Raw genomic sequence first — 134,624 nt, 5'->3', positions numbered from 1 at the left:
GAAATTATCAAATATGCACTTGAAGCCAGTGATAAACATCAACATGTATCAAGCCAATTTGGAAAGATGACGGGTGTCAACCAAGTGAACCGGCCTGACCATCTGATTCCACCTCTCATGAGAAGCATGGGTTCCTGAAGATCAGTTCTCGTCTGGATATTCACAGGAAGACAGAAGTATGGTGTCTTATTTTAATGAGATTTTTGTCTCACTGTATGCATGCATGTGATAGATATGTATAAGTGGTGCTATTTAACCGTTACCTGAGACAAGCATGTCGCCTAGCCTGTATCAAAGAATAGTTTCTACCCTACGGTTTCAATAATTACATTTCTTTGCTGTAATATGTCACATAACAAAAATGAAATCAGATATTATTTTTGAATTCAACATCAGGGTACTGAAACAGTGGTCGCTCCAAGGACAACAGCCATGTCTTGTTGTATATTTGATGAAATTACTCCAGAAATGATGATTAAGAGAACTGTTAAACGATAAGTTTTCATTAACTTACCCAAGTACTAGAACAGAACTGGAATAATGAAGCATATAGCTTTATGGATCGCCAGTGTCACTGAAATTAGTTGTACATCATATAGCATTTCTCTCCTCTCTGTTCACCCTACTTCCGGCATCAAGTAAAACCACCGTTTACCAAGAAGCCGTGTTGTTGTCACTGATTGTAGTGCCCATACATACAACTTCTTGTTTATCACATAGAGAAACATTTGTGTTGGTTAGTACACCATTATCAAGCTAAACTTAACTCTGTGCCATAAACAAGAAGCTGTCATCCATAAAGACATATGCTTCATTACTGACATCGCCAGCTTCTAGAAAGTTGATGAAACAACTTAGATACGATACTATAATTAGATGAACTCTGCTGAGCAGTTCATGTTAAGTGAATGCACAGTTTCAATCTGTGCAGGGGCAGAGGGTACTCTAGAGGTTACAGTGTCCACTCGTCATGCCTAAGACCAGGATTCGATTGTGCAATGTGTGAAGCCCAATTCAAATGTCCCCCTCTTTGTTTTTGGAATATTTCTAAATATATCAATATATCACTATTTTGTGCAGTATACAGTATGTGAAATACCAAAAGTGCAGTAGTTATATGTACAGTAAGTGACTGAGTAAAGAACTAATATTTTAATTTTTTCAAATTTTAGTTTGTTAAAACCATGGGTTTTTTTTTGTTTTTTTTTATTAGTAGTTCAACTAAAATATTCTGTCTGTTATAAGTGAGTTATGAATTAAGCTACAGTATTTTTATTATGACAAACTGTCACTTTGTCACGGATGAAAAACCGAATCATTGTTACCTTATATGTCAGTGCCTCTGTAATAAGTGATTGTAGCACTGAGGTGATTGTAACTCACATACCATAACGTAGAATTGACAGTCATTGTGCTAACCTGGCTCTGTGCAATAGCACCCTGATTGTATTGTTTGGTACCGTACATGGGCAGATCCGGTTCGAGTTTGAGGTCCGGGGTTCAGCCATGACTGAAAATGACTTAAGCTATATTCTTGCATTGGCAGAGCCAAGGGTAGGGGTCAGGAGGTTTGAGACCAACCTCGAGGTGGTAACTTAAATTACCCTTACAATCTGTATCAGAATGGTATGTCAAATACGGAATGGTATGTCAAATACGCAAGTTGAATCGCCAAGGGCTTTTTTTGATCATCTTATTGTGATTAGTCATTGGAAATAGAGTATCAACAGACTATTGGTTTGCACAAGTTAACTCTGTTTTCAATGTGTTTTTTGCCCATATGGACTTAAAGGGGCACTGATACGGAGCAATTTCTGTGGACTGGTTATTGTTTTTCTGCCGTGAGCAATGATTGAAATAATTTTTCAACTCAACCTGACAGCCGGGGTGGTGGCCCATAAATGTTGCCTGCCCATCTTGAAAGTTGTCTGCCCACCTCTTTAACTTTTTGCAATAGCTTACAAAAACACCGCCATTATATAACAAGTACAAATGAGTAAGTAACCCTTTCTTTAATTGGTTCTTATTGAACCATGTGACTACAGATATCCAATCATAGCGTAGCGTGCTAAGCCAGCCAGTTTTAGTGTCCTATTGGTCTCTTCACTGACTGCAGAGTTGTCCATGCATAATTATGGAATAAACTCATAGCTTTCATTCAAATATGACATGACAATTAAAATGGAACGATCGTCCTGAGAGTGAACTGGAAGTAGGTTTACCTTAAAAATTTCATCCAGACAATCGGGCTGGTGGAGAGAATTTCCAGCAGCTCAACTCAAAATTTACCGACCACGGGCAGTCCGGGAGGCCATTATTTCGATCACTGACAGCCCGTGAGTACCTGGATGATATCCCAGATGCAGCCTGTATGTGCAATTGAGAGTTAAATTATAGACAGATCAACTAAGGTGAAGTCATTTTTACTTCCTTACAAATGTGTTATGAAAACAAATGAAACACTTTGAAGGTTAATCATCTGCTAGTGGTAGAAATGGTTAAAAAAAAATTAGGACGAAAAAATAATGAAGCCAATGTATGTCAGTATATTTTGTCGGTCTGCTTATACTTAAAGTAAATTTCTAACATGATTTTAACATTTAAACATTGTATAGTCTGCCAGTGTGGATCATATTTCACACACGCCCTATGTGCAATCTCGTGTGTTTTCTGTCATATAAATTCTGCTGAATGCTACAACAACTAAATCAAAATAAATTGCTAACAATGAATTTAAAACAGGCTAACGCTATAGCAACAATGTTGGGCTACTACCTTGTTCAGGAATGTATCGATCTATATCCACATATAAGAATGATATTCCATTCATCTGCACCTGGTAAATAATCCTGCCCTGTCGTGTGTCTTACAACTGTCTAATTTGCGAAAATGTGACATCGTTTCAGGTCTTTCACATTGGTGATAAGCTGATAAACCTCTCATTGGTCTCCCAAGATAGCACACCTGGCAACTAATTGTATGATGTCTGCCATTCTAAATAAGTTAGTTAACAAATAATGAGAAGTCAATCGACGCAATGGTGGTTAATTCTTTGAAGGGAGGATGTTGTTTTTACACTTGTGCTTTACGAAAGGGTGTAGTCAGTATAGATTAGTACATCTACACACACTGCCTTTTTCACAAATCCGCTGTGGAAGTAATTAATCAGTGTGTTATTGGTTAATCCTTTGATCCATGTTTGTTTTTGTAGCTCAGCTGATAAACCCTCTTGCATCACTTACATGCACATATTACATGACATACAATACATTTGCCACTACAGGCCTTAAAGGGGCACTGATGCGGAGCAATTTCCGTGGACTTATGTAAACGTTTGTTATTGTTTTTCCCCAGTGATTACCCGGATGATATCCCAGAATTCGTGATTGGTTCGTGACCTCTGCCGTATGTGCAACTGATAGTTTAATTATAGACAGATCAACTGAGGTGAAGTCATTTTTACTTCATTACAAATGTATTATGAAAACAAATGAAACACTTTGAAGATTAATCATCTGCCAGTGGTAGAAATGGTAAAAAACTATTAGGACGGGAAAATACCGAAGCCAATGTACGTCTCTATATTTTGTCTCATAACCCTAATTAGTTTATTGTCATATTTGTATGATTTTGAAAATTAATAAAAGAACAGTGTCTGCTTATACTGATAGTAAATTTCTAACATAACAGCAACATTTATACATTGTATAGATTGCCAATGTGGATCCTATTTCACACACATACGCGATCTAGTGTGTGTTTTCTGTCATATTGATTCTGCTGAATGCTACAACAAATAAATTAAAACAAAATGCAAATAATGAATGTAAAACAGACTAATTTTATAGCAACAATGTCAGGCTACTACCTTGTTCAGGAATGTATCCATCAATATCCACGTAAAAGAAATCGCATTCCATTCATCTGCAGCAGGTAAATAATCCTGCTTTGTGTCGTGTGTCTTACAACTGTCTAATTTGCGAAAAAGTAACCCATCGTTTCACGTCTTTTGTTGGTGAAAACCAGAAAAACCATTCACTGGTCACCCAAGATAGCACACCTGGCAACTAATTGTATGATGTCCGCTATTCTAAGTAATTTAGTTAACCAATAATGAGCAATCAATCAATCAACGCAAGGGTGGTTAATTCTTTGAAGGGAGGATGTTGTTTTTACAATCGCACTTTACGATAAGGTGTAGTCATCTACACACACTACCTTTTGACAAAAGTAATTAATCAATCAGTGTGTTATCGGTTAATCCTTTGATCGATGTTTGTTTTTGTAACTCAGCTGATAAACCCTCTTGCATCACTTACATGCACATATTACATAACATACAATACATTTGCCATTACAGACCTTAATTTATAATGTTGAGTATTTACTCCAGACAGGAGAAATGCCAAATGGGAACCTTTGTTGAGTAACCGAAGTTGTGTTACTACTAATTATACCTGTTATAAATTCATTAATTGACCATCCAGAGAATGATGACAAATAACACGTGTAGGTTTACACCATCAAACGCGAGTTACAGCAAGGAAGATGTAATATCTGTGTCGCATGCAGCCTGAAAACACTTATGGGCCAAAACTGTTTTGAGGATACCAACACAATTTTGTTACATAGGTAATACATACAGGCATTTGCTGTGTACTTGGGTAAATAGGTAAAATAAGGGGGGTTTTTTTTACGTAAGAAAATTTTCAGATTTCTCTACCAAAGGCAAAGTCATCGTTCATTGTTTACGAATTCAAATAAATCAACTGTGTGTTTTTATTATCATAAATAATAAACCATTGTAGCTACCAAACTTTACGTATGATATTTGCTATCACAGCTGAACCAACACTCAAAATTACCTAAATATGAAGCTTTGCAATCTTCTGTACTGAAACAAATGGCTTGCTACGTGCTTGTAGACATCATATTTTCATGTAACATGATTGAATATCGAGGTTAAAAACAGAGAAATAGGATCAAATTGAGTAACTATACCATCCAAGCATCAGAAAAAAACTACACTGCTGGGATATCTTGTTACGATCAGACAAGGAATACCATGGATATTTTTAAATAATGGCATATGATGGGCATCCGGCCTCCTGACTCGTTTGGGTGAAGAAATTCTGCTAATATGGACAGGAGCCCAGTTCCTTTGTCCGTCATGGTCGAAGGAGCGGGCGCTGGCCAATTTGCAGTTTAATTCCGTAATTAGACCGTTGGCGAGAAACATCATTCGCTCCGCATCAGTGCCCCTTTAATTTATAATGTTGAGTGTTTACTCCACACTGGAGAAATGCCAAATGAGAACCTTTATACAGTAACCTGAGTGGTGTTACTACTAATTATACCTGTTATAAATTCATTTACTAATCATCAAGAGAATGATGACAAATAACACTTGTAGGTTTATACCATCAAACACGAGTTACAGCAAGGAGTATGTAATCTGTGTTGGATGAAGCCTGAAAACACTTTTGGGCCGAAACTGTTTTGAGGATACCAACGGAACTTCGTTGTTACATAAGAAATTCATACAGGCATTTGCTGTGTACTTGGGTAAATAGGTGTAATCCAGTTTTATTACGTAAGAAAATGTTCAGATTTCTCTACCAATGGCAAAGTCGTTTTTAGTTTAAGAATTCAAATAAATGAATTGTGTTTTTATTAAAGATAATAAACCAGGGTAGATACTAAAGCTACCAAAATTTACGTATGATTTTTGCAATGACAGCTGGGCCAACCCTCAGAACTATCTAAATATAAAGATGTGCAGTCTTTCGGACTTACATGAAACAAATGGCTTGCTACGTGCCATAGACATCATCAAATATTGAGGTGAAAAACAGACATAGGATCAAATTGGATCAATCACTATACCAGGCATCAGGAAAAAACTGGGTTATTTAGTTACAATCAGACAAGGAATACCATAGATATTTTTAGATAATGGCACATGATGGGCATCTGGCCTCCTAACTGTTTAGGGTGAAGAAATTCTGGTGATGTGGACAGGAGCCTAGTCCCTTTGTCCGTCATGGTCAAGGGAGTGGGTGTTGACCAATTTGCAGCTTGGTTTCGTAATTCGACCGTTGGCAAGAAACATTGTTTGCTCCGCATCAGTGGCCCTTTAAGTGTGTAACTGTTATGTACATTGTATGTAGTTTATAAAATTTATAGTTTGTGATTCAAGAATATGTGTGGTAGATGTCCATATCCAGCTTTTCACTGCCACTGATACTTAAAACTTTGGTGGGTGGTATTCACAGCAATCACAATCAAGATGTCTTCATACCACCAGATCTGCTAGGACATCGGTCAAGTGTTCATCACCAGGGTCAAGGTGTTAGGCCTTGATTTAGCCAAAAATTGTAGGCTTGAGGCAGGGAGAGGAACCATGCCTCGATGCCTGGACATTCTTGTTTAGGATGTTTGTATGTGTATGTTTGTTGAACATGTGAAATGTTATGTATTGTCAAAGATGATAATCTCAGGGATTTACTTGTTATTTAGTCAGTTCAGGGATGAGAATTTTCCATGAAAGTGTGGAATGATGTTTTGATGGCAGTGGTGTCATTCATGATTTGTTATATTTTTTCAATTGACATGACTCCACAGAGGCCCAGCCCATTTTCTTTTTTCACTCATACCCATTCTCATTCCTGATCAGTACAGGTGGAATATATTTCTTACTGGGTCAATCGGTTTCCAAAACACTAGACTGGACTCAAATGGAAAGTGATGATGCTTTATTTGCCTTTGATTGTTATTGAAGCCCTTATGTGGTCTTCCAACTGTGATATTAATGGAATATTCCAATAGTACTTAAAACTGAACTTGCTCACTCTTATTGCTTATAATTGTCTAAAGTTGAACTTAATCATCCAAAAGTATTGTTATATGTATTCTGAAAAAAGCTCACCTGAATCATGCCTCGTGCCCGTGACACTCTTAAAAGAAATGCATTTATATCTCTGCATTTGGCATCACAGGTATTTAACAAATGAAATATTTGCCCTTTAGTTACTTTGTGCTTTTTTTGACAACTTTAGATAGTATGAAAACCAAAAGCAGGCTTAATTACCATTTATTTCTCTATTTTTTAAATAATATTGCATTCAACATTGTTGTGCTGATAATGTGGTCACTACTTTGGATGCAGCAATGGCTTATAATATTCCAGAGGTCTACGTAAAATAGTTTGAAAGCAGTTCATCTTGTATGTATTTATGTATGTATGTATTTGTGTCACAGGTTTTTCGAGAAGGAAATATTTGTTACTTTCATTGTACTTTTACTTTACACACTGCTTCAGACTGCATAAAAATTTTATTGTACAATTATTTGTTTTAGAAATAATAATGAATTCTTGACGTCTCAGCATGGAATCCATCAATTATAGACTTAACATGTCCCAATTTCTGGTGACAGATTGCCATTAAATTATCTCACTGTACTGATTACTTAGATCATCATCATCATCGTCGTCATTCAGTCTAGGCCATATCCTTGTGATTTGCACACTAACATTTAATATAGCACACTGTGTGGGTATTTGTTGTTGGCGTAGGTCAGTAGGTCTTGAAAATTTAAACAATATGCCCGACTTGATTGTGTTATAAAAAACGTAAGTGAATTCATGCGAGTAAGTTGAATTGTATGGCTTACAAGTGTCTTAGCAGACTGACATATCCCATAATGTTTTCTGAATGGCCCACATAACTAAGTGCCTTATGGGCCCAGTATTTAGAAATGCTGGAAGGAACACTGTGTCATTACTGTCATCAAGAGTAATATGTAAATATTGAACTTATGGAATATTTTGTTTGATGCATGTAGATATGAAACACTAGAACTTTCGTCTCTGGTGCGGGGCGGTGGGGTAGCTTACCTAGTCTAGTGGTTAAAGCATTCGCTCGTCACGACGAAGACCCAGGTTCGATTCCCAACATGGGTACTATGTGTGAGGCCCATTTTCTGGTGTCCCCCGCCCTGATATTGCTGGAATATTGCTAAAAGCGGCGTAATACCAAACTCACTCACTCTGTGGTGCCAAGTATATGCAGGTTCTGGGTTCAGGTCTGTCCCATTTATTTGTGGTTTGTCACCACCATTTTAGGAAATTTAACTTTGTTATTTCACGCGTGTAAAAACTGTGAAAAGAGTGTCCTCATGCTTTAATGATAAATGTTCAGGGGAAAGTGTGCTTTATTACACTGTACATGGTGTTAGAGTAAACTGTATTTCTTAAATCAAGAAAATAAGCTTGGGCAGTTTTCAAAGGCATACTTAAGTTTGTGTTTGACATAGGGGTCAAGATGCTGTTCCAAAAAAAACAAAACATAGCACTTATACAACAGCACCCAGGAGTAAAGCATGAAAGAAATATCAGTGTCAGCAATTGAGGATATGAGGTTTGTTCACTAAATACCACACATCATATATTGTGAAATTGCAGATCTTGTAAATGATCACTTTCTGCAGACAACCACATTCCATTTGTTCCATTCAATGTTTCTTTGCAACATAAAAGGGCAATGTGCAATCAAGGAGAATTCCATGTTGCATAGATTATGAAATGAAATGCTGAACACGTCTTTCTAGAAAATGTGAAGGGATCAAGTTTAACGTAAATAAATCCCAGTTAAACAAAGATAAGTTAAGCACCGACCTGATGATTATTATTTTGTATTGGTCTGTTTGAGTGCAGCCTACTGGTGCTTGGCAATGTAAGTGAAGGGTACTATAGGTTGTGGGTGATCAATTGTACTGTGTGTTACTGACTTGCTACATGGACCACAAGGGAGTCTTATGAGCAAGGCATGTGCATCTATGTGTACTAGCTTACCACTGCCTTGCTCATTCTCCAACTTCTAGTAAACACTCTGAGCGGGTCAACTTGTCCTTGTTTGCCGGTAGTATGGAGTACTGCAAAAATTCTCAACATATCCCTTATGGGTCACCAAGATGAACAAAAATGTATATTAAACATGAATTAATATAGCTATTTTTTGATGGAATGGTTCCATTTAAACACCAAATATTTATATAATCGTTGTTTGTATGTCAGATATAGTATATATGTTTAGCTTTAGTACATAAAGTATGTGATCTTGACAACTAGTCAACTTCCATTTTTGTAGAAACCACAGTGCCTGAGTGGTTTAGATCGCTGACTTTGTTGATTTGGTATCTAACTCTTAGAGAGTGGGCTTGAATCTGGGATGGAGTTCAATCCAGCGAAAGTACTTGAATGTACAAAACCATTAATGCATTACATTATTAATGCATTGATGCCAGAATTGTCGTGTATTACAGCACCATGATGTTTCAATGATCTATCAGTAGTTTGCCAGTCTGTACAGCTAAAAACTCATTTTAGTTCTTAAATACTTTATTCCTAGGTAGTGGTTGCATGTATTAAAGAATTGTACACCCTTGTGTTTTAATGGCAATACCTTATTGGGTCATTCTATCAAATTGCGGGTCAGTTATTTTATGTACCATAAACATTTTCTTAGCATTTTTTTTTTTTTTTATGCTTCTTGTATGTTTGCCATAGGAGTAAACAATTTTCTTCTAATTTGTTATTTACTTGTTCAGTATTAGAATGTGTCTTGGAACACAGGCAAACTGTAGCGCAGGTGGCGTTGCGCAGCGTAGAGAATATGACCAGTCTTCATATATGCGAGCAAAGGTTGGCAACACACTTCCCTCGTTCAAAAGTATTTTTCATGTCAAAATTAAGTATCGCCACCATCAAAGGTACACTCCCATTTCCTCACTAGGTTGTGCTCTCCGATTTCCAACCCCATATTTAATAATCGCTCACGTGAAATGTTTATTCAACATTTCAAGCGCCACTAATGCTATTCCTGACCGTTCTTCCGGTTCAAGGCAGTGAAGGAACAAGTTATTATTTTGTATGAAGTGTTTATTATAGAATAAATGTTACAAAAGATCTAACAACAACGCCAATACTTAAGACAAATACATTCCAACAGAATCATGATAAAATTAGGCAATATGGCATATCTTTATAATTTCTGCATATTCTTGTTCCTTCACTGTCATATTCTCTACGCTGCGCAACAACACTTGTGCTACAGTTTGCCTGTGCTTGGTTTCATCAAGAAAAGTCTTCTATCTTGAATGTCATGATTAGTGTAATACTGTTGATGCATAGTTTTAGTAATTAACTTCTGTTGACAAATGTGCAGCGCAAAATACATGAAGTACCAGCTTACTTCACTTTGATTTAGAACTATCCGCCGCTGTTACTGGCAAACACAAGCATGTGACTTGTGAAAAATGTTGATCTGTTACCTGATCCTGGTTTCAAGTTTCATTTCAGTTTTCATTTTCAGTTAAGAGACTTAAATGACTTCAAATGAGACAAATCCAGGCAATCGCGAAATCGAAATCGCAATAGTTGTTTCCACTCTCAATAGTCACCTGAAGTCACACTAGCAAAGCTGTCGATAACGTATACTCCTTTGGTGTTGGGTTCACTTTTGCAAGTAATCAGATCTTACTTAATGGACATCTTGTTAAACACCTTGTTGTGTAGGAGTAAGAACATGCTCCAACTGCCATTTTTGTATTTTGTGTATTCGATGAGCTAAATCAAGTCAACTGCTTCAGATCTGTAAAGAGGGTTTGAGGAAGTTTTTATTCTATTCACAATGGAAATCTTCCAGGCAAATGTGTGCTGTAATCTCCCACCATAAAGTAAGAGGGAGATATTGGTTTGAGCTCTGTGATGATGGGGACAGATTTTCTCAAAAACTGTTAAAATGGGGGAAAACAAATTTGGCATGTCATTTTGGAGTTATATACACTATACAATTATTGTGTATGTAAGTCTGTATGTTTGTGTGTCCTGTTTTCTAGCCCACTCATATTTCATTGAGTGACAAATCTGTATCAAAACATTCTCACCTGAATAAAGTTGTTCTTCCATACAGTGTGTCATTATCAGAGGCTACCTCACCATGTTGTACTGCAGGAATATAAATGCCCATTCTTTTGTGTAAAGAGTGCCAGAAGTGTATGCATATAAATGTCAATCTTCATTCTACAATGCAGAACTAACAATTTATGTAAAATGGCCCAGTTGTGTAGATCCAAGTCTGTGTCAATGTGTGTACAGGTACAGAAGTGACATGATCTCTCCTCCACCCCAGCCCTCTCTCGTGCAAGTGCAGTTTTTCCAAAAATCACTTTTACTGACTGTCCGAAGAGCCCAGAGACAAGACTAGCATTCAGCGTTGGCATGGAGTTCCTTAAGGTAAAGTAAGTATTTAAGTACTTAAAAATTTATTAAAATCTAAATATTATAACTCACCTTACTATAGGTCTTCTGCATATGGGATTCGTGAAGGTGCAGGGTAGAATATAAGGCGACTAACAGGATTGGGTGGTCAGGCTCACTGGCTTGTTTGACACAAGTTATTTCTTCCCATTTGTGCAGATCAATGCTCATGCTATTGATAACTTGATTGTCTGGTCCATACTCAATTATTCAGGCCGCCGCCATACAGCTGGAATACTGCCGAGTGCAGAATAAAACTAAACTAACTCACTCACTTGTATGCTTATGGATTCCATAGTTGGATGGCTGTGTCGGGCTCCAGAGGACTGTCCCATGAAGAAAAAAAGACCACATGCCAGGACAAACCAGGGACGACAGAGAGACTTGATAGTATACTTGTAAACCCAAAGGAAAACAAGTACACACAATACGTAAGTTAACCTTAAGACCAATAGGTATGGAAAAAGTAGTTAGCTAGTGAGATGTAGGTCAAGTTAGTAGCTCAGCAACTACCAGTGGACCAAAAGTCCATAAACACGTTGAGCGGCCAAATCCCACAGGTATTGGCAGGCCTTCCACATACAACCCTCTATGATGACTGGAACCATGCAGTTCCTATGGATTGCCATGATCAATCTCAGGGTCCTGATCTCATGCAGGTTGTTGCCTGTAGGGTGAGGGAGATCTGTGTTGTTCACTAAGACGGATGACAATGGAGAAATGGTGAACAACCTATCCATGTCCTATCCTTGTCCATGAAGGCATGGATCTCACTGACCCTAGCAGCCAGGACCTGAAGGAAAATTGTCTCTCCGGAGAGGTTCTCAAATGAGGCAGTCCAAAAGCTTGTAGGGAGCACGATGTATAAGTCCCAAGCAGGACGATGAGACTTTCTTATCTGATCCTATTGGTGTAACGCTTCAAGCATGGAGTTCCAGCGCCTTGGAGATCTTATTGTTGCACTTGACAGCCAACATGGAGTTGAGGGCTGATGGGCAGTACTGTCAGAACTAACCTTACAGATGCTGAGATTTCTGAAGTGAAAGGAAGAACTGTTGCAAACTGAGAAGCTTTCAACAAAAGGGTCCTTGGACTTTGACAGGTGTACAGATGAAATTGGGTCAGGGTGCAGCTGACAGCGGATGTCTCTGCAGGTGAACTCACACTGGTAACAGTTGATGCTCTCCATCTGCTGGGATGGTGGGGTAGCTTAGTGGTTAAACCATTTGCTCATAATGCTGAAGACCAGAGTTCAGTTCCCCACATGGCTACATTCTGGTGTCTCCTGCTGTGATATTGCTGGAATATTGCTAAAAGCAGTATGGAACCATACTCCCTCACTCTCCATCTGCTTCATCTTTGCTGCTACAGCTGGTAACAGAACTAGTGGTAGGAAGGTGTTTGTGTCCAAACCCTCCCATAATAGGTACATGGTGTCGACTGCCCATGCTGCCTGGTCTGGAATTGGAGACACGTACAACTGAAGCAGGTCCATTGGGGGACGGCTGTGACTGTGACATGGAAGATCGGATGCACCATCCACTGTTGGTTTGCGTGTCTTGAGGGGAGCATCTGCCAGGACGCTCTTGCACCCAGATATGTGCTGGCCTCATTTCTTCTTAGTGGTGGTGTAAGCTTTACAGAAGGGAAAGGAAAAGGGATGAAGAAATCAACGCTCGTAGAGCGAACAGGAAATTGAAGCGCAGTCTAGGCACCAAGGGTGTGGATCCTTATCCGTCTTCAGCACCTTGCAGAAGCAGTAACACTGATGGGTCGTGCACACAAATACTGTAACGGGAAATGTAGAAACATAAACCAAACACGTATATACAGTAAAACCCTGCAGAGAAGTCAAAACACCCCTGTATTAAAAAAAATGGGCACGCCCAAAGAAGCAGGACAGAAGAGAGTGAACAACCTAAATAGCTGACCCACTGTGCTGAGAAGAGCGCAAAAAAGGGTGAAAATTAAGGATTGCCAGCATGTTACATGGATGTTATGGTGCAAGAGACGAAGTACGAAATACTCCAACACGACGTTGGAACACAACAGTGAAGTGAGAGAAAAGAGGCAGCAAGGTAAGTGAAAACATATTTCATTCCTCTTAACCCACACAAAAGAGATAGGACATATAAGTATGCATACCCCATCTAACTCCAAGCACGCTTCAATATTACTTCATCTTTTATCGATCATCCTTGCACAGGAGGGTATATCATGTCACTCTTCCTGTACACTCATCAATGTGCGAGGCAACCATTCTACATGAATGGCGAATCAACAACTGATCTCTTTTAAATGGAGCTTGAGGAAATATGCATAAGACCTACGGCAAGATAAGATAAAATTTCAGGTTGACACATATGTCAATGAAGAACAGTAACATGACCATTTAAAACTTACTGTCCATCAAATCAGATTCTAAGAATTCACGATCCCTGAAGTTTCAGGGTAAAATAGGCCTCCAGCAAACCATGCTTGCCATAAAAGGCAACAAACATGATCTGGGTGGTCGGGCTGGCTGACTTGGTTGGCACATGTCATCGGTTACCAATAACGCAGGTCAATGCTCATGTTGTTGGGTCACTGGATTGTCCTGTCCATATAGCTGAGTGCAGCAAAAAACTTGCTGTCCTGGCCATCTTCAAAGAAAGAATCAATGCAACATCATTATGTAGAAAATTTTATTTCTACCGACCACATTATGATAAAAGAACCACATATAACCCATCCCCTGTGACACTGTGCAACATTATACAGACAATTCACAAACTTGTTTGTACAGCTCTTCAATAAACTGGCAAAGAAATGATCATTGCCACTTCTTTAAGCAAAAATATGTTGATAGCTTGCTGACAATATTGATTGATATTATAAAGTGCGTGCATAGCTAACTAGTGTTTGGATCATTTAATTTTACCGAAAGTTCTTGACAAACTAGTGCATTCATATAAATCAGGTCCTTAATGAGCAGTGTACATTTTGATTTTCATCCTCTGTATCTCCCCATCTGGCTCATTCGTGTTGAATTCCATATGCCAAGGAAACCTTTCTTTGTTATTGCTGCACAACAGATTTAGTCAAAATCATTTAAATATTTTATTGCTGGGAGCTATATGAAGAGACTATGGCAGTACTCTCCCATGTAACCTTAGACCTATAATGCACATTTTGGAATTAACTTTGAATATAATCAAAGATGTTGAAACTTTAGAATTTCTCTCCCTAACCCTATGGAACTTAACAAAATTGATTAAACAAGCCATGGAAAAAGAGAAAACAAAATCAGATCTGAGGTTACAAATTATAATAAATATAAACAGTGATTATGAACATCTTGCACCATTGCATCCAGTTTTATACACATTTGCTGAAAAAATATACAACAAAGCGAGTGAGTGTACAACTGTGAAATTAAGACATGCTTCTAAGAACTTTTCTTAAAAAAAAAAAGTTATATAGTTTAGTTTGACATCTGTTACAAATCTTTTATTAAGAGGGTACATAGCAAGGGGAAAACAAAGATGTAAATGAGAGCCACAGTTTAAAAAAAAAAGATTTTTTGTAGGTTTAGTAGTTTTTAATCTAACAAATGGATGCATATGAACTTATTTACAGGCACATGTTTCCGGCGATAATAACTGTTCAGAATGTGAATCTGGTAATCTAATTTCAGTGATTTTTTTTAACTTAGTTTCACAAATAAACTATCTAAATACTTTTTAAATCAGTTTCTGAATGGCATACCCGTAAACCAACAAATTAATAAATAATGTGTCATATTAGTATAAAAATGTTACATTCAGAGACAGTTCCCCCAAATTAGTATTTGTTTTCATGGTAATTTCATACTCCACCCTCCATTTTGTTCAGTTGCTATGCAGAATTTGTGGGTAAACCATTGTTTTCAAAAACCACAGTACATCATTCACACATTCAGTAAGTAGGTGTGAATCTGGTTTTATGCCACTTTTAGTGAAGTTCCAGCAATATCACACCCATGTGGGAATCAAACCCAGATCTTTGGTGTGACTAGGGAATGCTTCAACCACAAGGCTACGCCAGCTCCCCTCAGTACATGGGAACAAGTTGCAGTTAGCTTTCTGTATTGCAGAACTTACAATGCGCATGATGAAAGTCATTGGAGAACAGGTTAATGAGAATATATTGAGTGATTCATACACACAGATGCACATCTGTACAGGAGAAATATGCTTCTGCTAAATAAACGTAAGAAAAATAAAAAATCACAATTGGACAATCAAAACCTCGGATCTACAAACGGGAGAGTTTAGTGTACGTCACCTTTAGCAATATTCCAGCAATGTGATGGACACGAAATGCATACTGTCCAAAAGTGCTTTCTTAAGTTTGTCTAGCAGTACTTTACAAGGTTATACAGTAATGAAAGACGGTTGATCAGTTAACAGTTGTCTTGGAACCATGACGGAACAGTTTAGTAGAATCTTACAATGATCTGATTACTAATCCAAAAGGTACAATTTGCTTCCTGAATCACTTAGATACTTCCTTTTGTTTCTGTTTTGAATATTCAAAAGTAAAAGTATAAATTTGGGAATCAAAGAAAATACAAGCCTACAACTCGGTATCATTACTGCACATTATAAAATGCAAGAAATATTTTAGAGATTGGCTTGTAGACTCAACATCTGACTGAAACTGTATCTGTCAATAGGCCTAAGATCTTCCAGACATTGCAAGCACACTGTGACACTATTTCTGGTACATTCCATTGTGGACGGTGGGGTTGGGAGGAGCCAGCAGATCCCGATACTCATGTAGTGCCTCCTTCAGGGCCTTGCACACCTGAGGGGATGATGAGGTGGTACACTCCACCAGAGATGGGAACAACTGAATCACCTGCTGCCATACGCTGCCCTCTACTGGAAATACAAGGGAGGTAATTTGGTAAATATTTCTCAAATTTTCGTCACATATATGAGGGCTTTTACAATATCTTCTTTGTGCTTCCAAGTCTGGCCTATGAAGATGTAGAGTTCTGATAGAAATAGGCTGACAAGCAAATACTTAACGAACAGTCAAAGTCTGACTCAGCAACCAAACTCACTGTTTTTGACTGGAGCTCTCTTGAGACTCTGTAGTAATGTTGTGATGGCCTTTAGAACCGACGACATTTCTGCTAGCCTTGGCCTGAAAAAGAAACCCAGTAATAACAAGTCCACAGATGTTATTTGGGGTTGCAAACAAACATCACTGAGATTGTTTGGTGACACTATGACTCGGGTTACCTTTGCGTCAGTGAGTCTTGACCACAATATCTCATTGTCTCTTATTAAAGTGAAATATGGCTTTGCGCAAGACAAATCTAGTCTGGATTTTGCATTTCTATTACATAAGGCTGCAATGATGATTCACCCAGACTTTGCATCTCTGTGCTTGGTTTGTCATAATTTTGGACACAACAATCAGAATATGTGTAATGATTGCTGTGTTTTGATAAAAATAATCCTTAGTACTTCAGTCATTTATGTTTTAAAAAATCTATCCTCGTACCTGAAGCACACAGAACGTAGCCAACAGAACTGTGTTGGCTTGTGTAGATTTTAGTGCCGTGGACAGTGAGAGATTCAAACATGTGTTATGTCAACTTGTATGAGTGCAACTGAGTGAATTCATGGCAAGTTTGCGGGCTTGTTGTGGTGATTGTACATGCACTTCCAACCTTTTAGGAAATGTAAGTATAAATCATGTATGACAGCAAGGTTACATGAATATTCAGTTTGAGAAATATATGAAAGTGATTATTTGATAATAAGAAACAATACCGTTTGATTCAGGTGAACAGCCATGCTTGCTATCTCCAGGGTTTATGTTCCAACATGTACCACTATACCCTGGATGCATCTATGGCTCAGCCAGGTAAATTTATTACCTCCCTTGGTTGGTATTTTAGCCGATCAGGTGTCTACGCTGGGAAGTTCAGCGTAGCAATCACAACTCACTTTCACTTTTCAAATTATCAAACTGATTCAACTTGCAACACACAACATACAGAGGTTCTCCGAAAAAGGTAGAAGGGGTTCTTGCATGTTTTTTTAAGTGTCGGACCTATCAATTTGTCTGCATGATTTCCCCTAAATCTTAGTTGCACTGCGAAAAACCTTTGCAGCTGCACCTCTATCTTTCTTGATACAGCAAAGCTCGGTTGTAACTAGCTGAGCTGTTTTGCCACTGTGAGAATGTGGAGCCAGCAAAGGGAGGTAATACAATTAGGAGATAAACCTACTGTGTTTGAAAATCAGAAACATGCTGTACTGAATTGATGGCAACTAAATTTCAATTGGAACCGAACGCGCAGCTCTACTTCCATGAAAATAAGTAGGTCAGACGATTCCATTATTGTGTAACCAAGGGGGTAGAGTATCATGGCAAACAGAACAATAGGCTGGTTTCAGTCTTTGGGATGATAAAAACAAGCTCTTAGGCATTGCATTGAATAAACAGTTGTTTGTTTTCTTTAGACAGAATATTGAATATCTCTTTCTCTCCCCCCCCCCCCCCCCCCCCTTCCCCTACATGTTTGAAAGTACAAATAATCAGTTACTCAGTTTGCATTGTTTCAAATTATAAATGCCATATATCTGTAACCAGCAAAGTCACAATTTCAAGATCTGTATCATATATCTGCCAAGATCTGTTGAAAGATATGATATGGTTTTCGAGTTGTGCTCTGGGAACGAAGCCCACCCCTTCATTTCCATGGAAACCAAGAAAATAATACAACACAAAAACCTTTAAAAACCAAAAGGCACCACTCTGGAGTCTGCAACACATATCTGCCAAATTTTAAGGACATATTAAGAAGTTTTTGAGTTCTGTTCTGGAAACGAAACACGCCTCTCATTTTTCAGACTCGGTCCAAAACGTTTCCATAGAAACCGAGAAAATAATACATCACAAGATCCTGTACATAGCAAAAGGCACCAAGTTTTGAAGAAAAATATTTAATGGTTTTTGAGTTCTGCACCATGGAAAAACAAAAATCTGTAAATAGCCAAAGGCACAACCATAGGCTGAGATTACCATATCAAGTTTGGTCTAAATATATTGAATGGTTTCTGAGTTATGTTCCTGAAACAAAATGCAAAATGATTACGGACAGACGAGGCATCGACTATATATCATCCCTTCTCCTCCTCCCCCCCCCCCCATACACACACACATTACATGAATGATAATGAAATGTTTAAATACGAAAGGCACCAACCACTCCCTTCACAGACGAGATTCCCTTGCCGGATCACGCAGTGTCTTCCGCAGAGCGAGGAAGTTCTATTTCAAATGGGTCATTGTAGAATGGAGACAAACCTACTGTGTTTGAAAATCAGAGACATGTTGTACTGATAGATAGGGTGTATTTTGGCAAGGCATTCTGATTTATGTGTTAGATATTGTTTATGTTAAGGGCTGTATATTGTAATTGAATGTTTTTATAATAGAGGGTGGTCAAATGGAAGTAGTTCTCACAATAAGGCTTGTTAATGCGCAAGAATTGATGCCATCTGATTTTTCTGAACAACCAATCAGAATCCAGTATTTTCTTTAGTCATGGTAGAATTATAGGGTTGAGCCATAGATGCATCTATGCAGTGCAGATATCGAGGATGGTGAACAGCTCGTATGTGTTTTACAAATAATTTCTCTTCTAAAATAAAACTTGAACAAAAAAAACCCCAGCAGTACAATACCCAAGTGCATTGGTGGTGTTAAGTACCGTTGGAATCAAGCAGGAATAGAGTTACCGTTTTTTAACTAGATCATACACCAATATGAATCCTGCCAGAGGGGTACAAATCACTATTTGCTTTGTCCCTGAACAACATGAGATGGTCACGAATGTGACACAGCTGATAGACAGCTGGTCCCTACATCTCACTTAGAGGTAAATGAAAGGATCAACCTAACAAGACATTCCTTGTTAGTGACAGCTGGACAGTGTTAAATAAGCAGTCACATTATGGTTTGTTGGGTTAAAAATAAAAATATCAAAGCCTGAAAACCTCTTCGAAAATGTTTTGTGTTCCACTATCTGAATCATCTGCTTCACCGTTTGGTTACAGTGACCAATCTTCGATTATATCAATAATCCAGAACACTACTTCTGCCCTCTACATTAAACCTCCACTAATTAATTCAAATCATAGACAACAACAGTTGTCTCACCTGGGTAAAGGACATTTCCCGCTGAGCCTCTCATCTTCAACATACTTCTTGACAACATCCTGACACCTCTGTAGCAGAGACAGAACTGCCAGCTTCGTGATGGACCCTTCTTCTGACTCCGACTTCTTGTTGACAAAGGAGAACTGGAGAAGGGTTTCAAAACAGGTCTTGGCAAAATCCTCTCGCAGCTTACGACTAGATTCTGTATCTGAAACAGATGACACTGCTGAAATTCTGTGTTTTTTTTAAATGTATCATACTTGCATTGTATGAAGGAGTGAGTTTAGCTTCAAATTGCTTTTAGCATTATCCCAGCAATATCATGCCAGGGATCACCTGAAATAGGATTCCACCATTGCACCCATGTGGGGAATCGAACCCAGGTCTGGCAACAACAAGCAAACACTTTAACCACAAGGCTACCAACTGTCCCTCTGCATTAGACAATGATTCAAGAGTATCACATCAACTTGAATATCTAACCAGTAGTCAGCAACCATAACCATCCAATAGTCTTAGGACAAGTCGTTGGTTGATGAAGGTCAATTGCTAACCTTAATCATGATGGTACACATGCACTGGGCCACTTTTTGAAATGACCACTGGCCCACTAGCCGTGGTTAGTAAAAATTGGTGAAATTTCATGGGGTCATTCTGAAAATATAACTCTCTCCAGCTTATTAACTTACGATACACTTTTAAATTATGATAGATTAAGGTTTGATAAAAATGTTCATGTCAGCAGCTTAATGATGACTTATTTGATGATAAACAATATTTCAGACATGTTTTCTTATTTCTTTTTGATGGTATTTCACCTCTGTTGCTTAGTTTCAACCAACATTCAAATTTCGGGCTAGTGAATTATTGTGTGGACTACTTTCAGACACCAACCAGCAAAAAACGGAATCTATTTCACACACTGCACAGGGGTTGCTGCAGGAACATTTCAGATGATCCACCTACCTATGAAAGTATCTGATGTGGCAGAATGAATAGACCCCTTGTTGAGGATGTCCATGACTTTCACGACAAAGTCTTGTGGCATGCTGTTGGCGTAAGGAAGGATGTCATCTCGGATCAGCTGCACCACCTGTTGATAAAACAATATATTACCCGAGTGCACAGGGTTTATTACACTAATAATTAATACACCACAAAGTGCTGGCTTACAATGAATTAATGTTCTAAGCATATTTCTTGATAGCTGGTGCCACAAACATTTGATCATAAAACACGTAGCCAAAAGTACTTAACTCCATGAAAGGCTGATAAAGTGGAAATCAAGTAGCACAGTTTCAAAGTGCCAAGTTCAAAATGTAGGGAGTTGTTAGTGCTGGTATTTTTGATGGGAGAGAAGCAAAGTTCCTTAGCGAAAGTTTTTCGTAACTTTTTGAAAATTTCAAAATCAATCATTTAAATTAAAAGAGTTAAGTCTCAAGAGAGAAATGTGCCAAAGAAACAACCCGTTTTTTAATCAACCCAACACCATATTTTGTCTATTAGGCCTTCTGAGAAAACTGTGTGCAAAAATGTTGTACATGTGTATATGCAGCCTAAAAACATACCTTGCAATCAATGGCTTCATCACGCTGAAAGTCCTCTACAGACAGTGTTGGTGGTGATGGGCTGTAAACAGTCATTTGCGTTAGTTTCATGTAAAGACTGACTGCAGGGCTCAATTTAAGAGACGTTAACCTGCTTGCACATATGATAAAGACCTAGTTACACCATACTTTCGTTACACTTATTGTTGATATATTTCTCCAAAACTGATTTGCACATTGGGCTGCAAGTAACAAAGCACTAAATCAAGCTATGGACTGCCACTTGAAACACAGGTAAAATCTGCTCATATTGCAATGCTGATTATACCAGAATGGTATGCTTGAAGTGGTCATAAAATGCCTTTCACAACATCAGCTCAACCAAAACATTTCAAGTTTGATATTCAACTCACGGTTATGAAGTAATTCATTTTGATGAAATATCAATAATGATTGCAAATATAAGGAAAACGTTATTTACCTATTGCAAAATTGTATCTTATGTATACCATCACGATCTGACGACAAAGCACATGTGTGTTTGATCCTTTGGATATCACTTTAGAAATTCTTCAATATTTAGAATTTAGACAAAGATAGAAATCCACACATCTATTTTAACATTTTGTTTCAAGCACCATACCTTTTAATTACATGTATATTGTTCTTGAGTTTTATAATCTTGATAAATGTAACAAATTTAATTTCTTTTCAGTTCTCAATAAAAAAATTTGTTACTTTTGGATGCAACAATTTCATACTTTGTATTTCCGTAAAGTAGAAAATTTAAACTGTAGGACTGAAACTTGGATAGAACATGAAATCTATCTGCAATATTGTCTTTACTTTTTCGAGAAGAGGAAGTCTTCAAATGCTCCTGACAGATCCTCCCACATCGCAGTAAAGGCAGCATCTGAAAACAGGAATGCTCACGTTGTATTTATGCTATGAAAACTAAGGGTAAACGTGACTCACTCAATGATTAATCTTAATCACAGGCTCGAACGAAAGGCCAGATAAGATTAATACTATACGTATTGTCCAACATAATAATTGTCACACACTCTAACCAAATATTTACTGCAGAGGACCCTGAATCCAAAATGTGTGAGTTTCATGCCGATTTAACAATTTTACAGCAATATCAGAAATGAGCTTCACATATTGAACCGTGTGGTCAAATCAAACCCAGGTCTACACCGTGACAGGCGAGCACGTCTTCCACATGACTACTTCACTGTACTGTCCGAATTAGAGGTCTCCATATTGAAAACTAGCTCTTTAGATCTTTTTTGTAGGAGCTGGTGATGAATAATTTGGAGTCAATATGATGCTCTATTAAATGGGATACAATAATTTGGAAGGAAATTGCGTCAGCATCTTGTGAAACCCCAACAACAACGACAACACCATCAGCAGCAGCAGCAGCAGCAGCAGCAGCAGCAGGAGGAGCATGATTGTGGTTATCAGGCTCGATTCAACAACAAATGGTATCAGTTGATGTAACAGGCATGACAAGAATACGACAGCCAGTAGATTATCTAAGGACGACAAACGATAACGGCTCCATTCCAGGTTTTCATTCATGATTCCTGAACAAGGCAGATTCTACGTCAAAGAACCACAATCTAATGTCAGGATTGCTTTAGTCACAGAAAAAAATCATTGCATTCACTTTTTCATTCACAAGGAGAGCAATTCTGCTCCTGGTTGCAAATAGAAAGAATCAGTGACAATTTGAAATGTTTTAACGTCAAAGTGAACTAAGATTATTTCAGCTTATAGTCATGATTGACCAGTGGATGGCTTGCCAAATTATATTGTGTATAGTGTACCCCTGCATAATGCACAAGCCCCTATGACTGGTTCCATTTATGAGAAAACAATTGAGTATTACGCTTACACAAAGACTATATAATATCCCTTCAACACGTTCAAGCACTTGGTACAACAGGTACTGACAACAATGAAAATATGCATGTCACATAATTGGCCAATACTTTTTTCAATATGGGATTCCATATCACAAGACATTATGATATACCATGTAAATTAGTGTTACCATGTGTATTTTCTAGTAATCAAAGCTCGAAATAACAATCAGTTCTGTTAACATTCTTTCCCAATATATTGTGAGTAGGATCAACACACCTACTAATGAAACTTGAAACAACTGATACAGAGACTATGAATATAGCAGTGTAACGTGTACCTCAAATTATACATGTACCCTAGAAGTGATACAGATCCCAGCATATTATGTTTCTTATCAGTTGTGGCAACTTTGATAAGGAGCCCTGAAAGATAACCTTATTTCTGCAGTGAATGAATGACAGTAAGACTACAGTTTACTGGATACCTTCCGCCATCTTTGAAAGCAGTTTACTTTTGGTTAGTTTTAGGGTAAGGGATATGGTTAGGGTAAGGTTTAGGGTTAGGGAGACGTGACAACAAACAATATGGCTGGAAAGTATCTGGTACTCTGTATGTGTTACATGAGTGACTCGGAACTGAATATCCAGGTTTATTTGAGTTTTCGTTGTTTAACATTACACTCGGTATTTTTCCAGCTATAAGACAGTGGTCTGTAAAGAATCTAGTCTGGACCACACAATCCATGAACATTGATCTATGCAAGTCTCACCACCTGATTGGTTGCCTCTTACAACAAGCATGGGATACTGAAGACCAATTTTAACCCTAAGCTTTCAAAAGGCATTTCAAAGTTGGACAAACATTAATACAAGACATGTTTTATGGATAACTTCTATATATGCACTATGTGCAGTGACTCGGCATTCACCTGATGAAGGAGCAAGGGGAAGCTCTGAAATGATGTATAAAAAATAAGAAGTTATCCATAAAACATGACATTATGTGGAAGACCGATTTTTTACCCAATCCTGTGATCAAGGTTAGGAAACACACAGAAATATACAATGAGTGAGTGAGTTTAGTTTTACGCCACATTCTGCAATATACCAGCCATCTGGTGGCTGTAAATAACTAAGCCTGGACCAGTCAATCCAGTGATCAAAATCATGAGCATCAATCTGCGCAATTTGGAACGGATGACATGTGTCAGCGAGCCAGACCACCAGATTCCCATAGTCGCCTTTTGTGGCAAGCATGAGTTGCTGAAGACCTACTCTTTTCCGGATCTTCATGTGTACAGGAAAATACAGAACATCTTAAAGCAGTGATGTATAAATATAATCAAACCCCATAATACTATCAACATCAATGTTTTGAATTTTGTCACAGTAGATTTTGTTGTCTATAAACTCTGCTGTATTCAACTGACCATGTTTCCTTGCCACAGGGAGGCCGATGTTGAGGATGGTGAAGAGGGAGTTGATGACCAGCATCCACGTTGACGGGGCAGGGCAGCTGTACTTCAACCCAAGTGGCAGGCGGAATGTCTACAAAGTAAAATATGTTACATTATAACATGGAAGGAACATGAACTGTTTTTGATAGATTTTGTCGAGATTGAGACACATGGATTAGGCCTCTCAAACCTGGATGTCCCTCCCTCATAGATGAACACACTACTCCACTCTATTCCGGACCGTCTCTAGGGTCTACAGAGGCAAACTCTGGCAGAGAGAGTACTGTGTACTACTGGTGTAAACATGGAATGTTTGTATGTTACCAATAACATGCAAGAAATAAAGTAGTCCGTCTCACAGGCATTGAATCTCAATATTTTCCCTTCTGCCTAGTCATTTCTGCAATGCTAAAGTGCAAAATGAAGCAAGGCTAGATTTCCTGTCTCAGAATTTCCCATCTCAATGGGGCTCCTTTTCAACTTAAAATGAACTGCTTGTTGCCATAAAAATCATAAATATGCAGAGACTAAAATTTAGTGTAGATATATATCTGAAGGGCTTTGGTTGTATCAAAACCACTGAAATGAGTGAGTGCAAATATTGAAATCAGTGAAATCAAACCCTAATCCAAACTGACCTACTCAGAGCAGAACACAGAACACATATAATGCTCTCATTCAAGGCATTTTGTCAACATCAACCTCCACCAAATTAGACCAATACTTGCATGAAGCCATGACACCTGTCTCACTGCTGGAGCACAAGGACAAGACTGAGGAAGCCAATGTTCCTGTCACATGACACAGCCAGTCAGCATGTGCACTGCATGGAAATTGTGCTAAGCTGGATGACACAGAGGGTACAGAAGCTCACCTTGCAGAGTGTTAGTGAGTGAGTGAGTGAGTTTTACACCTCTTTTAGCAATATTCCAACAATATCACAGGTGGGAAGATCAGAAATGGGCTTCACACTTTGTACTCATGTGGGGAATTAAACTCAGGTCTCCTGTGTGTTAAGTGAACATTTTAACCATTAGGCTACCCCACAACACCTTGAAGAATGTATTCACAAGGAGTGTTGAACAGATGGCTTTTTTTATTTATCTTAAGGTGACTTATTGCTTAACTGAACAATGAACTATTTCTCTTGCTAATCAGCAATTTCATTTGGAGACAAAATCATCCCAAAGTTTGTGATGGTGTTCATTCATCAAAACATGGAAATATGATGTTTTGAAGTGTAGTTGCTCAGGTGCATTTTTCTCAAAGTTTATTCATGAAGAGATCAGGGATAAAAACATTTAATTTTTTGCCTGCCAGTATATCATCAAACACAAGAGGTCTCACATCTGTTTTACGATCAGCAGAAATGCCAATCCTGAATATAATTAAAGTGGAATGATGCCTGGCTCACAGCACCAAACAGAATCAATCACAAACTATACCCGACCATTGAAAAATAATTATCACTGGCAACAAAAATGAGCATATAAATGACTTGAACTGATAAAATTAATATGCCAGTGTTTAAGAGGCATTTACTTTGTTCTAGTCAAAGAGAGTCACTTATTTCAGGATTTAAATTTTTATGGGAACAAGTTATTTATTTTATAATCTTATTAGGAAATTCAAAAAAGGGGAAACAAAGAACTAATGCAAGGTTTGGTGCGTCTTATAAAGTTTTTTCTCTCCTTCAATCCAGTTCAGCGATGATAAGGGAGTATCATTTGCAAACCCTGGTATCAGTAAACAGATTGAGAAACTGTATTTGTGAAATCCAGAATTCATTCACAACTGCCTTTTTTAAAATCTGATCAGTGAAATAAATGACTCACTACCTCTTAAACCCTCACTATCATTGATATATGTACTTTATTTATGAAATGCTTAATCAGTAATCTTTAAAACTGGCAAGTATTTACATGAACAGCAGATAAAACCTTCATATTAAAGCTATGAGATTAAGGAACACAAAATACCAAATTTTTTCTGTCTCAGAATTCCCTTTGTATTTGATGTTAGTAATAACAAAATATCACTCTCCCCTTCCGACTTGGGCGTAAGGGCACCTGAGTACACCTGCACTCTATGGCTCATTGTGCAGAATATGGGCCATGGGCGTGAAGTCAACATCAAAGTGGCATAAACAAAGACACGCATCCCTGTAAAACAGATCTACTTGACTCTCCTGTGTGACGATACTGGGTTATGTCATCAGAAGCAGAGTACTCTCAACATCAATGACTGGACCACAAAACGAGGCAATTCAGGCCAACCCTTTTTTGCCATATAGCGTCTTTCAAATGAGGGAACAGCTTCTTAAAAAACAATCAATCACTGACTGTTCAATAGCACACTGCTGTTTATCACAACAGTGCAAAACAAGGGACATGTAGATATTGGTTTCAGCTAATGGAATTATATAGGGGCAATTCAGCTGGGTAACTACTGTGCTGTATCAAGAGTGAGTGAGTGAGTGAGTGAGTGAGTGAGTGAGCGAGCGAGCGAGCAAGGCGAGTGAGTGTTGAAATGGGGTTTAACATCAACTTATGAGTATTTCGCCAATATAATGATGTGCATGTGTACGTATGTGACTGCTTGTACTAGCTCAGACTAGACATGGACGGTGAGTAAGGGAGTTTGTGAATGAGTGAGGGAGTGAGTTGATGAGGAAGTGAGGTAAGGGAGTAAGCGAGGTCTTTAAATGTAATTCAAGTGACTTCAAGGCATGAACAGTGTAGGTATAGCTTTATGGATCATTTAATTATATTCCAGCAATTCCTCCGTAACAGACACCAGAAATTGGCTCCACACACCACATCCATGACTGAATTATACAAGCTTCACCAACAAATGCATTAACCACAAGATTATCCCATCAGTCCACCATCCCTGATTAAGAAATTGTTTACAAAGAGTCCCAACTTTCATGTCAAGCTATTTCTTCACAGGAGGTGAAGATCAAATGCATGTCACACATGGCACATCCATATTCCACCCTCATGAAACTTAACCTTAATCTTAACATCCTTTATCTCCATTCAACTTCAGATGGGTTTATTTCACAAAGAGACAAAACCAACAGTCCTTCACCATCAGAACAATCATCACAATCTACTTCCAAAAGCAGTTTGCAACATTGACACACGGGTTACCCCAAGTCAATGCCTGGCCATTTGTCCAGCATGGGCTCCTATCTCCACTGACAATACCCTTTGACCTTCCTGTTGAGAGTAGAATGACCTATGGTCACTTGGTGAGGGAGATATGAGGGTGTCCACTGTCTGGACATCTGACAGAGTAAACAACATGGCCAGGTTCGATAGTCAGTTGGCCACAGTCTTGGCAAGAGTATACGCCATCTGTATTTGACAAATATTAAACTTGTAATGTGGAAATTTGTTAAAATTGAAGTAATTAGTGGTGATGTCATCACAATGTCATAGAGGTTGGTGATTAACTATATTTCACTGCCTCAATGACTCAGATGCTTTGAATGGGTGAGTTTATTTTATGCCACTTTTAGCAATATTCCAGCAACATCACAGCAGAGACACAAGAATTGAGCTTCACATAATGTACCCTTGTTGGGAATCGAACCATGGTATTCTGCATGATGTGCTGTACAGGTTGCAGTGAGAGCAAGGTAATGCATTTGTAATGTCAACATGACATTCAGCACTATTCCAACTGTAAGGCTGCTGTCTGTATATCAGGTCTGGACTGGAAATTCCAGTAGTGGAAATCATGAGGATTGATCTTTGCAACTTGGATACAATGATCCAACAACCATCCAATCCCGTTAGTTGACTTTCATTTGAATGTCATCAATTGGCCTTCTACTGTCAATAAGTGAGTGTGCAAGTATCGTTTTAAATGGCTTTTAGCAAAATTCTAGCAATATCACGGCGGGAGACACCAGTAATGGGCTTCACACATTGTACTATGAGGGTAATCGAACCTGGGTCTTCACTGTCACAATCCGACCACTTCCTATTGAAAACCTCAATGAAACCTCATACGAAAACTAAACACCATGAGCCTTTGTATTTGTATAAAATTTATGGTTTTTAATCTCACTCAGCTATTAAGTGAATCTAGTGAATGGAAATGGTTTTATGCCACTTTTAGCAATATACAACCACTTTAACATTAGGGAACACAAGCAATGGGTTTCACACTATATGGGGAATCAAACCTATGTCTTCAGCGCTTTAGCCACTGGGCTATCTCACCTCTCCCAATTGAATCAAGTGATTAACATTATGAGCACCTATCTACAATGTCAGGATAATATAAAGCAAAAGAACATGCAACTACAGTCTATGAAGTAAGCCATCTTGTATTTACTAACATGACAGGCTGATGGAGATTTCAACTTTGCCGTGATCATGTTTCTAGGCTTGTCAAATTCATATCAATGTTTGATTGTTTTCCAAAAGAGTTAACTGACTGTGTCCTGCACCACTTCTAATGTCAAATATATATTATATTTCAGTATAAGAATATTAGAGAGTCCCTCCACCAATTCTTTTGCAAGTCTAAACAATTTGATAAAATGATTCAAACTCAACTGCATCAGGGTAAGTCCACCAGAGCTGATATACCTGGTCCAACTAAATGTTTTCTCCTTATGTCATGTAAAGGTTAAAGATCTTCATCAAGCACTGTCTTAAACAGCCAATGAAGTAACAACTACCACAGTCTTGATACTCAAACCCGTGAAGATCCGGGTAAGAATTCTCTGCAGCAACTCTTGTTGTAAGAGCCAAGTTATGCGACCTGGTGGTCTGGCTTGCTGACTTGGTTGAAACACATAGTTGTATCCCAACTGCATAGATTGATGCTCATGATGTTGATCACTGGATTGTTGGATCAAGACTCGATTATTTACAGACCTTTGTCATAAAGCTGGAACAATGCTGAGTGTGGTATTGAAGAACAAACAGACAAACACCATTCTGGTTGTGTTTTCCACTGGTGGTTGTCAGAACTCTCAGTAGTCATTAATGTAGACACTCTCACCAGTTGAACTGTACCCATAAAAATGATTTCATGATTTCAATTCGAAGAAAATGAACAAGCTGCACCTATCGACTTGAAGAGCCTGAAATGAACATTTGCCATTATTGATAACTTCTTGCTGAGAAATTAATTTATATAGGGCCAATACAAATTAAATCCTATTTTTATTTATAGGTACATGAACTACTTAAAGAGCATATTTAGAAAACTAAGCTTTCTATACAGAAGTCAGATGATAAATAAATCCTACTCGGTCAATAGTTACATTTGGGGCTGTCATTATGCTGAATGTGTTATGGGTTTGATCCCAGTATTAACAGGATTCACTAACCAACAGTAATCAACTGAATTCAACAAAACAAAAGCTGTTCTTGTTATTACTAGATGATATAGAGCACATGTAGCATGTATTTCACATGTATTTCAACCTTTGTTCAACCATAATCATTCTTTCAAGCACATTTCAGTATTCAAAATGTGCATGTTTCATTTATGTTTGAGTTAAAAAAAATAAAAACATTGTGACTTTTCACATTATTATGGATACAGTTCAACTGTTGATGATTGGTGCATTTGGCAGATGTGTCTCTCTCAACCATTCAAAGCCTATTATGGTTGAATGATGATTGAAATATATGCCACGGATATACATTTACATTATGATTGAATGAAGCACCAATCATTGACAGTGTTACAGAAAGCCTCAACTGAACAAGCTATTCTGTCGTGTTCATTTTTAAAATCTAAGAATGACCACAAACTGTTTGGGCTCTATGACTGATGTAATGTGAGACACATGATCAGATACGTGATGACACAGGTCTGGCTAAATTATTCAGGCCCTCATTAGGCAAAATATGCACTTGACCCAGGTGCTTATGTAACCTGTCCAACAATTCCATTCGATTCATCGAAAATCAAATCTGACACCTTACTTTTGATTTTTGATAACCATATCACTATTTTGATCTGATATTTGAATACCTCTGTAAATAATTTCTGTACAGCAGTTTTGAGCACTGAAATGAGGCGAAATGTGATTGGTTGACGCAGAGCTAATTATCCAGTGAGAATTGTTGCTAGTGGACATCGCCAAATTCATGGTGGATTTTACACTAAAAAGTAGACTCTTGGGAGATAATGAAATCGGATGTTTTCACTAATACGAAGAATCAAATCAAAAATTGAATCGAGGGTCCAATGTTGAAAATCAAATGGAAGTGAAGTCTGGGTGGATCCTTGCAGCCATAGTCCCAGCTGTAGTAGAAATCACGCTTCATGACAGTGGTTCAGAGACTTTAGTATATGTAAATTAAGAAAAGTAATAAACTAGAAACAACACTGGTACTATGAATAATTCGAAGGTCCGTGATAATGAGCATGCAATAAACATAATTAGTTGATTGTATATTGTCAAAACAGCCATGATAGTCTCTCTCTGATTGGTTTATTGTCACTATCCCCTGTCCAGTACAGTGTCAGCGTTGTCACCTGACAGGTGATAATTAAAAATTTACACCTACATTGACAAATGTTCAACATTAAAATTGTTTATTGTCATTGGATTGTTTTCGACTGACTTTAATCTAAAATTAAAATGTTTCTTTATTTGTATCATATACAAATAATTGATGAGACAATCAATGAAACGTGTAGTGGATGTAGATGCTGTATGTCTGTCATGAAATAATTTCTTATATTTTTATAAACATATTTTATCCATGAATAATTGGATTAGCCAACTGTTAATGTACGTGCAGCACCCTTAAATATAACACAATGCAATCAATAATTAACTTCAAAGTACAGAAACAATTATTTCAGCTTAAAGGACCGGAGGCCACACGTAAATTCATCATGTCTTCCAAATGAAAAATTACATAATAGTAAGTGCAACAAAATTAACACTGATGTATGAGTGAATGAAAATGAGTGTAGTATATAAAATAATAATATACGAAAGATGACTTTAGACAGTTCTACAGTTTACAAATATTCTTAGTGAAAAGTCACAATTCATCAATACTGCTTCTCAAAGACAAGAAGATGATGGTTCATCTACTATTTATCTCCTTTCAAGATATAAATCTGGGATTAGACAAGGAAAGGCTCTAAGCTCTTAATTGTTCTTTTATGATGCTAAAATTTCAAAAATGACTGTCAAGTAAATTAACCCTCTTAAATTCAAGATCCTGATAATTAGGACAGTATGAATGCAGGTCACTTTCATAACCTAAGGCAAGAGTAAATTTCCCTTGGCTGATTATTTTGACCTGAAAATGACAATAGGATGATGTTTACCCTTTGGGATCAGGACAGTTGCCCACATAGATGAATTCCCACCAAACATGCAAAAAGACAGCTCTTCATCATAAATATAACAGGGATAAATTATTGCATAAGAAAGATATAAAACAAAGTTTAATATAATATAGAAATATACTGTGATTTTCACACAACAATTTGACATTTACTTGTGAATATTTTCTCTGCCAGAGTTTGTTTTATCATTATGGGAATATTTCAATAAACTGCTCATGTTACTCGTGACAAGTTGACGAAATTGGAAAGGAATGAACTTAAAGTAAAGATGTTTTTCACATATTCATTCTATTCTGAAATGGATTGGCAAATAAGTAACAAACTTATCTCATTGCTGCTCCAAAAGAATGTGTATTACTTGACATACCAAACACAGACAGTTATATATTTAAATTTTACTAATTTTACTAATTCAAAATTACCAGATGACAATAACATAGTCAGATTATGAAGTAGATAATTAATGTGCAAGTAAAAAATCATAACATTTTCTAGAATAGCACTTCTCTTGAGGATATCACCCCCAAACCTTATCTTTCATTAAATTTTGATAACATAGAAAACTCATAAAAACAATAGTAATAACAGCATATTTGTAATGTGCGTATATGCATGCTTAAACATGCTCAAAGCACACAAAATAGAGATGAGATTAAAGGAAAGAGCCATAGTTCAAAGGCTATCTTGAACAAGTGTGTTTGTAGATTAGGTATGAGGGTCACAACAGTCTCTGAGGCACTGCAAGACTGTTGAACCTTCATGAAAAAGATGAAATAAAAACCATATATAGCAACATGACCTTTGTAGCAAATTTATTTAAAGAAAGCACATGTCAGTAATTGTCCTAATACTATTATCACTTGTCATTTTGCATATGTACTTCACAAACAAGCCTGCTAATACCATTTAGTCTTTGACTGAAACAGGTATAATTTGAAATCAAAGTTGCAGTTGAAGGATGTCATTTCTCTGTCCTGGTCTCTGTTGATCAGTGCCAGTGACATAATTTTTATCAAAATATCTGAGATCATGGGCTTCATATGGAACAATGGCTTTCAAATGTTCCATTCAAACTGGAACTTCAAAAGGTAGAAAAGCCAAACCATTCATTTTGCCACAGAAAAGTCCAAACCATCGTCTTCCATATACCAGTTTATGGTTGTGATCTTTCTGATTTTCCATGTCCAGATTTACAGCAGTTAAGACTAGACTTGTTTGTGCACATCCACCAGACCTTGTTCTTTCTTGTACAGCTTCTTGCCAGCCTTGTTGCTGTGTATCACCATAATATCTTATCTCAAACTGACATGCTTTACTCTCATATAGATATATTGGTACCACTATCGAAACTAATGCAAACATATACCAGTTCTACATGATTGGAAGGTGTTCAGAAAGGAAGTTGCTAATGCAATAACTGTTACTTCCAGCTCCAGAAAAATTTAATAAATACGTGTTTGGACAGAGTGGTTGGTCCTAAAACTGTGACTGAAACTCTTGAAGGTATAGGCTGGAACATTCGGTTAAATGAAATATTGTAAGACAACTGACTGATGTACTGCTGTTGCAGATTATCTGTGCATTTCAGGAAGACATGCTTTTTACTTGAATAATTAGTTCAAATGTGGAAGCGTTATGTTGATCTTTTTTAATTCATGACATTTTTCCTATGACACTAATTTTATAAAAAAAATTTAAGCCCTTAACAATATACTGACAGTAAGGTTTTTTATAAGCTATTTCTTTTTCCTACAATATCGTTACTTGACTGGAAGATATGGCAAATACAGAATTAGGGCTGCATATTTAACTTTTGTATTAATTTCAATTTTTAAAAATGATTTTGGGGTATGTAATGAGCTGTTTATATAAACATTACAAGGGGAATTCATTAGGAATATTATCGATAACTTCCTTATTTGTTTGTTCTTACTACCAAAAAAAAGAAGTTGTTACCAATAAGATTTGTCTTGTATTATACTGCTTAATGCTTTTGATGAATTTCAGTAGGAATGTTAGTTATTTCCTTTATCTAAAATTGCACACACAACTATGGTATTTCGGCAACAAGGCAGTACACTTATTTAGAAATGAGGGGAAACAAAAAATAGAATTTTTATTAAAAAGTGGTGTTACAACCCAAAACAAAGCAAAAAAAAACCACTGATGAGATTTAAATGGGGGGCCGAGTTATAAAAGTAACAAATATTAAATAAGTAAATAGTACTAGTAGGAATATTGCTTGACATATTGGTTATTTACTTGTTCATGATGATTTTGATTTGGAGAATAAACATGAGCTTTCAGACATACTGTGTATTTCGAACTATGTTTGAATGTGGTAGAATTGAATGGTGAATAAACTTTCTCTAGCAACACATGCACCAAATATCTCCAAACCTAAAGTGAAAATAACAAAGATAACATGTCTTAAACCAGTGAACACACAAGACAGTGTAGATATCCAAACAAACTGCAGACACAACAGTTAATTTACCTCACTGTTGTGTTACACATTAATGACCATGAAAGTAGAACCTCTGCCCACTGACCAGAAACAATACAAAGAAGTCTTCATCAGACCCCCTACCCCCTTTGTCCAGCTACCCCTTCCCTCCTAATCAAGGTGGCCCCACAGATAGGATTGGTCTGCTTCAGGGTCTTTCAAGCATATCCATTTCGGGGTTTGGTCTCCTGAGACTGCCCAAGTAGGTTTAGGATGTTTGGCTGGTTGAAGATTTGGGGATTAATTGACACTTTCTGTTTTATAATGTGATAAGAATCTTGGGAGATAGCATTAATGCCAACACATGTACAACTTTCTGACACTCATTACTTTATCTCTTGATGAAGGGGATTGGGCAGGCTGGGCTTAATGAACATTTTATTAGGGTTAATTTTTCAGAGAATGGAGATGTTTAATCTATGTCTAATAACACCATGGTGCGATCAGAGCATTTCATTTGATCTGACATTTATGGCTCTAAATATTGACCAACTTGAAAAATAAAGATTTTTTTAAAAGCTCAAATATGAATAAAGCAAATATATTTCATGTAAAGACATTTTAGACATTATGACTTGACAGAAAGGTACTGAAATCATAGCAATTTTTAAAAATTGTGTTTCGGCCTACAAACACATTCTTTTCAGAAATATATTGAAATTTATCAAAAGTTCAAATCAACATGTACATAGATTAATCCCTTGCTGATTCATTTAAAATTGTCTAAATGTCTTCTTTTGTCAGATATGTTTAAATATTAATTAAATAAATTATATTTTGATATACCACATCATTTCAAAATGTAAATCAATGTTATTACATGATATTTAATTAAATCCTTCAAATCTAATAACCAGCCATTTCAAATTCATATCAATAAACAAAACATATCCAGAATCAGAAACTCAGTTGTACAATTCTTAATATATATAAATACCCTTTAATTTATCAAATTAAAACAATACATATATTCATAAAAAGACTCCCTCATCAACACCTAATGAACATAACACAGGCATACGTGAACAGCTAGTATTGTGAAAGCTGAGACAATACCAAAAGATGTTCAAAACAATAACGGTATGACAAATACTTTAATTTATCATATTAAAAAAATATTTATTTACAAAAAGGCTCCCTCATCAATGACTAATGAACACAACACAAGCATGTGTGAACAGGGGTATTGTCAAAGCTGAGACATTAACAAAAGATGGTTAAAACAATAACAGTATGAAGACAACAAACAATACCTATGTCAATAACCATATCTCTTATCCACTAAAAAGCCCTCATGAAAATCCCTATTCAATTGTTTTTAAAAGAATGGGGATTAATAAACGCTTGGTTGGCCAGGGAGATCCTGGTTCTGTTGACATTAGCTCACATTGTGTGCAGCCATTAGAGATGGTTATGTAACATTACTGCCTGTCCAAACAGTCACATGACCTTAGTCTAAAAATAGCAAGGTGAGAAGGTCAGGTCAGAGATGCTGCCTGTTAATTGGTCAGTTTGGTGTGAGTAGGGTTGGTGTAAGATTTGGTTGGTCAGTGTAACTGGACATTAGCAGTCAGCTGGTCTTGAGAGCTCAACAGTAACTGGCACATGGTGTAAGACAAGGCATTCTAGCCAGTTCCTAAAGCCTGACTTATTCACCCATTGGAATAACTCCTCACACCTGCTACACAAAAAGGTATTTACATTCTACATTGCCATTAATTATGCTATGACAGTTTCTTAGATAGTATTGATGTAATACATATAATGTTAATTGTGTCATGTAATATAAGATAATATTTACTACTTTTTTAAAAGTTAAATGCAGACCCTGTACATTGATTGATATAGCAACAAAAACTGTAATACATTAGATTGTACTGTACTCTCTTCGCTGACCTAAAAGCATGTTTTGTTTTCACTGATAACTTATCATCATTTAACACAAACTGTTCAGCGTAATGTTAACCACCTAAAACGTTGTAACATCAAATTAGTCTCGTAAGTCTTAAATTAGAATACCAACTTCTAAATGCTCTGAAGAACATCAAATTAGTCAACACATGTACACTGTTATGCTGAAGTAATGTGTTGATTTCAGTGTATATACTTCTTATTCCTTAGAATAAGAAAAGTATAGTTCCAAATCTGAACATTTTGGTTTGTAATAAGCGATATGTGACTGTTAACTGATGATGATTATTCTCTGATGGTCATACTGAAGTAATTTATTTTTACTTGACTGGGATTGTAGTGACAAAATGTTATATGTTTAGGATATTGTGCTTCATTTACTAAGTGCAGAATGTTGTATGCTATTTTTTTCATTACTGAAGTAAAAAAGAAAATGTTGTGGAAGTATAATTCTATATTTGCTGATAGATCAATGTACATGTTTGCTAAAGATAGCTAATACTGGCAATGATCTTCATTTGCTATATATAGATTAATGTACATTTTTTATTAATTTATTTTCGTAAAACCGTTTTTGATGGAATAAAATCCATTTCAAATGATTGTAGAAAGGTGATAATCATAGGACCTTGAGAGATTCAAAAGCACATCTTGACAATGTCAAATTATTTTAAAATTACTCAAGGAACAATTGCATAATTTGTTTATACACATCTGCATACACATTTCTCTTCTCCGAAATTCCTGAAATTCATATCTCACCTCACCTTAAAAGGCAATTGTGAAACAGTACAATTACCTAGTGACAATGTTGCCCAATAGTTACCAACTGAATATGTAATGTTATGCAAGAATATTTCCCTGATACAAGGCCACTGACCCAAACTGACAGTCCAGTATCCAACTATATCCCATGCCTAGCAGTTTCCCACACTAAGCCCCTGGACAGTGGTCATCCAGCCATGACTGGCTAGTCTCCAGTCAATCACCCCCTCATTGCCTGATGTAAGGTTGCATAACATCATGGCCCATTATGCAACAATGTAGATGGGAAAATGTAAAAGGGGTCCTGTTAGGGTTGGGTTACCATCCTATCACCAGTTAGCCTTCAGGACTACAGTAAGGTCAGCATATGTTGGAGGAAGTTCTTGGACATCACTGACTTAGCGTGACTAAATGTGGTAAATACTACTATGAAATGCAAAATATTGTTTAAGTGAGTGATTTAATATTTAACGTAACATCAGCCATATTTCAGCAATATCATGACGCGAACCATTAATATTATACACAATAGTGAATGGTTAAAAAACCTGTCAACGAAGGACAGTAAAACAACTAGATAAACACAGAGAGATATTTACAAATATCAAAAATTTTCAGAAAATGCAAGTTTTGACGAGAAAGTGAAATACATAGTGTTTAATTTAACTCTCAGAAACACAGAAATAATCTGAGCGAGAAACACTTTGAAAGACCACTTTCCTCATAAAGAAAGTTTTTATACTTTTTCATCTTTAATACGTACTGCTTTCAAATGCTTTTTAAAGACTTAATACGAAAGTTCTATTATATTCTAAGAGCATACCAAATGTTTCACTATCTGTGAAATTTCTATCATCAAAACTACATAAAATGATATCTGATATCCTCTCCAACCCTTATCGACCCCCCTCCCCCACCCCACCAGTTTCACCATCAGCTAAGCAATTCCCCTAACAGTTGCTGTTAATTACCCCCTTTTACAGGAGATTATACTGAGTTACACAATAGAGCTATAGAACTGTAGACCCAGTGGTATGAATCAGTACCCTCATGACAGCAAAATACATGCCCACTGGCTATGGGGAATAGCACCAGCAGAGAATAGGGTTGAATAAAGGATACAACACAACACCTATGTCAGGAATGTCACAGTCTAAAGAAGGGTGACAAGGGAGGGAATATCTGGAGAGAGGTGTTTAGGGGGTGAAATATCACCTGTAAAGTATTTTAATTGTGCACATCAATATGATTTTAGGGTTAAAATATCATCCGTAAAGTAGGGGGTTAGCATCAGTATTTAAATAGAGTAAAAACAATATATTTGGGATTTAACATTAGCTCAAAAGTATTTCAATAATGTAAAATCGATATGTTATTTGGGGATTAACATTAGCTCAAAAGTATTTGAATAATGTAAAATCAATGTTGTTTGGGGATTAACATTAGCCAAAAAGTATTTGAATTAATAGTCAATAAAATGCTCTTAGAGCATAAAGTTCAACTGTAAAAGTATTTGAATTGCAAAAAGCTAACATGACTATGCAATGATCTTAGGTTTAAACATAAGTTGAAAAGTATATGAATTGCACAGGTGTCAAAATTAATTAAAATCACAGGTTGAATGATACCCTGTATGTTTATATAAGATGAAAGTGACTTTAAGTACACCAAACACTGAAGAAAAAGGAAAGTATGATCTATTTATTAGAAATAAACAAGCTAAATGACATGAAAGGGTCATGTGAATGAACCTCTTAAAAATAGATAGATACGAATAATCTAAATATTATCCTGCCATTGTTTCAAATCTAACCCCACAAATTTAAAACATACGTCATAAAATCAAATCATTATTTTTGATATCCCATCTAAGTCAACATTTCACCCAGTGGCTGAAGGGCAGATGGCATGTTTATTACATGACTGGCATTTGTAATTATGAGTAACACCTGTGTAAATTACATGTTGATTTCAAACACCCTCAAGAAATATACATGTCAACATGTCAGTCTTCTGTCAACCAATCCAGACACAGTTAAAGTGTAAAGATAACACCCCAAAGCTATGCTATGAGGTGTGTATGAAATTATATCGCTTAGGTCATCTTCCGTTTTCTGTGGTTTAGTCTTTCATGCATTTGTCAAAGATACCTAAATGAATATCGAGGAGTACTTAATATGCGTTTGTATTTTGGAAAATGTACCCTTCAATATGAACTTGAAATTATCAGAATCTAAAGAGATTTGCTCTTTATTAAATATACATACTTTCTGATTCTTTAATATATGGGCATTTGATGTTATTAGGATGAAATCATGGTTCAGTACAGAAAAGGGATATTGTACATTAAGGAAACGTTTTTGTTGAATATAACAGAAAGGTATTTCTTCTACCAGCCTTCAGAAAGGTAAACATCATTAAAATAAATCTAAGTATAAGAACTTAATAAAAATTATTTCAAGGTCATTTTGAAGTGGTATGCACAAAAAAATAAGATTCATGGATGTCAAATTCTATCATTATCAAATATGCAATGAACAAAAAATGCCAGTACCCAAATGATCAGGTATTCCATCACACCAAGCATACAATGGCCTGATGGTTGACATCTACAGTAATCATCAATATCATAGCCATCCTGTAGACATTTAATGAAATTGACATGAATGTTGCATGACAGCCATTGATCAGCACAGGTCCTGTAGCCGTGTTTACTCCTGGGATTCCCATGATGTAACAGGTCATTATACTGTAGGCCAACCCATAGCTTATTGGCTGTCTGAATGGAAACAAATTGAGGACTAAGCTGGAACCATGCTGGCTTGTAATGACATATTCATGACCAGGGTGATTAAAGCATGTACAGAACATGGTTGATATGTCATTGCTGAATAAATTAGTAGTTGTCAAACAAAGTGGTTTGTAGGTTAAATTTGGTAACGTGACAGAAAGGTATCAACAATGAATAACCTTAACGCTGCTATGTACATCTCCAGCATGGGATGGCATAAATGTTAAGAGTTTGCAAAAGATACTTCAATGAGTATGAATATAGGTCAAATATGTTGGTGGCAAGAATACACCATCATACAAAGTATATTCCGAACAAAGCGTTCATTTCAAAGAGGTAAATAGCTTGAGACTGGAAAATATTTTGAATCTTGAGGTAACCATTTATATGATCCTTCACAATTCATGGATTTGTGACTGCGTGGAAGCTGCAGCCATTTTGTCAGATCTTGTCTCTTGAGTGTAAATCTGACATCACTATTGCATGTTGTTAGCATTTTCTGTCAGACAATGAATTGTCTTTGAAATGAGGTAACACTGTCCTCTTCTACTTTTCAGAACCCCTGCCTATCCTGTTGTGTGGACAATTCTATTTCTTGTGTTAGTGCTACAGAGCATGTACAATGCATAGTTCCTACGACCTCACGATGCAAGCTCGGGATGCTGGGGAACGTCCCTTTAAATCCTTCCCTCACCACCCATCAGCCCAGATCCCAACGACCTTCTATGGAGGTCATATGAGCAACCCATTCTCAAACTCGGGATATATGTCCCAGACCCCTTCTAGTTGTGGCATGCAGCTTCCGATCAGTTCCACACACGATTTAAATAATGGTCAGAACCTCTCATCATGTAGCGGAGGTCAAGGCCTTCCAATGTCTGTTGGTTCCGCAGACCCAACTCAAGGACTTCATGGAATGGGTTTGCCGTTGATGGCTAAGTCTGAAAAGATGGAACCAGATCCTTTCGGAACCGGAAACAATGTGTCACCAAATGCTTCATCTAGTTCTATAACCTCAGGATCAAGTCCATCACATTCAAATATTGGGGAGGATCTAAAGGATGACGAAGGATCATTCAAGATGCCACCAAAGAAGCGTCCCTTGAACGTACCGGAACAACAGAAAGATGCTCTCTACTGGGAGAAGCGAAAGAAGAACAATGACTCTGCAAAACGATCTCGTGAAGCTCGGCGATTGAAAGAAGAACAGATTGCACTGAGGGTTGTCTATCTTGAACAAGAAAATCTACAGCTTCGTACTGAGGTTTCATTGCTGAAGAGTGAAATTGAGAAGCTACGATGTATGTTGTATAATGGTTGATATGCTAATGAAACCAACATGGTCTTATATGAAAAGTGGCAGTGTGCATAGGACAGCAATATATGAACAGCCACAAAACCATCTGTGGATGGGAGAGACTTGAGAAATCAATCATGGCCGAAATTGACATCAGTATTGAGCATAGATCTACAAGATTTGTGAACCGTTGAGACTATCAATGCAAAACTGAAAACTCAGGAATCTTTTCTTCAAGAATTGTTAAATGTCCAGCTTTTGCTATTTTGTCTACAAAACAAAAATGTTTTCTCAAATATATAACCTACCAGTTCGCCATTCCTGAATGTTTGCAAAGTGTGTATGGAATCTAAAATGTACATGTTATGAAATGGACAACTGCTCATGTGTGCTTGTGGTTTAAGTGATGTATAAATTTTCATCTAATCTAGACTTATTTTATGAATCTTGTGCATTTTGTTTTCACTGCATGAATATGAAAATGAATTACATATTTATCAACAGTAGCAAAATATGAAATACTAATTTCATTACAACTATTTGTTTGATAGGACAGAGTTTATTTATCATTTAAAAGATGACAGTTGTGAACAGTAAGGTTGCTGAAAGTGCTAATATATGTTTGGAACATGTTATTAATTTTATTACCACCTTGAAAAAATGAATGCATCAAAGTAACATGAAATTATAAAGAATAAATTACCTATTTCCATGTTTAAAGCCGGATAGGATTAATATTCAGTCATGAATTGTACCATTAAACTGTAAAACCAAATAACCGTCACAATTAATGTTTTACAAAAGAAGTTGTACTAGAAGTATATGTTAAGCAATACTACTTAAGTTTGTTTGTTATTGACAGTGATAGATTTCACTGATCATGTTAGAAACATTAGAATATAATTCTAGTGAGAGATAGCTGGGACTTTATTGTGATGCAGATGTATGGAGACTTGTTATACACAGCTGCATCTGGCACTGTTTCTGTTCAGGTTTTGACATGAATTTGCATGTTTGCTTGAAATAAAACTTTTATGCATAGAGTATCATTTTGTTTTGAATTGTCAGTCTGTTATTTCCTTAATTCTCACAGCAACTTGGTTGGAGAAAGGCAATTATTCCCTATGGTGGGTAGTTTGGGAACTTAAACACACCATGATATCATGGTTCTTGTCAAAAAGAACTCATAAAATTTTGACAAAACCCAAAAAAGAAAAAATACACAAAGTGATATTCCAGATACATCCATTACAAACACCAACACAATCAATGCCCAACACAGAAATATAGAACTGAAACACCAGTTTATTTCAAGACGAATACTGAGCATAAACAGATATGATCACATGCGCAACTTGCACAACTTGGCCTCCATGGTCTAGTGGACAGTGAGTGGTGTGGAGAATGGAAAGTCTTTGAGTCTCTGAAAGTGTCAAATGTTAGGTCGTAACTCTGTACTGCAGGGTTAAACAGCAACTATTGTACTGTCAGTATGCTTAGACCTGGGAACTGCAGGAATTTTATCACAGGGAGCTAGCACTAAAACCTTGCAATAGTCTGACCTGGACAGCTGCCACACACATTCAGAGCGCATGCAATAGATAACTATACCTTAACAAATGTCACTTTTTACATCACATGCATTTTTTTGCTGATAGTGGTGCACTGAAGAATGTTGGAATATACTAGCTTGTAAGTTGCCTGCTACCATCCAACAAATATGATAAACACTGCGAATGAGCCAGATGTCTGTTCGTGGAATTGCTGGATGCTTTGCACGAGTCCAAATGCATGATATATATTTTCATTTCAGCAAGTTACAACATTATATAAATCTAATAATAATCGAGTCTGAACCAGAGCTTCCAGTGACTGACTCCACAAATGGATCTGCATATTGTCAGGCAAGTCAGTGAGTCTGACCACTTCATCCTGCAAGTCAGGACTCTGTTTCACAAAACTATGAAAGCAAGGGCTGTCATAAGTATGAGCTATAGTAGAGGAGATACAACAGTCATAGCTCTAGGGTAACTTTGAGGAACAGACCCCAAAACAGACCATCAGTGTTTGTTCAGTATCTCACTGAAGATCATTGATCAGTTGCAAAAATGTGCCAAGTTTACAACACAGGTGCCAGAAAGTCAGGCACTATTACAGTGCATGCACCCATTACAGTGAGAGTGAAAGGTAAGACATGTGATTACACATCCATCAGCAATGACACCATTGAGCCTTTCTGAAAGGTACATTTGTAACACTTTGAGGGGATAATATCAGCCCCCAACAGAGACTAATTAGTCTGTATTCACCTTCCATTGTACCCCAGAAGTCCAACAATGGCTTGATGCATAAGGTAAGAAATGACAGCTATTACAGAGGAATGGCCTCAAGGTTTGCCAAAGGACATAGGCCTCAGAATAAACTGGTCAGGTTGGTGTAGACCCCTGAGGGGACCCTAGGTATTGGCAAATATTGGTGATCAGTCCACCATGAAATGGAATTTCGGATAAGCATGAAAATATTCTTTGCAATCTCTTTGAAGACCTTCAATCAGATTGGAAATGTTTGTGGCTGAGTTTATTTGATTGGGTCACCATTATGTGGAGGATTTGATTGCACTGTGGGTGAGGATGAGATGGATTACCCAGCATTTGAAGCTGAAGACGCAATGTTGTTTGAAGCACTGCATCAGAAGATGTTGGTTTTATTGTTCTGTATTCTCATAAGAAATTCAAGGTATTTGTGTCTTTACCCTTGGTATCTCATATCCCGAGATCATGAACCATATATCCTATCATTATGTGGAATGGGTGAAATGTGGTCCAGCTTCAGACAACATTACGACTGGAAATTTGTAAATGTTCTTTGAATATTGTTAGAAACTGAATTTCATTACAATCACGACAAATCTTCTTTGGTCCATCTGCATCCATAGTAATGTTGTTTTAATGGACAATTTCAGTCTTAATCACCATGGTCAAGGTACTTCAGTGAAAACAGAAGAAAGATTGTTACTGACAACCTATTCACTGTTGGGTATCACGCAAGATAAAGTCCCTGAAATAATGTTATGCATGTTACATAAACATGATACCACTTGGACACATAAATTATAAGCAAGCCTCACTTTCATAAGTTTGAAAGGGCAAAGACAATTCAAGAACTAAAGGTAGATGAATGGATTTTGTTTGAAAATGTATGTAATTGTGATAGAAATGAGCAACAACATTTAAACCGAACAGGAGCTCACATGATATGCAAGGAAATCTACATGGTAAAAGCATTACAGGAAGGGCTGGGTAGAAAGGAAAATATTGGTATCATAGTACAAGAACCATTTGACTGCAACTGAGAAGCGTGGATTTTCGTAAGGAATATTTGTCTTACAGTCATTGTCAAGCAATGGTCAGTCATCGTACTGTAGGAACAAAATACATGATATTTTTATGTAATATATTTTTATGTCAGTGAAATTTGACAACCATTGAAAGTGGAACATCAAAATTAAAGCTCTTACATCATTGTAGTTCAAAATATTCGATGAAACACAACAGGAGATTAAGAGTTAAAAATCCTCAGTATTAACAGATATCCACTCAAAGCCCTGAGGACTGAGGACTTCTTTGAGTGACGGAAAGTTTGAGGCAAGTCCATTCACAGTGGGATTAAAGTCAATGCCAGTGAAGTCTATCACTTCATCTCCAGTCATCTGGGGATGTAGATGTAGGGCAGGTTGTTTCAGCACATTAGGGAATAATGACTACCTTTAAGGTAACAAAGATATGAAAGCCTTTAAATGGAGAACCATTTATTACATTTAAAACCCGTGGGATGAAATGGGGAGTTTTGTGTGAAAAGAAACGACAAAATTCTTTCCACAGCCTCAGGAAATCTCTGCTAAAAGCAGATTTACAAACTATATGGATAGGAATCCTGCTTGACAACTGTGCAAAAATCTGTCCCGAAACATCGCACTATTGTAATTAAGTTGTTATCCATATAGTTTGTCAATCTTGCACTCCCCAACTTCTAAAACACCACTCAAAGAAGTTAAAAAGCAGATTTGCTTGTACAATGACAAAATCATCACTACATATTTGTTCAGTGACCTGACACTTTTCCGCCACTGCTTTCAGAAACACTTTTTGCCTTCAAAAAGAAGCTGAACAACTCTCCCTTTTCCCTACACAATTGTTTTAAACATAGTGATATATATTATTTGCTACCTATATAGCATGATAAATAACTTTTTCCACAAAGGTAGTAGTAGTGTACCAATACATACTAGGGAATGTGTTGTGTAAGAAATTTGAACATTGAAGACATCACTTTTCTCAGTGCAGTATATGACGCTCTGAACATCTTTTCGATATTTAGAATCAGTCATATATTGTGGTGACAGTGCATTCTCAAATTCAAATGGAATGTGTTGTGATCAAATAAGAGATAATATTTTTTAGACATCCCAACATGTATCACACACGTAACTTTTGTTATTATGACAAAGATGGTTATATTTCTAAAATCACTTCATGGTAAAAATAGCTTCAACTCAGTCTTTACATTAACAATATCCTTGATTTTGAAGAAAAAACATTAATATTTGATTATTATGACATAACCCTCGAAATGTATAAGTCAGCTATTAGTCGAATGCTTTTTCTTTCATAAGTAATTTCAAGAACACAATTGAACCTAACTGCACACACTCACGAGTACTTTAGAGCTTTTTATAACTTACTGAAGAAAACTACAGTGCACCATCATGATATAAAGATAAATGGCATCATGTGTTATTAGATATAAGATACAGAGAGAACAATCAGAAACATATTTATATCATGATGTAACACACTCATTTCTTCCAAACTGACATGATACTAATCTCAGCACTCTCCAACATTTAACATGAACAGTAGGGGAAGAAAGCTATCTCCCTACCCCCCACCAGTATGCAAACATACTTCAGTAAGAGGTATACACCAAGCTAGGGAGAGGAGGAATGCCCTTGGGTAATGTTACATAACTGTCCATTTCCTCATCAATGTCCAGCCATTTGGTCAGTGGGTAATCCCAGAGGGGACTGGCTGGCCAGTGTTGTGTTCGTACAGGCATGTATAATCACGGTCTGTTTCCTGCCCATAGATCGTGGTAGGAAGGAAGTTGAATGTATAAAGAATAGAATAAAGACAACATGGCTTGGTTTATATGACCAGAACCCCATGCTTGATGTGGAGAACATTTAGACTTTGGCAGAAAACTACAGACCATTAATGCATGATCCGTTTTTATAGACAACAACTTCAGTTTATACTGAACAGCAAAAGAAATGCATCTCTAGCTTTTTGTCAAGTTTATGAATAGAGGACATAAACACATACCTTTATGAGATTGTATATTTCATTTCTGAAAATTCAAAGTCTTATATTTACCTAAACCAACTTGATTTGTCTAATGGTGGAAATGTGTGATGAACTCTGCAGCATTTTACACAAAATCGTCCAAAGATGCAACTGTTGACAAAACAAATGAGAATTCAGGGGCCCCTTTCACAAAACTCTTGTAAGCTTAAGGTCTCGTAACTTTTCTCGTAGCATTCGTACCTCCGATACTGTAACATAGTAAGTAGGAATGTTACGAGAAAAGTTACGAGACCTTGGGCTTACGGGCATTTTGTGAAACGGGGCCCAGAATCATATTTACATACACCCAACCTACTTCTCTTTGTACCAAAGAAATGCATTTTTCTAAAAAGATGAAGCTTTTACATGTGTTTCTTTATTATTAGCTGTGAAAACTATGTTGTCCTTCAGCATAATGATAAATATGTAAGTTCCTACACATCTTTTTGTCCCCAAACCATACACACCCTTTCCCCTCAACCTAAAATGTTCAGTGAGGCAGAAGAGCCACCCTAAGATCTAACAACACCACACCACTGAAGGGATCAAGTTTGACTCCAGGTTAACTCACAGGAAGTGCTCAGTTGTGTCATAAGGTCCTCAGGGCAGAGATTACAAAAAAGGTGCAGCTAGGAGAAAATAATCACCTCAGCTTTAATCAGCAGGGAACCTTGAATTGTCAAGTGCCTCTTGAAACTACCCAACCCAAACTTTCACCTGGAGCTGGCACCTCTGTGTTTGAAATTTATCCTTTTTAGGGTTTGTGGTCAAATTAGGGAGTAGCAGTTACCATTACGTTGGTCAAAGGTCAGAAAACCATGTACAGATTAGATAGGCTGAACTGATTACCTTTGAATACACATGTTACATACTCATCATTAAAAGAAATACACATAAATTTATGAAACATGTTTTCACTAAGTTATTTATCTGGATAAAATATTTTTGTTTGACTGAGTAATTCTTCTAAAAACAGACAAAATCTGGAGGGATTTCAGTTTTCAAGGCTATGAATAAAAATATTACATATTTCACATGATCTGCTTGTAAAAGTCATGCACATATTCTTGCAGGTTATACAGGGTTAATCATGCACCATGGTTTGAAATATGTGCTTTATTTAAACAAAACCATGTGGATGACAAAAACACACAAGTTTTACTCCTCAAAATGCATGTCACAAAAATAGTTATGCAGGTCTACTTAATATGTTACAGTCTGTCACAACAATTATTGCAGAGGAAATAGGAATATTCAATGCTTATATTCAGTAAAGGTTGCTGTATCAGTTACCATTGGATGACAAGTCTGAACAAATGACATATTTTAATTGACACAATTGCATGCTTTGCAAGTATTCAAAATGATCTAAATGTGATGGATTTTACACTGAAATATTGTAGTATGAAAATATATGTGTATGTTACAAATTACAAAAGCTTGGATTATTGAAAATGGCATCACAGTGACATGTTAGAAAAGGTAAAAAAGTGTCAATGAGGCCATACTAAAAGAACTGCATACATGATCACAATAATATGTTAAAGTTTGCATCTGTTAAGGCAAAATATTGACTTGATGGTATTTTGACATTATAATCAACTGTGATTTCGGAAGCGTGAAAAATACTCAGCAAGCAAAAAAATAAATCAGCTGTTTCTTATATGTTGAAAGTTACTGTGTGATATTTATTTTCATGGATCACAAGTTTGTTAAGTGATGTGACATATGCCTCAAAACTATCTTGTTCTGCTGAGTGCACTAAGCATGTCTTAACAACTCTGTCCTTTTAGAAACAGAAAATACATTTGCTAAGAATAATACTATGAATGCTACCTAGCAGTCAATGATCAGATGGTGGAAAGGATTTGTCCACAGACCCTCACGACTCCACTAATAAAGGTGCAAATCATATCCACTGAAGGTGCAAAATTAGTGAAATTCAACAATTACGATCAGACAAAATAATTTCTCATCAGTTATGTGGTGTTGTTAAGCAGCTTATGAATGAAAATGATGTCTAGTTAAAAAAATGTCCGGAATCAAAGAAAAGTACACTTGATTGCAGGATTCTGATTACAACATGAGCAGATGTTATGAATCACTATCACATGGTGATAATGCCATGCGTTTGAGATAAGGTCATCCTATTATATGCTCATCCGCTAGTAAAACATCTCAAAACATAATGGCTTGTTTGTCCTGCAAAGAATATGTCCAATACAACCCATGCAGGTCCATAACAGTTGGAAAATCTGATTTCTCCAGTATAAAAAAGCAATGAGAGTCTATAGGCTATGAAACTATTCCATTTCCTTGAAACATCAAAACATATAGTGCTTATTTTTTTCAAATGTAATACTCATTCACATATAACTTTGGGAAGAAAATCACAAATACATGTTGCATTAGAAAAGCAAGATTTATTGATGTCAACTTCTTTCTTGTGCATGCTTGCTCCTTGACCTGATGAATAATAAAGAAGATGACATCCATAAATCTTGCTTTTCTTTTGCATTCCATTTCCAAATGCCCTCAAAGATTGAATGTTTTATTGGCTCGAAAATATTGCTTGTTGTAAACCCCAACAACATCAACAAATCATCACCCTAAATGTCCCTGGAAATGTCGATGAAGACCCCACATAGATGAGGTTTGACACATCTCATGTTCTCATCTGATGGTATGCATGAACTGCAGCAGTAAGGGGTACTAATGGCCCTACTGTGACCAGGCATGCTAACCACAAGAGTGAGGGAGCTGCCCAGTGGGTGGGCTGGGACTAGTAGTGGTCAGATTACTGCTGGAGGTAATGGTCCGGATGGATTGTCAACACTGTTATGAGGATGGCCAACACAGGGCTGCTGTTGGTACACATGTGTGCATTCCTCTTACATAGTAGGGATGGTCTGGGGTAAATCAGGCAACAATTATAGAGAAAATGATGCTGTAAGGGAGAATTTAGGGGATTACTGGATTTGTCATAGATCTTGGAAGGCTGATGGACTTGGGCTGGTTCAGTTGTTACTGGAAGACTTACATACCTCCTGCTTAATGTCAGCAGAGAAATACAGAAATATGCAGAAAACTTTGAACATAACACAGAAAGAGGAAATATGTTGCTTAGATAAAACCCTCTATCAGTTATTTATTGAGGATTTACTTGTATTGAATATAACAGAGGTCCTTCCTAACCAAAGATCTGTTTGTTGGGTAACACTCATCACTCAACGATTTTCCAGCTGTGTAGTGGCAGTCTGCAAAGAATCATTTCTCGAGCAGATGATCCAATGATCTCACTTCCAGTGAAACAAATTTTGAAAGGTGCAAAAAACGAAACAGCCATGAAAATTATCAGAATGAATCATTCAAAACCAGGTGATGAGTGAGTGAGTTGAGTTTTACATCACATTAAGAAATATTCCTGCCATATGCTGGTGTCTGTAAATAATCAAGTCTGGACCAAACACTAAAGAAAAACATCATGAGCATTAATATATGCAATTGGGATGACATATGATGACATGAATCAACCCAGCCTGAGCAAACCTGACTGCCTGATCCCTATAATGTGCTTTTAAGACAACCATGGGTTGTCGAAGACCATTTATAACCATGGATCTTCATGGGTAAGCAATTTTATGAATGGGCAAGAGAATGATTTAGGTTTGACTAACAGCTAGTCTCTGAAATGAACATATTTTACTGAAAAAAAGTTCATTGTGAACAAAAATAATCTAATGAAAGGGAGCCCTGAGACTTTCTTCATTTCCCTGAACCTATGGAAATCTAGACTTGCCACATTTTCTAGGCTTGCGTGGGCTTTCTTTGATATTTATACTTCAGCGTCTGTACGACAGACTAGGTTTAGGTTTATGACAAGGGACACCAGAAACTGGATCTACAACAACATTACGGACTGTGAACACTTTAGCAAATAGACCACCCAACCACATTTCATGATATATAAATAAAAGGCAAGCCAAGGAGGAGATTCTAACCACATATATCATCACATGTGGAATTCAACCATCCAGAATGACCTAAATCACCATCAGAGACCTGATATCATAGGGCACTGGACTGCAGTAACCTCTAGTCACACAATGCAGTAAGAACACACCCGACCACACTTCTGGAACCCGTCCATGTTTACAGTCAACACAATGATAATTGATGCCTTAATTACAACAACCAGGTCTAGAAATTTGAAAACTAGGACCATCCTGTGTTGAGTTGTGCAACACGAGGGGTTGTGATTGTTTCTGGTGGGGTGGTCGGTGAGGCAGGTGGGATGCATGCATCAGACAAAGACAGGTTTTATGGTTCATTGCAACTAAAACAAAGCTGGCTTGATTAGAGGAACAATTACTGTGTGAAGGTAAACAGAGACTGGACGGAGTGCCTGGAGATAAGATGTCTAGATTTGGAAGATAGCACAGTGTATTTTGGAACCTGACTTATTACTGTCAGATGTCAAAGGAGAAATCTCAACTGATTGCAACTTACAGCTAAAAGTGAAAAAATACTCTATTTGAAACATTCATGAATATTTAAATCTAGTGGTTGCAAATAATGAATGGAATTTGAAACAGGAATATGGTTCAGGGCAAAGAATATGTGAACCCTAGTATTTACTATTGTGTCAGACAGAAGGTTGTTCACTGGCACCTACAGATCTCAACAAACATTAGGTGTGTACTTCTTGCAGTTATACACGACCATTGTCCAAAATTCAGTAATTTGACCTTGTCCTTCAGTGGTTCAAAGCTGCTCATGTGATGATTAAGAGGTAAAACAATATGGTTCGACCCTATACATTGTAACTCATTTTAGGGTTTAGTTATTTGTGTGAGTTCTCTAACAATTGTTGTGATAGGTTTTGCTCATCAGTTTAGTATATATTAAATAATATACATTACTTGGATGGGAGAACAGGAGGTACTCTTATCCTTTATCTACATCATTTTAGTCAGTGAAATAAAAATGAACAAATTAATAATTATAAATGCTCAAACACAAGACCCTCATTGAGAGGCATTTTTGAGAGTTGTAAATCCATTTTTTCTTATCCTAAAAATGACCCGTGAAGGTTCTGGGGTAGAATAGGCCTTCAGCAACCCATGCTTGCCATAAAAGGCGACTGTGCTTGTCATAAAAGGCGACTAATGGGATCGGGTGGTCAGGCTCACTGACTCAGTTGACACATGTCATCGTTCCCAATTGCACAGATTGATGCTCATGCTGTTTATCACTGGATTGTCTGGTCCAGACTCGATTATTTACAGACTGCCACCATATAGCTGGAATATTGCTCAGTGTGGCGTAAAACTAAACTCACTCACTTATCCTAAAAACAATATATTGTTGATCCAAAACATTAATGCCTGCTTTTATGGAAATTATTATATTTTCAACCTCAACCAGGAGTGCCTCAACTAAACAAATATCCCTGATCCAAATAATGAAAACAGTTTTAATGGAGACAGTTTCTTGTAAACAGAGATACATCCTCTTGTCCTGAAGTACTGCTAAGAAGTCCCCACTACATGAACAACCCTAGCTCAGTGAATGATCCCAGTGGGAAGTCCTTCATTAATCAGCCCAGATCTATGATACAATGTCCAAGTAGTTCTCATTCATCATCTGTCATCCACAGGATATAAATCACCCTGTTGACCATGATAAGGACATTGAGTGACCACTGCAGGCAAGGACGTCCAGCGTCCATGTCACTGAAACTCACTGGTGATAACATGACCAATGCATGTATGTGGTTTTCAGCTTGGTGATGGCAGTCAAAGCTGGTACATTGCACTGTTTTGATGTGAAAGCTGGGATGTACAGCGCTGTTTTCTCATCAAAGCTGATATACTGCACTGTTTTCATATCAAAGAAGTGGTTTCGGCCGATAGGAAAACGACATGTGCACTCACAATTAGCCCAAAGATCATCATATTTTAATCTCACGATATTTTGGTTAATCAATTGTGAAAGTCACTTTCAGTCCCTTTTAGTTTCAGCGTCATTTTATATTCCTGTTGTGAACACAGGTAATTTATTTGATCAAAATTTTGAAACCAAAATATGTTGTCTGAAGTTCATCATATTTTAGTGACGGGTGATTGAGAAAGTTGGCATCTGTTCTCTAAGATTTGAATGTCATCTCAAGTTCCTGTTGTGAACAATGGTAATTTATTTAATCAAAATTTTAGAATTAAAACATGTTTTCCTAAATCCTACCCTCAACCCAGGCTCTTGACCATGATTTAAGAACAAATGCAAAAATATACTGAATCTGTTAACTCCTGTGTGAAATTTTGAAGGCAAACAAAAAGATGAATCTTTTTAAATTTAGGTGAATCTTTTTAAATTTAGAAATTAAAACTGTTAGTAACAATGTCATAACCATACTATGAGCTGTGATTACTTAACACAGATATATGACAGTAGGTGTGCTGAAATTTCTTTGCAAGCAATATCTAGGATGTGTAATGAATGGTGAAAAGTGACAATCTTGTTTCTGGTACAAAGGATACACAAAAGATTTCTACTGTATCTGAATATTCACAGTGGTAAAAAGGTTTAAAAATTAGAATGCCTATGTTGATATTGATGTGTTAATATTTCTGCATTGCAGGGTAGATAAGGATGGGGCCTACTTACGAGACTGATACTAGTTATATAGAGATTACAGACAAATCAAGTAAGGTTTTAACAATCATTCAAACCATTTATTCTTCGTGGCTGAAAATGGGATTCGAATATATGCTGAGATGGCACAAGAAGTGACATACAAGTGAACATGATGTTCTGGTCTTTGTAAGAGACACGGTCACACTGTTACATCAATGTGTAACGGATCCAGAAGATACCTCGAGTTATGTGAGGAACTACTAAAAAATATATGAATAATAATAATGATTTGGACGAAGCTTTTATTTCAAGATAACTGTAATTTTCACACATCGGGTTAGACACAATAGTGATTCACTCTCAGTTTGCAGAAACTGATTTATCAAATTATGATTCTTTATGTCTCCATGGATACAAGAGCATGTAACCAGTACAAAGATAGTTATGACATATTTATCAAGATGACTTTGAGCATTTGTGTTTAGAATTAAAAGATGCTATTCAAATAACACATTTGATGGGTCATTTACTTGTTGAAAATTAACTTCTTAATGAAAGTCTTTGTATATCAATTGTTTGACAGTGAAAAATATATTGGAATTTATCAGCTATTGCTAGAGTTCTAGAGTGTACAAAGATGCTATGCCTGGGGATATTAAGGGGTTTAGTCATTTATATTTTCACATTATTAACATTTTCAAAATCATGATCATACTTTATCAGAAATGTATCCTGCTTACATGTATATTTGGTCTGAAATACGACATAAGGGGCTCAGGCTAAATGGCAGTCCCAGCAAATTTGATTCAACTCACTAAATTTTTAATTTTTTTTTTTTAATGCATTAAAGTCTAGCAGTTCTGCAATATCCTATTAAAAAAATGTCAAGGAGTCCACGTTGGATCTTAATATCTGTCACAGTTATATAAATGAGACCCTTAACTTCTATTGAGCAGCACATACAGAGAGTATGGTTCATTTGGGGACAAAGATTCTCATATCAACTTTTAGAAATAGATGGGAATAAAAAACAAAACCTGGGTGTATATTGGTTCTATTTATTTGTGTTTTTTCAATCTAGTTTGTTCTAACCTGCCTAGCCTTGCCCAAACATCAAGCTTCACAATTTGCCAAACAAGAATTAAATTATAGAAGCCTTATTTATTTGTGTTATGACATAATAATTGGTGTCAAGAATCAAAGTTTTTATCTGTAGTTGTAGAACAGCCATTTTAATAACAGCCATTTTAACAGTCAACCAGTTTTCGGTGCCTCAAAGTCTCTGAACACACAATCCAAAATCACAACATTACCTGGAGACAATCACTTACAACCTCTTACACTTTTTACGATTTGTGTAGTAACACCATCAGCGGTGTCCAGGCCCCTTTCATTGCCAATATCGCCATTGCTTAACCAACATTGAGCACAGAACAAGAATCTCCGTAACTTCAGATAAGATTCGAATCACACTGGGATGAGTTTTGTAACATTAGCATCCTAAGCCTAATGCCGCAGAGAGCAGAGCGGCAATGTTACAGAACCTTGCACTGCCCAATTATCTTTCTTGCTTAGATTATGCAAAAGTTGAACTCAGGCCAGCGGGATTTAAATGAAGCCATAATGTTAGACCGTAAAGATTCACAGACAATACTGTTGGTTACAACTTCTGGGGTCGGTGCAACGTTAGGGACAAGGAAGATGTAGACTTATGCAATGTTGTCACACTCCTTGCAACAACCATTAAGATTAGGATGCAAGTTTGGGGATATTGGACAAAGTTGGGTTGAGCTGAGGACATGTTCAATTAATTGTGTAACCTTGGTGCATTCTCTGCAATAACCATTACAATTTCTGGAGCAATGTTATGAAATGTTGAGGAATTTAGTGTTTCTGGTCAATAAAGTCAAAGGCAATGAGTTTATCTGAGGTGAACCTTTTCACTATCAGGAAGTTTGGAAATATTCAGGAAATACTCTTTTTTATATACTTTCATTTATAAGGTGTACATCTACGTAAAAGAAATTCAGTTCTCATTCCTAGCATTATCAAGATCATCTCCATTATGTTCAAAGGTAAATCATCAGAGACTTTCAACATTAATTCAGGAGTTGCTGATGAACCAGAAACATATTTTTTTATATTTTTTTTATTTTTAAACTTAATAAGTGTAATTTTTGTTTTAATAATATTCTTTACAAAATCAGATAATTTTCATAGGATGTAACTTGGCTTTCATTATGCTTAAACTTGGTATTTTTGGAAAATATTCCATATGAATATCATTTTAAACTTATGTCATAAAACACTGTCAACGGTACTGACATTGTATTTCATACAATTTGAATACTGTAGCTGTTTACGTCATTGTTTGGACTCCTTACTTTATCTCCTCTGTGAAAGGGCAACGGTATGAGTAGTCTGTATATATTTCCGACACCTTCAGCCAACGTATTAAGGATTTTGTTCACCCTAACACCAGTATGTGCACCTGTGACATGAAGTGAAACTGATAAAATAAAACAGTTCCTCTCATCATGTAACCTAAGACGTATTGGGTAGCCTAGGGGTGAAATCATTTGCTTATCAGACTAAAAGATGGATTCAATGCCGATATGGATACTACGTGTGCAACCCATTTGTGGTGTCACCGCCATAATATTACAGGGATATTGCTAAAAGTGATTTCAAACCCAACTCTCTGTAACAGGAGTCTTAGAGCAAGAGAGCTAATATTAATCTTCTTGGTGTAGAGTAATAGACTGATCAATGTATTTTCTGAAACATATTAAATCTAAGACTGTTGGAGCAGGTCTTTTCTGGGTAACAGACATGTAATGCCTGCAAGAATGGTTGCTGTAGGACCTTAAAAGAGAATACATATTCATGTCATTTATATAATCAGCATCATACACCCATTAATCAACCATCACACAATCCCAAAATACATTGTACGTATGGAAGGTTTGGGTATATGTCATTAGGGAAAGACAGTCTTGACAGAAAAGGCATTTTACATTTACTGAAGGAGAGGGAATCAGCTTAGCTTCATAAATCCTGCGAAAAGGTTACCTAAATGTAACAATAAATTGTAATTAGAAATTTTATCAAATGCCATTTGGGTGATGAAAATAAACAAAATACACTTTAAAATTACCGTGATGTTTCTGTGCGCATATTTCAATTTTGGGTGAAATCTTTAAGTAACATATAAGATGCTGCAGTTTCACAGAAAACATCAGTAGAACAGAAAGTTTGTGTGTTACTAGCTGTTTACACAGCAGTCATCATGGGACCATCAGATTTCAAGTGGGGCTCCAATATTTATCAAAACCTTTCAAAAGGCCTAGCAACTAAGGAGACAGAAGTACACATGCTTAAACTTTATCACAGATTAAAATTTAGCCTAATAAATAATCATCTGCTTATGCATTATACATCTTCAAACTATAAATATTAATAAAATTCAAATGTGAGCCAAGAGCAATCCTTAGAAATGAAGAAGCCTTGACTTGATTTGGACTCATTGATACAGACTCCCTTCATCAGTGTCACATCTAGTCTGTCTAGCGATAACAAAGATTTGTTTGATTTAAGATCCTCATGGTGAATATCTCATATTGAGAAAAATTCCTGAAATTCAACAGTTCAATTTTAGCACAATTAGTGTCTACAATTATGCAGTCAATTCGCTGATCACGAGTTGGATACTAGCATACCACACAAGTAAGATTTTTTTTTTACACCACGTTTAGCAATATTCTATCACTATTACAGCAGGAGCTTCAGGAAAGGAGCTTCACATACATTATTCAAGAAAAACACTATGGTCCTTTGGAACAGCTCACATCCTGAAGGTGTCTTGGGATTACTTCATGCTGAGCTACCTAGCTATAGATGTTGAAGAAATATATCTTTATTTGCATCAAGTTTTCTCAGGTAATCACCATTTTTTCTGTTTGATGTTGATGGAGAAGAATTGCTTTTGATGTTGATGGGGTTTGACTGTTTGATGGTGAGGGCTTCTGATAGCTATGGATGTGCGTGGTATATTTCTGTTGTCGTTACATCACGGCTGAGTGGTCAGTGGGCGGTGGTCATTGTTACGACAGCTGTCAGGCACAACAGACCTCTCTCAAGATGTTATATCACCAACCGTAAACAAATTGACCACATCTGAAATTGTTCAGGCAGATGCACTTACAAACTTTCAGGGGCCCAAACGAAGATTTAATTGGCCCTATTCTTCTCCCTGATCAAACATCCTACCCAGTCCTCTCCATGCAGATGGCCAAGTATTTTTAGATACAATACCAGGATCGCTGGATCATATTTTTAGAAGCGTTCACTCAGCATGGACAACCTTCGCTCTTCGTTTGCTCTCTTAGGGGACATGACACAATAATTGCGAAGACTTAGTATGTCTGCTCCATTACGCAGCCGACAATGACAACTGCAGAATACTTCTGACCTTCAACTGACCTTACAGACAGGGTGTAAACAGACAACACCTGCCTGCAATCCACAAGATCGGGTCTTAATTTGCTCACGTCATTAGAATCATTTTAGGATAAATTTGGGATAGGATAAAGATTACAGGGCTAATGAAAATGAGATAGCTTAGAAGAGAAGGAGGTATTTTGTTCCAGTGATTTGTCTGCCATTCTGTAAGGATGGCTGAATGGGTTTTGGCATGTCAACAGTCAATGCTACTACCATGGGCTCTGTTATCCTGAAAAGGAAGACATTGGGCACGTGCTGACGATCGTTATGATGTAAGCCCTTACCGAGGTATCACGGTATAATAGACAGTTGTCTGGCTGACAGTGAATGGAAAAGCCGTTTACCTGAGTAACATGTCTGTGTGGACTAAATGATGGACAGAGGAAATCAGAACCAACAATGACAGTGATATCTCAATGAATCATATCTCATGGAAAGATGAAAACATGTCATAAGATTTTTTGGACTGCCACAAGTTCCCTGACATACACACATGAATATTTATTACTGTCGTAGACAGTGGGAATTCGAATTTGACAGTGTGTTGGTCGATGGTAAAGTTCTGAGACATAATTATTATATTGTTCTTTAAAAAATGTTTGCCTTTAAAATAATAAAATAAATAAAAGATTTGTTTTCATAAAAAAAACATATCATACTCTGATATTCATCCTCGACAATGTAAAATGTGCTTTGATGATAAATCCAACCATTATACTTTTATGATACTATGAAGAGTGACATGATGGATTCCTTGAATATGGAGAAGATGAAAACATAAGTTATTACCGTACAAAGAGCATTGATAATATTGTAATCTTAACCTGCATAGCTTTGTTGAAAATTATTTATACAAGCAAACTTTGAGCAATTGTTTATAGGTATTTATTGCGCTGGGAAAATAAATAAATAAATAAATAAATAAATAAATAAATAAATAAATAAATAAATAAATAAATAAATAAATAAATAAATAAATAAATAAATAACTATTTTCAAGTAACATCACATATATTGACACAAAAAATATCACGTTTGACCTTAAATAATATTCTTGTCAGGTGAAATTGAGATATTTTGTCATTTTCATTTTCAATGGGTCACATCACAAGCGATTGTTGCTTTGTATTTTCATGATGCCATGATGAGTAAAGACGGTCATATTTTAATCACAGCACCTTAAAAGAGACTTGTGAGAGTCAGATGAACAAAGTATTCTACATTAGGGATTGATGTCATGTGGATAGTTTTTTTGTAGAAATGGCCCTTATGATTAAAGAGCACTTTCTCTGTCTGTTTGAATGAATTACCTTTATGATGTTCTGGAGAACATGGGCGTTGATAACGGCTGGGTGTTTGGCATTCTGTCGATACAAATCAACCACCATTTCCACAGCTTTTTCAGAGAAGGGCACGAAGTTCATTGTTACCCAGTCAACCTGAAACATTAAACATATTTTGTCAAGGCAGAGTGAGTGAGTGAGTGAGTGAGTGAGTGAGTGAGTGAGTGAGTGAGTGAGTGAGTGAGTGAGTGAGTGAGTGAGTGAGTGAGTGAGTGAGTGAGTGAGTGAGTGAGTGAGTGAGTGAGTGAGTGAGTGAGTGAGTGAGTGAGTGAGTGAGTGAGTGAGTGAGTGAGTGAGCTAGCTTAAAGCCAAACACTACACAATAGTTAAGCAATATTTGTGTTTATGAAAGCATGGGACACCAGAAATGGGCTTCATACATTGTACCCATATAGTGAATCAAAGCTGGGTCTTTGGCATAACAAGATAACACTTTAACCACACACTGCCCTTGACGGAGGGTGAGGTTGTCTGGGAAATAACAGGGTGTGGCACTGTGGAATATAGTGTTGAATTTATGACATGATATAAGGCCTCACCATCAAAGACCTGACTAATATATTTACTCAAACAACTTGCAGATAATGAAAACTGCTCCATACTTGATGGAAATCAAAATCAAAATATATACTGATGGAGTACATATTCATGGGTCATCATTCGAAAAATACACAGATGCCATGAACAAATGTTTAAGAAAACAAGACATTGATAAACATAATAATGTAAAAAAATGGCACCAATGCCCCCAAAATTTCATTTTGATTTGAGTGAATGCGCAAGTTTAGTTTTATGCTGCACTCAGCAATATTCCAGCTATACCATGATGGTCTGTAAATAATCATGTCTGGACAATACAATCCAGTGATCAACAGCATGAGCATTATCCCCACTGACATGTGCCAACCAATTCAGCGAACTTGACTACCCAATGCTGTTGTGCGCCTCTTACGACAAGCATAGTCGTCTTTTATGGCAGGTATGAGTTGCTGAAGGCATATTCCACCCCCGACCTGCACAGGTCTTATTTTGATTTGAATGAGTACATTTCAGATAAAGAAGTTTGACATCCTCCCCAAGTATCAGCTTCATTCCACAGATGATCTGAGAAGATTCTGGTTAGAATTGGTCTTCAGTAATCCAAGCTTGTCAAAAGAGATTTTGGTTGACACACGTCATTGTATCCCAACTGTGTTGGTCGATGCTCATGCTGTTTATCACTGCGTTATCTGGTCCAGACTTGATTATATACAGTCTGGAGGCATACAGTAGGAATATTTCTGAATGAGGTATTAAACAAAAAAACCAACCAACCAACCAACCAACCAACCAACCATGGAAGATGACGTCAATGGACCAGAGCACAGACAACAGAGAGCAGAGTTATTTGCCCTTGTAATGCTCAGTAGTGTATGTTTTTCTTTTGAACATGTCATTTCAAATTTTATCAAGCTTCTGTTTTATTACTAGTGCTATTTTGGGTTAGTTAGTTTAGTTTTACACTGTTTTCAGCAATGTTCCAGTAATATCCTGACAAGGGCATCAGAAATGAGCTTCATACATTGTACACAATGTGGCAGGGACCATATGGTCTCTGAATGTGGGGAACCAAATGTATGTCTTCAATGTGACGGAGTGCCCATTGCAACACTGTTGAGAACTTGTGTAAGTCAGTGGTCACAAAATGTATTTTGATGTGCATATAAAGAGCTGGAAACATTTGAAGAAGAGCTGTCAGTAATGGTGAGAAGGGACGTAAACTCTTTGTGACTTATCCAACAATGGTGATATTTTGAAAGAATGTTTCAGTTTCACTGTTTTCATGCATGTTGACAAAATTTCAGTTTCATTACAACAGAGAATTGTGTAAGGGAAGTAGGTTAGTGTTCATGCAAGATGATGTTTTCCTCCATCACCTGTGGACCCTTGACTGTGCCAAAAGCCTTTGTTTCCATGCCGCCATACTTAGGTGCTCGCACTCCATACCGGATGAAGGTCAGCAGCTGGTTGAAGATGTCCGGGTACATGGACTGCATCGAGTCAGGGCCGGTTTTCACAGTCTGAAATACCAATATCCAGTCCAGTGGCTGTGAGACCAAACAACATCACCCCTCACATACTTATCCAATATCCACTATGCACCCATCCAGAACTAATGTTAGACCTGTCACTGCTGTCACAATTCACATATTCCTACAGTATTGTTGGTACTTATGTACAGATGATACTTGAATCATGAGATCACGATACACTAAAAATAGAACATTCTGTGATTAGAGTTACCTCCCTTAATGTCACCAGGAGCAGATACCACAAACCAAAAACACAACAAACATGCTTATTTGCAAGTCAGTCTGGCATCTCATTGCTATACATAAAGTTTTACATAATTATTTAGACATACTATTGTACTTGTAACAAAAATATATCTTCACGCATCAAGACGACATGTTGCGTGTTTTGAGCTTGGATGACAAAGCTGTCAAAATTCTCAATAAATGTTAACCAGGTTATGCCCTGTGTATTTATTTAGATGTGAAGACACTTTCAAAAATGAATAAATGAAACAACATATACATAAACTGAATGAACAATAAAGTTTCACATGCCTTGTGACCAAATGTATAATGTTGGCTGCGGGAACTCAAGGCTAGGAGTGATTTTAAAACAGACTTTACCCTAATGAGAACATCAACCACTTGAAGGGCAGTTTCTTGTAGTGGTGTAATGATGACATCCGGATATGTTGGGATAATGAATGGTGAGGCCTCCCCCTGCACAGGCACCGACAGCGCCCGTCGCAACACTGTTGACAACTTGTGTAAGTCAGTGGTCACAAAACGGATTTTGATGTGCATGAAAAGAGCTGGAAATGTTTGAAGAAGAGCCGTCAGAAAATGTTGAGAAGGGACATAAACTTTTTGTGACTTATCCACGTTTTCGGGAGGCTGTGTTGCAATCTGACCTATATTTAACCAGACCTTCCAAGCAGCCATCCAGAGAGACAGGTCACTTTCTGATTCAGTTGTGTTTTCTGGGTTTTTGGTGTGGGCATTTGATTTGACATCTCCAGTTCGGTTGATGACCTCCTCAAGAGGAGGCTGGATGAAATCTGAGGTCAGGTCCTGGAGATCCTCGGGTTTGGATGGATCTCGGTTTATCAGGATCTCCTGGAAGCTCTTCAGGGCTGCCAGGGAGACCTCGGCATTGGGGCACATTGCTGCCGATTCTATATGGTCTAGTAGCAGGGACCAGGCTCTGGGGAAGTCACCTGAAACGATAAAGTGAGTGAGTGAGTTAATTTAGTTTTATGCCACACAATTCCAGGTATATGAAAATAAATAAATAAATAAATGATCAACTTCAACAGCATCGATCTATGCAACTGGGAAACAATGACGTATAAAACAAATCTGCAAGTCTGACCAATCAATCCTGCCAGTTGCCTCTTACGACAGGCATGGGCTACTGAAGAATTGATGGCTACTGAAGATCAATTCTAACAGAGCTTCACTGATGCAAATGGTTGACTACATCAGGACATTTTATATTCATCCATCTGAATCACAAACCAGATCTATGATTCACGTACTCATTTAATATGACACATGAATACTTGATTTAAAACATACTGATACAGCTACAAGATAACTCATAGTGGCAAATTCAACCAGAATTGATAAATATTGAAGTTATATTTTTTTCATATCCTAGTGAAACCAATTTTGTCTCCGAGAAAAATGCATCAACTTTAAAAGGATGCTGTTGTTCTTTTATTAATTTTGACTATAAACCCAAAGGTTGTCAGTGAATAAATCTATAAACCAAATGCATATGCTCCACAGGGTTATTTGATGTCAACACTCGACAGTTATGCAAATCTTACACATTCATAGCAGTCTCAATCCTATTCAATTACATACCAGACAAAAAAAGTTAGGGATATATATATTTTGAAATTATGAATAATGATGCATTTATTTATTGACATACTGATAAAATATCATGTAAATTCCAATAACCCTAACTTATTTTGTCCGGTGTATAAAGGTTTACCATTGCATTACCAAAGCTACCTTCTAACTTAAATGATCATTACTCGCATACTTTAACATAAACATACAAAACTCTTAGCATTAAGACTGTTTTGTACAAAAGGACCCTGCATTAGGAATCCTGATTTTATGTACAGTAAAGCATTTATCCAACAGATACCTCAGACCATTTGAAAACATATCAAACATCCCAATACCAGGACAAGATGAATCGAGTTATCTGACTAGATGAATGTCTGTTATCACATACAAATCATCCTGTTCTTAACATCAGTCACTGATGGCCCATTAAGTCGCTGTGTCATGACAGTAATAATTCTGATTATCGCATAAGACATCAAACAATGTCCCAGTATAACTATGTTCTTACCAAGCTGTTGTAATATTTTCCTCTTGGAGTTGAAGGTCCTGGCTACTCCAGCAAGAGTAAGGACGCGCGTCTCTGCCCACTGCTTCTCTGCAGTGTCGCGGGAATGGTGGATGAGGATATTGCCAGTTGACAACTCATCCTTTATAGTTGACGCACTGCTGGAGAACTTCTGTACTCTCTCCAGCAGGGGAAACAGCACCTGCAACATCAAGAACATCATCGTGAATATCAACATAATTTGTAATTGATTCTTTATATTTAAAAGTATTTGATTCTTTCTTCTAGCAAGGTGACATTAGCCCCGTTGCATCTGCATACTCTCTTATCAAGCCAAGAAACCAAGAATAAAACTGGAACCATGTGGTCACAACACCTGTTATTCTTAGTTTCCTGGCTGGAGCAGACAGTGAGCAGGTCATCTTTATCACAATAACATGTAAGTAAACCAAGACTGTTGACCTGATTATTCTTCATCAGAATAGCCCTTATACAATTTTACCCACAGTATTTTGTGGACTGGACTTCCGAAGCAAACAAATCTTATTTTGATGTATACCATGTTTGTGAAACTCATGACCCTGGCTATGGTGTTGACAAATATGGAGCAAGTGAAGTGAGTGAGTGAATGTGGTTTTATCCCGGGTCTGTGGCGTGACAAGCTAACACTTCAACCACTTGGCTACCCCAAAACCGCCAACTAGCAAGGAAGCTTGATTAGGACAAATCTAGATTGATACCCATTCTAGTATGGTTTAGTGAAAGATCAAACATGCTGACAGTACTTTTTCAGATGATAATGTGCACTTTTCGCATTACCTCAGAAGAACAGTGTGTCAGTTAGCCCTATCCCAGGTTTCTTAACATCATCATTTGTTTTCTACCTTAGAGTAATCGAAATTATCCTTAAAATGTATTAAATTTGGCATCCAAGAAAAGAAATACAGTTCACCCTACCACCATGTAATAAAGCTCACTTTCACCCTAAAATGTTATAACATTAAACCACTCATGTGTCCTGGTGCTTTAACCACAAGAAAAAATGTAATTCTGAAATACCACAGTTTCTGGCCTAAAGAATGCTACAATGCACAACGGATCATTGAGCTTTAGGTGCCTCAGTTACCTTGCCGTTTGTTGGTCGTTTAAAGTCCGACTCAGCAATATTACAGCTATATGATGGCAGGGACAAAAATATTCAGTAATTAACATCACATGTACTGATTCACACAACGGGGATAGACCATGCCAAGTCAGTGAGCCTGACAGTATCATTCTGTTAGACCTCTCTTCCAACTGCAGAAGAGTGATGCAGAAATTGCTTTAACCATGCATTTGAATTTAAACATAATGTAATGTTGCAAAGATTATACGAGTGATTCATTTCCAAAATAACATAAATCTTTTTAATTTGAATACAACAGTGCCATCTTGCAGCATGATAACAATCACTTTCTGTTTTATAGACTATACTTTATTTTAGGTAGGTTCTAAACTGAAGTGCTAAATATATGATCGTAAAGAAAAGCTGAACCTAAACATAAATAAAAATAAATAAAAATCTTAATAACATAACTAATGCACCAGGTCAGCAGAAATATATGCAAGTGTGTTTTAAGACAGGAACACAAGACACTGACAGCAACAGAAACTTTATAAAAATATATATATATTTCAGTTATGCTGTTTTGTTGCAAAAAATAGCTGTCATTTGAAAAAATAATTTTTCCCTTAAAACCATGTTCTATGAGCAATGTTTTCATAAAAATAACGTGCAAATCAAGCCTCTATGACTTGCATAAACCTAAACCACCTTGTATTTTAACAGTTGTATCTGTGTACTATATGCATGGGCAAAGACTGAGAACAGACAATGCATATTCTGCACTGCACAATATCCTCCAACACAATCATCTGTGAAATATATACATTGTCCCATTTCTGACTGTCCACACTTGTGATCAATAAAACTATTTCTCAATATTTTTAATATGTACTGCTGTCCAAACTCAGGTATTTTCAACAGTTTCTATGAGAACCGCTGCCCAGATATAACTTGCATAGGTCTGGTGATATGCTACTCTAAACAGTTACACATTATCAGGTACACATGTCAGCCTTGAACATGAGATGAACATACTGGGAAAATCAGAGATATTTTACGTGATAACATACCTCTTAATAACTTTAATTAACCAGTCACAATCTACTATTTACTAAAGTAATAGAATTTTCAACTTTGGTAAATCCCTAGAGTATGCACAGGTATGGACAGTCCTACAAATGTATCAGAGCAAAGAGGAAACAGCCAATAACTGAAGCCTTTTGTGCCACCCTTTACCAATGAGCTGAAGGGGCATTTTGTTGTAGTGCTATTTCAGTGCAATGCTTTGGTATAAACTTTTGAAGGAGGTAGACTTGCTGAGATTTTATGAGCACTTCTGCTACATACACCACAGGCTTTGACAACCTTTAGAATAAAATAACCAGCTATGAGTGTGTAAGTGTGAGCTAAACATTAATGTTTTATTTTACGGAAAGACAATGCTGGTGCTATAAATTCTTATGTTGAATTCAACAATTCAACATTTCGAAATGTACAAACTATTTTTATTCCCTCTCTTCTATGAAGCCCACCTGCCACAAAACTTTCTTCCATGTCTCTTGCTGAAGTAAGGCACCATGGGCTGAGATTGTCGAGAAAAGCGTCTGGCCAGCACTCTTGCGTACTGCTGGTCGTGGGTCCACACACAGGTCGCCAAGCTTGGAGAACAAGCACATCCACAGGGCATCAAATGGCAGCATCCCGAGCTTGTTGCGTTCAGACTCGGACAGGTTCTCGTCCAGTTCCTGCTTGATTCGCTGTCGGTTCTGGTAGAAGAAGTCAGAGATGTTCCACTGCAAGGGAGGGAGGAAGATGGCAGTAAATATTTGAGCTGAAATGATGCATTAACCTATCAAATTGTTGAGTTTCCAAAAGGAATTTAATAATGGAAGAAACAAAAAAACTATTGATGCATTTATAGTACGTGTGACTATTGATAGTTTGCTTATTGACATCCGACACCCAGCACAATATACAGGATGTTAAGGTGCAGGCCTCCATCTTTATTGAGCTTATGTTTTAACTGGTAAATTGATCTGGGTTTCAAGAGTTTGTCAGGTATTAAAAGAGCCCAAAACTATTTCAACTTGTTTTTATTTCATATAAACTATACATTCATTTGAGAAATGATTACAATTGAGACAACTAAAAGAGTAAAAACTATTGTAATAGTTGATAGCAATACACTATCCCTGTCACAATAGTATATTGCAATACACTATCGCTATTGCATTAGTTGCGTGCCCCTCAATAGTCCCCTCTAGTAATTATGTTTGTTTGTTGTTTATTGCCATATTCAGCAATATTTTACCATTATACTGAGGGTCTGTACATGTTCAAGCCACAACCACACTATCACGAGATCAATGGCATGAGCATCAATCTATGCAAATGTTATACAATTTTGTCTGTTTGTTGTTTAATGCCAGACTCCACAATATTTGAGCTATATGGTGGCAGTGTGGAAGTAATCACATTAGTACCAGACAATCCAGTGAACCTAAAATATTGGGAACTTCAAAATCCACATACCAGCAGCCCGATGGCGGTGAGACTGACATTGAGTTCCTGGTTCTGCAGACCGAACTTGGCGGCGACGTCCACACACACCTGCAGATAGATGCTGGGGATTATGGGTAGGAAGTCCGTCACCACGAGTTGGAGGGATTGGAATGCCATCTGAACTAGTTTCTCCCTGAAAACAATGATGAAAACAGTTTTTGACTGTGTCATAATATATAGAAAAAGGACTTAACACATAAACTGGGTATATAAAAGTAATACTTTCTGGTAGGCACAACCCTGATTACAACATTACTGCTACATGGTTGCTGCATGGAGTACACAACCCTTTACCTACCCCTGCTGGTTGTTGACGGCTCCAATGACACCCAGGATGAGAGGCCAGCCGTGGGACAGGGTGTCGCCATTGTTGTGAAGGATCTGATGGACACACTCTAGCTGTTTCTGTCTCACGTCGCCCTGGTTGATGGCGGACAACTCCTGAAGCGGCGCCATGATGGTAGACTGCAGCTTCTGCAAAACCAGAAATTGTTAGTTTCACAGATATTTCACAAAGTGAGTTTGGCTTTATAGGGGCACTGATCTACTGCTTTAACTGAGATGCCTAACACTATCATTTTGTCTCATTAGTAGCCATGAAATAAATAAACCTAGGATGCAACGGGGAGTGACATCAATCTGGGCTACTATCAGGGATACAAAGTTTATATACATGCCAAAGTTCACATGTTAATAAACATATTCAACCAAAGCAACAAGACATCTGTGTCTTTTCACTAGAACATTTATTGTCAAAGGGAGATGAAATAAAACTTTAAAATGTTCAGAAATGTTATCATAATAATGTAGATGTCCATATTTGAAGCTATTTTGTCAAATAACTGAAACATGAAGGGATGAAAAGAATAACCACATTTCCCATTTCTTTCAGACACAAGAGCTGTATTTCATCCTTGTTCATCAATATAAGGATACATTTTTATACCATCACTTGTGCTCACAGGTAGCAAAGCAGAGGCTGTAAAACAGTTTCTCTAATCTTAAATATCAGGTAATCCAGGTACCCACATACCCACAACTGCTCTAGATAACTGCCCCTTTACTGTATGGTCTAGCTTATTTACTGACTGTTGCTTAACAGCTGTCATATCGTTGATTATCTAGCCTCGTAGGAATGTCGAGTTTTGATTGGTCCACGTGACTCTGATAAAATACCATGTACATCCATCACGATCCACAAGCAGGAGTATAAAAGTCGTGTAATCCCTCTACGAAAGTCATATCACCCCGCTACGCCTCAGTGACGATGCAAAGTGAGAAAAGCGTGCATTGACAAGCCTTTGGCAACGTGCAGTTCAGCTAGATAAATGCGTTATCACATCGTGTCAAGGGAAATACAGGGTTTTATCGGTCTCGAGTAAGGTTGAATACAACCTTACGAGGGACTGATAAAACCCCATATTTCCCTCGACACGATGTGATAACGCATTTATCTAGCTGAACATTTTCACTAAATCGAAACAAAACAACATGCATCGAATTGACTTGTGTTTATATATGTGAGATACTTGCCAAAACGTTGTAAATAGCAAAAGGCACCACTTTGTGGTCTGTTTAAAAAATCTGCCAAGTTTTGCTGTAAGATATTGAATAGTTTTCTAGTTGTGCTCTGGAAATGAAGCCCTTCCCTCCATTTTAAGGCTTAAGTCAGAATCGTTTCCATGGAAACTGGGATAATGATAAATCACAAAAATCTGTAAATAGCAAAAGGCACCACTTTGGGGTCTCCCCTAAATATATGCTAAGTTTTGCAGAAAGATATTTCGAAGTTCTTGTGCTATGCTCCAGAAATGAAGCCCATCCCTCCATTCCAAGTCTGAAATGTTTCCATGGAAACCGAGAAAATGATAAATAAAAAAAATCTGTACATAGCAAAAGGCACCACTTTTGGTTCAGATTGATATATCTAGCAAGTTTTGCAGAAATATATTGAACAGTTTTTGAGTTCTGCTCCAGAAACGAAGCCCACCCTACCATTAGACTAACACTAAAATGTTCCATGGAAAAACAAAACAAAAATAAAAATGCCAAAACATTGTAAATAGCAAGAGGCACAACTATAGGGTGAGATTATTATATCTATCAAGTTTGGTCTAAAAATATTAAACGGTTTCTGAGTTATACTCCGGAAACAAAATGATTACGGAGAGATGAAAGAATGGACAGACAGACGAGGTGTGGATTATATCCCCCTGCATTACATGTCGGGGAGATAATAAGGCACTGGCTAATTATGCCAAAGACCCATGTTCAATTAGAAATATGGGTACAATGCGTGAAGCCCATTACTTGTATCCCCCACCATGATAATGCTGGAATAATGCCAAAAATGGTGTGAAACTAACTCACTCACTCACTCATTGATTGATCTGAAAGATTCCCCCATGATCCAGCATCTGTTCTTGCATATCCATAGAACTATCTCCTTTCTAATTACACAAATTGCTAAATGACACTCAAAATGTTATACAGAGGCTATAGTCAGTTTAACACTCAGTACAGGACTTTTTTACTCTTTATCTGCAACCCTTAAGTTACAGGATGCGATTTGTACAATTCCTTATGCTCAAAAACTGGTTGATAATTCTATTTTCAAAATTCAGTGCCATTTTCTGTTCGTGTATTTCAAATACACAAATGCAGGATTTTACTGCGGCTTCTAAAGCTTTTCGAAAGCTTCTAAGAAACAACATTTCTCTGCGAATATTTTCATACTTAGTGAAATTATACAAGGCACATATTACTATTATCAGTATGTGCATAAAAATTGTGATAATGGACTTAGATAAATCACAAGCTGAAAAGCTTTTAAGGAAATAATTAGATCTACATAGTTATCTCCCTTTGACCATGTGGATGAAATTCTGCAAGATAAATCTAACATTGCCTTCTCTGTACATAAACAATGAAAATGATGTGTATCTTTTTAAAATTCCAGATACAGGGAGCACAGAGATTTTACTGAACCGAAAAATTGTATTCAAGGAAACAAATCTCTCAAACGAGAATATTTATTGCTATACATAAGTTGAAAACCATTTAATGCATGATAATGACAAATACAATTTATTTATACATCTTATAATTAAACTTGGAAACACACATGTAGTTCATGTTTTGCTAAAGCTTATGCTGTGGGGTTTTGTGACTTATCCAGTCCAAGTGTTGTTTAAGGATAAGGCAATTTTCAGCTACAGGTAAATAAGGAACTCTGCGTAAAACAATAAAATGATTGATACTGTAAGCAACAATCCATACATTGGGATACGATGACACTCTACCTATCAAGTCATACAACTTGACAATCCAATCCACTTGGTCAGCTCTTACAACCAGATCAGGCAGCTGTATTGTAAGGGGGTGTTATAACTGACATGATATTTAATTGTTTATATACTTACAAGATTGCCATGCAGAGGGGGGTCATATTTGAACATCAGTGCTGCTTTCACCAAGGCTGTAACAGCCTCTGCCCCCCAACTCCTCATACCAGCATATGGATGCTGACATACCTATGAAACACAGTGTAACACATTTTTACACAAATACACCACTAAATGCCATAAAAATATCAAATAAAGCATTCATGATAACATCTGAAAATTTCCTTTCAAACAAGTACCCAGAAGCCATATTTATATTTTAGAATATTTTTTTTGCATTTTTAATATTACATTTTCAAGGAAATTTTCAAACAAAACATCACATATATACATGCATAATACACTTGGTCATATAAACATTAATATAAACATTCAACAAAATAGTATGATCTCTCACAATATAGCATAATAGAAGATATGTATGTTTGTGTGTGTGTAAGTTGCTGAAATAGAAGTCAAGTTGACAAGTAACAAAAGGAAGATCGTAGTTGGGAAACACAATATTGTTGACAAAGATCCAGTTCTGAAAAAATAGAGAAAAGAGATTAAAACATTCAAATCAATCCTTCAATGATGCCTTTATTGACAAATCATCTTCTGATCTAAACATGGCATTCAGAACTGATACCAATGACCATTGATTCTGCCCTTGGCATTTGGATAATTATCAGATAAGGGAAATCAAAGATGCCATTAACAATACTGATTTTCACAACAGTTAAACATGTGCCAACATGAAATCTGTTACCGAAACACTGACACATTATACACATTCTCTTAAAGCATGGATGTCTTAAATGAAAGTAAACATTTACGTAGTTATAAAAGTCATGTTTTACGTAGTTAGGATTAAGTCTACTGCATATGAAAGCTTTAAGGTCAAACATACCATTCATCTTGACAGCCAGCTTACAAACCACTTGCGAGGAGCCTGCAATCATTTCTGCAAAACTGCCTGAAAAGAAATATCATTCTTGTGACGATTTATCTGATTTTTTCCCTCACTTCTCTGTAACAAAATATTATTTTATTGAGTTTTCTCATTCACTTTAATTTGTGTCACTTGTAAAGTTATTGTTTTGTGTTGGCTCGGGTATTACATAAGTCCTTTGCAGAGATGTCACATTTCGAATTGAAGGTATAATATATGTGTCAACGATGTTCTTTCACATTTCTAGATATTTGAAATGTTTGCATTGTATCATCTTTAGGAGAGTGGGGGTGGGGGTGGGGGGTGTTGTCAAGAAGAGAAGACCAAGTTTCCTTGACTTAAAAACACAATAAAACCAGTCAAAAAATTTGAGCCAAGCTCACTTATACCCTCGACGTAAGAGGCACAAGAAATAATAATCATTATTCATTATGTATGGATGATGGTGTGCATGAAGGTCTTGTGGTGGGTGTGGGTGTGTGACTGAGTGTTTGGTGTGGGTGTGGGTGTGGGTGTGGGTGTGGGTGTGGGTGTGGGTGTGGGTGTGGGTGTGGGTGTGTGACTGAGTGTTTGGTTTGTGCATGCATGTGGATGTGGTTGTGTCTGTAAATAGGACTAGGGGTTGGTCAAGATTAGACCGTAATAGTGTAGATGTGGACATTTGTGTGGGTGTGGGTGTGGGTGTGGGTGTGGGTGTGGGTGTGTATGGATATGAATGTGGACATTTGTGTGGGTGTGGGTGTGGGTGTGGGTGTGGGTGTGTATGGATATGAATGTGGACATTTGTGTGGGTGTGGGTGTGGGTGTAGGTGTGTATGGATATGAATGTGGACATTTGTGTGGGTGTGGGTGTGGGTGTGGGTGTGGGTGTGTATGGATATGAATGTGGACATTTGTGTGGGTGTGGGTGTGGGTGTGGGTGTGGGTGTGGGTGTGGGTGTGTATGGATATGAATGTGGACATTTGTGTGGGTGTGGGTGTGGGTGTGGGTGTGTATGGATATGAATGTGGACATTTGTGTGGGTGTGGGTGTGGGTGTGGGTGTGTATAGATATGAATGTGGACATTTGTGTGGGTGTGGGTGTGGGTGTGGGTGTGGGTGTGTATGGATATGAATGTGGACATTTGTGTGGGTGTGGGTGTGGGTGTGTATGGATATGAATGTGGACATTTGTGTGGGTGTGGGTGTGGACATTTGTTTGGGTGTGGGTGTGTATGGATATGAATGTGGACATTTGTGTGGGTGTGGGTGTGTATGGATATGAATGTGGACATCTGTGTGGGTGTGGATGTGGACATTTGTGTGGGTGTGGGTGTGGATGTGGGTGTGGTAGTTAGGTATGAGTATATATGAGAGAGAGGGAGAGATGTAGACATTAATGTGTTTGAGGGCAAGTATTTGTGGTTGTGTAAGTGGGCATGGGCCTATGTGTGTTGGTGCTGTGGTCTATGTGTTCTGACTGGACCAGAGTACTACATTCCCATCCAAAGTAGATACCTCATTGTTTTGACACAACACCCAGAACACAGAGAATACTGACTCCTATCAGGCTGGGCAACAACCATCCTTTACCATCTTTTGATATAAGTGAGTGATAACTGCCTCACACCATATACACAATCTCACACCCATTCACCCATTCTTTTGTTCCAGAAATCCAAAAGCCAACCTCCAGATCTCCAGGCAGCTATCATATCCTCTAAAATAGATTCTGACAGATGATACTTCATGAAATAACTATTACGCCAGAAGATCAAAACACCATGTAGTCTACAAATGAACATGTTTTTATAGGTTTTATTGTGTTTGCATAAATGTTATTGAACTAATCAGTCCCGATTTTATTGTGTTTATATAAATGTTATTGAACTAATCGGTCCAGATTTTATTGTGTTTGCATAAATGCTTTTGAACTAACTGGTCTAGATTAAAATAAAAGTTTTTGCGTTGAATTCAATCAAGATGTACTTCATATAACTCTATTGTCAGAGGTTGACATTACCTCTACAAAACCTACAAATTTACTAACAAAATAACATGAGAAATAATGGTCTAACATCTACGAACACATAGAACACAGGTACAAGAAGAAGATTTTTCTTTAGGCACCAAGTGCAACCTCCTCAATTTTGATCAAATTCTGTTAAGTAAGAATTTCTGCTTGTATAGCAGAATCACACCTAGGAATATTGTGGAGTTGACTTAAGACATCCTGAAGATCAGAAACCATTCAATCAAGGTCAAATAGCCAGTTACTTTCCTGATTTACCTACCTGAGAAAGAAATAAGAAATGATCTACAAAAGAGCCTCAAATGTTTCCTATTTGGATCGACAAATAGAGATACCTATGACCAGGGCTCACTTGAACAAAGCAATCTTAGTGCTACAATGATTGTAACTCCCATTCTCCAACATATTCTTAGCATAGTTGTAGCCATAAGATCGCTTTGTGCAAGCTGGCCAAGGGGGGGTAACTCCAGCTTTGTGAGTAGTTAACTTTGAATTTAAGTTAAGCTATATTCCTGCCTCAAGCTTGTTGTGTCTGCCATTCTCTACTCTGCAGATACTTTTTTTCATGCACTTCCTGAGAAAAAGTGGTGGTGTGTGGTCTTGTGCTCAGGTCTAAGTTAAGGGTGTGGAGAGTCCTTATATGGGTGACCATGTTTGGCCACCCATTGACTTCTGAAAGCAAAGTCATAGATGTGTTGAAGTTGTGTTATATATTCAGTTGTGTAATACAGTGAATAAAATAATATAGTGTATCCCTCATGCAGTAATTTTTTTTTTCTGTTTCCATTCTCATTTGTGCATGGCATAAAACCGTGGTGATATGTATGCCATTTGCCTCATACTGGAATCATTCATCTCTGTGGCTGATAATGCTTCTAAGGTTGTCATGAGCATATCTTGCGTTTAACATCCGAGATCTGTGCCAGTTAGGGCTTCCCTCCCACACCAACCATGATATCACTGCGACAGTACTACTCAAATCATCTTTAAACACCACTGACACGCTGAAACAGATGATGAAGTACGAGCGATGGGCCTTCCTTTTGTATTCATAGGTTTAGTGACCAACACGTTCTTTGATTACTATCATTTGAACAATGTCACTGTTATAATGGGGTATATTGCATCTGTCAAACAGTCATTTCATAGCAACATTCCAAGCTCTTCACTCGCTCACAGATGACATGTATACTTCACAATAGCCAATCATGGCAACACCATTCCCCTCAACTGAAGACCAACTTGGACTACATCTGTCGCTGAAAGGGATCATCACTGTTGGTCAGATATTAAAGTCATCAATATTGATGCCAAATATCAACCTATATATGCCTCCCTGTATCTCAATCAAACACAATTATTTCAAAGTGGTGAGGGAAATCTCATGATGGCAAAACATTCTGCAACAATCACAGTATGCCTTAATCTCTTGTCGTTACATAGATGACAATAAAAATATCTCAAACAGTTCTGAAGAAGTTCCAAAATGTTGTCTAATGTGACGGCCTTGAGACCACGTTTGAAATACTGTACAAAACAGCTAAAAACACCTTTTACCTCTTTTGTTAAAAATGACATGCAATTTGTGACATTTCTTCTACAAAAAATGATCACTGTCAAGGACATTTTACATCTTTTCAATCAAGATTCAAATGCAAGAACGAATCATCCATTTTAAGATGATGTACATTTGGGAGAAAAATGGACCAGGATTATTTTCAAAAATGACAAAAGTGTATTTTTAAGTTCAAGAAAAACAAACTGTGATTGATTTAAACAACATGGAAACTTTCGAAAATAGTTATTTCACTTGAAGAAGAAGCAATCAATCTGATAGCTTAATACTCAGAAAGGGGCAAAACAATTATCAACAGATTTTTGTCCCAATATGATATGTTGAATATGTTTTGTCCACATGAACTTGAATCTTAACATACCAGATACGTCAATCACTATTATTTGTAGCTGCCACAGCAACACAAAAACAGAATGAGGAAATAATGAAATTGACAAACTTGTCTCTGCTAATGTCTAAACAGATGAAATTTGTAGCATCCATTGGAAAATGTCACTGAAGACATGAAAACAGACTGCGATCGAATGTTTAAAAATCATTTTGCAAACTTTAGAGGATTTTCAAAAATCAAACATCATGATAATGGACATGTAGTGTTTGTTGCTGTGTGTTTTAACACTGAAGGAGAACTGAACTGTTGCGAAAATGCGTTTAAAATGTCCGTACTGGAGGTAAAAATGTTGAATGGCTGGTTAATGGTCAGAAACTCTAAAAGGGCAATAGGCTCTGTAGCGCAACAACCTGATATATTATATCCAGGAAGCATTCTTTCTCCGCCAGTTTTATCAACGTTCCCATTATATAATGCAGGGGGATGTTGGTAAGATACAGCACAAGACTGAACACATCAAATGGGTATATGCTGCTTGTGGCAATGGTTCAGCAATATCATAGTGAGGGACACCAAAAATGATGTGCAAACCACTTGGCGACCCACCCACTGCACAACTGTAACATTCACCACTCACATTATTTTTATCAAAAAGGTGAGTGAGCGAGCAAGTTTAGTTTTATGCCACACTCAGCACGTTTCTAGCAATCTAACAGCAGTTTGTAAATATTGATCAAGTCTGGTCCAGTGATCAACAGCATGAGCACTGATCAGCACAACTGGGAACCGATATGTGTGAACAAAATAAGTGAGCATGACCTGTTATGGCATGGGCTACTGAAGGCCAGGGCCTCATTTCACAAAGCTCTCGTAAGGCTAAGGTCTCGTAACTTTTCTCGTAGCATCTGTACCTGGCATACTGTAACATAGGAGGTGCAAAGGCTACGAGAAAAGTTACGAGACCTTAGCCTTACGAGAGTTTTGTGAAACGGGGCCCAGTATTCTTACCTGGACCGTCACGGGTCAAGGGAATATAGCCTGTGAACAACTCGGACAATCATGACGGACTAGACCACAAATGCACATTTATTGATTTTGTTGAAGAATATACAACAATTCTTATATTTAGTATAAACATTCCTGCTATGAGCACAGGCTGTATTATATCTCAAACTGTTATCGCAATGAGACATTTGTTAATTTGTTTGTAAATTTTATATTTTGCTGTTTAATGCAGCACTCAGCAAAATGGTGGGGTCTGTAAATAATTGGGTATGAACCAGACAGTCATGTGCTCAGCATCATGATTATCAGTGTGTGCTATTTTCATACAATGACATGTCAACCAAGTAAGCATGGGTTACTGAAGACCAGTTCTAACCCGGATCTGACAAGCTGATCCTGCAATACCTTCAGGTGTCTGACAGTTGTGAAAGGACAAAGTATCTGACAAGCTGATCCTGCAATACCTTCAGGTGTCTGACAGTTGTGAAAGGACAAAGTATCCGACAAGCTGATCCTGCAATACCTTCAGGTGTCTGACAGTTGTGAAAGGACAAAGTATCCGACAAGCTGATCCTGCAATACCTTCAGGTGTCTGACAGTTGTGAAAGGACAAAGTATCCAACAAGCTGATCCTGCAGTACCTTCAGGTGTCTGACAGTTGTGAAAGGACAAAGAATGAATCAATATCTTCTTCATAAGAAACTTCTTGTGTTTCTTGTGACAGGTTACAAAAATTAGGAATCAGCAAGCCAGAGAGTGAAGCAGGATGAGATATAATTTTAGTGAAATGTTGGCAAATATCTAGAAACAGAATTTTCATGTTGAACAAACTGTGATGGAAATAATCAAAATAGTTCCAAATGGGTCATCTCTTTCGTGCAGAATGCTGGGATTAAATTATCTCAACCAGCCTCCCAATTCAATATAACCTTGAAAAGACAATACAGAAAGGTGTTTCATCAAGGTTCCATGGCGACTGTTGTTCATGTTGATGACTGTTGCCGAGAGGTGTGTGTAATTTGGAATTAATTTTGCAAGTAACAGAGAACTAATCAGTGGAGCTGACATTGACACGGGAGAATGACGATGTTGTCAATATCGCTCATGAACATCACTTTTCAATATTACTCATGAAAATACTTCATCAAGATGATTCTTTCTTATGACTCGTCAATATCGTCCTTCAGTTTCACTAGTTGATATCACACGTTAACATCACTTGTCAATATAGCTGTTCAACATCACTTCTCAGTTTTATTAGTCAATACTACACATGAAGAATCAATCATTAACACCACACATCAGTATCAATCTTCAAATTTCAATAATTGACATCACTTGTCATTAGACCCCTGAAGGTCCGTGGCAGAAAAGGCCTTCAGCAACCCATGCTTGCCATAAAAGGCGACTATGCTTGTGGTAAGAGGTGACTAATGGAATTGGGTGGTCAGGCTTGCTGACTTCAACGGTGCATGTCATTGGCTCCCACTTGCACAGACGCTCATGCTTTTGACCACTGGATTGTCTGGTCCAGACTCGATTATTTACAGACCGCCGCCATGTATCTGGAATATTGCTGAGTGTGGTGAAAAAGTAAACTCACTCATTCACTCACTCGTAGATAATAAAGTCTAGAACAGACAATTCAGTGATAAACACCATGAATGCCAATCTATGCAATTGGGATACAATGACGTGTAAACCAAGTCAGTAAGTCAATATCATGCATCAATTTCACATTCCTCAAACTTCAATATCACTGGTCAATATCACACATCAATTTTACACTCTTCACATTTCAACAGTCAATATCACTCACCAATTTTACACTCTTTACATTTCAATAGTCAATATCACTCATCAATTTTACACTCTTCACATTTCAATAGTCAATATCACTCATCAATTTTACACTCTTCACATTTCAATAGTCAATATCACTCACCAATTTTACACTCTTCACATTTCAACAGTCAATATCACTCACCAATTTTACACTCTTTACATTTCAATAGTCAATATCACTCATCAATTTTACACTCTTCACATTTCAATAGTCAATATCACTCATCAATTTTACACTCTTCACATTTCAATAGTCAATATCACTCATCAATTTTACACTCTTCACATTTCAATAGTCAATATCACTCATCAATTTTACACTCTTCACATTTCAATAGTCAATATCACTCATCAATTTTACATTCTTCACATTTTAATGGTCAGTATCACATCTCAGTGCCACTTGTCACATGTCAACAGTCAATATCACTCATCAATTTTACACTCTTCACATTTTAATGGTCAGTATCACATCTCAGTGCCACTTGTCACATGTCAACAGTCAATATCACTCATCAATTTTACATTCTTCACATTTTAATGGTCAGTATCACATCTCAGTGCCACTTGTCACATGTCAACAGTCAATATCACTCATCAATTTTACACTCTTCACATTTTAATGGTCAGTATCACATCTCAGTGCCACTTGTCACATGTCAACAGTCAATATCACTCATCAATTTTACATTCTTCACATTTTAATGGTCAGTATCACATCTCAATGCCACTTGTCACATGTCAACAGTCAATATCACTGGTCAATATCACTGGTCAATATCACTGGTCCATATCACTGGTCAATATCACTGGTCAATATCACTGGTCAATATCACTGGTCCATATCACTGGTCAATATCACTGGTCAATATCACTGGTCAATATCACTGGTCAATATCACTGGTCAATATCACTGGTCAATATCACTGGTCAATATCACTGGTCAATATCACTGGTCCATATCACTGGTCAATATCAAGTGTTAACAACCATGAGCAGAAGAATTGTACTGCAGCAATGTGTTGAACTTTTAAACAGGTGCATTTTGTTATCGGCTAGTTATGTTTTGACAGAACTGTAGCCTCTTACACAGCAACAGTAGACAAACAGAGAGACAGATATGAATGATAATACACTACATGAACCATTTCTCATGATGAATCAAAAATATTATTTCAGCATGTATTTTCAACAAATATCAAGAGGTACTTTTTCTTGCAAATGAACCAAATCTTGTTTCCTTCATACTGACACTAACTACAAAATGATCTTACTTTTATCATCAATACAGCACTTCTATAAGTGTGAAGATAACAATGTCTAACCTAGACAAATTACAGGTAGGTTTACCACAAAAACAGTGTTAACTATAAGGTATGTCCCATTTCATACTGCATCTTCATAAAACCCTTCAAAGTTGATTTCATAAACAGATATTTGAATTATCAAGCTTTTCATACTGCATCTTCATTAAACCCTCTCATTCAGTTATCAGTTGTCTTCCATTTCATTCTGCATTTTCAGAATTGTCTCCCATTTCATATTGCATCATCATAAAACCTTAAAAGGTTGATCTCTTACTCAGTTATCAGAGTTATCTCCCATTTTGTTCTGCATCTCCATAAGACAAAAGTTGACTTCATAAACAGCTGAGTTGTCTCCCATTTCATTTGGAATCTTCATTAACCCAACAAAGTTGATCTCTCATTCAGTTATCTGAGTTGTCTCCCTTTCCATACTGCATCTCCATAAAAACCTACAAAGTTGATCTCTCATTCAGTTATCTGAGTTGTCTCCCTTTCCATACTGCATCTCCATAAAAACCTACAAAGTTGACCTCTTTAGGTCAGGTTCATTTTCTGGTCCCTAACCAGGAATAGCTACATTCTTCTATAATTTCATGTTAACCTTTCTCATGATCCTTCTGCTATTTCTGACAATTTCAGCTTAACAAATTTAAAATGTAAAGTGGTAGCACTATATATTTTTTAAAGTAAATTTTTTTTTTAAAATATAAACATGAAAACAATGAAAACAAGAAACATTAGAGAGTCATCAATTAACTTTTAAAATTAACAACAAAAAAATCAAAATTTAAAAAACATACAAGAATGTCAAAGAACAATAAAGACTGATTTATACAAGAGTCATCAGAAGATGATATATCCCCCCAGCCCCCACATACTTGAAAGGACAAATCATCTGAAGGTTACTTGATGTTTTTTCAGACTAAGTCTGAATCGTTTTCCATGGAAATCATGAAAAATATAAATGCCATATATCTGTGAACAGCAAAAGGCACCACTTCAAGGTCTGTCTCACATATCTGCCAAGATCTGTTGAAAGATATCAACTAATTTTCGGATTGTGCTCCGGAAACGAAGTCCATCCCTCCATTTTGAGACTGAGTCCAAAACGTTTCCATTGAAAAAGAGAAAATAATAAATAACAAAAAGCTGCACATGGCAAAAGGCATCACTTTAGGTTCTGACTGATGTATCTAACAAGTATTGCAGAAAAATATTTTGAGCTCTGCTCTGGAAACGAAGCCCATCCCTCCATTTAGACCCTAAGTCCAAAATGTTTTTATGGAAACAGAGAAAATAATAATTCACAAAAACCTGTAAGTACCGAAAGGCACCACTTTGAGGTCTGCCACACATATCTACCAAGTTTTGCTCACAGATATTACAAAGTTTTTGAGATGCGCTCCGGAAACGAAACACTTATAAGACAAAGTTCAAAACGTTTCCATGGAAACCGAGAAAATGAAAAATCCCAAATACCTGTACATAGCAAAAGGCACCACTTTAGATTCTGACTGATATTTCTACCAAGTTTTGCAGAAATATATTGAACGGTTTTTGAGTTCTGCTCCAGAAACGAAACACACTTCACCACTAACACCAAAAGGTTCCATGGAATAACAAAAAAAAATATAAATGTCAAAACTCTGTAAATAGCAAAAGGCACAACTATAGGTTGAGATTATTATAACTATCATGTTTGGTGTAAATATATTGAACGGTTTCTGAGTTATGCTCCGGAAACAAAATGATTACGGACGGACCAAAGGACAGACAGACGAGGCGTCAACAATATTCCCCCGGAGGGATAAAAATATACTTATGCTACCAGTATGACATCATTAGGCTTTCATGAATTAATTAAATTTCAAACAAAGTTAAAATGTAACCATCATACATTGCATCATAAACTTGACACCAAACAATTCCAAAGTGACTTCTGTGAAAGTGAAGCTACTCCTCAAGCTATGTGTGATTACGATATAGTCAGAATAATGAATCATTATGTCCCTGTTAGGACCATTGTGAGACCCAGTCAAATACAACTCAAGACTGGTGTCAACCATTGTCCATTACACCTTGTCAATCAACACAGACAATGGTTCCTGATGATAACAAAGAAATAGACACCTGAGACCAATGAATGAAAATGATGAGAAACATCCAACAAATTGTCCGTCTTTGTGGCACACATGAGCCATGATTAATGTGTACTGCATGAGAGACACAAATACCTGCTATACTCCTGCCAGTTTTGGTCTCTCTGTCACGTATCTACACAATATACAAGCTAAAAATGGAGAAAGTAGCAATGGCTTGATAGTGACTTTGTCTGATAGTGAAGCCTGGAGTGAAAGAAGCTGAGACTTCGGTTTGTCCACATATAAGCACATTTGATATACCAGGCCCCAACAAACTTAATTTTCTACTCAAATTTTTAAACTAAATTTAACAATTTGAAATTGCTGAAATTTTAACCCCACTGCATTGTTGAAATATATAAGCCCAAACAACTTTGACAATATATTCACAAAACTCAAACTGTCCACTATTTCTGATCTTAATATCAATTTCAGTTCATTCTGGGAAATGTATTTTCTCAAATTTGAGTAAAACCTCATACTTGAGTTTGTTTCAAGAAATCAGGGCCAGTTCAATCAGTTCTACGGTGCAGAAGTCAGTTCTTTTTAGATGAAGTTAGTTCTAAGAAGATGAAGATAGTTCTCTGATGCTGGAGTCAGTTCAACAGAACCGACATCAGTTCAAAGACATGGCTAGCCCTTTCAATGAAGATGAACAGGTCTATGATACCGGAGTCAGTTCAACAGAGCCGACATCAGTTCAAAGACATGGCTAGCCCTTTCAATGAAGATGAACAGGTCTATGATACTGGAGTCAGTTCAACAGAACCGACATCAGTTTAAAGACATGGCTAGCCCTTTCAATGAAGATGAACAGGTCTATGATACCGGAGTCAGTTCAACAGAACTGACATCAATTCAATGATGCTAGCTCATTCAACGAAGATGAACAGGTCTATGATACTGGAGTCAGTTCAACAGAACCGACATCAGTTTAAAGACATGGCTAGCCCTTTCAATGAAGATGAACAGGTCTATGATACCAGAGTCAGTTCAACAGAACCGACATCAGTTCAATAATGCTAGCTCATTCAACGAAGATGAAGTCAGGTCTATGATACTGGAGTCAGTTCAACAGAACTGACATCAGTTCAATGACATGGCTAGCCCTTTCAATGAAGATGCACAGGTCTATGATACTGGAGTCAGTTCAACAGAACTGACATCAGTTCAAAGACATGGCTAGCCCTTTCAATGAAGATGAACAGGTCTATGATACTGGAGTCAGTTCAACAGAACTGACATCAGTTCAAAGACATGGCTAGCCCTTTCAATGAAGATGAACAGGTCTATGATACTGGAGTCAGTTCAACAGAACTGACATCAGTTCAATGACATGGCTAGCCCTTTCAATGAAGATGAACAGGTCTATGATACCGGAGTCAGTTCAACAGAACTGACATCAGTTCAAAGACATGGCTAGCCCTTTCAATGAAGATGAACAGGTCTATGATACTGGAGTCAGTTCAACAGAACTGACATCAGTTCAATGACATGGCTAGCCCTTTCAATGAAGATGAACAGGTCTATGATACCAGAGTCAGTTCAACAGAACTGACATCAGTTCAATGACATGGCTAGCCCTTTCAATGAAGATGAACAGGTCTATGATACCAGAGTCAGTTCAACAGAACCGACATCAGTTCAATGATGCTAGCTCATTCAATGAAGATGAAGTCAGGTCTATGATACTGGAGTCAGTTCAACAGAACTGACATCAGTTCAATGACATGGCTAGCCCTTTCAATGAAGATGAACAGGTCTATGATACCGGAGTCAGTTCAACAGAACCGACATCAGTTCAATGATGCTAGCTCATTCAATGAAGATGAAGTCAGGTCTATGATACTGGAGTCAGTTCAACAGAACTGACATCAGTTCAATGACATGGCTAGCCCTTTCAATGAAGATGAACAGGTCTATGATACCAGAGTCAGTTCAACAGAACCGACATCAGTTCAATGATGCTAGCTCATTCAATGAAGATGAAGTCAGGTCTATGATACTGGAGTCAGTTCAACAGAACTGACATCAGTTCAATGACATGGCTAGCCCTTTCAATGAAGATGAACAGGTCTATGATACCAGAGTCAGTTCAACAGAACCGACATCAGTTCAATGATGCTAGCCCATTCAATGAAGATGAACAGGTTTATGATATTGGAGTCAGTTCAATGAAGCTGATGTCACCTGACAATGCTGAAGTCAGTTTAATGATGATAAGGATGGTTCAATGAATCTTATGTTATTTTCATGTTTTGTGTGAGAATCATGAAATATGCATTACATGATTAAATGACTTTCCATACCTTTAAACTGAACTACAAGTTATAAAAGTCATGCAAAAAATGGCACAGAGACAGTTGTTTAATACTCATTGAAACTAATAAATTTTGCAACATAACTGTCAAATGAGACTCTAGTAGTATGAGATAACCATGCAAGACTGAACAATCTCCATAAGTGTAACTAGTAACGGTTAGAGGATCTCAGAACCTTTCAGTAAATCACTATTACATGTATTCTAGGTTGTAAGAAAAGCATCAATCTGAAGCTGATTCTGGTAAACACCTCAAGGAAGCAGATGAAATCTTCTCCAAGTTGAGAACCTTTCACCTATTCAAGTATGATTTTTGTCCTTAAGCAAACATCCATAGAGATCAGGAACTAAATATAATGGAACAGATTCACTTCAGGTTAAGACAGTTCTCAATATATTTGCATAATGTCTTAAAGTTGCAGGATTCATCACACAAAGTAAGAAAATCAGACACTTTCTGTCATAACGTGTCAATGATTTTCATAAATCCCCTACATGAATGTCTGCAATTTCAATTATTTGCACAAATGCATCGATTTTTCTCCATGCATGCTAAATCTGTGATTTTCCCACAGCTTAATATTGTTGGACTTTAAATAAACTGAACTGACCTTCTTCGCTGTTTTCTATAAATTACTGAATTTAATTCAATATTTTCAAGAAACACATATAAAATTTATATTGCAGACTTTCAGAAATGATCTCCTTTACCTAAGCAGAAAGCCTCACTTGGTGCCAACCTTGAACAATCAACACCAGCTGAGAAACAGCAAAAGAAATGTTTTTCTTGATATCACACGTGAACATTTTTATGTTGTAACTCAAAATATCTCATTTCCTCCATATTATGAAGAATATTGCAAATGATAATATTTTTGAAATCGGGTTTTATAAAACTTTGCTACAAAGGTGACGAGGAGGGTTGACACTTTTGAAATTTGCCTAAATTTGTTATTTACTGAGGATATCCTGTTCCACATTAAATTTCAACCATGTTGCAACAGTGTAAGTGGCTGTTATCTGTCAAATGCTCTTTCATTTTACTGAACAGAGAGATAAAAATTTTGTTTAAGCCAGATCAGATTTATTTCTTGTTTTCCACATTTTTGTCTTCAGAAAACCTTAAGACAGCAAGATTAATAACATGAAGTATCAGAAGATGACATATCCCCCGGCCCCTACATATTTGAAAGGACAAATCATCTCACAGTTACTTGACGTTTTCTTAGAATCAGTTTGAATCGTTTCCATGGAAGTCATGAAAAATATAAGTGCTATATATCTGTAAACAGCAAAAGGCACCACTTCAAGAACTGTCTCAAATATCTGCCAAGATCTGTTGAAAGATATCAAATGGTTTTCGAGTTGTGCTCCAGAAACGAAGCTTATCTCTTCATTTTGAGACTAAGTCAGAATTGTTTCAATGGAAACTGGGAAAAATAAAAATGCTAAAAGACTGTAAATAGAAAAAGGCACTGCTTTGTGGTCTGCCTCAAATATCTGCCAAGTTTTGCAGTAAGATATTAAATAGTTTTGCTGTAAGATATTAAATAGTTTTCTAGTTGTCCTCCAGATACAAAGCCCTTCCCTCCATTTTGAGACTCAGTCAGAACTGTTTCCATGGAAACCAAGAAAATCATACATCACAAAAATCTGTAAATAGCAAAAGGCACCACTTTAGGGTCTCCCCTACATATCTGCCAAGTTTTGCAGAAAAATATTTAGAAGTTTCTGAGTTGTGCTCCGGAAACAAAGCCCATCCCTCCAACTATATACCCCCGCATTACACGCTGGGAGGATAAAAATAAATCACCAAAGTTATATTCCTTTTAAATACTAAGTAATTCATAAAGTGTACAAGGCACGAAAAATCTAAAATCAAATTCATGTAAGTTTGTATTTTTGGCCACTGAAAACATTAGAATTTAACTTTTGTTCTTCCTGACAAGAATTTATCACATGTATTTAACACTTCAACGTAAAATTTAAATACATGGAATTGTTTTAATAAAATATCATTTCTTCATTTCAAAGGCAGGATTTTTATCTGAAAACCATTTTTCTGGGAAGCAAATGATAGGTCAGGTGGATTCTTAACAGAAGACACATTCTGAATATTTACAAATATCAAGATTTTCTTTTGAGTCCTAATAGGGTGGTAGACATAGTCCTCACAATTCCAATCTACAGCAACTGTCAGCTCCTTGGAGAAGAGGAACAGATTGTAGGTGAACTTTAATTCACATCCTTACAGTCTGTTCAGTGGAAAAGAGGAAATCGACAGACAAGGACAATGAATCGTAAGACTGAAACAGGTCATCAAAAAGTAATACACAAATATAAGTCAATATTATTTCTTGGTTTGCAGGTGTCTTATCGTTAATCATCTAACCAAATACCAGCTCGTAGAAATGGAATCTACAACTTCTACACCATAAGTAGCCAATAGGCTCTTTACCCCTTATTGTTTTTTATGGCTCAAAATAATCTCAGACAATTGGTACTCAGTGAGACTAGACATTTCCTATGCATACTTTATGCTCTGTATTATCTCAGAACCAGATTTACTAAATATATATCACTTATAACCAACCAATCCAGATGTGAATGTCATAAAGCATGTGTGTATGTAGGTTTACTTCATGCAGGCAATGATCTTTTTATAACGTATGAAGCTTGAAACTAATAACTTTGTTACTTACTTGTTCAACATTTATGGTGTTGGCACTTTGAAAAATACTACAACTAAATGTTATAATGACTGCATGTCACTAACACAGTATTGAAAATATTTTAGTTTTCAAACAGAATATTGTTGATCATTTCTTTGAAAGATGAATAATTGTGTGCAATTTGTTTTTCTCTATTTGTGCTTTCTTGTAAAGATTTCGTTACAGACCCTGTGAAGATACCGTCTAAAGATGGTCATCAGCAACCCATGATTGTTGTAAGAGCTATGTGATTAAGAAGTTTGGTGGTTGTGGCTCACTGACTTGGTTGACACTTCAAAGCATCCTAATTGCCTACATCTGTGGTCATGACATCAGTCACTAGATTGTTCACAGACTGCTGTCATGGACCTGGAATATCACCCAGTGTGGCTTTAAACAAACAAACAAGTAAGCATGCATATCCAAACTTCTTCCTTGTGGTATTAAAAGTCAACTGACAGTGAATGACAGACTCAATTAGTGAGAGAGGTTTTACACCACTTCCAGCAATATTCAAGCGACATCACAGGGAACATCAACAGAATTAAGTTTGACAAACTGTACCCACATGTACCCACGTGGCTTCAGGATGACAAGCAAACACTCTAACCACTAGCTATCCAGCCATCACTGTTTTTGACAATGATCTTGACTCATGTATAACAATTTTTGCTCACAATTAACATAGTTGACTTTATCTGATGAAATCATGCGTACCTATTGTATTGTATGAAGGATCAATTACCACCGTCATATTATTCAACATTCAATTCAGGCATCGTCAATCTCACTCTCAGGGCCGGTAGGGTAGTATTGTGGTTAAGGCATTGGCTCATCATACCAAAGACCCAGGTTCGATTCCCCACATGGGTACAATGTGTGAAGCCCATTTCTGGTCTCCCTCACCATGGCAGTGATGGAATATTACCAAAAGTGGCATGAAACCATACTCATTCACTCACTGTCAGTAAAATTATGCGGAAACAGATGACAATGTTACAAAAAGTTGCTGTAAATCAGAGCAACACCTAGTAGTTTGAGTGATTCTGGTGCCTTGAACTTGACACCGTAACTGTAAGTAAACTGATATGAATGCTGGTATTAGAAAATCATTAAACATCAGCTTTACAATGCTTTTCGTGTTCACTGTGAAACTGTGAACCCTCAAACATACACTAAAAGATGATCTGGTGATCCCAAATTAAAATGAACGACAAAAAAACCCAACAAAAAACGTTACACTAATTCACAATAATGGTTACACATTATTGTTCAATCATTGTACTAAACTATCACTGAAGGAATGAATTTTGTCAAAGTGTGTACTGCATCCATTCGGTATCCTCACACACAACACACATCTAAAAATGATAGTTAATACTTTTAAGAATGTCAGTCACGTTTAGTTACGTAATGCAAAGATATTTAGTTTCACTGGCATGTATCATTTTAAAACTTTAGCATACTTTAGAGAACCATTGGTGTTTATTGCCATAGTTGTGTCAACAGCAATGAAACTAATAACTCAGTAGCATTCAAAGCCACGTGTGTAGCAGATGCCCCAAACTGCAATACACAAGGCTAAAGGTATTATTCCATTTTATAAATCCAACAAGGTGTATCAATTTTGCATTAATTTAGTTCTTAAATAATTTTTTTTGTTTTGTGCATAATTACCTAAATTTGAACTAAAGAGCTGAAAGTAGTAAGACACAAAACATCAACAATGACTAAAACATTTTTCCACTAAATCGAAAGAGTTAACCCATGACTTCCTTTCTGATCAGTTTGGAACAACTTTCTATGTCTGTGAATGAAAGTGATGCTGTGGAGACAGGGAAAATCGAGATGGTGTACTTCAGCAGCCTGAAGAGATGCAATTACCCGAGAGGCACCATCACAGAATATTTAGGATGGAGAGTGTAAAATGTATTAAGCTTAAACCATTCATCAAAATTAATTCTCAACAAATATCAAGTGAATTTAGAGGCATTTCCTTACTAAACCATCTCAGAAAAAGATAATCTACCAGTTTTCGTAACATGATTTCATGTTTGGTCAAAGTCTGCCAAATGCTTGCTTTACATGACCAGGCAAGATTCGTTGTCAGCCTGCAGCCTCGACAAGATTAGTTACTGACTGCAGTCTGTACTATACAGAGGATACTTTTCAGCCCAAGCCTTGCTTGAACTTTCGTTACTTCTTTGGGCTTTTGACCTTTTCAGTGGCTACATTTCTTTTAATGGAACAGATCTTGTCGATCACCTACTAAAGTTGTTTGTACTAGACACTGATTAACAACTAAATTATCCATTCCAAGCCTGGCACTAAGGCTGTACTAAATTTTCAACCCATTGATGGACACTAATTCTATCTTTATTAGAGTGTAGATAAGTGGACAGTAAGCCTGGGTGTTAGAAAGACAATGTGTTCTAGAAATTATCATTTAAGCTATTATTCATTACCTTTGAGACTTGTGTGAGTCTAACCCAATCACTCTTAAGTTGATTGTCAAACTATTTAAAGGCCAGTCATTGGTCCACAACTAGACAATATACTGTTAAAGTTGGCTGTTTGAAGTCATGTATCAAAAACTACCCCAATTCTAGTCAAGTCAGCTATTTTGATGATACAAGTCCAAGGAAAATGAATCATCAATGTCCCCAAACTATAGTTGTCCAATTACATGCAGAAGTTGTATTTTCAGACATCAGTGAGTGAGTTTTAGTCCTATGCATTTTCAGCAATATTCCAACAAAAGCACAGCAGGGCACAACAGAAATGGGCATCACACACTGTTCCCATGTGGAGAACTAAACTCTGGTGATGAGCAAGGTTACTACCGACCCTTTTCAGAGATCTAGTCACCAACCATCTACATCACCAACCTCTGTAAAACTGGCTATGTTGCTGATTTATTTCATGGCTTAGACTCTGATCTGGATCATTATCCAGTAATGCTGTTTGTTTCCCACTGTTTAAATACAGCTGATTTCCTTGTGATTATTTGTACTCACAGATTTGCTTCCTATATGACCTGCACAAAATGTGCACAATATGCACAATAATAAAGGGATAGCCTAAAAATTTCCCAAATAAATGCCCCAAACATGGTCATTTAACTCTCAACTTTCAGCTTGTCATAGAAGCAGAAAGGAATGATACTCGTGTTAGCAACCACTAACCATCTGATGATACACCCCGTTAAGCTTAAAAGGCTCAATGACGTCAGAAATAATCCAGATGACATCCAGAAATACAACCCTATAAAGTAATTTTTTATCACAAAATTCACATCATATTGCATGTTTTAACCGTGTTTGCATAAATGAGCATTTTAAGAGAATCAGACATACTAAAATAGATCAGCATCTCCATGGCCTATTTTAAAGTAGTTGTCCCACAAATGTAAAACCAGTGTGATGACTACAGACAGCTTGATCAGAACAGATTCATTAATAAGCTATAATCACATCATATGGAAAACACAAGTTTAATATTTATGCCCAGTGTGCCTTTTATCTACAATAACAGCAAAAAAATCAGCATTTTTATGAGTGACAGTCAATGGTATATGACACTTTCAGTTCACTAAATATAGTAATTCAGTACTTCTCAGAGATGGCCCTTCCTGGCTGTCATTTTGAACAAGAGAGTGACAGCAACCAAGACAATCTGAGTGTCATACGCCTGTCTAAGAGCATTTCATACACCAACAATTGCAATGCAAAGTTTAAAATAGCTCTTTAGCTCATTTCAAGTCAAATCGTGTCAAGCTGAGGTTGATAGGAACATCTAGTCCAGTCCTGACACAAAATGTTTTATCTTCCGAGATCAAACATTACCTTCTTAATAGGTTTGGAAAGTCTTCAAAGGAGAGCACTGATATAGAGCCCATCACTTCAAAGTGTATTTTACATAAACATAACTGATACCTTAGAAAAGGCAAGATGAGCTACTCTGAAAGGCAGACAGTGACCAGAGGTAGCACCCTGCTTCCTTTCAAATGACAGAAGGTTGGCAAATATTTTGGACACCTTGAAGTGTACTTTAGGTCCAAGCTATTATAGATTCATTAAGTACTGACAGATAAAAATAGGACACTGTATCTCACCTTCATGCAGACGTTTAATGTCAACAAGAGAGTGAGTTGGGTTTCATGTTGCTTTTAGCAACATTCCACCAACACAATGTAGGTGACACTAGAAATATTGTACCCATGTGAGGAATCAAACCAGGGCCTTCAGCTTAACAAGCAAATGCTTTAACCATTACACCAACACCCCAGAAGAACCCACGGACAGCCACTAGTAGTAGTGGTGCAGCATTGATATTTTTTCTTCGATTGTTTGGTGTTTAATGCAACACTCAGTAATATATTCCATCTATATAGCAACAGTTAGTAAATAAAGTCTAGAACAGACAATTCAGTGATCAACACCATCAATGATAATCTCCGCAACTAGGATACGATGATGTGTAATCCAAGTCAGTGAGTCTGACGACCTGATCTGGTCAGGGAGATCTCAAGGGTAGGGAGATAGGAAACATAGGATCATGACTTTACTGAAGAGAGATTAGAGCAGAAATGAGCAATGCGTTTTTCTGTCTGAGTCTAAAGAGACTCATTTCAATCAGACCATAAATGGATTATCCAGTCCAGATTCAATAGCTTCCAAACAAGTGTAACAGACAAAACAAACTCAATACCCCAATAGGATGAGCCTCACAGATCCCAAAATGCAAACAATCAACCATGCCTCCTAACATAACTGCCTCTTTCATCATGAATATTTACAGATATACTGAAAAGCAAAAGAAACACAACTCAGGCTTATTGTCAAGTTTTTGAACACAGGACATAAACATGAACCTCTACTTTAATGAGATTCATTTTTTAAAAATTGTCTCATAGATAAGCTGACCCCCTTCTACAGACTGCTTTGTTTTCTCTCAAAATTCAGGTTATATATGGTAATATACAGTATAGAAACCTTGCTGACGTTATTTTGCAACATGTATCACTTAACACTGTAATGCTGGAGAGATGCAATGATGCATCGGTACATCTGTTAGTCTCCTGAATGAGGAAGGCTGATCGAGAGTGAGCCTACAAGAGGCAACTAACAGTATGATCATCATGACATCAGAAACGTAAGCTGAACACTATCTAATAGGGCTGAACGATGAAACATGATGTGTACAGCTCAAGGATTGCAACTGTGCAATAGCTCTGGTGACAAGTGGGAGTGGATCAATGCCTTGCATTTTGGAAAATAGATTTGGGAGTGGGGCTGTTGAAGAGGTGTAACACAGAGGGGCTGCGTACATCCAACAGGTATTTGGAGATGAGTTTCAACATATCTCAGGCACATATTCTGGAATAATGCTTAGTTTCTGAAAAAACATAAATTTGACAGTAACAGTCAGATATGACATTTAGAACCTCAGGAAATCTAGACTGGCTTCACTCAGGGCTTTAGCATTGTAAGGTAGTAGGGAAAATGAGCTTCAGAGACTGAGAGACAGACAAATATATAACCTCAAAGAAAGAGGGTTGAGCAGAAAACGGAATACAGAGAGGGAAGGATAGGGGCTGGGTAATGGAACACCTATGTATTGTCTGCAGGTGGGGCTGCTAGATCGAGGAGTACATGTTTGTAGTGACTGAGGGTAGGGCTGTTAGATTGAGGAATACTTTTGTGTAGACACTGAGAATGGGGCTGCTTGGCAGAGGAATACATGTGTGTTGGCACTGACGGTGGGCCAACATATGTGTTGGCACTGAGGGTGGGGCTGCTAGATTGAGGAATACACATGTGTAGGGACTGACAGCAAGGCTGCTAGATTGAGGAACACGTGTGTAGACACTGAGAATGTGGCTGCTTGACAGAGGAATACATGTGTGTAGGCAATGAGAGTGGGACTGTTAGACTGAGGAAAATATGTACGTAGACACTGAGGGTGGGGCTGCTAGATTGAGGAACACAAGTGTGTAGGGACTGTAGTTAGGGCTGCTAGATTGATGAACACAAGTGTGTAGGGACTGAGGGTGGGGCTGTTAGATTGAGGAAAATATGTACGTAGACACTGAGGGTGGGGCTGCTAGATTGAGGAACACAAGTGTGTAGGGACTGTAGGTAGGGCTGCTAGATTGATGAACACAAGTGTGTAGGGACTGTGGGTGGGGCTGCTAGATTGATGAACACAAGTGTGTAGGGACTGTGGGTGGGGCTGCTAGATTGATGAACACAAGTGTGTAGGGACTGTGGGTAGGGCTGCTAGATTGATGAACACAATTGTGTAGGGACTGTGGGTGGGGCTGCTAGATTGAGGAGGGGGGACTGTTAGATTGAGGAAAATATGTACGTAGACACTGAGGGTGGGGTTGCTAGATTGAGGAACACACATGTGTAGGGACTTTGCTAGATTGATGAACACAAGTGTGTAGGGACTGAGGGTGGGGCTGCTAGATTGATGAACACAAGTGTGTAGGGACTGTGGGTGGGGCTGCTAGATTGATGAACACAAGTGTGTAGGGACTGTGGGTACGGCCGCTAGATTGATGAACACAAGTGTGTAGGGACTGTGGGTGGGGCCGCTAGATTGATGAACACAAGTGTGTAGGGACTGTGGGTAGGGCTGCTAGATTGATGAACACAAGTGTGTAGGGACTGTGGGTGAGGCTGCTAGATTGAGGAATACATGTTTGTAGACAATGAAGATGGGGTAGTTATATTGAGAAATATATGTATGTAGACACTTAAGGTAGGGCTGCTTGACTGCAAAATACATGTGTGTAGGCACCGAGGGTAGGGCTGCCAGTTTGAGAAATAAAAGTGTGTAGAGACCGAGAGTATGGCTGCTTGACTGAAGATTACATGTGTGTAGGGACTGAGGGTGGGGATGCTTGAATGAGGAATACATGTGTGTAGGGACTGAGGGTGGGGCTGCTAGATTGAGGAATACATGTGTGTAGGGACTGAGGGTGGGGCTGCTAGATTGAGGAATACATGTGGTTCGACACTGAGGATGGTGCTGCTAGAATGAGGAATACATGTGTGTAGGGACTGAGGGTGGGGCTGCTAGAATGAGGAATACATGTGTGTAGGGACTGAGGGTGGGGCTGCTAGATTGAGGAATACATGTGGTTCGACACTGAGGATGGTGCTGCTAGAATGAGGAATACATGTGTGTAGGGACTGAGGATGGGGCTGCTAGAATGAGGAATACATGTGTGTAGGGACTGAGGGTGGGGCTGCTAGAATGAGGAATACATGTGTGTAGGGACTGAGGGTGGGGCTGCTAGAATGAGGAATACATGTGTGTAGGGACTGAGGATGGTGCTGCTAGAATGAGGAATACATGTGTGTAGGGACTGAGGATGGTGCTGCTAGAATGAGGAATACATGTGTGTAGGGACTGAGGGTGGGGCTGCTAGAATGAGGAATACATGTGTGTAGGGACTGAGGATGGTGCTGCTAGAATGAGGAATACATGTGTGTAGGGACTGAGGATGGGGCTGCTAGAATGAGGAATACATGTGTGTAGGGACTGAGGGTGGGGCTGCTAGAATGAGGAATACATGTGTGTAGGGACTGAGGATGGGGCTGCTAGAATGAGGAATACATGTGTGTAGGGACTGAGGATGGTGCTGCTAGAATGAGGAATACATGTGTGTAGGGACTGAGGGTGGGGATGCTTGAATGAGGAATACATGTGGTTCGACACTGAGGATGGTGCTGCTAGAATGAGGAATACATGTGTGTAGGGACTGAGGATGGTGCTGCTAGAATGAGGAATACATGTGTGTAGGGACTGAGGATGGGGCTGCTAGAATGAGGAATACATGTGTGTAGGGACTGAGGATGGGGCTGCTAGAATGAGGAATACATGTGTGTAGGGACTGAGGATGGGGCTGCTAGAATGAGGAATACATGTGTGTAGGGACTGAGGATGGGGCTGCTAGAATGAGGAATACATGTGTGTAGGGACTGAGGGTGGGGATGCTTGAATGAGGAATACATGTGTGTAGGGACTGAGGATGGGGCTGCTAGAATGAGGAATACATGTGTGTAGGGACTGAGGATGGTGCTGCTAGAATGAGGAATACATGTGTGTAGGGACTGAGGATGGTGCTGCTAGAATGAGGAATACATGTGTGTAGGGACTGAGGATGGGGCTGCTAGAATGAGGAATACATGTGTGTAGGGACTGAGGGTGGGGCTGCTAGAATGAGGAATACATGTGTGTAGGGACTGAGGGTGGGGCTGCTAGAATGAGGAATACATGTGTGTAGGGACTGAGGGTGGGGCTGCTAGATTGAGGAATACATGTGTGTAGGGACTGAGGGTGGGGCTGCTAGACCGAGGAATACGTTTATGTAGCAGCTGAGGGTGGGGCTGCTAGATTGAGGAATACGTTTATGTAGCAACTGAGGGCGGGGCTGTTTGATTGAGGAATACATGTGTGAAGAGGCAAGGGTAGGGTTGGTTTATTGAAAATATATGTAAGTTCTGAGACATTACTATTTGCTGCTGCTCATTTGTACATACCATGTAACCTCCCAGTCCAGACATATATATGTAACATAAGTTGTATTTGGTATTACAGCTTCTCAGTGAAGTACAGATTGCAGTACTTTTGTTAGTGATTGGGTGCTTGACTCTGACACTTTGGGTTCAAACCATGGATGGGACTCAACCCAACAAAATTACTAGAATCTGTACTTTACTGAGAAAGGGTAATTCCAAACATAACACGTGTCCCATCTGATCACTTTCTAAATGGCATTGTGTATTTTCAGATATATCATACATCTTACATAAACTCCATTAAGATACAGTGATATAATGCCTTCTTGAAAAGATAATATAGTCACATGCCACATTTTCTGTTTGCTTCCTGCAATTATGAGCTTAAAAACAATTGTCATTGTTAATTTAATTCTATTTCAATCACATTTCCATACAGTTTTATCAAACAACATCCTCTCAAAATAGAGAAACATCTATCCATCATGAGCTCCGGTGATTGTGTCTAATTAATGCCTTGAATATTGTAGCATTTCACATCAATTAGAGTCCATTTAAAACAACAATGGCTTGGTTTTACAGTTTTATCATCATTGTTGGCAATCATTATGTCGGTGTTGTATCACATTTGTCTCATTTTATTCTTTTTATGTTAATGTATGAAGGTGCTTAAAAATGCCAGTTATAAAACATAAGTCAATGCTTATCAATATTAAACTCTGTGTTTAGAACTTAACATAATTGTTGGAAATAATTATGTCGGTGTTGTATCACATTTCTCTCATTTTATTCTTTTTTATGCATGAAGGTGCTTAAAAATGCCAGTTATATAACATAAGTGGATGCTTATCAAGATTAAACTAAGTTTAGAACAACAATGACATGACTGCATAAAACAAATCATTGGCCCAATTGAAGATAAAACAAACATGATTGGAATAATGCTTGGATTTAGTACCTCAACACAACCGGAGATTATCTAGATGAATTGGGTAATGGCTATCAATCCAGTGAGCCTGGGTGAACAGTGCAGATCATCGCCTGGTGTTTGAAATGATTTTTTAGACAGCACATCATACTGTCATACAAGCCATGTATCACATGACTATCTAAGCAACAAAACAGATAGGAATGTTATTTTGAGTGATAAATATCTTCAAATATGATGAAGACCAGAGATTATCATATGACTGACAGCTTGTTTGTGTGATCATGATTCTCATCATCACTGGACATCATGTTATATAGCATCCATATTTGGGATTACAATGCATCCTGGAATTATACTCACCCTAATTCGGCCTTATCGTTAATGTTTGGAGGTTATACCAAGTTCAATACTGAATAAAATGGCCTGTCTGTTTCTCCCTGGTGCACTTCCGCTTTGTACACGAAGGCAATGCTAAAAATAGATTCTGCCTCTAACAGGTGTTGACACAATCTGTTCCCTGTGAAATTCAGCGACCTAGTTAGCTTGCAGATACCTGTTCAGAATGCTGCTGTGATGCTAATCAGGATGAAATGAGTGACACTGACCGATAATTGTTTGGTTACTTTTTACTTAAAGATAAATTAGCTTTCTGTATATAGTATAGCAGTTTTTTTAACATGTATGGGCAGGACTGTGTCACTTGTTTTAATAAATAAATATAAGAAACATAAAACCCCTAACACAATCTGACAGCCATGCAGGACTATAGAGATGTTTTTATTACTGATCTAAAACCATTCAAGGACATCAGGAGGTACAATTATCTTAGGATGATAATGCTTATCATTACTCCAAGTCCACTGTCCGTAAATTTCTGTATTAAGGGTTATATGGTTGTATACCATTAAAAGAGATAAGGGATATTGGATTTACAAGATTGCTAAAATGCAAATGATGAAACAGATGCTGAAGAGAAATTAAGGGGAAATGTGAAAACTTATTCAATTCCTTTGGACACATTCCATCTGCATGGATACATATATTACTTTTCCTCATATGCATTGGCATTGGCTAGTGGTATGCTCGAAAAAAGGAATATCCCTTATTTTTTTCAAATGATATAAATTCACACATTTGTTATCATTGAGACATAAATATAGGTGATATTAAAACATTTCAATAAATCCAAATAAACTCCTAACAACGATATGTCAATTCCCATTAAAGCAAGGTTATTCTATGTTTGTTTAAGTGCTTAGTTAAATGGATATGGCTGTCAGTCTCAGGGTGTGAGCGGCATAAGTGATGCAAAGATGCCGACCCAAAGGGTCACAAATACTAATTTAATTTGGACAAAAACTGGTAGTTTGACCGGAAAATTAGTAGTCAACTATATACTTATGATACTATCAATAGTGAAGCTTTAATTTCACATTCCTACAACAGCAGATTTCCAAATTATCCACGGGCTCGGCTTATATGCGGTAATATACGGTACATTTCTTCCAATCTTGATGTCTCTTTTTGGCAAAAATATATTTAACTGACAAAAATAAATGTTTTCTTTCTATTTTTATATAAATGAATTTTAATGAATTTTCTTCAGTTTTTGAAGAATGTCTACTGTAATTGTACTGGTGTAGTATGTGGCTGAAATTTGTAGTAGCGAGTACGATAAAATTGTAGAGGTTGATATCTCTGAGTAACGCAGGCCTTAGACATTTAAGGCCATGGTGAAACCCATAAGTACAGGGCCCCGTTTTACAAAGCTCTTGTAACACTATGACTATCATGAGTCAGTGTTACAGCATAGGAAGTAGGAATGCTATGAGGAAAGTAGCGAGATCTTGGTCTTATGAGAATGTGAAACGGGGCCCTTGTATGGAGCTAACAAACCTAAAAACATACAAAGATTAACTGGAATTCAAACCTAAAAGAACAGGTTCCTGATGTGCCAAAGAGACAACTCCGCACGGTAAACTGTAGCAAATTTGATGATCCAAATATTGTATAATTCTCAAGGAACCACTGATGAAAAATGAATACTAATTTATGGAGTTGCCTTTTTTCTAATCATGAATATGTACTGTAGCCTTGAAAAATACTGCCAAAAAAGCTGATAATGAAACTTACATTGCTCAGAAGAATATCTGCATTGAAGTGACCAAATCATAAATAAAGGTAATAAAATTGTCAAAATATCTTTGAATGTAAAGCCATTTATGTTTCAAGAATTCAGGAGAAAATGCCCTTTCCATGTTAATCATTAATCTCTGCCCAAAATGTGGATTGTATAATTCCAACTATATCTTGAACATAATTTATGAATGCCAATGAAATGGTTATGATACCAGGTGTAACGTACCCTCCCTACGAGTAGCACCTGTCAAAAATATATGTACAGGCTAGTTAGGTCATACATTCTCTTGTCATACACTGTTCTCATATGCTCATGTCATACACTCTCTTGTCACACACACTTGTCATACAAGCTTGTCATACATTCTTGCCATATGCTGTTCTCGTATGCTCATGTCATACACTCTCTTGTCACACACACTTGTCATACAAGATTGTCATACATTCTTGCCATACACCCACTCTTGTCACTGTCTTGTCATACACTTGTCAAACACACTTGAGGAAAGTGTTTTGTCTCAATCTTTATGCACAGATGTGACACAGACAAGGCAGCCTCACTGGTCTCCTTTACGTCTGTTCCTGCCAGGTCTGTCAGTAGAATGGGACTGGCTGTTTGATTCTAACTGAAACATTGTCCTGTTCGTTTGAAGATCTATAACAGTAACTGTATCTATGGTGACCACATGACAAAATCCCCATGGATCAAGGAATAAAGTTGTCCCCTTCAGTTTGTCTTGAGGAATAGTGGTGTACAAAGTCGAAAATGAAATATTTTGATCTTGTTTCTTTACTCAGAGATCTTAAACATCAAGTAAATTCTTTGAGTTTTAAAGAAGACATAGTACATATTACACTTGTCTCAAATATATGGAGTCCTTGGAGAAACACAGTTTTGGAGATTACAGATGATCTTTGATACAGGGATTTGATGATAAGTATGTTGGACCCAGCGATACATTTCTCTTTGTCTGGATTGTATAGAGCTTTGGAGTCCAGCATAAAAGAATAATTGACAAGCTTCAAGTTTCAGACTTAAAATCAAAATTTATAAGTGCTGAGTTTTCATATTTGTCCTCGCCTACGATAACACTGAAAACAAACCATCAAGCTTGAGAAAAAAGAGCTGTTCATTATGAAATTCTAGCTATAACGGTAAAGTTTCTTGGATGACAAATCTGTCTCAGGTGCAGGGTAAGAAAGCGCCTGCCTCAAAGTGAAATGCTGAGTAAATTTAATGCATCTATTCTTTTTAAATTTGAATTTTCTCCATGAAACAAGAGTGTTACTGTTACTGAAGCTCACCTATATGATGCCAAAAACAATATGATAAATTCTTTTCCAAAGTTATGAATAAACAATGCATCCTTACAAAGCAGATTACCATCTTAAATAAGGTAAACAGTAGGCTTGATTAATGAGTGAGTTTAGTTTTATGCCACATGCTAGCTATATTCTAGTTATAATGGTGTCAGTCTGTAAATAATGAAGTCTGGACCAGACAATCCAGTGAACAACAGTATGGGCATTCATGTGAACAACTGGGATACAAGGACATGTCAACCAAGTCAGTGAAGCTGACCATGAATTATGAATCATGACCTGAGGAGGTGCAGTTTTCATGACACTTTGCATGACATTGATTGGTAGTCATAGAAAAAACCAAAGAACTTCACGACATGCCTGATTGGACAAGCTAGCAAATGTTTCTTTTCACTATCTGTTTGCATTGACCATGGTCAATCATAGCTTACTACAGAAAATAATGGCATTACCATGGTCTTCCATGCTAAACCATGGTTACCAATATTTCTTTACATAGTATTCCATGGTAGACCACTGCCATTTTACCATGTTTGACCATGGTCATCTTGGACAAAACAAAGTTTCATAGGATTTATTGGGATAAGATGAATAAATACTGCCAAAGTTACAAACTACAAATGTCACTGCACTAAGTCACACCTAAAGGGTAAAGATGCTATTCTTTAAATTATGTTTTTAAACTGACAGTATGCAGCATAAAAATATAATTTCAAATCTAAAAATGTACATAGATACAAAGCTAAGGCTAAACCTAGCCTCATTACTTCTTTGAGAAAAGATATTAAATTAACACACATTTGAATTAGTTTTTCTTGATTTGTGTGTGTTTCTCGTACAACCCTGTATGCCCATAAACATCTTCAATGAATATGGATAAGGAAGGTTGACCTTTCATGGTACCAAGAAATTTCATATTCATAGAGTGCAAATAACAGTTTAACATTTAAATTTAATGGTTGCTATTCTAAAATTCTCCCGAGAAGATGTGAACATTTTCATGACAGTAAAAACCTAATCTCACAGACATCCCATTACAATGTATCAAATGTTTGGAGGTAACACACTGCTGACGAACGGAAGAAACTGAATGTCAAAAGACGTCTAAAGATAATTAATAGAAATTTCTCTATTTCACTATGAAGAATGTAACTTTGGAATCAAAAATAACCTTGCTTAATCGTACTAAATACTAGAAATTGTATGCATCTCTCGAGGGTAATACGGTCTGATGTACGCCTTTATGTAGCAGCGTTACCAGAGTCGGCCATGTTAAATGTACAAAATAGCATTTTAGTTTATTTTGAAGATTGCTACCAACTATATGACATGTAATCAAAATGGTATCTGCTTCTCGACTGGATTTCGTACATCAGAAAACACATTCTGATGAGCTTATCTCTGCAATGAACATGGATAATTGTGTTAAGTTGATGTTCAAATGATTCAACATATGATACAGTTTAAATGAAGCAGGGACAGTGAACTAAAAAAAACCCCAGCTAATCTACTGGTTTTTGAATTCCGGGAACTGCATGCATCATAATTATGGTGTCAGATAACTGCCAGCGATACAGATTCTCAGTGGAGAGTTTAGCGGTTACCAGGTTACCATGGCAGCGGGTAATATTTTTTCCACAGAATTTTTTTAAAGCATGACCAATGAAATAAAAGTATTTGACACGAATGTAAGATAATAAGTAATAGGTCATCTTTTGCAAGGATATACATCTCCATGAGTAAAAGGTCACAATGACAAAGTGTTCAGGTGATGTTGCAACAGTTTGAATAATTTAAAATCAAAATATTTGTGAAGTTCTAAATTCATAAAAGAAAATTGCAACCTATATAGAGTCAAACATTAAAAACGTATGAGGATTGTCTTGCCATTTTAAGATATTTTCTTATCAAATTCACTTAACAAACTTCTCAATTACCTTCAGTATCTTTGATCATATAATTTACAAACATACATACTTGGGGGAAAAAAAGGGCATCAAAGGATTTTTAGGCACAGAATCACTGAATGATCTAAATGTGAATATATGTTTGTTTAATCTCCAAGATAATGAGCTTGTGATACCAAAGTAAACACTTTACAACTGTCAGAGTTTTTGGTCCACAATCGACTTGATCATGTAGGATCAGAGGAAATACTGTGGAACATTTTGACATAAACAAATATGTCACTTCCTGTCAAAGTGACTGATTATTTCTAAAATATATTTCTAGAATCAGTTAGTGTGTTTTTATTCGTATTACACTTTGAACAGTATGTGTTATATCACACAGTTGAGTGAGTGGGTTACTCGCTTTTATCATTTATTAGTTCAACACTGTCATTATGAAGGACATCAGAAATTGTTCCCACTAAGTCACCTAACCATCCCTTATCCCATAGTAGAGGATGATTATTCAATAGAAATGCAGGTCTCTGACAGTTACCCATGGAAGAACTCCCATTCTGCCATGACACATTTAAGTATACTCGTTTTTGATTGGCTGTTACTAAAAAATTAGAAGTGAAAAATTTTCAACAACCACTTCTGACAGCCGGTTCACTGCGAGTAGGAATATTTTGCACTCATTAACCTTTACAAAGGTAAACAAACATGTCATCAGTCACGCCTGGAACTATCACATTCTACGTCAGCTATTTCTTTGATGTGTTTGGGTCAGATAGGGAGGAAAATATTCACCCAGCCTGGTTCCAAGACGAACTGACTGAACAATCATCCAAAGTAACTCTAAGTACTGAAGGTGTGAGCATGTAAACATTGTAATGATACTAATGTCGAAGTTTCTAACACGTCTAAGCATCATAGTCTAGCACTCAGTGTGAAACTGACATGTCTTTCAATAAACAAAAATGTTTTCTTTTCAATTTTAAAAAGTAACTATGCAAACTTCATTGAAGGCAAGCAGATAATTGAACGCCAATGTATCACTTATCACTCATTTAATTTCAGTTCAGAGGTTGATAAAGGACATGCTAACATGTTCAGTTTTAAATGACAGCTATAATCACTTCCACAATGTAAACACAAAAGGATTATCTCCTAACTAGCAGTATAGTCAGCATATTTAAGGTAAATCAGCGACTGAAGAGACTCTGGGGTGGCCCAGTGGTTTAAGTGTTTGCTTGTGATGCTGACAACTGGGGTTCAATTCCCTGCATGGATACTATGTGTGAAGCTTAATTCTGGTGTGCCCCAATGTGATATTGTTGGGATGTTGCTAAAAGTGGTGTATCACCATACTCACTCACTCTCTCCTACAGCTATTAATATTTTGAAGACCATTTCAAAATGTCTTGCATTTCCCATCTTTCATCAAGTTTCGTGCAAAATTTCAAGACCAAAATACAAGGCTTTGTCAAGGCTTTTTCAAGCAAACTTAAGGCCAATATGACCAGCAATTCTAAAAGTAAATCTAAGGCCAGGCCAGGTTTATTTCTTGTTTGACAGACCTGCCTTCCAAATTTTTTCATGAACGAGAAAATAAAAGAATTATATTTCCCCGCTCAAAAAATAAAATCCTAATGTTTTCATTGGCTAAAAATATAAACTCACAAGAAAATACTTTTTAGGTTGTTTCTTTACCCATATTCACTTCATAAATTGCCAAAAGTAAAATACTTTGAGTATTTAGAAGGAATATTACTTTTATTGGAAACTTTATTTTTCTTTTTTTCGCATCTGTCTTTAAAATAGGTTTTCAACGGACAACAATCCGTAAAACATGAAATAAAATGTGTCTGACCAAACTAAAAATAATAAAAAAACCACCTAACTTCTGAGCAATGTTTGGTTTAATCTGAAATTCTACACATTACAATGCTTTTTCAAGATTGTACGAACCCTGTTCAACCAGAATTGGTTCCGAGTGACAACATATCACACCTTCAGATTTTCTATGTAAAAAAAGTAATGGTAGCTAATGTGGTGCTTAGTGACATACAACATTTAACTAAAGGAATATTTTTCATGGTCCAAAATATGTAAAATGATCTTTAAAAATGATGAGGAATTAGGAAGGATGGAAATAAAGAATTACGGCTCCATTGAGACACAATATTTCTGTACAAATTAAAGATGAATGAACTTTAACACAATAGAAAAGTAGCATTTCACTTTGATATGCATTTGAGTTATTCATTGCCCACAGAAATCTCTGTTTTCCCTGCCAAGTATGTAGTAAATGACATAGTTGGCTGCCTGCTCATTAGTTAAAAATGAGGCAGAAGACTGGAAATCTGTGTTGAAAAATAGCAGACTTCAGATTGAGGAATAGAATATTTCAAGGGAGCAGACGTAAAGGCAGACGTACGAGTCTCCCAGATTTAGGCGGTCTCTGGACAACAGCTTTAATGGTGGTCAGTGAAGAATGTGTTTGAAGAGTTTGACCAAGGATTTGAATGATGTGAAACCGATCATTATACATCTTCCAGACTTACAGAGAACAGAGGACATATGTATGTCTTGGTGTAAGGTCTATCCAGAGGTTTTTAAGCTTCATGAATTGAGAAAATATTAAATGCTGTAGTTAACATTATACAAATAACGAACATCAGGGAGGTTGTTATGTGAAACAAAAATCTTTGGACATAACCAAAGATGGCTTGAATGGAACAAGTTCACCAATGGGGGGCTGAACAGAACATTGGGAGAACCTCTTTTGACTCGGATTCCGAAAGGATTTCTTCAGACAGGCATGATGAACAGTAGACTTAATTTGATGCAGATTCCTGTAGTGTCTTTCACAGAAAGCAGTAGGTTTTGACATGGATTTCTGGGGGTCCACTATCATGATTCCTACATTTTCTCCCCTTGAGACTTGCATGACAGATTGTGGAGCTACTTCTAACAGTAATCCTTTTCTGTCCCATAAGACAAGCATGAGAATGTGCATGTATGCATGTATCCTACCTTTTAACTGACCAGTATCTCCCCAATCCCCTAATGCCAAGTGACAGGCAGGAAAAAAACAAACAAGTACTATTCTGCAACACTTTGTATGATGTGGTCTATGATCAAACCCCAGGCTGTCACCCTCCAGCCAGACTCTCTACCCTCTAGATCACAGAGCCTCTGAGATGGTCTGTTGCAACAAGAATGACAAGCGCCTTTATGTCTGTGAAATTCTCTACCTGCCAACATTTAACTTTGTGCCTCTCTTTACTAGTTTCAAAATCTTGCTTGCAAACCTATCTTTTCAAGAGCACCTATAATTAACTCTTCAAACCCACCATGTATATCTATTATAGACTATATTCTTACTGCAGTGCAGCGTAGTGTATTGTACTGACATGACCATGCACAGGTCCTTGATTACAGGTGTGTAATATTTTGCAGATGAAGATGAAAACTGCAGCAGGGAGGGTTCAGGTGATCCTGGCAAAGTCAGGTTGGTAAAGCTCATCATCAGCTCAGGCCCCTTGCTCCCTCTACACGCAGCCCAAGCAGCGAATGGGACTTCTCCCAGGAAACACTGTCTAGTCCAACCCACAAAGAACTTTCGAAAGCACATGTAGACTCGCCAACACTGCTGCCTTCTGCATTTCCCAGAGTGCCAGAAGGGATGTGCTCCCGGTGGAGAACCAGCACACCAAATCCATGGGCAGAGAGAACAATGGGAGCCTGATGAAAGTGTACTTATACATTGTTATATCATTATTAAATTGACAAAATCGGATCGCAATGAAAAATTTCCCTCTGATAATGTGATTTGGTAGTCTCAGGGACAGAAATTGAATGTTGTCTGCCATACCCTAAGTTCTACTCTTTGACATGAGCACTTATCACAATCACTGCCCAGATGCTACACCAGAGATATGATAACAAAAGGCAGTTTCCATCCATGATCAGAGTGAAAATCATTTCATAAAAGTTATTGAATTTTAAAGCTGAGGCTCCTTGAAAAAGTTCACAAAATGAAGTTTCTTATTGCTTGAAGGGAGCTCATTTTCTACTTTAAATTCAAATTGCCTTCCCCAAAAGTTTTAAATGTATGAGATTTCCCACTTTTAAAGCAAAAGAAGCCATAGAATAAAACCAGAAAAGAAATCTGTGTAGCAACTTTACGCAAAGGCAGTAATTACAAACAGGAATCATTCCCCCTTGAGCAGATTGCTGTCGACAAAGTCCAAAGATCCAACTGCTTGCAGTATATGCATAATTGAATTAGTTTTTATTACCAACTATCTTTCATTTTATCATTTCATTTTCATTGAAGCTCTTAATTCTGCCAAGCCAAAAGATATCCCACAATATTTCATGTAAGGCTATCAATATAACAGAAGGATTTATATAAAAATAAAGCACATTTGCAGCACAAACACAAGAGGTGTTATTATGTATAAACTTTTCTCATTTATCAACCATAAATCAATATTAAATGAATGTAGTCAATTGACTGTAGTCAATCGGAAAATGTCAAAAGCCAGTTTTGTAGAGGATGCAATCATTCGTGACAAAGACATTCTTTCCAGAAATGGTAACATTAAAGTTTTCTCATAAACCTTGTTGGTTGTCCAAAGTGTTGGAAAATAGTAGTATCAGAGGCTTGTTGAAGGTATATTTTAAGGAAATCAAGTAATGGTTCCTGACTGAAGATATAACTTTGAGAACACTTAAATACAGGTGGGGTGGGTGGAGGCGAGGCGAGGTGAGGTGAGGGTGGGGTGAGGGGTGATATGATGTGATGGTGGGATGAGGGGTGATTTAATGTGAGGGTGGGATGAGGGGTGATGTGATGTGATGTGATGTGATGTGAGGGTGGGATGAGGGGTGACATGAGGAGAGGTGAGGTGAGGTGAGGTGAAGTGAAGTGAGGGGTGATGTGCTGTGAGGGTGAGGTAAGGGGTGATGTGATGTGAGGTAAGGGTGATGAGTTGCAAAGGTATTGTGATGTGATTTGATTTGAGGTGTGGCAAAGGTGTGGCTGAGGTGAGGTGAGGTGAGGTGAGGTGAGGGTGAACCCAAACACACTACTAACATCCTGCCAAACAGTCATGTTAAATTCCAATCATGCTAAGTAACAGACAGGGAAATAACAGGAATGGTCTTTAAAATTCTTTTGGTTTTGACATAGAAGGGTATGACCTCCCAACCTTCTGAAAACAGTCTGTCCAGTACACAACATAAGTGGACTGTTTCAGCATTAATCATTACAAGCTTGCACAATCACATTTTCCCCTTCAGAACATGAACCACTGACAAAGTGGTTTTACCTAAGATCTAAGCAACTACCGTATATTACCAAAGATAAGTCCAATTTTGAGAACCCCTCCCCAAAAGAAATCAGTCCGTACAAGCTTGTCTACGGGCTTATCTATCACTTTCATCAAATTTTGTTTTACAGGTAAGTAACTTGTCAGTTAAGTTATTGGCTTGGAATGGACATGATGTTTTACTCTATATGCTGTGTTACTTCATGCAATATTCATGAAGAATGGGTGACTAGGCAAATATGGGTGATTGGTAAGATGACCTGCTATGCTGCAGTAATATTCATGGAGAACAGGCGACCGGTTAAAGCCGTTGCACAACAGTTTGTATCGACAATGGCCACTTTACCAAAATGGCCAAAACAGATGAAGAAAAGTGTGGCCAGGCAAGATCATGGATTAATGCATAGATTAGGCACAAATGTATTTGATTCCCACAGATATAGTTAATGGTGATAAGTCAGGTCTTTACACCCATAATCTTAAATGAGGCCACAACTGAAACATACATTCAACAAGATAACCAAGCTTGATCTTAGCGAGGATAGAATCTAAGTGAAAGGAGATCAAGGACTCTTGGTAACATGTTAAGTCCATTTTAAAGTCCCTGAATCAGATAAATTCCAACAATACCACAGTCATCAAACCAGTTGAATGACAAGAGTGAGTGAGTGAGTGAGTGAGTGAGCTTTATGCCACTTTCAGATAAAGTCCAGCAATATCACAGCCATCGTACCTGTTTACGGACGAGTGAGTGAGTGAGTGAGTGAGTGATGATGAATGAACACCTTCATCACTAGGCAACCCAACAAACTAACTTTTCATAATAAAATGTCCATTTCATGAAGTCATTACCTCTACAAAGATGCATTGCTAGGATCAGTCTTCAACTGGTACCATCTATGACCAACTGAGTTCACTTACAAACTCTCTGCTGCTTACTCGTATATCAACAGTGCCACTTTTAGAACATCTACAGTCAAGACGATACATGTACCTTTTTACCATTCCGCAACATAAATGTACCAGCACTTGATATTTACATCAGGAAACAGCTGTTGGCTTGGCGTGTATATCTTGTTTACAAGGTCACACTGTAAAGAATCCTGCAGCAAGTATGTACATACAGATAGGTAAACGACAAATTACCCATGTACATTACACTGATCCAATAAAAGCCACATACTTGACACAAACCCCAAACTGACAACAAAAAGAAATTGGCTTCGATGCCACTCTTATCAACACTACCTGGCGTCTTGTTTCCTCCAGCACTGAATTTACGAAGCTTCTTTGCTACATACAGAATAAATGTCTAAGACACTGATCAGGCTTGTGTCACAAACTATCGGTTTGCTGATTACTTGATATGTAATCTAAGAGCTGAGTACATTCTGGAAATATGCACCAAGTTGAAGCAGGTACGCAGTTGTATAACCTAAGGTTTCCCTATCAAAATGTCATAGATTATCTGTAAAGACTATGTTTGAGAGGAAGCACACCAAAGTGAGAAGATACATAGTTGGCGGGTACAAAAGCCAGGCTCATCTCAGAGGAGGTATATTTTAAATATCAGGCAGTTGTGAGTAAACCTCTGTTATTTGTGATGGAATTATCAGATAACCTCACAGGGAAAGAATACTGATTCAGAAGGGTGTGTGTCATGGAATGTATGTTGTTTTACGGCTGATACAGTCTGGCTTTATTATGGCATGCTGAAATATAGCGAGTGAGTGAGTTTAGTTTTACGCCGCACTCAGCAATATTCCAGCTATATGGCAGCGGTCTGTAAATAATTGAGTCTGGACCAGACAATCCAGTGATCAAAAACATGAGCATTGATCTTTACACAATTGGGCACATGTCATCTTCCCTTTTGGTGTACCTGAACCCAATTTCTACCAGAGCTACAATAAGTGTTGTTTTCGAGACATGTTTTGTATCTTTGATCTCATCTTGTATTTTAGCACACGGTGGGATTTTGTGTTTAGGCTGTTACTAAAGTGAAAAATCCATGACACCCTTATCAAAACTATCCAGTTTGCGTTTCCTACCTCGTTTTGACTTTGACACAACTCCTTAGGTAACTGATTTGTTTAAAACTTGGTAAATCTGTCTATATGACTATTACTGGTATAAATCTGAAATTAATTGCAGACATATCAAGTCACATGTTGCCAGTTCAGTGCTCACACACAAAGTCAAACTTCTATCACTGAACAAGATTATCTATGCAATTTGAATTGACATTGTTACGTAATTACTTTGAATGCAACTGCTACAAGAGTTCTATCTTTTTCACTTTCTGATGTTAAAAGAAAATTCAAAACTTTTTACAATCATCCATGTTATTTAATTACTTAAGGGTACACATGGGTAGACATGGGTGCAATGAACGAAGCTCATTTATGATGTCCCCGCCATTGCTGGGATGTTACTAAAAGCGGCTTTTTTTTAATTACTCTCATAGAAACAAACAAAAACACTCTGCAGCTTAAACATTACCTTGGGTACACAATGTTAAAAAAAAAAAAAGACCCTGAAGAAATGATAAGTTCATAAGTATATATCTGTGTGATAACAAATCTCTTTTGTGCAAGAGATGAAACAAGATAGTTCAAAGTGCTTAGTAATCTAGATTTGATTCATGTTGTGATATAATTTTTTATGTGTTTTCCAAGAAATTGTCAAGCCAGTCAATGCTGTAATTGTTGAGGAGTTAGTGAGTCAATCAGGTTGTTTTTACACCGCTTTCAGTAACACCACAAAGAGGAACACCAGAAATGGGCTCACACACTGTACCCATCACATGTTGTGGGTCATTGAGTTTGTGTTCTTAGCACGCAGAGCTGAAAAACTTGAAACCCTAGGCCACCCCACCGCCCCTGAAACTTGAAGAACATTTTCACACACTGAATACAGCAGTAGGTAGATGACAACTCATCACAATGCTTTAGTCAGTGATGGTGTCTTGACATGGGTGGGTGTTTATGTGTGTACTGAATTGGCAAGATCATTTATTTTTTCAACAGATTTTGCTCAACTTAATATATTCCAATCCACGTTTTCATATGACTCTGTATCATAATTAACATGAGCTGGGACACACACGTTCCCGAAGTCAACATACTGATGGATGACGAAAGGTAACTGATACACATATGAGTGAGCTGGGTTTTTATCCTGCTTTTAACAATATTGCAGCAATATCATGGCTGGGACACCAAAAATGGGCTTTACACTTTGTACCCATGTCATGAATCCACGCTTTCGGCATGATGAGAGAACACTTTAACTGCTGGGCGCCACCACCACCACGATACACATGACAAGAATTTGCTTGTAGCAACATCATACAGAATTTGTTCACAATTCAACTGGTGGCTGTCAGATTACAAATAGTCCTGATTTTCTTTCAGATAATCCCTTTTTTATCATCTTGTAATTTTCCTGTACTGACTAGCATCCTGACTAAACTTGTTTGTTTATGTATGGCAGTCTGTCCACCCACTCAACTACGCCAAATGGCCTTAATATTAAGTATCATCCTGAAAATAGATGAAGGTCAGATTAAGTATTTATGATTGGAACTGTGATCTTACTAATAAGATTGGTTCAGAGCCAGGTGTAGTTCTTCATCAAACCCATCTCTCACTAGTCATAACAGGCTCGTGTGACCTTTAATCTGCTCATGTCAACATCTGATAGGGATTACTGGAGAGTCCTATCTGGGGATGAAGCTGACAGGATGTTTGGGGATGGTCGTACATGTTAACTAAGTTTCATTTATAAACAAATAAAATTCTTAATAAACAAGAAACCTGACCCATGATACGAATCATTTCAAGGAACAATCAACAAAAGTAAACGTGATATTTCACATGTATTTCAGTAAGTAAATGAGTTTATTTTTACGCCCTTTTCGAAATATTGCAGCTATATCACGGTGGGGGGGGCACCAGAAATGGGTGTCACACTTGTAACCTTATGGGGAACCGTTTCCAGGTCTTCAGTTTGACGAGTGAAAGTTTTAACCACTACAATAAACATCTGACCCCTTGATATGTTCCATGATTTTTTAATATTTCCACAATATCACAATAAATATTGCATATTTCATACACCAAGTGTTTGTCTTGAGACACTGAATGAGAAAGAGGCAATCCTTGTTTCATAAATGCTTCATTTCTCACCTTAATTGAAACAAAGAATCCTAATCACATACAAATGTTTAAGTGTGATGAAAAGGTGGAAATCTACCCATCATATAATAACGAGTTTGAATGTTTTTCAGAGGGCCTCTCTGTCCCATAATATAACCTTAAGGTATAGATGCAATCTAATTAAACATCAGTTTTTCTGTAACAGACAGTTCCATACAAAAACAATTAGGAAAATAAAAACGTATAAAACAATATATCAGACATGGATTATCTGGGATCAAAAACTAGAATTTGACAACGAACATTATCTGTTGTGATGCTCTGAAGGACGACAAGAGAACCTGTTGATGCCACATTAACTGGCGAAATATCTCCCAATCTTCTTGAGGCCATTACTTCTGTCCTGTTGTACCAACTGGGTGTCTTGTTTCTTTGAATTTATGTTAGATCACGTATTACAATCATTTCTTACACGGTCACTTAACTGACTGAAAGGTGAGTTCCTATCCACAAAAACATCTTAGCATCTAAATTATCTTAAGTCAGTGTTATGGTATGGGGGTTGTGATCATCTTTGTTCTGTGATAACATTGTGGACTAGTTGCCTGGAATATAGTATTATTATCATCAATAACTGCAGCTGCATATGATTAAGCCAAAACTAATACTGAAATATATTTAAGGATTATTATCAAAGACTGTAGCTGCGTAATATTTCAAAAACATGAACTAACATAGACACATATTTAGGTTATAAAAGTAACTTGGAATATGTATACAACTCAAGATCAAAGAGTTAACGGAAGAAAATGCTGTATATACTGGTATATGGTACAATTAAAGATTAAAACACATGAGTTTACTAAAGATTTGAGATCCACTTTGTGTGAGTTCACTGGAAAGAGAGAGAATGAGCGTGAGATTGGTTTTACGTCTTTGAACAAAACACCAGCTGTAAAAGTGACTAAGTTTTTACGACACGTTACATAATGACCATTAACGTAAAACTTCCATCATTTAATTTCAAATCCAAGATGATAGAATATGAAACAGAAAGTCACAAAAGGAATTCTACTTCAATTGTGAATCTTGACAAAATGAACAATGAAAACGTAACACAAGAACATACATATTTCCTAAGTGCAATCTAATTAAACATCAGTTTTTCTGTAACAGACAGTTCCCTAAAAAAACAATAAGGAAAATAAAAACGTATAAAACAATATATCAGACATGGACTATCTGGGATCAAAAACTAGAATTTGACACTGAACATTTTTTGTTGTGATGCTCTGAAGGACGACAAGAGAACCTGTTGATGCCACATTAACTGGCGAAATATCTCCCTATCTTCTCGAGGCCATTACTTCCGTCCTGTTGTACCAACTGGGTGTCTTGTTTCTTTGAATTAATGTTAGATCACGTAAAAAATTCAGGCAATTTGCGCATATATCAAAGAATTAGCGGAAGTCCTGGGAAGGGCTTCTTGACAATGTATACCTTAACTAGAAATTGATCTGCAGTGATCATTGATGATTTCCGCTGTATACATGTCAAGACATTTGAGGACAAACACAGGCTTTATGATTTATCAAATACCTGGCATACAATCAGCATCAAGTTAAAACTTGATATTCTTGGTCGAGCTGAACCTCCTCCCACTGGGTGATCAGATACTGCATGCTTGAGAGAATAAATTAGATGATTCTGAAAGATGGTTACTGCAGTGACCTTATCAAGTATCTGATGACAGAGGGGTTGGTTGTTGTGAATGCCTACCTGTGAAGGTTAGGCCTGTTCAGCAACCATGCTTGTAGTAAGAGGCAACTAATGGGATTGAGTGGTCAGGTGCACTGATTTGTCCGTCTTTTTGTTTGTTTGTTGTTTAACACTGCACTCAGCAATATTCCAGCTGTATGTTGCCAGTCTGTAAACAATCTAATCTGGACCAGACAATAAAAGGACAAATATGGGGTGAATTAGTCACAGTTGAGATATAATGACATGTCAACCAAGTCAACGAACCTGACTACCCGATCCTATAAGCATGGATTACTGAAGACCATCTCTAACCTGAATCTTCACAAGTGATGTGAGGAAGAGATGAAATCTTTTTTGAAATGTTTTTTTGCAATGAATGTACTGATATTTTTGCTGTTTTGTTTAACTGAAAACATATATATGCTGTGTGTGGGAGGTGAGGATTGTTGAGTTCAGTGTGTGTGAAGGGTGTTGATCTAGGTGAGTTGAGTTAGAGGTGAGTTCAAGGTGGGTCAGGTAGATGCTCACAGGTGAGTTGAGTTGAGTTAGAGGTGAGTTAAAGGTGGGTCAGGTAGATGGTCACAGGTGAGTACAGCCGTGTTGTGTTAAGGTTGTGGGTGAGTCGAGATGTGATGAATGTTAGGGATGTGAGTTACCAGTCGTTTGATTACTTAGACTGAGAGGTGTGCGTGCGTGCATGCATATGCATATGGAAGTGCATGTGTGTGTGCCGAGTGATTGGGGTTTGGGGACAATTTTAGATCAGCCAAGTACAGCGTAATTTTTGAGCTGAGTTGAGACTGTGTGGTTTTGGGGGATGTTGGAGACTCATTACATCGTAGTTTTACAGTTCACATGAGCTGAATTAATTATGTATGAGTTGGTCAGTGACAGGCGTGAGGTGAACAGGTGTGTTTTATGTAAGGCAGTGAACAGTGAGTCTGAATAAAGTGAGTGAGTGAGTCAGTTAATGAGTGAGTGCAATGAACAAAGGGATTCCATGTCAGTTTAACACCCTTCTAAATAGTATTTCAACTATAACATCATGGCTGGTGTTGGTTATTGGTTGAAATCTCACAATTGATGATTGCTTCAGTACCAATCATAACAAAAAATTGGTTAGCGTCAATTTTCAGATTTTCCTATCCAGGTTGTATAACATGATGCAACTTGATACTTAAAAGTGATGACTAATATGTCATGAACATAAACTTCTTGGAGCATTCAAGAAATATTCAGTCATGATTTTTGAGTTAGCGAAGTGAGTTTACTAAGGAAGAAGCAAATTTTCAGGCCCTGACAACTCACAACATATGTTCCATTGTCAAGTGTTTCAAACATTAAACCAGTACAGTGGAAGCTGTCTAAACCGGAACTCATTGGGACTGAAAAAATAATCTGGTTTGGACAAAGTGCCAGATTGTAGAGCTGATAGTAAATCTACGTGCTATGGATGGGACTGAGATTTTATGTCAGTGACAACTTGCCGGATTGGACAAATGCCGGTTTTGACAAATTGTTTGTGCTCAATTATGAGGAAATGTGACTGATTGCATGGTCACCACTAACCATGGCTGCCTGCCTGATGTTCGAGGAAAGCTTTAATTACATGTGATGCAGATATTACTCAATTACCATTTTGACATGGCGGTGTCAAGTCAAGAAAATAACCAGTGGGAAACTTCAAACCTTCATCATCCATTACTTGCAAATTTAAGGATGTAAATCAAATTGTGACATCTTGGCATCCCATCCCTTCATCTGATAACAAATTAATATACTTCACATAAATACCTCACACACAATTAAAATATTTAGGTGTGACATGTTTAAAAAATAGGATCATTATGACTGTTGCTTTGTTTAGTATTGGCATTGATACAGGACCGGATATCCTGTATTTCTGGATAAAAGTTTAGTTTTTCACTTACAAATGCAATCTGACAAACATGTAAAAAATAAACTTGGCAAACACTAACTTATTGAACAAGGATCACTAACCCGTTCTTCCTGTTTCAGTTTGGGTTTTGAACTGTCATTAAGAGTAAGTGTGTGAGTTGGATTTTACACCAATTTTAGCTGTAATATATCATGGCAGGGGGACAACAATAATGGCCTTCACACATTGCACCCAAGTTGGGGAACTAGCGCCAGTCTTTGGCATGACAAGTCAAAGCTTCAACAACTAGGCTACCCACCACACTCATGTCATTAAGAAGTGGTTGATAAACAAATGAGTCTGAGCCAGTTAAACAAATGGCTGACAGTATGAGCAACAGCTTCTTAGGGTCAGATGATACACAATCAGCCAGGCCACACTTTATACAATCACCAGATCCTAGCTTGTCAGAGGCATTCGTAGACTAATCCTTAGTCCCTGCATATATATATATTAGAAGTTCTTCAATGGTCACAAGGGGAGCACAGGAACATAAACAAATGTTGAGGGTACATGGTTGATGGGTACATCAACCCATGGACCCTGAGGGATCAGTAAACAAACATGCGAGGGGATGTCAATAAGCTTTGAGCCTTGAGCATTTTTCATACCCAGGTATCACAGCCTATGGTATGACATTGAACCTTAGGGCGTAGCTGACGTGATATATATGTTTTGGTATCCTACTCTCAGAAGTTACTGAACAGCTCACATTGACAGAAAGAGACCCCCCTCACAGCAGTGAAAATGAATAAAATTGAGTATAAAGCAGTAATTAAGTTTTTAGTTCTTGAAGGAAGTCTTCCCCTTCATCTGCTACCATCAAATGATGGGTCAATGAATTTAAGCATGGTAATTAATCAGCTGTATTTGAACAATCAGCTGTGCAGGAACCAAGCAGAAAATGCTTTAACACAGGTGTTAACTAAGCATGTTGTAACAATATAATATAATAATCAGTTCTGTAATATAATTGTAGGTGTCTAGTCTGTCTGGACCAAAACAACCATTTTAAACAATATTCAGTCATGCAAGATAACTAGATAACTTCAAGGAAACATGAAGTTAGACATTCCAAAGAAATTACTCAAGGAACTTCAAAGACAATACTGCACAATAGGAAAATATGACTGTCTGTATTCAAAATGTCAAATCAGTGACCAAAATTCAAATGAGACAGAATACTCTGTTATTTGTGTGGAAATGTCTGTTTTTAGAAGAAACCATGACTCAAAACAAATTAAAGAACACTTCAGTTCCACACATGACAGCAATTTATAAGTAGTTCTCCAAATCGACATCTTCGATATATTATCATAATCATAACTGCTTATATACAACTGAACCAAAAGTCAAAACAGTTCCGCATAATAGAAAAAGGTTAGATGTATCACAGTGATGCCAAATTAACCAAAAGTGTTGCAAATAGTAGTTTCAAGGATCAAAATTATTAGTTTGACCATAAGATTTGTAGTCAACTAAACACTTAAAATCATGATTGATTCTGAGAAAGATAACATGATACCAAGTACATATTTTTGTCTACATGGCAAAATTTCAATTAATGTTTGTCAAATTTCATAGAATTTTTAGCACAATGATACTGGCTTAGTTTTAAGCTAACATGCATAGCGACGACAATGAAACCATAGAGGTTTTCGCCCCTAGTATTGGTAGGTTTTAATTTCACATTATATTTGGATGATGCATTCATTCAAAGCAAAATTCACAACTGGAAAATGATATTGTTGTAAACCGAAATGTTTCTCTGTTTTCAGGGATCAGCAACATTAGGGTTCCAGTCAATGTTTTCAATCCTATGTGTTGTAATTCATGGGACAATTGTTATGGTTGGCACTGGCAAGAAAGTGAATAATGGCACAAGTATATGTGGCGAACGTGAATCAGAAATACCATCAATAATGACCCCAAGTTCAAATCAGTCGTTGGTGATCAAACATCAACAGCTGAGCTACTTATGATGTCACCTAACCACAGGCTTGATAATGGCCTCATTGGCATGCATTTTACAGGCATTATGAAGTTACAGTGACCTGCTCATTTCTGATAACATGCGGCATTTTAATGATAATTCCATACATTTTAGCCATAATAAATTTTAACTCATTTACTCATTAACATCTAAAAGCATTATTTTTAGATACAGAAATAAGCAAATTGTAAATGCACTCACGGCTTAGTGATAAGAACAGAAGGACCGTTTATGAGTTACCTCCCTTATCTATATTTGAATGGGCTTTCTATTCTTTCTAAAATTGGATAACTCACTCTGAAACGAAATGATGAAAGTGACGGTTCTACTTCTGTCTTCCGATCGGTCTAGTGACCGCGACAACTTCCAAGACGGAGCCCAGTCCATGCCTTGTTCTGCTGCACCTTCACAAAGAAACAGACATTTACAACTCAACACAACTGACACATCTTGCAAGTATTAGTTAAAATACAGCATCATTTGTTAAATCTCCATGTATGAGATGATACAACAGTGATTTACAGGAAAATGTCACGATAAATGGGTATAACTGACATGACATTTCCTCGGTCAGAACACAAGGCATGGTAAGCATTGAACAACATCATATTTAATGTAATCATCCAAAGTCTCGACATATATTTCTAGCAACAAGTCCCAACTATTGCTGTCCTCAAATCTAATGAATAGTTCTATACCATCACAAATCCAATTGTTATAAACTCAGAGACCACATTGTGATCCTCTGGCAAGTCATCATCGCTGATCGAAAATGTATTATACATCTGCGACTTTAATATTATACTTATCATTAACAACTGAAGAATTAATGAGCAGAATTTAAGTTGGTAATAAAAGTAACATTTTGATCAATACTTCCTCTCACATCTGACTTCACTCTGTATTTTTTCTAAATTTATACAACATATTTTTTTAAAATACACTTAATGGAAACCAACCATACGTCTATAGGCCTGTCAGAGGGTTGCAGTATTGATACTGGTAATCATTGTTTGAAATCAAATATTTTCCCAAAACATTTTATTCCTTCTAAAATGTGTCCATCAGTCTGTGCTAATGGACACACATGCTTGCCAGAAAAAGTGACAATGCCTGTCGTAAGAGGCGATTAACTAGACTGAGTGGACAGGCTTGCTGACCTGGTTGACACGTCATCGGCTCCCAATTGCATAGATCGATGCTCATGCTGCTGATCACTTGATTATCTGGTCCAGACTCCATTATTTACAGATCTGAACCATATAGCTGAAATATTGCAGAGTGTGACGTAAAACTAAACTCTCTCACTCACTCACTGTGCTCTGAGTCCGTATAAATGTTAATATATTGATCCATTTACATCAAACTTCTGATACCAATTAGTAGTTTACATACAAGTAGTACATTATGAGATAAGTGTCACTAAATATGAAATACTGTCCTAGAGGATGCGTATGATACATAAATGGGTTTAAATGACACCTGCATCTGATTGATAACAGATGTTGACAAAATATTTTTTTCTTAATATCCGATCATCATTGAACAGTGCTCCAAGACATCTCTAGGATTAATCAAATCATTTTTTTTGGAAAGAAGAATATACTATACAGAAAGCATTTTCAAAATCAAATATGGTTGCAAAGAAAAATTTGAACTGAACCCTATCATCCAAGAAGACATGTTAAAAACAACAAGAACACAGCACTCCAGATATTGTTAATTAATCCAATCAGCCATGTGTGTTTTGTGTGCCTCTTCAAATGTTGGCTTCACTACATTGTTACGATATTATTACCTGTGTTCATAGTTGTTGTCAGTCCTTTTGATACATATGGGCTTACTTTGTTATCCAGAGTCAGTGAGTGAGTGAGTGAGTATGTGAGTGAGTGAGTCAGTGAGCTAGTGCACACTACATAGACATAAGGGAAAATGAGCCCTCATCTTCAGCATGGTGGGTGAACACTGTAAACACCAAGTTACCCATCGCACCTGCTATGTTCTCTATCATTCCACACTACCACATTGTTACCATGTTTTCACCTGTTTTAAAATTATCACCTTCCATTTCCATTATTTCGAGGGCAATAAGGTGACAAGAGTCACACGACACAGATATTTTCTACAGTGCCTAAAGGCATCATTCAGATTTGACAGAAAGTGAATTTAAACATTGAGCATGCTCAATACAACCCAAATTCAGAAAATTGCACATTTTGCAAAAAATTGGTAATACATGGTCTTACTGGGGACTTAGACATGGCCGACACTGTGCTGATATTGCAAACTGGATCAAATTAAGGTGTTGGCCATGCATTAGGAGATAATGTTTTTAATCCAAGGGCTCCAGAGAGATATTGTCTATGATCAAGAGTTATCTCCACTGCTGTGGTTCTAATGATCTCAAATTACCTGCCCCTGTTTTTTATTAGCCATTTTGATTTGTTGCACTACTCAATGTTTTGTACCAATACAGCATCATGGCGGCTAGTCAGATAAATAACAGTAGTGGAGATTTTGAAACATTGAGAAACTGAAAAGAGAACCACTAACTATCTTTTTCAAGTAAAGGATATTGCCAAGCCCATTAACACTGGCTCCCATTTCCAAGAAATATGAGTTACCTCTACTACCCACTTCTGATTTCAGCATCACTGTAGGAGTAAGTGAGCGATTAAGTTTAGTTTCATACCACTTTAAGAAATATTCCAACAATATCATGGTAGCAAACACCAAACTTGGGCTTCACATACTGTACCCATGTGGGAAATCAAACTGGGACTTCAGCAACCCTTTAACCACTAGGCTACCCCATTGTTCTTCATCATCACCATGGGATTCAACTGAGGGGTTAGAGTAGATATTTTGTTACATATGACTGAGACAATATTAGAAAAGCAGACTAAAATCATTTAGTGATTGTTTTTACTGTTGTGGATCAACAGTTAATATTGCTGTGTATCACCAGCTAATACTGCTGTGGATCAACAGCTAATATACAGTTGCAATTCTGTAGATGTCATCATCTCCACAAGTTACAAATGTCAGTCCACATGGAGATCCGTGCTAGAACTCATCTTCAGGAATTAGTCCTTGTTATATGAAGAAACGAACTTGAACAAGTGTTCAGGAACACAACCCAAAATCAGCAATGTTTTTCAAAAGTTAATGTTCAAACTTGACAAAAAGTAATAGGAATTATTACTCAGAACTACATGCCCTTAAACTAGTCTTGTTCGTATTGTTGAAATTCATTTTTATTATTTGTATCATATATTGTCCATATAAATCATTACAGACATATAACATCCTACAGAATGAATCAATGCTCATGATATGAATCACAGGTTTGTCTGGTCAACAATGAATTATTTGCAGACCTCTGACAGGGCCCTTTGTCAACACCACTGTCCTTTGTCAGCAAAAACGCCACTGACACCCAGCATCATCATGTGGCATCTAAAGACCAGAAAGGTCAAGAGTGAATATGGTTTTACGCTGCCTTTAGCAATATTCCAGAAATATGATGGTGGTGAACATCAGAAATGGGCTTCATATATTGCACCCATGTGGGGAATCGAAACCGGGTCTTCAGCATGATAAGCAAATGTTTTAACCACTGGGTTACCCCACCGCTGCAGAATGGCCAAGAAGAGACACTGGACTGGAACCTAATGCCATGAAATGTGTCATCTTGCTTGAGTGGGTTGGTTCTAATATTCAAGGCCTGTACATTACTAACACACAGGGCACATTTCTTCACCAAATCTATAATTTTGGAAGACCTGGAAATCAGAGAGAATTGGTCTAAATATTGTTCTTTTTTTCATGATAAGGATCAAAGTCTTGGCAAATCAGTGAATGCATCGATGTTGTTTTCGCTTCAGTTCTTGCTTTAGAAATGGCAGTTTGCATTTTCCATCTCAATTACATCAAGGTTGTCCCGATGGACATGACTGAACTGTAATGTTCGTATCCCTTATCTTGTTAAAGCTACACTCAGCAATAGTCAAGCTGTATGGCAGTGGTGTGTAAATAATAGAGCCTAGAGCAGACAATCCAGCTATTAAAAGCATGAGCATTGATCTACACAACTGAGATACAATCAATGACAAGTGTCAACCAAGTCAGCAAGCCTGATCATCCAATCCCATTAGTCGCCTCTTAAGACAAGCATGTGTTACGGTAGACAAGGGGCTAGATTTTCAAAGCTATCTTAGCGCTAAGATAGGTGTACATGCCATACATAAACATTAGCATTTTCTTCATCTACTGCCAGACACCTACTTTCCACCTACTCCTGCAGCTGTAACAGATTATAAGACTGGGTAGAGTTTAGTGATGGGCACCACATGATAGTCAAGTCAGGAGGATGAGTTATTAGACATGGTAGACTTTAATGATGGTCAAACATCCTCATCACCTCTGATGAATACACATGACAGTCAAGGTTGGGGAAGGAGTTTTAGACATGGAAGACTTAGTGATGGTCAAACATCCTCATCACCTCTGATGAATACACATGACAGACAAGTCAGGAGGATGAGTTATTAGGCATGGTAGACTTTAATGATGGTCAAACATCCTGATCACCTCTGATGAATACACATGACAGTCAAGTCAGGAGGATGAGTTATTAGACATGGTAGACTTTAATGATGGTCAAACATCCTCATCGCCTCTGATGAAGACTCAAGACAGTCAAGTCAGGAGGATGAGTTATTAGACATGGTAGACTTTAGTGATGGAAAAACATCCTGATCACATCTGATATTCAAGTCAGGGGGATTAGCAGCCTAAGTAAACTTAAGTATCAATACTTTTCATTACATCGTTACACTCCACTTGCGAAACTGGACATTCGCACATACCTTTTTCACTTTTACCTCTGAAAGGTTTGTACCCAAACGATTCAGAATGCTACTTTCCACACAATTGCTACTGGGTAATGCACATGGAACATGCTACACTACTGTCAACACTGAGTAAACAGTCACTGAAAATAGCGTTTTTGTCAATCTTCAAGGATTCAAGGATTCAGCTTGCGGAAATATTAGCTAATGGTAACAATGTCATCAAAAATGCCTAAGCATATACACTGGAGGCCAAATACCTGTGTTTTAGGCGGATTTTCATTTATTGAAGGATCAGTGTCAGTGACTAGAGAATTTTGTAAGTCTCGCCAAACCCTAACAGTAGTGATTGTCTGATTGGTAAAGCCTGTTCTGCCGTCTTGTGTGATTGGACGGTCATAGATCGCTGAAAGGTTACCTGATGCGACCTCATACTAAGTTTTGATAGACTAGTGGATTTTAACGAAAAGTACAGAGACTGGGGGGAATAGCTACTGTATTGGGAGGGTAACCATGAAGGACGGGAAAAAGATCTTTGTATCTGCCAAGAACACATCACTGCCTTTACGCATCCCATTATTTCTGTGAAGATTCTGTCATCAAAACGCAGGTGACTGCCATGCCTGTTGTGTATGGCTGTAATGATGCAATGCAACTATCAATGCACTGCAACTGTTGAGTCTCTGATAGCAATTACGGTAATTAACAGTAGAAACAAAAGCTATCGATGCATCGATGTGTGTGATAGCTTAGGTATGGACTTCTGTAGATAATCACAGAGCGCAAGATACAGGAAGTATTTGTGCAGACTTGCCGCTTCATTGAGGTCATGTTTTAACTGTTTACTTGAGCTTCAACAGTTGGTCGCAATAGCATGTTACAATAGACTATCGTTATCACGATAGTTGTTGCCCCCTCAATAGTAACTGTTAGACTTGAATCGTACAAATCTCCAGGAGCTACTACCATTGTTCCTCAAATTCAGTAAATCTTAACTTGTTTTCCTGACAACTGAACACACTTTAACTCATATCACCTGAGTTACCACCTGTGAAACACTTTGATATCAGGGCAGACAGATCATGAGAGGGTGTAAGCAATTAGCCTAGATAATTGGTCCTTGGTGAAAAGTTTGTGCTGACATTGAAGTGAGTGTTGAATGTTTATGAAGGTAACATTATCAAGCACGATGAGAGCTTTCTACATTTTTATCAGTTCAGTGGGTTAATGATTGGTGGGATGTCTAGTGGTTAAGCCTTCATTTGTCTCCCCAAAGACCTGGGTTTATCAGGTACATTGTGTGAAGCCCTGTACTGGAGTTACTGCAGCAGTATTGTTTAAAGTGGAGTAAAAGTAAGCTCACTACGCATTAACCTATGAGGTTAAAAGAGTGAGTGAGTATAATTTTACAGGGCTTTCCAACAACATCAGGGCGGGGGACACCAGAAATGGCCTTCACATGTTGTGCCCATGTGGGGAATCAAACCCCAGTCTTTCCACGTGACAAGTGAATATTTTACCACTAGGCTATACCACATTCACATTTAGATCTATCCATAATGATCTGATATGACAAAAACGCCTCCCAAGTGTTGTGTGACAAGAGGAATGATTTCTACTTTCAGTTTATTCAATATTCCATGTGACAAGAGGAATGATTTCTACTTTCAGTTTATTCAATATTCCATGTGACAAGAGGAATGATTTCTACTTTCAGTTTATTCAATATTCCATGTGACAAGAGGAATGATTTCTACTTTCAGTTTATTCAATATTCCAACATTTCCAGCCTTTGGTCACGGTTTACATATCACAACTTCTTAGGTACAATCATGATTGAGTGAGTGAGTTTAGTTTTACGCAGCAATATTCTAGCTATATGGTGGTGGTCTGTAAATAATCGTGTCTGGACCAGACAATCCAGTGATCAACAGAATGAGCATCCATGTGCGCAATTGGAACCAATGACATGTGCCAACTGTTACGAGTGTGTATTTTCTGTATATTGTGGTATTAATCAAGTAATAATTATTATTGGGTCACAAAGTTTAGTGTTTTGAATAATAACTATGATGGGTCACATTTCGTATAATAGATGGTCAGCATTTTTAAGATTTTGGTAGCAGGCTGTCCAGAAATTATCTGCCCTTGGTTTTCTATTTGCTACTTTCAGGAGACTGCTAGAGATTTCTACAGTGTTGGCGATGGTCGTATGTGCCCAAACTTTTGGGAAATGACTGATATATATATATATATAAAGGCTACTTGCCGTGTTGAGACAGGGGGACACACATAACTGGAGTATACAATCACTGCCAACGTTTGATCATCAAAGCCACTGTGTTACTGTGTTACAATCTGCAGAACTGATTTCCTCATGACTTTGGTGAGTTTGCTATGTTATATTTTGTGACCCATTGCCTTACATTTTGCCTCACTTGTATTGTACTTGAAATCGGTTTTGTAAAATTGACTTGTGACTTTGGATACTTTGCTCTCATTGCATAATAATACAAAATTTGAATGTTTTAGAATTGTCTTTGTTCTGTTTTGCTGGTTTACAGGGGATTTCTTATGTCATCTGTCTCAGCAAATTCTTAACCATAACACAACCAAGTCAGCGAGCCTCACCACCCAATCCCGTTAGTCGCCTCTTACGACAAGAATAGTCGCCTTTTATGGCAAGCATTGGTTGATGAAGGCCTATTCTTCCTCGAACCTTCAATGGTCCTGAGCTACAATCGGGCATGTCCATTTTATCAAGATTTCAAAGAGCATCATACAATAATTGCTCTAAAATTATTTACCACATTCAAGGCCTCTGTAAAGCTTTCATAAGGTTTTGTTGTAGACCTTGAAAAAATTTAAAAATTAATGCATGAACTATTAAGCTCCCTCCAACTTTGAGACAGTCGTGTTTGACTGCAGTGAGTTTGTTTATTTTTTTGTCACTTTTTGCAATATTCAAGCAATTTCATGGCAGGGAACACCAGAAATGGGCTTCACACATGGTACCCAGGAGGAACCAATCGATGGTCTTCAGAATGAAAAGCAAATACTGCAGAAGAACTGAGACACATTAGGGTGAGTGAGTGAGTGATTGAGGGATGAGTGAGTGAGTGAGTTTTCACTTTGTTTTAAGCAATATTCTCGCAATATCACAATGAGCGACATCAAAAATGATCTTCGCACATTATACCCTTGCAGAGAGAATCAAAACCGATTCTTCAGCATGATGATCTTAACTTACAAAATCGGTCAACATGAAACAGCAGGTAAAGGATTGTGTAGCCATTACTGCCGATGGGGAACTATTTTTGATGTGTTAACACACAATGTGATAACGAACAAACACCTTTCACTGTTTCTTCTCAGCTTCTTCAATCTGTCATCCATGAAGATTTATATCAAATTAATGATCTCTATGAGCATGGATACAGAAGAAGACCCTTCAAAATAAGACTTTTTCGGGAAACCTAATGGAAGTGATGAGGACTGATTCTGAAGATACAGCCAGAGCTGATATAAATACATCCAAAATGTCAGCAAAACAGACGACCAGAATATATTTGTGTCAAAGCGTCACATTAATGCAGTCACAAAATATTATGGTTGCTGTTTGGAACTGTTCAAGGCCTCATCACTGAGTCATCGCAAGTTTACGTAAGTAGGTGCTGCATTCACCATGAATACATATGGACCTGATACAGCGTCACTAAAAAGATGTCTATTATAAGTTGGGTAAAGACAAACTTGAGTGAGTGAGTGAGTTTCGTCAGCAATATTCCAACCATTTGGCACTGGTCTGTAAATACGCATATTCCAGAGGCATCAGCTTGTCAGCTTGGTCTGGGAGTAAAGCTTGAAATAATGCTGGTCTCCCTCATTTTTAAATTTGTTTAAATATACATCCAATATGAAACCAACACTGTAGTGTCAATGTATAAAGAATGAACAAAATTAGTTGAACCAGATAATTTATCCGTGTTTCAATGGTGCAAAATTCCATTACGGACATTTATAGAGGACATTCTGCTTAAAATTTGTTAATTGATAAAAACTGCGTATGTGGTGTAAAAGGAACAGTTACAGATATTGTTAGTAACTATTAGTAAATTTATATAAATACCTCTGGATCATGGTTGCCAGTTTCCTGTGGGTGACACAAATATACAGAAAGAAAGAGATTAAAATTTTTCTTCCACGTCATAGATATTCCTAGTGGTATCCATAAATAACTACATAAATATCTCCCTTAGTTGTGTCATGACAGCCATGATCACTCAACCCTCTCAAAATCTTGTTCTTTTCTTTTTTATTGTGGGTTCATATTCCTCATACACTTTGCAGGGAGATTAGGGAGGGTCCCAGATCCCATAATCCAGAGGCAAGTTTACTTATAATTACTCACAATATCCATATTTGTTCCTAATTATGTCGTAAATGTTCCCTATGGATTATTGTTGCCAGAATCCCACATAAGGATGGAGAGCTCCAGTGAATGAGGAAGCATAGGAATACAAGTATACCTTGGAATCCATATTCACCTTTTTGGGATAACTATGACTTCCTATTCAATAATCCCGCCACCATATTATCTTGTTAATATATTTCCTGAACAGGAAGTTATTGTGCAGGAACATTCTGAGGTATTTGGAGAAAAATCAGATTAATAACAGAATTAATTCCTACATAATGACAAAGTCTACTTAATTCCAAAACCTCTTCCTTTCTAAATGAATTGTTTTTTTCCAGTTCTGTGATGTCACTTCCGGTTCTATGATGCCACTTCTGGTACTAAGACGTCACTTTCTGGTTTTATAATGTCACTTCCGGATTAGATGAAGTCATTTCCGGTAATATGACATCACTCCTGGTACTAAGACGTCACTTTCTGGTTTTATGATGTCACTTCCGGATTACATGATGTCATTTCCGGTTGTGATGTCACGTGTCAGTTTTCATATCACATAGGATAATTTATGAAGATCTTCACAAGAATCTTCCATGTCCAATATTCAAAGTCTTGCAGTTCTGCTGATCCAGGACGTCCCAACATGTGATCCACTTCTAGACTTTCAATTGAACACACACTCCCCACCCCTACCCCTATCTTTAGAAAAAGATCAGGCAGAGGATACATGCTGTTCCACCACTAAAGGCTCTAAGTTTCGTAGACCCTCTAAGGACGCGGATGAAAGTTCGTAAAAGTACTTGATGAATTCCACTGACAGCTCGATACCATTTCTTCTACTGACACTGAACTCCATGTCACAAAGAATGAATCTAGAGCCCATGAGGTGAGAACTGTCTCTATATGCAAACGTAATAGTCTTTCTGAACCATGATGAAATGGTCATCTTAGAAATCTCTGAGTCCATATTCTGTTTACATGGAACAAACAGAGGACAGCAACCCTTTCTGAAGGAAAGAGTCCTTTGAATGTACCATCATAAAGAATGAATAGGACACAATAATCTTGATGTGTCTGCTCTGAACCATGATGAAATGGTCATCTTAGAAATCTCTGAGTCCATATTCTGTTTACATGGAACAAACAGAGGACAGCAACCCTTTCTGAAGGAAAGAGTCCTTTGAATGTACCATCATAAAGAATGAATAGGATACAATAATCTTGATGTGTCTGCTCTGAACCATGATGAAATGGTAATCTTAGAAATCTCTGAGTCCATATTCTGTTTACATGGAACAAACAGAGGACAGCAACCCTTTCTGAAGGAAAGAGTCCTTTGAATGTACCATCATAAAGAATGAATAGGACACAATAATCTTGATGTGTCTCTCTGAACCATGATGAAATGGTCATCTTAGAAATCTCTGAGTCCATATTCTGTTTACATGGAACAAACAGAGGACAGCAACCCTTTCTGAAGGAAAGAGTCCTTTGAATGTACCATCATAAAGAATGAATAGGACACAATAATCTTGATGTGTCTGCTCTGAACCATGATGAAATGGTCATCTTAGAAATCTCTGAGTCCATATTCTGTTTACATGGAACAAACAGAGGACAGCAACCCTTTCTGAAGGAAAGAGTCCTTTGAATGTACCATCATAAAGAATGAATAGGACACAATAATCTTGATGTGTCTGCTCTGAACCATGATGAAATGGTAATCTTAGAAATCTCTGAGTCCATATTCTGTTTACATGGAACAAACAGAGGACAGCAACCCTTTCTGAAGGAAAGAGTCCTTTGAATGTACCACCATAAAGCATGAATAGGACACAATAATCTTGATGTGTCTGCTCTGAACCATGATGAAATGGTCATCTTAGAAATCTCTGAGTCCATATTCTGTTTACATGGAACAAACAGAGGACAGCAACCCTTTCTGAAGGAAAGAGTCCTTTGAATGTACCATCATAAAGAATGAATAGGACACAATAATCTTGATGTGTCTGCTCTGAAGATGGTGGTAGGCAAGGCAGGAATTTAAAAAATCCTTGGTCCCAAAGGCCCGCTAGCCGCAGATTGAGATTTTGCTACAAATTCTGGTAATGTTCTGCAAAACATATTACTGTAACCTTTTGAGAATGATATTGATAAAACGTCCAATGCATGAATTTCTGATACTCTGGAGGCAGTTGCAAAAGCCAGCAAAAACACTGTCTTAAATGATAGTAAAACTTGCTTGTGGCCTGCATGGGTTCAAAAGGAGCTCTCATCAGACATCCTTGATCTGGAAATATCTCATGAATTTATGCAGAGCAGAATCTGATCCAACTGACAATCCCTCAACATCATAGACTGAAGTAATGGCAGATCTATATCTTTCTATAGTATTATGTCTTAGTTACATGACATCTCTCCAGAATAGAAGGAAATCTGCGATCATGGGGATAGATACCGGGGAATCCAAGAATCCTTGGTCTCTTCTCCACTAAACAGATTCCATTTTGCCTTGTAGAGGGCGCTGTGGACGGTCTAATAGACTGGGTAATTGCCAGGGATGATTCATTGCCAAATCCTTGTTGCTGGAGTGATTATATTTCGTGTATAGCCTCTACAGAGAAGAAAACAATTGAAACAATTGTATTATCTGGCAATTGAAGAAGGGATTCCATGAGAAGCTGCAGCAGAGTGATGAACCACATCCTTGCTGTCCAGAGGGAAGCCACTAGATTAACTATACAGTTGTGCAACCGAAACTTGGCCACAACTTCCGGTAGTCAGTTTGGTTTATCACAAAACCAGGTGTGTGAAATCCCTCATAAATATAGAAGTACCTGCAGGGGAAAACCCATCCTATCAAGGGTGACTTGTATGCAAGTTTTAGTTTGAAAATATTGGCATTGACTTACCCTGTTGCGTTATGCAATGAACGCAGACTTGCAAACTCCCAAAATAATTTCCCACACAGTGCTTAAACTTCTAACAGTACATCTCTAAAAGGCGAAGCCACATTAACATAAACCTACCTTTATTGAAAATAGCTCTTTTGGAATCTGCTGTAAATTTAACTCGTGTAAAAACTTAACTACCTCTGTATCATTTGACCAAAATAGCAGCACAATGTTTACACCGTCCATTTTGAATATATTAGCTCAGATACATTATGTCTCCAGTAATTACTATTTACTGACCAGTGAAATTAATCATATTCTATCAGCTCAGGCATGGGCATGCCATGTAGCAGAAAGTACAATGACCAAATGGCAGATGCTATTAAAGTGTTTAAAAAGAACAAGGGAGTGCTGAAAAAAGAAGCTGACAACAAAATACATGTTACAAGATCCATAAGAAAGTAGAGGGATAATAGGCTCTTGTTTACAAAAAATAGATAAGCCTTAAAACACATCCCTTTCCATGTACAATGCACATGTTCAATAAGTTGACAAATAACCTTTTAGTAATCGTACTGCCCAAAGGCCCAAGAAAGTTGAATAGTCACATGATTTATCCCATCAGGTACCAATTTTCCCTGCTTGCTAAATAGAGACAAATGAAACAAGTGAACTGAATATATTGGTCTGTGTTACATGTTCCCAATCAAACGTGTGTTGGGCAGAATCCAGGACTAAAGGAGTAACTGGTGGGTTGTCCATGTCAGTGAATTCCTGGTTAACTGTAGCCACTAAAAAGCATCCTCGATATCTCCAGGGTATACGTTACGATAAGTCTCCACTATACCCTGGACGCATCTACGGCTCTGCCAGATAAATTTATTACCTCCCTTGACTGTCTTTTGATCCAATCAGGTGTCTACGCTGGGAAGTTGAGCGAACAAATCACAACTCACTTTCGTTTTTTTAATTATCTAACCGATTATACTTGGCAATGGAAACAATGCAGAGGTTCTCTGGAAGAGGTAGAAGGAGTTCGTGCATGTGTTGTTTTAAAGTTTCGGACCTGTCAATTTGCTTGTATTATTTCCCTAAAATCTGAGTCGCACTGCGAGCAAACCTTCGCAGTTGCGACCGCTATCTTTGCTGACACTGGCAAGCTTGGTTATAACGGCGGCCTAGCTGACTGGCTACTGTGAGAAGGCGGAGCCAGCAAAGGGAGGTAATAAATTTATCAGGCAGAGCCGTAGATGCGTCCAGGGTATAGTGGAGACTTATCGGAACGTATACCCTGGAGATATCGAGGATGCTAAAAAGAAGAGTGTGCACCAACCATTGCATTCCCTGTAGGGCAACCTACTCCATGCTGTACATGCACCATGGAATCCGGGTTGTATCACAGATGAGTAGTACCGGTGTTAACCCACCTTAACCCCATAAATGAGATTTAGATCACACTATGCCAGGGATGCCAAATCACCCAAGTGTGAGCCGACAGCCAGCTCAGCAGGCAAGCTTGCTTGGAAACTCACCCCTAAACGTTGACAGCCTGGAGCTAAGCCTTACCCTCTGTCACAATGTGGATCAGCGACCCGGCTTCAGGGTGTGTGTGATGTTGCACCAAACTGAACTGAGCACCATGCAGTCTTAATGGGAATGACTCTTGGCCTTGGGACTAAGCATGCAAGTCATCTTATGAGTCATATTCGTATGCCGAATTTTGGGGTAAAGGTGCCTGAGAAATCTAATTGTTTCTGTAAGCCTAAGACTTTCTCTTCATTACATCACGCAAAGTCATGCAGGGATTGCCGCATGGAAGAATGCATTTCCGACTTGAATGAAGACAATAACTTGGTAATGGTTGGCAAATCAATTTGGCTAGAAGACGAACTAGATCTAGACTCTGACTTAGGTTTTGGCTCAGATTTAACTGATGAACTAAATTGTTGTGAGGCTGACTTTTTGCTTTTAGAAGAATCTGAATTTGAATCTGATAATTCCCTTTTCTGAGCTCTATCCATATTCATCCATTTCTCCGTTGATAATTTCAGAGGAGATAACAAACATCAGGATTCAATTGTACAAGGGCTCCCACAAAGCATGATGCACATAGAGAATGAGGATCTAGGACAGCCACAAATTTCTGACATTGTACGCACTTATTTTGCGACATGGTGAAGAAGTTTATTGGAGCATAAAAATCCAAAAGGCAAGGCAAACTTCCTAATACACAAAGTAATTATAAAGATCACAATAACACTAAATTAGTCACAATGCGATGGTTCCATGACCCAATGTGATGTCTACAGTCTGTATGTAAATAAGTCTGTAAGATAACTTGATCAAATAATCTCTTCCACTCTGACACGTCTGTGCGTGACCATACAGAAATATTTATGAGGGGGTTTAGCAATTATGGCTGTGAAGTCACAGCTAAGGGAGATACCCATGTAGATATTTAGGGATACGACTAGAGATAGCTGACTTTGAAAGAGATTAAAATTTTTCTTCTGTCTGTATATCTGTGTCACCCACAGGAAACTGGCGACCATAATCCAGAGGGAACATTTACAACATAATTACCATACTTACTCACTGCCACAAGAGACCAATAAATCATGATTCCCTCTTGGTTACGTTCTGTCTATACCCTTGAAACTTCAGGTATTGTAACAATTTTCTGGCACCAATATTATTAAAGAGCAACAGTTAAGTAATTAACCATTGCTGCCACGTTATTAATGTTGAGTGAGTGAGTGAGTGAGTGAGTGAGTCAGTCAGTGAGTCAGTCAGTGAGTCAGTCAGTGAGTCAGTCAGTGAGTCAGTCAGTGAGTCAGTCAGTGCAAGTATGGTTAATTGGTTTAGTAATATTCAAGGTCACATGCAACCAAAACATCAAACATAATTAAAACACAGTTATTACTTGTTCATGATATATAAAATGCATTGGTGATTGTGAAAAGACAAATAAACAAAATTATAAGTGTATAATAGAAAATCAAAAGTGCAGTATTTTGTATTTGGGTTCACCTCCCTTGAAACGAAGCAGCTGCGTTTCCTAAGCCAGTCAAGGTCGGTGGATGTGTACTCATGCGTAACGACGTTTTGTCATTAGCCAATGCGCTTAGATGGCTCTTTGTTTATGGCTTAAAAGCCTGATAGGTGTTAATTTCAAATTGCAAATGGTCAGTAATTGAAGTTCTGTCATTGAAGTATTGTCATTTGCAGACAGGCAGGCAGACATATAGGTGTCAATAAAGCAGACAATGAGTTTTTTCTGTGACAGTGTCTGCTTAACACATTCAACATGTTTTGTATGTAACAAGTAGATTATTTAATTGCTTATGTATACAAGCAAGATTGTTTCAAGCTCTGCAAACCTACTCACTGCACATGCATTATGGGCTCAGCGCAGCGCAGATGTTGAAACCACATTTTCCCCCAGCAAGGGGGAAAATTAGTGAAACGTTTGAACTCTGATTTCGTATGCTTTTTTTCAACTTCCTGCTTGACAACGGTACAAGAATCGGTATCGAAACATCGCAATCATGCAATAAAGAAGTTGTTACTCATAACAATTTGTGCTATTTGTACACCTCAACTTCTAAAATGCCACTCAAACAAGTTCAGTAGGCTGAATTGTCATTTTTGATGTTTTGTTTCGGTAAGTGTATACCAAAAGGTCTCAGAATCTGCAAAGTTGAGTTTTACGTTGCATGTGACCTTTAAAAGAATATCACAATGGATCACACTAGAAGCAGGCTTCACACATTATACCCATGTTGAGAATCAAACCCGGATCTTTAGCACAACGAGCCAATGCTTTAAACACTAGGCTACATCACTAAGAGACGATATGTCAGCCATATAATGCTCCACAAACACTGACAGTAGACGTAAATAAGATTTCAAGCTGACCTGGTAGTCTGAACTGTCCCAGTTCCATGCAAGAATGGACATGATTACAGAGTACAGGTTAGCTAAACATAGCTGGACCCAATCAGGCACAGGGATGGTGGAATAAGGCTTATTCCATCCACCTTGTGCTCACCTGAAAGTCATTAGGGGCAAAGTGATCTTCACACTTAGCCTGGGACCCCATTCATTACTGGTGGGCTCTGTCACATGGACACATTCAGTCTAGACATGGTAATTAGTTCAAGGTGTGGAACTGTCTTGGTGTAATTAGGGATTCTGGTTGATTAAGTTTCTATTAAGTATGGCTAATATTTAGGTATAATACCAGCAGGGTATGATGTCATACAAACTGTCAGAATGAACCACGATCGCTCTCATAACAGTGTTCCTGGACGTGTGTAGAGGTGAGGTGAAATGGGGCTTGTACTTCTGAATATTTTGGTCATATGACAACGTGCATGCATCTGTATGTGTGGCTGCATGCACTAGCTGAGAGTGAGTGAGTTGAGTTTTACGCCGCACTCAGCAATATTACAGCTATATGGCGGCGGTCTGTAAATAATCGAGTCTGGACCAGACAATCCAGTGATCAACAACATGAGCATCGATCTGCGCAATTGGGAACCGATGACACGCGTCAACCAAGTCAGCGAACCTGACCACCCGATCCCGTTAGTCGCCTCTTACGACAAGCTGAGTCGCCTTTTATGGCAAGCATGGGTTGCTGAAGGCTATTCTATCCCGGGACCTTCACGGGTTGCACTAGCTGAGAGTTCAGCTGGTTTTATAGTGCTAGTTCACTGAGATACCATGCCACAGTTAACCGTTAATACTCTACTCAGACACATTATACTCTGAACCAACCAGTGCTTGTTTTAGCTATAAATGCCGCGTGCCAGGCAGGGACCAAAAAGTACCATATTTTAACGTCTCTCTGAGATGCTCTATATGATGTGGTCTTGGATTGAATCCGAGGCCTTCTGCTCTCTGGGCAGGTGCTCTAACCACTACACCAGAGGGTGTCACATGTACAGGGAAGAGGAAGGATCTTGGAGAGGTGGGGTTGAGGAATTGTGAGGGTTGTATTTGGGTGGTGAGTTGTTTGATGTGATTGAATGAGGGTATGGGTGATGAACTGGTTGATGTGACTGCACAAGGGTATGGGTAACGACTTGGTTGATGTTGATGTGAGCGAGAGCATATATGGTGACTTGATTGATTGATGTAAGTGAATAGGTGCTAGTGAGCTGGTTGATGTGATTGAAGGAGGAGAGGGATGTGATTGAATGAGGGTACAGGCGATGAATTGGTTGATCTGATTGAACAAGGGTACGGGTAATGAGTTGGTTGATGTTGAGTGAGAGCATAGGTGGTGACTTGATTGATTAATTGATTTAAGTGAATAGGTGGTAGTGAGTTGGTTGATGTAACTGAATGAGGGGACGCGTGGTAAGTTTTTGATGTGACTCAATGAGGGGACATATGATCAGTTGGATGAAATAAGAGAGAGCATGGGTGGGGAACAGACTAATATGGGTGAAAGAATAGGTAGGTGGTGAGTTGGCTGATGTATTTGTATGGGATACGCGTGAATGTGTGAGCGAGCAAGCAACATCATTACAGAGCTTGGGGGATGGTGGGAGAGATAGGGAATAGAGCTAAAAGAAGGTTTAACAGTAAACTCAGCACCTCATTTCAAGTCATACACGCCTACCATTTTGTTTGAACCCATGACACTAGACAAACCACGAAACAAAACACATTTTATATTCAAACTCATGGTCACAGGTTTTTGACTCAGGTTTCGGCATAGGTTTCAGACACTTGTTTCTGATACAGGTTTCAGGCACAGGTTTTTGACACAGGTTTCTGACACACGCTTCTGACACAGGTTTCTGACACAGGTTTCACAAGATTCACAGCGACACAGTAAACTGTAGAGATGTGCACCACAATCT

The 134,624-nt window shown here is 37.5% G+C and overlaps 2 protein-coding genes across 3 annotated transcripts; one reads left to right on the top strand and one right to left on the bottom strand.

Annotated features, from left to right (window-relative positions):
• Window positions 1-13,990: 13,990 nt before the first annotated feature.
• Window positions 13,991-96,524, bottom strand: LOC137297407 (protein MON2 homolog). 2 transcript variants are annotated; one of them, XM_067829411.1, is made up of 16 exons: window positions 96,402-96,524; window positions 70,416-71,352; window positions 67,292-67,467; window positions 66,964-67,126; window positions 65,964-66,224; window positions 63,330-63,528; window positions 61,583-62,175; window positions 60,821-60,964; window positions 58,872-59,000; window positions 24,377-24,494; window positions 21,919-21,985; window positions 21,094-21,154; window positions 20,492-20,618; window positions 19,526-19,733; window positions 16,410-16,492; window positions 13,991-16,224 (listed from the first exon to the last, which is right to left on the bottom strand). In XM_067829411.1, exons 2-16 carry the CDS (start codon window positions 70,500-70,502, stop codon window positions 16,055-16,057), a joined length of 2,586 nt encoding a protein of 861 aa, XP_067685512.1. In that variant the 5' UTR covers window positions 70,503-71,352; window positions 96,402-96,524; the 3' UTR covers window positions 13,991-16,054. The 2 variants fall into 2 exon arrangements, with proteins under 2 accessions (XP_067685512.1, XP_067685513.1); XM_067829412.1 differs by having other exon boundaries at window positions 13,991-16,221.
• On the top strand, window positions 40,346-41,098 carry LOC137296847 (transcription factor ces-2-like). The gene has a single exon (XM_067828714.1). It carries the CDS (start codon window positions 40,346-40,348, stop codon window positions 41,042-41,044), a length of 699 nt encoding a protein of 232 aa, XP_067684815.1. The 3' UTR covers window positions 41,045-41,098.
• Window positions 96,525-134,624: the final 38,100 nt, after the last annotated feature.

The sequence above is a fragment of the Haliotis asinina genome, chromosome 9, assembly GCF_037392515.1.
Source record: "Haliotis asinina isolate JCU_RB_2024 chromosome 9, JCU_Hal_asi_v2, whole genome shotgun sequence".
In the NCBI taxonomy this organism is placed as follows: Eukaryota; Metazoa; Mollusca; class Gastropoda; order Lepetellida; family Haliotidae; genus Haliotis; species Haliotis asinina.
This window is presented reverse-complemented; position numbering and strand designations above follow the sequence as displayed.

Excerpts from the sequence above, each read along its gene's own strand:
- LOC137297407 (XM_067829411.1), bottom strand. The coding sequence starts at position 70,502 with ATGAGGAGTTGGGGGGCAGAGGCTGTTACAGCCTTGGTGAAAGCAGCA. Across the intron at positions 21,155-21,918 it reads GACTTCCTCTTCTCGAAAAA|CCCATCACCACCAACACTGT; the intron begins GTAAAGACAATA and ends GACTGTTTACAG. Across the intron at positions 19,734-20,491 it reads CACATCAGATACTTTCATAG|ATACAGAATCTAGTCGTAAG; the intron begins GTAGGTGGATCA and ends CATCTGTTTCAG.
- LOC137296847 (XM_067828714.1), top strand. The coding sequence starts at position 40,346 with ATGCATAGTTCCTACGACCTCACGATGCAAGCTCGGGATGCTGGGGAA.